The sequence below is a fragment of the Silurus aristotelis genome, assembly GCF_946808225.1.
Source record: "Silurus aristotelis genome assembly, chromosome: 1".
Classification (NCBI taxonomy): domain Eukaryota; kingdom Metazoa; phylum Chordata; class Actinopteri; order Siluriformes; family Siluridae; genus Silurus; species Silurus aristotelis.
This window is the reverse complement of record NC_139574.1, coordinates 5,578,005-5,706,931: the sequence shown is the minus strand read 5'-3', so window position 1 is coordinate 5,706,931 and position 128,927 is coordinate 5,578,005. Positions and strand designations below refer to the sequence as shown.

The 128,927-nt window shown below is 38.1% G+C and overlaps 5 protein-coding genes and 2 long non-coding RNA genes across 14 annotated transcripts in view; 2 read left to right on the top strand and 5 right to left on the bottom strand.

The window, feature by feature from the left end:
- Window positions 1-9,188: 9,188 nt before the first annotated feature.
- Window positions 9,189-12,256, bottom strand: chst2b (carbohydrate (N-acetylglucosamine-6-O) sulfotransferase 2b). The gene has a single exon (XM_083539390.1). The coding sequence runs from the start codon at window positions 11,613-11,615 to the stop codon at window positions 10,221-10,223; it is 1,395 nt and encodes a 464-aa protein (XP_083395516.1). The 5' UTR covers window positions 11,616-12,256; the 3' UTR covers window positions 9,189-10,220.
- A 2,110-nt stretch (window positions 12,257-14,366) lies between these two features.
- Window positions 14,367-15,218, bottom strand: LOC310730753. The gene is made up of 2 exons (XR_014534946.1): window positions 15,135-15,218; window positions 14,367-14,650 (listed from the first exon to the last, which is right to left on the bottom strand). It is a non-coding gene; the product is annotated as an uncharacterized lncRNA (long non-coding RNA).
- A 12,721-nt stretch (window positions 15,219-27,939) lies between these two features.
- Window positions 27,940-70,308, top strand: trpc1 (transient receptor potential cation channel, subfamily C, member 1). Its single transcript, XM_083545911.1, has 13 exons — window positions 27,940-28,443; window positions 32,952-33,106; window positions 36,917-37,018; window positions 42,202-42,404; window positions 44,082-44,213; window positions 45,896-46,091; window positions 46,759-47,095; window positions 53,749-53,888; window positions 56,011-56,157; window positions 65,395-65,585; window positions 66,397-66,598; window positions 66,907-67,101; window positions 69,843-70,308. The coding sequence occupies exons 1-13, from the start codon at window positions 28,272-28,274 to the stop codon at window positions 70,068-70,070; spliced, it is 2,400 nt and encodes a 799-aa protein (XP_083402037.1). The 5' UTR covers window positions 27,940-28,271; the 3' UTR covers window positions 70,071-70,308.
- On the bottom strand, window positions 55,666-63,134 carry LOC310730886. Its single transcript, XR_014535003.1, has 2 exons — window positions 61,137-63,134; window positions 55,666-56,151 (listed from the first exon to the last, which is right to left on the bottom strand). It is a non-coding gene; the product is annotated as an uncharacterized lncRNA (long non-coding RNA).
- Window positions 70,309-73,742: 3,434 nt separating the features above from the next.
- On the bottom strand, window positions 73,743-91,631 carry pcolce2b (procollagen C-endopeptidase enhancer 2b). Its single transcript, XM_083547513.1, has 9 exons — window positions 91,235-91,631; window positions 89,581-89,689; window positions 84,288-84,543; window positions 82,745-82,869; window positions 79,031-79,167; window positions 78,625-78,788; window positions 77,189-77,272; window positions 74,540-74,707; window positions 73,743-74,007 (listed from the first exon to the last, which is right to left on the bottom strand). The coding sequence occupies exons 1-9, from the start codon at window positions 91,351-91,353 to the stop codon at window positions 73,877-73,879; spliced, it is 1,293 nt and encodes a 430-aa protein (XP_083403639.1). The 5' UTR covers window positions 91,354-91,631; the 3' UTR covers window positions 73,743-73,876.
- A 1,684-nt stretch (window positions 91,632-93,315) lies between these two features.
- mastl (microtubule associated serine/threonine kinase-like) lies at window positions 93,316-112,651 on the top strand. 2 transcript variants are annotated; one of them, XM_083545524.1, is made up of 13 exons: window positions 93,316-93,698; window positions 95,543-95,680; window positions 95,840-95,979; window positions 100,134-100,222; window positions 100,363-100,469; window positions 101,491-101,653; window positions 101,761-101,927; window positions 102,877-103,953; window positions 104,392-104,533; window positions 106,441-106,461; window positions 107,219-107,332; window positions 108,950-109,051; window positions 111,926-112,651. In XM_083545524.1, the coding sequence occupies exons 1-13, from the start codon at window positions 93,531-93,533 to the stop codon at window positions 112,081-112,083; spliced, it is 2,586 nt and encodes an 861-aa protein (XP_083401650.1). In that variant the 5' UTR covers window positions 93,316-93,530; the 3' UTR covers window positions 112,084-112,651. The 2 variants fall into 2 exon arrangements, with proteins under 2 accessions (XP_083401650.1, XP_083401651.1); XM_083545525.1 differs by lacking the exon at window positions 106,441-106,461.
- A 4,007-nt stretch (window positions 112,652-116,658) lies between these two features.
- Window positions 116,659-128,927, bottom strand: part of acbd5a (acyl-CoA binding domain containing 5a) — a 24,691-nt gene continuing 12,422 nt past the window's right edge. For 4 of the 7 annotated variants that reach the window (XM_083546792.1, XM_083546793.1, XM_083546796.1 and 1 more), the window contains exons 8-13: window positions 128,308-128,402; window positions 127,018-127,195; window positions 126,730-126,929; window positions 120,185-120,244; window positions 118,169-118,278; window positions 116,659-117,310 (exon numbers count right to left, since the gene is read on the bottom strand). In XM_083546792.1, the coding sequence (XP_083402918.1) occupies window positions 117,298-117,310; window positions 118,169-118,278; window positions 120,185-120,244; window positions 126,730-126,929; window positions 127,018-127,195; window positions 128,308-128,402 (656 nt within the window). In that variant the 3' untranslated portion in view covers window positions 116,659-117,297. The remainder of the gene's footprint in view (window positions 117,311-118,168; window positions 118,279-120,184; window positions 120,245-126,729; window positions 126,930-127,017; window positions 127,196-128,307; window positions 128,403-128,927) is intronic. The other 3 variants (XM_083546794.1, XM_083546798.1, XM_083546797.1) reach the window with 1 other exon arrangement.

Sequence of the window (128,927 nt, the reverse complement as noted above, 5' to 3'; positions counted from 1 at the left end):
TTAAGGGCCTTGCTCAAGGACCCAAGAGTGGCAGCTTGGCGATACCGGGGCTTGAACCCCAGACCTTCCGATCGGCAACCCAGCGCCTTAACCGCTGGAGCCACCACTCCCCCTCCTCATACACAAGTTATGAAAATGTAAAAACATTAAAACCTAAGGCTTAATGCTGCAGTTTTATTTTTCAGTAGGAAGGAGAAACTCTGTGATTGGTAAACTGTTAAATTCTTCCAGCACTCCAAACCCCAAACCACAAGCAAGAATGCTTTTACACTGTTATTACTTTGTTTGTGCAAGATCTAATCCTTCAACTCTTCTCCTATCTGCAGTGCCCAGGTCCTCACTTTGTGCGTTTCTGCAGCATCCTGAGGAAAAGCTTCATTAAAACATAACTCTGGACTAATCACTGAAATCAAATCCCACTTCTTTGAAACTCCCATCTCAGCTCTGAGCTTGTATCACTGACTGGCTTCTGCATTGCTTATTGGTTAAAAGCATGTGTTTTGCTGTCGAAGTGGGCAATTTATAAACTAAACTAACAAATCCAAGCTAATGACAACACTGTTTTTTTTCTTTGTTCTTTGTTGGATAGTTATTAGATTCCTGTAAGGGTTCTATACACTGTATAAACATCCTTAATTGACAAACTGAACAGTTTCCTAAATGCTTAATATTTGATTAAACTTTTCTCCCTGATAGTGTACTGTAGAGTTAGTTTCAGGGTAAGGGTTTAGGTTTTAGATAGCTACACGACTGGAGCCTGCTAAAATAGTACTACCGTAATTTACGAACTATTAAGCGCACCCAAATATAAGCCGCACCCACTGATTTTTACAAAAAAAATTATTTTGAACATAAATACACCGCACCTGTCTATAAGCCGCAGGTGTCTACACTGAAACTAATGAACTTTACACAGGCTTTAACTAAAGACAGTGTCTGTTACAACGGCTTGTATCTAAACAGTAGCCTGTTCACTGTCTTCCTCCTTCCTTTCACAACAACAGTTTATCTTTTGGCATCGTCGTGCGTTTAAAAATCACCATCGGTGAATCTTTTCTCCCGATGCCGTGCAGCTCAGAACACAGGTGAAGTGTGTTTTCATGCCCGGTTGTTTTCAGCGTGATGAATGATTCGCATTTCCTGTAGACAGTCCGAGTGAGCGGCAGGTCAAACGTCAGAGGAACATCATCCATATTTATGATGTGGTGCGGCCCGATTCAGTGGGAGCGCATCTGATTTTAATATAAAGAGTTTCATTGGTTCACCTGAACCCGTTCTGCAATTTCATTGGTCTAATGTTATGGGGCAGTTTTTTTGGCTTGAAGTTTGTGAAACCCGGAAAAAACCCAGGAAAAATTCCATAAATTAGCCGCTTCATTGTTAAAGCCGCGGGGTTTAAAGCGTGGGAAAAAAGTAGCGGCTTATAGTCCGGAAAATATGGTACATAGAACCTTTATGAGTTCCTTTATAGACCTCCTATATTGTGGTCTGGATTTTATTCAGTTGATTTTACAGGTTACTTTGCTTAAAATTGTACCTGACTTGATTTGAAACCTGACTTTTCCAGCCATATTTATTAAATTAGATCTAGTTTTAGGGTTCGAATTAGGTTTCAGTGCATCTTTAGGGTTCTTTAAATAGGTTTATAATAAGTTAAATTACCCTAAAAGAGTTTAATGGGTCCACCACAAACACCCTGAAAAATACATAAATGTTTTAGATGAACTTTTTTTTTTAAGCGTGCTTTAGCGTTAGGTTTCCTCAGGGTTGTAGCTACTCTTCAAGTGCCTCTCTACAAAGAACTGAACAATTGTTCAGCGTAATAAATTGATTTTTTTTTTTTTAAGATTTACTCAAGGGTACATTAGCTTGGTTCTTAGCTTCTTATGGTTCTCTTGGGGCCTCTTTACAAAGTTAATGGGTTCTCTTTAGTGAGGTTGTTCATAATGGGAACTAGGGAATTTCATCTTTTTTTGTTCACATTTAAATCATAATATAATGCAATGGTTCTTATGTATTGTATAAACATAGGGTTATATTTTTTTACATAGAACAATAGGATAAGACTCTATATACTGTAGAACCATTAAAAGTTATTCCAGTGTTATAACTAAAGAATACTTTAAAAGTGTTTTTCCTGGGGATCTTTAGATCACTTTTAACAGTGGCAGGTCATACATTTCACACCTAGGCCTTCACTGCTGTCTTACCTGAATCAATCCACCCCTAGATAACATCATTTTGACACCTATAGAAACCTATAGAAGATATACCTTTATTCAGTGGCGCGCCGTGCATTTGGTACCTGAGCCTTCAGTGGGGACGTACCCTACTTAATCCACCTCTTAAAACCACCACTATCACAACGCAATTATAGAAACCATAAATACTATACAAAAATGCAATATAACAATGAGTGGCATTACAGAGAGAGAGGAATTTCACATATGGAGAGTGAATCCCATTTTACTAAAGCAAGAAACCCAGTTGAGACTCCAAACCTCTACAGTACAACCGCAAAAAAATAAAAATACTGTAAATAAAATACAACCTACTCACCAAAGATGCAGACTCATAATTTGCACCACTCCTCAGAGGCTGTAATCCAGTGGTACCGCTCGTAATCACTGGTCTGGAGGTGGTGAACAAACCATTTCCCGGGCTGAGACACGCTAGCTAGATTCAGGGTTGGCCAACCTCCTTACAATGTCTAGCTTTTCTTCTAAATGAATTTTGTCCGAGACCAAATCAATTTCTCTTTTTCTGTAAGCATAAAAAAGTCTAAGTTAGATGTATTAATGTGTGCAAAGCTACACACGTGTTTTGCCAGTCAAACTTGGCTGTAACAGTTTCCCTCTGACCAACCAATCAGAGGACGGAAAAATGTTGACGCTATTCTGGGCCAGTTAGCTGCCCTGTGAGGCGGATATGAAATCTGATTGGTTAAAGACCCATTCAAAATAGTCTCTGTTGAGCCAAAGAGCAAGCAGTACTGACTTTAAAGGCCCTGGGCAGATTAGATTGACATGGCAGCACTTAGAGCAGTGGTTCTTAACCTTGTTGGAGGTACTGATCCACCGAACCCTTCTTAAGCGGGGCGTGTCATCACGAATAATATGAGTCGGGTGTGTGTCTTGACCTCCGCCGAACCCCTGAGACTGACTCACCGAACCCCTGGCGTTCGATCGAACCCAGGTTAAGAACTTAGAGTCTGAAATCTGATTAGACAAAAAAATCTAACATCCACATACACATACTGGAAGCAGTTTTTTTCCATGAATTTTTGTGCATTTTTCTGTGCATTACAGTTCTCTTGGGCATTTCAATTAAAGGCAAATTGTGTTTTTGTGCAGATTTTACAGGTAAGAAAATGCAAACGTATAATTGGTTTATGAAAAAGCTTAACAACTTTTGAACTGTTTTGGCTGACCTGTCCTCACTTTTCCTCCAGCTTTTCTGAAACAGTTCGTCTTGTAAAAATCCTTATAGGTGTAACTGTGACTAAATTCATTTCTTCTCCCCTGTCAGCCACTGTGAAATAAAAAATCAGCTTTTAAATCCACAGGTATGTTTTTGAGCTTGTGCAGTTTGCAGCAGATCCATTATTGTGCGCCTCAGTGCCGCCAACTCAAACAACAGCTTTCAAGCACTATGAACTGTTTGCTGCAAGCGCCCACTCTGTTCATTTTGAAGTCCTGATTCCTTTGATGCTGGCAACATGTGATGTGATGTGTGAAATCTAATTGGATAGAAACTCCAACATAAACAGAAACTCCTTATAGCCCATGTGCACCTGAAAGAAAAACACTATGAAATGAGAATAGACTATTGGGAATAATATAATACATCTTCATGGACAAAAAAATATTAAAACGTAAGTCAGTGATTCTGATTTAATGCTTCATAGTTTTCTAAAATCGTTCCATGTTGAACCTTTATTAAGAACTGTTCCAAATAAAACCTTCAAAGTTTCCCACAATGGGACAATCAAACAAAGGTATCAGAAATAATATAAATGCCATTCTTCTTGCGCTCTAAAGAAAATGGTTCCTGAGTTTCTTTGATTATGTACAGGTTCTTCTTCAATTGGCTCTACTTGAAACCTTGTTTGACAAAAAAACAGAGGAACTTTAAGGGTTCTGGATTCCAACTATTTTACGAGTGTATGTGCAACATAATTAATGTTTTACTTCTTTACTTCTTTACCCTAACCCTAACCCTAACCCTGAGAAACCTGAGGTCTGAGGGTGTAGGATTCTTGGAGGACAGCACTACAGTATATCACTTTTATTGTTGTAGAAATAAAAGTTTTAGAAACCGAGGCTTCTGAAACTAATACAGGAAATGGAATCAGATTCTGTGGTTGAACACAATGCTCTATTTTCTGAAGACAAACAACAATCGTTTTAGTGCCACAGCTCTACTTAAAAAAAAAAAAAAATTAATACTGACCTGAAATCCGACAAGAAAAGAGAAAAGCTTTTTTCAGCTGTTGGCATTTTTATTTTTATTTTCTTAAAGCTTAACTATCTTCACATGTCTCACATTCATATATTCATTTGCTGTTATATAAAATCCAGTCAGTTAATTATGTCCCATTGTCAATTGGTTGAAAGCTTCCAATCAGCACCAAAAAATAAGGAACACATCTCTCCTGTCTTGGTTTTCTTTCACTGGCTGCCATTCAGGCACAGATTGGACTTCAAGTTTTGTGTTTAATCTCTGCATGGGTTTATATTGAGTTATATCTTTCAGCTCTTCATAGAATTAGAGCATTTTATCTAATCAGCTACTAAAGACGCATAACACGTTTGAAGGTGACTACATCCTACCAGTCAGAGCTTCAAGGTTGTGGAAGAGCTTATTTTTCCATGAAGGCATCTCCCACTATATAGACAGACAGACAGACAGACAGACAGACAGACAGGCAGACAGACAGCGTACAGACAGACAGACAGCGTACAGACAGACAGACAGACAGACAGACAGACAGACAGACAGACAGCGTACAGACAGACAGCGTACAGACAGACAGACAGACAGACAGACAGACAGACAGCATACAGACAGACAGACAGACAGACAGACAGATAGACAGATAGATAGATAGATAGATAGATAGATAGATAGATAGATAGATAGATAGATAGATAGATAGATAGATAGATAGATAGATAGATAGATAGATAGAGATATGGATTTTCTGTGATTCGTTTATTTTTACCTTTAGACATTTTGTTTGTATTGCATTTTTTACAATTTTCCACTTGTACGATTGTTTGTTTTTTTTGAGTTTTTCCCATGTGGTTTGTCTGTGCAATTTCAGGGCAAAATGCAAAATGTGATCCTATAAAATGCATATGATTTTTACTTATGTGACTGCTATTGATAAATTATATATTGTATATACACTGCTACAATACACTAAATTTTTTCTGAAAGTTTAAACCTAATTTGTTGATTTCTTTCCCCAATTATTTCTACATAATGAATAATAAATTTGTAATAAATATGTACATTTTTTATTCATTTAGCACTTGATTTATTTATTGCCATGTGATTGTCAAGCAAGATTGATTTCTATAATATATATATATATATATATATATATATATATATATATATATATATATATATATATATATATATATATATATATATATACTGTATTGTATTTTTTTTTTTTTTTTGCAGGGTCAGCCATGATACAGGAGAAGAGAGGGTTAATTAGTTTGCTCAAGGCCTAAAAGTGGCAGCACTGGAGCTTAAACCCCTGATATTCTGACCAGTAACATCACAGACATTAACATTAACATTATTCGCAGCTTATTAATGGATCCCGTTACCCTAATGTATGACGCATACGTACAATGGCTCAAATCATTTCACGACATATGACTGAGAAAGACATCCTGAAAATGAGAGTGCCCCAAAAACCTGGCACTAGAGAGTGCCTGATGGATCGTCTCTCTCTAGTTCCCTGAAGCATGGAACAATCTCAGCGTGGTTTAAATCTGCTTTATGACTTGTCTTCTCCTCATAACCCTTAAAGGCCGAAGTGTTTTACAGCAGCGTCATGCTTCAAGACACTTCAAAGCACTGAGAACTTCCCCGAGGCGCCTGGTGATTACAGCACACCGTCCTTCTTACTCCTGCTACAAACATCACCTGCACACCTTTTAGACTCTTCATTTCAGAAAGAACATAGACCCTTGTGTTTTTCCTCAAGTGATCCCTGCTGTTTCCTGCAGCTGCTATCTGTAGCAATCTGCACATGTCCGGGTGTGCATTTTATATCCTTCAAGAAAATATCCACAAGCGTTAATGAGGTTGATATGATCTTATGCCTTACACGATCAAAGCCAAGATACAGTTCTGCTCAACATCATTAATATCTTTCTGCTTCATTTTCATCACCTTTTGTTCACTCGTCCTTTCCTGAGCGCACAGCCATCTTTAGAAGCAACCTACAACATGTGATCAATATTACATTCCAGACTCTTATTGACGCTACAAGCTCTGCAAGCTGTATAAGCTCCGGCTACAAGTTAGAGCATGCTGTTAATCTGGTATAGACAGGTTTAATGAAGCTAAACATGCATTTCATTTTGTCACTTGTGCCAATAGTGACGATATAGTCAAACCGAACCAAATATCATGATCATGAAAAAACTATTCATGTGTTATTTAGTTACTATGTGATTGTTTTATACCTCTTCCCTCCAACATTAACCTTTCAGTTTAATCACAATAGCACCAGGCATGTTTCTGACAGCTGTGAACATTTGCAAGAAGGCCAGCCAAAGACAACTCAATCTCTCAGCAAGTGCATGTTTTCCCCATTCCTCATGGAAAACAACATTTGGTGATAACTCGATCACTTCTCAGTAACGACTTTCCATTTTTGCTTAATAACTGACTCTCGGAAGAAATGCTTCGGTCTCCTCTGATTCAAAAGGGAAACAAAAAACAAAAAACACTTTATGTATTTATAGGCACAGTTGGGTGTCCTCCTTTACCCTCTTGTGTTAACCACACATACAAATATACTGTGTGTGTGTGTGTGTGTATATGTGTATATGTATATGTGTGTGTGTGTGTGTGTGTGTGTGTGTATATATATATATATATATATATATATATATATATATATATATATATATATATATATATATATACAGTACAGACCAAAAGTTTGGACACACCTTCTCATTCAAAGAGTTTTCTTTATTTTCATGACTATGTAAATTGTAGAGTCACACTGAAGGCATCAAGGGCTATTTGACCAAGAAGGAGAGTGATGGGGTGCTGCGCCAGATGACCTGGCCTCCACAGTCACCAGACCTGAACCCAATCGAGATGGTTTAGGGGTGAGCTGGACCGCAGAGTGAAGGCAAAAGGGCCAACAAGTGCCAAGTATCTCTCGGGGAACTCCTTCAAGACTGTTGGAAGACCATTTCAGGTGACTACCTCTTGAAGCTCATCAAGAGAATGCCAAGAGTGTGCAAAGCAGTAATCAAAGCAAAAGGTGGCTACTTTGAAGAACCTACAATATGACATTTTTCAGTTGTTTCACACTTTTTTGTTATGTATATAATTCCATATATAATTCCACATGTGTTAATTCATAGTTTTGATGCCTTCAGTGTGAATCTACAATTTTCATAGTCATGAAAATAAAGAAAACTCTTTGAATGAGAAGGTGTGTCCAAACTTTTGGTCTGTACTGTGTATATATATATTTATATATATGGTCCCCAAATTACGATGGCTCAATTTACATTTTTTCCGATCATATGATGACTATATCGATATGACGAAACTGTGTATTATATATTATTATATAATACATGCATTATATAGAAAAAATTGTAAATCGAGCTATTGTAACTTGGGAAATATGTGTGTGTGTGTGTGTGTGTATTTTAATAAAAAATTTACCTTATTATTAATTTTATAATGCAAAACAGGAATGCCTCTTACCTCGCACACTTCTGCATCAGACCAATCAGACAGTCTGGTGACACTCCTGGGCATGTGGTATCTTAAAGGTGCCACAGACAAGAGTAAATAAACTTGAATGAAACTTCCTGGTGTGTTGAGTCACACACTTGAATCATTTTACTCATCATTAGAGTATCATTAAGAAATATTCGATTCTATTTTCCACACAACCCACATGTGTATTTGTATTTGGTTTATATGTGAGTGCCAGGCTGCACTCCTGAACCGGATAGAAAAACATATATCATCTTTCATCATGTTTTTAAACCAGAGTCTGGAAATATGTTAAGAGTGAGAATCTTAAAACAGTTTCTGGATTTTGACTGGTCAGAAGGTGTTCTACAAGCATTCCTATATTAAAATCTTATTCACCATCTACTGATAAACAGATTTGGGTTAAAAAACATTGTTGCATGTAATAATTCCTGACGCTTCGTTCTGAAGTTGAACTTCTACGGTAGTCTACAGTGTCAGCGTTTTTATGACATTCAAATACAAGATTTTCTGAAACAGGAAATACTTTTTTGCGACAGAGTTTACTTTTCATGGATAACTACGGTACGGCTGCTGTGACATAAGATAATTCAATTGTTTTAAAACCATTCCGCAATAAAACTAAATATGTAACTATAAATGGACAAAAGGGACATGCTGGTGTTTTTCCTCAAGTATAATAAAGTGTTTTCTACTCTTGCCAATAACTACGTCAAGTTACTGTAAAAAAAAGTAGAAAACACTTTATGACAAGTTTGGTTCAATTACTGAAAGCTCTCTTGAATATTCGGTTAATGTAACAGCACGTCTTTCCCAATCCTGAACGACTGCCAAGTCAAATTCCTTGTACATAAATCTTATCTGGTGACAAATACTCCAGGAATCTCTATTCTGTCTTCCTGAGTAAATCCTGCTTAGTTTGAGATTAGCATTTTTTCTATTAATATCTTACATTGAAATGGTATGAACACAATGGTTTTATGGTCAGATCATGATCACGTGGTCAGCATCTGCATTTGAGTTTTGAGTCTTTGAGTTTAGCACAGACCTACACTGAATATATATATATATATATATATATATATATTATATATATATAAGCTTGTTACTTATTTTACCCATTACCTCGCATCCCTGCAGTGATTCAACACCTTTGTCATCCAAATATAGGCCATGCATACAAGACATTCTTTAGTGCTCTAAAACAAGCCTGGCTATTTATTTCTGATATCTCAGAAGGCACACAGTCACATTCTTCACATGATGCACAAAACCGTTAAAACTGAAAACTGAAAAACAACAACGAAAAGAAAAAAAAAAAGAAGAGAAGAAAGAGAGTCTGTGCTCATTGCCAAACCACTACTTAGGATTACATGAGTCTGTTGTGAAAAACCTTCACTAAATGGGCTTCCAAGAAAAGGAGATTTGAAAGCTAATAAATTAGTGGGAAAGAGAACAGCGTTTGTTATTTTATATAAGATGCTATCTACTCTTAAACTCACAGTTCAAGTGTTGAAAATACTGAATAGTTTGAATGATAACTTACAATCACTTTTTTTTTTGTTCTTATAATCGTGAACATTAACTCCTAGAGAAATACTACTTCCATGAAGCACTAATGAAGCAGCATGAAAACAACAGGAAGTTTGGACTAGCCCAGCCAGTTCCTGATATGGATATGCAGGCCAAAAAAGCAGAAACGAGAGAGAAAGAAAGCATTACAGAGCACTTTAATGATTGTCTCTGAGAGCATCCTGCACTAACTAAACAGCATTACCTGCTTTAAAGAAAGAGAAATTCAACCGGGTTGTTTTTTTTGTTTGTTTGTTTTTTGTAAGCAAACGAACTTAAACGAATCTGATGAGTCTCCAAAAAAAAAAAAAAAAAAAAAAAACAACACCAACCCTAAAGCATTGTCGACGCAAGACACGTGATTCGCATAACATCAAGGCTCATCTCATATTCAAGTCATGGTGCAGTTTACATGGTACACATACGTCATCAATCCACTTAGAAAAGCCATGGCAGCTTGAAATTTTAACAACTAAAAAAAAAAAATAATAATAAAAACAAAACAAAAAAATTAAAACAGTACATTCCGATGAGGCATGTCAAACTCCCCAATGAAACACTGGAATAAAATAAAAAGCTCCACATTTACCAAACTACAACTGAAAATCATTCATTTTTTTTTAGGACTTTGGTGAGAAGTTTGGTGAGCATCACAGTTTGGATGCAGTCAGTAAGGATTTGCTCAAGTCTTTAGCCTCGGCGGCTGTTCTTACGCGCTCGTAGCCCAGAACAGCCATGGATTGGTGGCAGTAATCCTCCACTTGTTTGATCTGCTGAATGCTTAGGAGAGTCCTCCAAGCGCTCGCCGCCAGCGTGGCATTCCTGGATGATACGATGAACGGCTTGGAGGACGAGTTAGTTCCATTAGTCATGTTGAGTGCAAAAGACTCCACGTCATGATTAGCGCTGAGGTTAGCGAAACGGTAAACTTGGCGTAAGACCTTTACCGGATTTTCCACCAGGTCCTCGTATCGCACGGCCATGTACTTCCCCTTGAGCCAGCTGGGAGGATTCAATGCCGTCCTCAAGGTCCTGTGGGTCCTATCACATATCACCTCCATGGCTCCTATAGAGTGGTAATCGGCTCCGTCCTTTTTGTTGGATTTATGACCAGCGTCCGCGAGTGGCAGCCGGCGGAGTTTGGGATCCCGGCTCCTGACCACCTGCAGGTTCTCTCGGATGAGCCCGTGTCTGGATTTGATTCTGGAGTTGGCCACGGCCCGCGGGTCCCTCACCAAGTGAATGACTTTTAGCTCCAGAGAGGGGTCTTCCATCAGAGGAGCCAAAAGGTTGACATCCAGAATGCGCACCCCTTTAATGACAATGGTGTTGTACTTCAGACACTCGTCCTCCAGCAGACGCAGGCTCTGCGGCGGACATTTCTTACAAACCTTGTCATCCACCATGCCCACCAAGTCCTTCCTGTAAGCGGAGCACAACGGGTACGAGCAGATCACTTTGTTGAGCGTGGCACCAAACAGGCCGAGCGAGGTAATGTTTTTGCCCCCAGGGCTGTTGTACAGCTGGAACACCGAGAGGTCGCAGCGATACAGCGAGCTCAGCATGTCCCTCGCCGCACCCTGCAGAGACACGGCATCACCCGGGTACAGCTTCTGCCAGATGTGCCACATGGGTTCATACAGGAAGAACACGTCAGGGTTCTGGTTGAAAAGCTCACCGAAAAAGCTGGAGCCCGAGCGCCACGTGGTTAAAACGTAAACAAGTTGCCTTTTCTTAACCAGAGCGGGTCTGTAAAGGTAGCGGATGTCGGAGCGCCCCTGGTACGTGGTGCTCCTCACCTGGTGGCTGCACTGCTGAGGCTCTTTGCTCCATCTGTAGTTGGCCAAATTCAGCATGGTCAGAACCAGCAGAAGGAAATAGGCCACGAACAAAATAATCCGTTTTCTCCTTAGCACCTTCATCACGATGCCAGGCTGGTCGATTATTTTCACAGGGTTTTGATAGGTTCTGAGTTTCCTTCCATAGTCAGTGTCAGTCTCTCGAGGTCCTCCAGGTTTGATCTGCTGATACTGTTTGCCTCTCATCTGGAGTGGATGAAGAATGAGAGTGGCTTCGCACCACTCTGTCCACCTCGAGTCAGTGACGATGGAGAAAAGAACAGCAGCTTTACGGATGGGATCGTGGAACGATGCTGGAGCAGATTTAATGCTGGCAGTGAGAAAAGGCAGTCATGCAAAAGCTTTCATGATCGTGATCATGATCACACTGACCATCCAAAAACCCAGTGCAGATGTAGCGCGTGCTGCACTGCGCAATTAGATTCTCCATCATCCTGTAGAAGGAAAGCTGTAAAGATCTTCCATCTTGACGCTGCACGAGAGAGAAGAACCCACGCATGCTGTCTCAGTTCATGTCACCGTTTCCGCCCCTGAACTCGTTTATAACGTTAGGGGGGGGGAAATGCAGCCATACAGCGGCTATGACAAAGGATCATAACGGGACAATAGAGGAACAAGAACAGCGCCGTGCTCCATCACGGAGCCTCCTTTCTGCCCTGATACAACCTCGAGAACATATCCGCTTGCATTTTCTCTTTCTTCTGGTCGATAAAAGTCAATGTCCCCCAGTCCAGCGGTGGTTGTCCTCCGTCCTCCGATTCTCCGTTGTGTTTTCAAACTGTCGTGCCGAACTGATTCAGCCAGAGAGCCACGCAAACGCCCCGCCCACCTCGCGCCCCATTGGTCGACACCGAGGAGTCGTATTTTCCTTTTGAGATATTATTGGTCCATCCAGCTATCAGTCAAACGCTTTACGGCTTCTCCCACCGCTAGCAGTATTATTCAGAATATATCAAATGTGATGATGTTTTAATATTTTATGATTATTTTCCTTTTAAAATGATCTGAAACCGATCAGATGTTTATGAATAATCGGTTTGCAGTGCCAGACGCTTATTTTTATTTATTTATTTATTTATTTATTTATTTATTTATTTTTTATCACCGGGATGTGATTGAGATTGCTGAAAAAATAAACTGATTATATGCATATCGTGATTGAATTTTTATATTGGTATCAAAATATTGAAATATGACTGTAAACGTATTACAAATATGATGCTTTGAGTAATTAAAATAAACAGACAATATTTTATTTATCTATCTATCTATCTATCTATCTATCTATCTATCTATCTATCTATCTATCTATCTGTCTGTCTGTCTGTCTGTCTGTCTGTCCGCTGTCTGTCTGTCTGTCTGTCTGTCTGTCTGTCCGTTTACATATCTATCTGTCTGTCTGTCTGTCCATTTACATATCTATCTATCTATCTATCTATCTATCTATCTATCTATCTATCTATCTATCTATATATCTATCTATCTGTCTATCTGTCTGTCTGTCTGTCTGTCTGTCTGTCTGTCTGTCTCTGTCTGTCTGTCCGTCTGTCTGTCTGTCTCTGTCTGTCTGTCCGTCTGTCTGTCTGGTGTTTGTTGGTTTGTAAGTGCCCCATGATGCAGTCGTTCAGTTCCAATTTTCTTCATGTGGACTGACTGTGGATGCGGCAGATCCTTGGAAAAGCATTTTATCCTGTTAAATCACAGAGTCTGTCCTTGAAAAATGCACATACTCAGGGGTCTTTTCTATCTTAATGATTATGGGATGTAAAAGGTACAAGTGAATCTTGAGGAAGCACAAAGAGAATCTGTAAAACTGCATACTGACAGAAATGAGGGTCAACCCCTTTACATATACCTACACAATACATTATATAGTAAAGCATTTCATGCTGAAATGTCTTTTGTATAAAGGAAGTTAAGCAAGAGGTTACATGAATTCATGTCTCTAACAAGCAGTACATCATCAACATTATTTTTATTATGACATCATGCTATGATTTATATCCAGCAATATTCCTGCATTAATGTTCCTTCATTTATATGCACAATTCTGAAAATAAAACTAATATATGTATTATATATACAGTATATATATATATATATATATATATATATAAGAATTACCACGATTGGATATTCATGCTTAAGTACAGCCTGTCACTTAGGAGGCCTTGCAAACGGAATATATTAGTGTTGTATTTCTTCTCCAGTACACCAAAATCAAATTATAAAAGCTTTATCATTTAGGTGATGATTTATGTCAAGTGTGTCAGAGCAATAAATTGAGCTGAATAAATTGAGACACATTGACCTGTATAATGAGTTAACCACAGCATTCATAAACACAATTTCCCAGCACATGAAATCATTTATATTTACACTGTGGGCTCGGATGTTGTTTTGAATAATTTTTGTACGGAGCTATAGGTTTGCATAGTTTATATATTACGACTTTTAGAGTGATTTGTGGTTAATTACAAACCAGGCTGAACAAACATAGCTGGTAAAAACTCTTTTATTTGTACAGGGGTAGTAGTCAGGTTCTGTTATAGACTGCCATCTACTGGCGTCAATACAAAACAGTTTACACTCCCTGATACCTAAATACATTCACCAAATTAGTACATGTACATAGAGATAAAGTGTAAATCTAACATATTTTAAATTCTGATTATTATTATTATTAACAGTAGTAGTTGTGGTGGTGGTGGTGGTAACAGTTATAGTAGTGGTATTAGTAAATGTAAGATTAATATACAGTATTAATGTAATTAAACTGGTACTACAAGGCGTTTTCCATATATATATATTTTTTTTTATAACGTAACAAGTCACATTTTATTTATTTTTTTAGGGTTGCACAGCCCAGTGCAATCTTAGTGTTTGCCAACAGGGTACTGGTGGAAATTAGATTAGATTAGATTAGATTAGATTAGATTAGATTAGATTAGATTCAACTTTATTGTCATTGTGCAAGGTACATGTACAGAGCCAATGAAATGCAGTTAGCATCCAACCAGAAGTGCATAGATAGCTTATTTACAAGTGGCAGTGTAATAAATAAGGGTATGAGGTATGACTGTTGGCCAAAGGAGAAGAAGGAGAGGGGGAAGACGTCTACACAGACGGATGTGTTGAGGAAAGACATGCAGGTGGTTGATTTAGAGGACATGGTGGTATGGAGTTGGTTGATCTGCTGTGGCGTCCCTTAACGTGAGCAGCTGAAAGAAGAAAAGAAAGAAAAAAAATGCTTTTTTATTTTTCATGTTTTCAATATAATGCTAAAGCATTGACTTACTCACAGGAAATAGACATATTTCATAGGAGGAAGTAGTCGTTGAGCTCTGAAAGAGCCCTTTTACTTTAATGCTAAGGAAATAAAGAAGTTAGTTCCTGGATGACACCGTGGCACTGAATAAATGGCAGGCTATCAAAAATGAACTCGCCTCAACAACAGCAAGTAAAAACCGAGGGGGAGAAATGTTGCTTTTGATAAGTGAGAAGCTGGCTGTCGATGAGGAAATGATCCCTTTCAAGTGAGGAAACAAACTAAAGCAATACCTTCCAGCAAAACCAAGTATTACAATCTATCTTAGATTGGTTTAGAGATGCGATGGCAAGCAACTGTGTTCTCCAAAGTCTCCTGACCTGCTGTGGTGAAAGAATATAACAAAAAGATTTGTGGAGTGAATCTACATAACTCACCAAAAGCCAATATACAGTGCCAGAAATGTGATGTCCAACTTTTAAAAAATCCTCCCGGCTCTGCAACAGCTACCAGAAACTCTTATGATTCCCTCCACTCTTCTGGGAAGATGATCCACTAGATTTTGGAGTCTGCTTATGGACATTTGTGTTCATCAGCCACAAGGGTGTTATGAAAGGGAGGTACTGAGACCTGGGGGTGCAGTCAGCGATCACATTCATCCCAAAGGTGTTCAGTAGGGATGAGATCAAAGCTATAAACCAGTCCATTTAAAGTTCTTCCTCTCCGAAAACATTTAAACCAGATCTTCATAGAGCTCGCTTTGTGCACAGGGGAACACAAACATTTATTATACCGCATACAAAGATACAACTGTGTGCCTCCAGCTTTGTGATAACAGTTCCGAGAAGAACCACATATGGCAGGAAAGGTCAAGTGTCCCAATAATTTTGCCCATATAGTGTAATTGGTGCTGTTTTCATACAGCACCTCTACGCTGGAGTCAGAGAGCAGTTTTGTAACCGTTATGTCGTATCTCAAAAAAAGTGTCGAAAAGTAGGACACGTTGTCAAGAAGCCAAAATGCTCGCTCTGTGCTGCTTCTCCGTGACTAAATTTGCCAAGCGTGGTAATAGACCGAAAATGAGAAAAATATTTAGAAAGCTTAGAGATCTATTTGGATGTTGCAGGCAGAAGAAAATCTGGGAGGATCCTCAAGGGTATTAGCAGTTAGAAAATGTGGCAAGAGCAATGGAGGAATGAAAGAGCTGAAATAGAGGAGAAATGCTCACCTACAGAACATCAACAGACTCCAGTCTTCCCTGGAGCATCATGAGAAACAGAAGAAGAGCACAAGAGAGAGACTGAAGAGATGTGCTGCTCAGCTGGAGGCCACTGAACCTTGGAGCAAAATAAATGAGAGCATGAAAGACAGATAGCTGTATAAGATTTGGAGGAACAGAAAGCTGCGTGCCAGAAGAATATATCTGGTTTCAATGCTATTCCGAATTTCTGTGTGAAACAAAAGAAGATTGTAGAGAATAAAGGAGGAAAGCCCAAGAGCAAAGGACACAGCAGAATTCCACTTATTGATCACTAAGAAAACACAAGATGGAAACAGAGCAGCTCTAGTGAAGAAAAAAGAAGCAGAGGAACTTCTTACAGTTCCAGACCCTCAGACAGCTCCAGGATACACTGAAACACCCTAAAAGAAGACTGTAGAGGACAACAGAGTGCTCGAGCTTGATTAGACGCCAAGAGCAACTGAAGGAACGAGTTGCTTAGATGATACTTTGGCTTACAAAATTGCAAAGCTAAAAGAAATCATAGATTTAGTACCTGAGCACCAGAACCAGGAACAAGAGAAGGTCAAGCTGCAGGAAGAACAACACACACAAAAAATCCCTGGAGAACAAGTTCTTATGTGCTAATGGAAAAGTGAAGTGAAAATGACTGACAGACAGACAGACAGACAGACAGGCAGGCAGGCAGGCAGGCAGGCAGACAGACAGACAGATAGATAGATAAATAGATAGATTAGTGGATGGATGGATGGATGGACGGACGGACGGACGGACGGACGGACGGACAGACAGACAGACAGACAGACAGACAGACAGACAGATAGATAGATAGATAGATAGATAGATAGATAGATAGATAGATAGATAGATAGATAGATAGATAGATAGATAGATAGACCTGGTCCTTCATGGTTTTTGCTGCAGTCACATAACCTCCATAAAATACTCCAAAATGTAGTTTCCCTTGATGCCATATTCATATATCTTGGGAAATACTCCATTGTAATGCGTGTTTCCAAACGCACACGTGCCACAGGTACACAGAAACCCCTATCACCTGTCACCGCGGTGAGGCGGAAGATGGTCACGTGATGATCGGGTGCGCGCGCAACGACGATAAAATTAAAATCATATACTGTAAATTTCCGCAATATTACATCTAAACTGCTACTGTTATAAGTAGTAGTGAATGTCCGTACTTAATAATAATAATAATAATAATAATATTGTTGTTGTTGTTGTTGTTGTTGTTAATAATAATAACAATAACAATAATAACAACAATATTATTGTTATTATTGTTATAGTTATTATTATTATTATTATTATTATTATTATTATTATTATTATTATTATTATTATTTTGTTGTTGTTGTTGTTGTTGTTGTTGTTGTTTTTGTCAAATTATCATTAAACGTGCAGCCAACAAATGATCATAAACTATCTGAAAATTAAATTCAATGTTAAATAATTATGTTGTGTTAATTATCTTTTTTTTTTTTCAGCGAAATGCGCATGCGCAGGATTGAGTGAGGAGGAGGAGGAGGAGGGAAGGGGAATACCTGAGAGTGAGGGAGAGGGCGGGGCAAAACAGTGCGACGTCACAAAACATTGACATAAAGGTGCAAGATCTCGCTGGTAGCCTATTTGTGATGAGGGAGCTCATCATGTGGACTTAAGATGCCGGGAATGGAGTATTTTAAAAGGCATAGAGAAAATATATTTAAGCCATTGAGGCAGGCTCAATCTAAACAGGATCTTCGACTAAAAAAAATGCAGGACAACTTGGAGAGTGTAGCAATTGTAGTTGAGAACTTGAAAATGTTAATAAAGATAAAGAGTGCAGAGGAGAGGGAAAGTCTGGGTAATAAGCTGAAAGAGATGCAGGCCACTTTGGACTTGGAGCGAAAGCACCAAGTGCAGGACCTAAGGGAGAGAGATGCCAGACTTCAGCACAACTTCCCTGAGCTCAAATCAAATAAACTCTGTAATGAAGGAAAGACCGCACAGCTGGAGAGAGAGCGCTTCTTGACAGAGAGAACCCGACTGGAGAAAAAAATCAGAGTTCTGGAGGGCAATTTGGCTTCTGAGCAAAAAAAATGGAAGCAGGAAAAAAAAAAGTGCAAGGTGGAAATGGAGCAGAAGATCACCAAACACCTTCAGAAAATCACAGAGCTGGAGTCTTCTCTGAAACTCCAGGAGGTACGGGAGAAGAAACTACAGCGCGAGAGAGTGTGCTGGATGAAAGAACGAGAGCGACTGCAGGAACATGTTGCCCAGGTGGATGAAACTTTAACTTTTGAGCAAAATATATTGAAGCAGGAAAAAGAGAAGCTCAAGCTGGAGATGCAGAAGAAGAATGCTGAGATCCAGCAAAACCTCTCTAAGATAGGCTCTATTTTAAAAATCTGTAAGGAAAAACAAGAGATTGCAGACGAGGCAACAGAAAAAAAGAAGAAAGCCCAAGACCGCCTGGAGAGAACTGGACAACTAGTGGCCAGTTTGGTTTCACTACTAGAACAAAAGGAGCAGAAACAAGAGAAGACCAAGCAGGACATGGACGAGAGGAACATCTTACAGCTCCAGACGATCAACAAACTCCAGGATTCCCTGAAACACTCTGAAGAAGATAAGAAAATTGCAGAACACGAGAGAGATAACTTGATGAGAGATCGAAAGCAACTGGAGAAACATCTTGCTCAGGTGAAGGCCACTTTGAATTCCAAACATGAAAACCAGAAGCAAGAAGAGGGGAAGAATAATGAGATGGTCACTAATAGAAACAGAACCGTATTGCAGATCGAGTTCCAGGATTCGCTGAAAATCTGTGACGAAAATATGAAGATAATAGAGGAGGAAAGAGACAGGAGCCGGAGAGTCCAAGAGCGTCTGAAGAAAACTATGCAGCTAATGGACAGTTTGGCTTCAGTGCTAGGAAATGGGGAAAAAAGAGAAGACGACACTGGACATGGATTTAAGGAATGTCATCTCCAAGCTCCAGGCGTTTTGAACGTTCTTGAGGAACAGAAGGAGGCACAATAGAAGAGCAAGACATCTGCAAAAGCTTTGGGCAGCCAGTACTTCTTTTTTTATTATTATTATTATTATTATTAGACTTAAGAATAAACTGTGTGTTTTGTTTTTGCATTAGTGTTTAAATCCTGAGATCAGTGTTTCTCATTATATTTCACTAGACCAATAATACGTATATCATAAACTACAGTCTGATTGTTTTCCCGTGATTTTAATAAATATAGCAGTAATATTATTTAGAAACCGCTCTAGTTATATAACTTAAGCCCATCAGAATGTGTGAAGGAAGAGAAGGAATCCATCCCAAAACACATCAGGATTCCTGAGGAAACATTCACACTGATAGAAATATTCACAGATTATTTACACAATTTAGCATCTGAATATCACTCGTGATAAAACACAAACTGGTGATAAAACACAATATAAAACGCTGTTTTACACTCCGGAGCAGCAGGTGGCGCTGATGCACAGCCGCCGTTAAGAAACAAGAAAAAGGAGAAAATGAAAACAAAAACGATCACTCACACTTGTTACACAAACTAATGTTTTATATATATATATATATATATATATATATATATATATATATATATATATATATATATATATATATATATATATATATTTATATTTATATATATATATATATATATATATATATATAGAGAGAGAGAGAGAGAGAGAGAGAGAGAGAGAGAGAGAGAGAGAGAGAATAAACATGATGCCAAAAACTAGTCAATATTCTACAATGTTCAACCCAATCGTACGTTTGCTTATAATATTATTATTGTAGCATGGAAACTGCGTCATTATGGTTATTTTCAGTTTTTTCTCAGGTTCAATGACGAAGCAAAACAAGGAATTAAAAAAAGGTTAAAAATGTTATTTACAATTAATTAAGACACTTAAGAACAGAATAGAAATTGATTATAAAAATACAGTGGGGTCAGTTCAGACGTAGCACAGTGCTCATTTAGTAAATGCACAAATAAACAAAATGCTAATTGTGTGTTAATTTTAACATTATACCAAGTCGCCCCAAATAAAACACTGCATGGGAAACGGCTTTGGTGTGTTAGTGTCAGTGCACTATGCTAAAAGCTATCGTAAACAAGCTAACGTTCACTAGATAAGTCATATTTTAATCGCTAATAGAGCAGATTCATGAAAAATTACATCATTAATTAGCATTTCACCCGCAACTAATTTATGAATGAGTCTGCATCAACTACATTAAAGAGAATCGCTTTATTTAAAGTGAATAAAATCCCCTAGTTAATGGAGTTGAATATTAATTGGGCCGCAGACACACACCTGACTCGTGTGTGTGTGTGTAGAGTAGGTGAGATGAACTGGGAAAGCAGGCAGTGGATCAAACCACTGTGAGGAAGGGGAGGGGGGGGGCTCAACTGTTTCTAAATGCATTTTTTTGCGTTTTTTTTTTCTACGTACACAATTATATAGGTATACAAACACATATTTTTCACAGTAGAGAGTGCAATATTTTTTTCTAATTTTTTTTGGGGGGACAATCCTCGGATTGGGGGGGGGGGGCATGTCCCTGCTGCAAAAAGTCTAACAATCAAAAAACAAACGTTATTAGTGTTTATCTATTGTATAGCTTTAGCAAACGTTATTAGTGTTTATCTATTGTATAGCTTTAGCTAATTAGCGGCTATTTATGATCTTTATTACACTTACAATCAATAGTCGTGGTGTGTGTAGTGTCTACTTTCATTTTTATAACACGGATAAATCAGTATCAGAGTATTACAGCAAATATTCTCCAACATTAGGAATTATAAATATATTTACCCCCCCCCCCCCCCCCTAAAAAAAAAAAGGAAAATGAAATGTTTCTGTAATAAATAAATACATAAAAATAACATTAATTCAAAACATGAACGTTATACACACACAAAAGAACGTGTGGGTGACGTCACAGAGATTATTCATATATATATATATTTATTTATATAAGACGTCGCTTTCAGTCCATTCACGAATTTGTCGCGAAGGTGAAGAGCTGCATTGCGACAGACGATGGCGCTATTCAAAAGGCATAGCGTGGAATCGAAATCTGAAGAGGGGGAGATACGTGTGAAGGAGCTGGAGGACGCGGTGGAGAAAGTAATGCACGAAATGGCGTATTATAAGAAGAAGATGGAAAAGCTGGAAGCGATCAATAATGCACATCTCCAGAACATCAGCAAGCTCCAGTTTTCCCTGCAGCAAAATGACAAGCACATAAAGACCGTGGAGCATGAACAAAAGACCTGGAAGAGAGAACGAGAGAGGCTGGAGAAACGCATTGCTCAGCTGGAGAAAAGTTTGTGTTTTCAGATGAATAAATGGGAGCAGGAAAGAGAGAAGGTCATACAGGATATGACGGAGAAATTTTATGCGCACCAGAAGGCACCAGACGGTTTTAAGTCTTCTTTAAACTACTTTAAGGATCTTGAAGTGATTGTCGAGGAGGCGAGAGATAAAACGATCCAAAGTGAAAAACGCCTTCAGAAGACCGAGAAGAAGGTGGCTGAGTTAACTTCAATACTAAAACAGCAGGAGCTGGAGACACAGAACATGAAACATAAATTGGAGGAAAGAAACTTCTCACGGCTCCAAATCATCAGACAGCTGAAGGATAACCTGAAACACATCGAGGAGGAGATGATGGTTGCTGAGAACAGAAGAAATGAAGTGATGAGAGACAGAGACAAACTGGACAAACGTCTTTTAAATCTGGAGGCCACTTTGGCTGAGGAAACACTGAATTAGCCAGAAGAAGATACTAATCAGGCGGAGTTACAGTTTGGATTCAATAAAAAAAATATCATAAATTGCTGTTGTTGTTTTTTTTTTTTTTATTAAAATGATTAATAAACATCTTAAACATAAATTGTTTGTGCAGTAAAAAAAAAAAAAAGGTTTTCAAAGCGGTACCTAGTCATCAAATCAGTTTACTATTATTTCTTTTATTTATTTTTTTGTTCAAAACCATGTTAAATATTAATCTTTTTCATTAAGAGCTCAACTAAGTAATATTTTGCTTTTGACGGATGTACAATTACAAAGTTGCGCTCAGGCCAGCGCATGCGCATTAAACACAAAGATCAAACGACCAGCCACCAGTCACTGGTGTGGTTTTTTTTTACGGTTTTAAAGGTTATTAAAAAGAAATATGTCCGAATTAAGTTGATAATGAATATAAGTGCCTAATGTTTCAACGTTGTCTGATTAATGTAGACGTTTTGTATTGGGCCCCTGATTGTTGGCCCCTGTAAAAATATTATTACAAACCACTCTGTGTATTGTAAATAATGGACACATTTTTAGAATAATTATGAAAGTAGTAAAACAATATAAACGGGAATAAAGCGTGTTAAGTTTAGACACAAACACAAAATATTTAAGACAATAAATATTTAAGACAATAATATATATATATATATATATATATATATATATATATATATATATATATATATATATATATATATATATATATATATATATATATAATTGTCTTAAATATTGTCTTAAATAATTGTCTTCAACTCATTTTACTGTGGAGTTTTTGAGGAAAAGTAAAGGCAAAATCATTCCAAACATCAGTGCATTTTTAATCATGTTCCACATTTAAACACTCATAAAACATTTTTCTTTATAGGTTTGCTGATTCTTTTAAATCTTTTAAATTCTTATTAAGAGTGTCCCTGTCTCCGTCTGTCTCCGTCTGTCTCTGTCTTCAGAGTGTTCAAATGTGGAACATGATTGAAAATGCACTTATGTTTGGAATGAATTTGCCTTCACTTTTCTCCAATGTATATACAATGTATATATATTACAATTACAATATATATATATATATATATATATATATATATATATATATATATATATATATATATATATATATATACACACACACACACACACACACACACACACACACACACACACACACACACACACACACACACACTACGTATATTTCCCAGGTGAACGCTGAGTTCCTGAGAGTAACCACAACACAATACTCCTTGAAGCAAGATTGATGCAGAAACTCGATGGGAAGTGCAGTAAACTGATGCAGGTTGTCATAAAGAAGGGTGGAGCCATTCGAGAGAAGACAAAGTGGCTTGTAGAAAGTGTAGTGAAAAGTGAAAAATGTAGAAAAGGTATGGATACATTTCCAAACATTCATTTTTCCAGGTTCCAAAGAATTTGACAAAAGCCAGTGTTCATCATCCCTTCAGCAGACTGAGGAAGAGTAATAAATATGTACACCCATAAAGCAATATATTCAAGCACTGTAGAATGCTGAATAGCTTCTGGTGTCAAAACTTTATTCCAAAACAATGACATGATGACTGTTGGTTTGTGTACCTGCGTGCACCTGCGTGATCCTTTAAGAAAGAATAAAAAGTATTAAGCTCGAAGATGATGGAAAACACGGGCTCTGATGGAGGAGGAACCGAGGAGGAACCATGAACAGAGTCTGTAACTCATCTGAATTCTGGGTAATTGTGTGAATAATTTTTGAATATTTCTTCCTTTTCTGCCAGTGGTTTGGGACGGCTGAGGCTGTCTCCTTTCCCTTCACACCTCCTGATGGGCTGTAGAGTCTACAAAATGCATTTTTAGACACTGCTCCTAAACTACAAACATAGAGTTATATTTTCTCCACAGAATTTTATCTGTGTCACATTACCCAAACAAGTTTTCTAAATCTCATCAGTCCACAGGTCATGGTTCCAGTAGTTCATGCTCTTGGATAGGTTGTTTTCTGAAAACTGTTTGTGGGCTTTCTTGTGAGAAGATTCAGAAGACGCTTCCTTCTGTAAGAACGGCCTGCAAACTGACTTGTTGCAGTGTACGGCATCTGGTCTGAACACTGACAAGGGGACGTGTCGCTTCTGCAACCTCTAAAGCAATGCTGCAGCACCTCTGTTTTTAAAGCAGCTTCTGCACCTGATGCACAGCATGAAGACTCAACTTCTTTGATGGACCCTTGTGAGGTCTGTTCTGAGTGGAACTCGTCCTGGAAATCCTCTGTATGACCCTGAACACTGTACTGTAACTCAGTTTTAGGATTTTACTGATCTTCTTACAGCCTCGGCATCTTAGTGGAGAGAAACATTTCTAATTCTCAAAGTCTGTATTATGAGGTCCATGTTGAACATCCAGTGGTCAGTTTGAGAGAATTTTATTTAAAGCACCAAATTTGAACTGCTTTTTTACAAGATACATATATTTGTATGCTCCTGACAAGAAGACAAAAACATGAACATGATGAATAGGAATAGGAATTTTTCCTGCTCCCATTTGTTTTTGCACAGAAGCCAAATTTCCCTCCAGCTTTTTGATGTTTTTCTCCAGTTTATCCTTTAGCATTCTTTCTCCAGCTGTGCGGTCTTCTTTTCTTCTATATGACGTTTCTCAGATTCTTGTGACGTTCTGCTGAAGTCTGGCGTCCCTCTCTTTAAGGTATTTTTATTCAGAATCCCAAGTGGCCTTCAACTCGCTTTTTCCCCCCCCAGTGTTTCCTTCTCTCGTGTTCACTCTTTCCTTGCCATCCTAATAAATGCTGCAATTTCCCTTGCTACGCTCTCTAAGTGGTCTTGAATCTTCTCCATTTGAGGATCCTTCTGTGACTTCTTCTGTCTCCTGCGTCTCTTGCATCGAAATAAAGCAGCCTTACCATCCTTTTGCAAAAACGAGGTGACTTCACAAATGTGCAAACTCCGACGTGGTTTCATATCGCTCCGATGTGTCACTCTAGGGTTTTACGCTTTGTGATGTCACTCAGTCCCTCATTTACTATGCGAAGGCGCATATTATAGAGGGAAAAATCCCAGAGAGCTTTCTGGCTTCTTTACTGCTTCTCTTACTTTCCTCATGTTTCCAGAGAGAAGATGCGATATCACACTCATGAATCAGACATGAGGGGTGGGAACAGAGGCCTCAGGGCGTCAGGTGAGTACCGGGGGCTCGGGGACGGATAGAGCCGGAGTAGAGAGCGAGCAGCGCGGTGTGAGTGACTGGGACACCGCGGGGGGTCTCAGGGGAAACAGTGACAGGACTGTAGACAAACTGAGCTGGAACATCTCCAATCCTAAGTCCCAAGGAGTTCAGCTGCTAAGCTCCAATTGTGTAAAGTGATTAATTCATTTTGTTCCTGTACTGTTAGTGCTGAAATGGAGGAGGGTCCCGGACAAAACCATTACTCCAAAATCCCAAATGAATCCTTTTTTTTTTATTTTAACTAGGATACTATATGCACTCGAACCATCATATCGATACTGTCCATTATTAGCCCCAATTTTGTAATAAACAAATCCAAATTAGATTTTTGTCTGAAAAAATCTAAATGCTCAAGTGCGCCACACAGTGTTGGGGCAAATAATGTACAGTATCGCTTTGTGGCAATATTCCAATATTAGATCTGAATGATAAGTGTTAGAGAATGTTTTTATGGGATTAAAGTTACAAAATGATAATATAATTACAATATAACAGAAATAATTAGCTGCATTGTCATATTTTCATTATTGGAACTATAGTCAAAGTTGGTGTATGTAGACATGTTGGGGATGTAGACGTGTTGGGGATGTAGACGCGTTGGGATGTAGACGTGTTGGGGATGTAGACGTGTTGGTGTATGTAGACGTGTTGGGGATGTAGACGTGTTGGGATGTAGACGTGTTGGTGTATGTAGACGTGTTGGTGTATGTAGACGTGTTGGGGATGTAGACGTGTTGGTGTATGTAGACGTGTTGGTGTATGTAGACGTGTTGGTGTATGTAGACGTGTTGGGGATGTAGACGTGTTGGGATGTAGACGTGTTGGTGGATTTAGACGTGTTGGTGTATGTAGACGTGTTGGTGTATGTAGACGTGTTGGGGATGTAGATGTGTTGGGGATGTAGACGTGTTGGTGTATGTAGACGTGTTGGGGATGTAGACGTGTTGGGATGTAGACGTGTTGGTGTATGTAGACGTGTTGGTGTATGTAGACGTGTTGGGGATGTAGACGTGTTGGTGGATGTAGACGTGTTGGTGTATGTAGACGTGTTGGTGTATGTAGATGTGTTGGGGATGTAGACGTGTTGGGATGTAGACGTGTTGGTGGATGTAGACGTGTTGGTGTATGTAGACGTGTTGGTGTATGTAGACGTGTTGGGGATGTAGATGTGTTGAGGATGTAGACGTGTTGGGGATGTAGACGTGTTGGGGATGTAGACGTGTTGGGGATCTACTTATTAAAAATGTAACATTTTATTTTATTTCTGATCAAAGTAACGAAATAATAAAAAAACAATACAAATAAATATTTGTTTATTTTGATGAACGAGACTTAAAGTCACTGATATGATTCGATTTTCCCATCACTACAAGTTAGGAATAAATCTCAGGTTTTTCACACACGTCTTCTCCTCTTCTGGAAGGGCTTTCTCTCTTTTTTTCATATATTTTTTTTATTATCATTATTGTGTGGCACACAGCCTGAAATGATTTCGCAGACATGAATAAACTTTATTGCACTGCACATAAGTCTGTTATTGTTTCATTTGATTGTTATTTCTTTTACAAGTTTCATCCCACCTTCATTCTTTCACACTAGACCACAAGAGTACTGAGTTACCTGCTACTGAGGGAAAGTAGGTTTCCTACTAATATTACAACTAAAATGGCTTCGAAATACAACAGTAATGATGATAATGATGATAAAGATTATGATAATGATGATGGTGATGAAGGTGATGATCTTTTTGGCTTCTCATTGTTTCATTGATATGCCTTTATAATTTTGAAACAGGAAACACATCACACTTAAACTCCTCGATGTACAGTATAGTTGAATTATATAAATAAGAATAATATTAATAATTAGAAAAGAAGAATCATGAAAGATATTTTAGTCATTGTAAAATAAAAAATTTTCAGTGGTTGTACAAAACATTTGGTGAAAATCAATCGCAGGAAAAACTTCATCTTCTGACCCCTGAAGTGACACAGCGCCATCTTCTGGAAACATCCGACATTTTGTAGCAATAACCGATTCACCTTTATAAGTGCCGGATGTTTCCAGAAGATGGCGCTGTGTCACAGTATGTTACTATTCAGTGCAATATCAATGTATTTGATCTTTTTTTCAATTGTATCATATCTTTGAAATTATTTTATTTTTTTTACCGTAACATGTTTTATTTTACAATTTCTAAAATATCATTCATAATTCCTAATGTCGCAGAATAACTGATGGTCATTTAACCTGAACCTGCCTGAGACACAGACCTTTCACCAACTAAAAACATTTAGAGATAACAAAATATATATTTTTTACATTTATGTTATTACTTAATTTATTACCAAAGATATGACATTAAAATGTGTTTTTAATGACATTTTACTATTTTTTCCTGAATTAATCCCCATAATGGAATCTGGGTTGTAATTTAGTTCTTCATATTTTATATTTTAATGTTTACTTTAAAAACACACATTACATATTTGTAAACATGGTAATAAATTGTTCCAATTTTAAATTATATATCAAATATGTTGCTTTGTTTTCTTATTCATAAAAATAAAATTTGTTTGCATATTCACACATATATATATATATATATATATATATATATATATATATATATATATATATATATATATATATATATATATATATATATATATATATGCTTTTTGTATTATTTTATTATTATTATAATTTTTACAATAATGTTTTAATTTTCGATGTATAAATAAATAAAACAGAGAAGAATGCATGAACATATTGTGATGGTGTAATGGAGCGAAACCCACACTGAGATTATGCAATATCCCTGTTCATGGCGCGTGTGAGGGTTGCCAGAACGTGTAATTCTAAATACCAGTGTGCACAAACCACGCAATCTGGCCGCTCGATCTGTCCGCTGTGCGCCCAGGTGGCCTGTTTCGCGCATGCGCAGTTGTGAGCGTCAGTCCCATCAGCACCAGAATATCCTGAGCATCAGTGCGGCGGAAATCTTCTGCGTGTGTTTCCCTTTGGGATTTTTAATCATAATATAATTATTCATATTCATTATTCATTATGGACAATAATATGATGTATGTTTGAGTAAGTGACCGGGAATATTCCAAGAAATAACATCTGGAGATTATTGCGTATTATTTTAGTTTTAGATCGCGTTGGGGGGTTTTTTTTGTTTGTTTTACTTTTTCTTTTTTTTCTTCAATCTCATCCTGTCACACGGCTCACGACGGGGGCTTCAGGCGCGCGGCCGCCCGGTGGGATGCGCCTCGGCCTCGGCGTGCTGTCGTATCCGCTCCCCGTGCTGATGGCGGCGCTGTACCGGGGCCCGCACACCGCTTCTCCGCGCTCCCACCTGGCGCTCAAGGACGTGCGAGAGGTTCAGGAGGAGACCACGCTGGATGAGAAGCTCTTCTTGTTGGCCTGCGAGAAGGGTAGGTCTGACTCCCTGAGCTTCTGTGACACACACACACACAGACACACACACACGTGTCTTATCCCCATGAGGACCTTCTGGTTCATAATGCAGTTAATTACCCCTATCTAACCCTGACTCAAAACTCAAAACTCAAAGGGAACCATTTAAATACTTTTATATATATATATGTGTGTGTGTGTGTGTGTGTGTGTGTGTGTGTGTGTGTGTGTGTGTGTATGTTAAATGTGTATGTATATGTTAAAACCTTCAGTGTAACACACATTTATTAACAACGTCCTTTCTTTTACTTCGGATATAAAAAAATAAAGAATAAAAATAAACTCCACCGAAAAAAAAAGAATAGATTAGTTTTACTGATGCGCTTGTTTTCATTTGTTTTCAAATCGAGCACCAAAATCCGCTACGATAGACACATCCGTCAATTAAACCCGTCCGTGTGGAAACATAGCAAAAGTTCCGTTTGGTGTCCTGATGATTTGCGTAATTTAAATCACCGTAATTATTGAAAACTTGAAAAGTATTAATTTAAGGTACCTGTAGAACAGATCGAAATTTGTGATTAAGTTGCGATTAACCGTGAGTTAACTGGTGACAATTATGCGAATAATCGCGATTAAATAAATACATTTAAACAAATAATAATTAAATTTAAATTTTTCTTCTTATGGGGATCAGACAAAAATCCTCAATGCTCCTCTTCTTGTCGGGACACATGGTTAAGAAGGGTATCTGAAACTAAAATCCACCAAAATACACACACAGGTTTGACTTATCCTTATAAAGACCTCCCGGTTCATAACACAATTAATTACCCTTTTTCTTACCCTGACCCTAATATGACCTTTGCCTTGTTGTTTTAAAGACCCTGTATATTTATTTTATTTCTTTTCCATTTTTGTTCTCATAAGGATCAGTCAAATGTCATCTAAAGCTTTAACCTGTCAAATATTTGTATTCTTGTGGGGACATATGGCTAAAGAGATTTCAAAAACTTAAAAAAATGCCCTTATGAGGACCTTCTAGTTCATAACACAGTTCATTACTTCATTATTCATAGGGAACCCTTTATATCTTAATTGCTGTTGTTGTGTAAAACCCTGCATATTTATTTTGTTTCATTTCCATTTGTCCTTTTATGGGATCAGACAAATATCCCAAATCCCGAATCTGAACCTCGGAATCAAACCATTTAGTATCTTAATTGTTGTTTTTGTCGTTGTTTTTTTCGCTATTCTAGTTGGGACATATGGCTAAAAAAGATTTATTTAAAAATTTAAATCCACCAGAATACACACACACACACCTATCCACACACACACACACATACACACACACACACACACACACACACCTATCCACTCACACACAGGTTGTTTATCCCTGTTGTTAAGCAGCGAATTAGCTGTAGTCTGTCTAAACTTTTTATGAACCAGAACCTTTGGGTGGTCTTCTAAGGATAGCTAAGTTCCCCCAAGTTTATGTTCTAAAACCTACAATAAAAAATAGATATAACACACACAGAGACAACCACACACAACTGCTGTATAATCCTCATATGGTCCTTTAGTTAAACATGCTTAGCTTTTTGCGGCTTTGTGGTTCAGTTCTGTGTCCATTCCTATCGGTATTACGTCTTCAACTGCTCAAGGTTACAAGGATCCGCTGATGGATTTCAAGATCGTCAGGATATTTTCTTGGCCATGACAATCCTTTTTGTGTTATTGTATCTTTATGTTTTAAGTTGTTTTGTTGAAATGTCTATCTTCTCACTGATTCAATTTATGTATTGTAAAGAGGTGAATTATATCTCACAACAGGTCAGCAGTCAGGTCTTAAAGTTGATGTGTTAAAAGCATGAAAAAATAGCTGAATGTAAGGATCTGAGCCCACGGGCCCAAAGGTGGACTGTTAGACGATTGGGTCAGAATATCTCCAAAACAGTAGGTCTTGAGGTATATTTCAAGCTATGCAGATGCTAGAATCTACCAAAAATGCTCCAAGGGAGGAGAACCCATAAAGATATAAACAAACACAACTGCTATAAAATCCTCATGAGATCCTTCAATTCACAGTTACTAATGCAGCTGGTTATAAGATACATAGATCTAATCCTAACCTTAACCTCAAAAAGCTTCTTTTAGTTCTTTCAGTTTCTTTCTATTTTTTAGCAAAAGCAGATTTTTCTTTGTGTTTGCTGATTGAAAAAGATTTTCTCCTTGTAGTATAGGAAAAGTGGTCCGTTCTGATCTTGTCTAGACATTGTCTGAGGAAATTGTTTTGTACTTTCTCCAGATTTTATTTAAATTATATTTATTATATATGTATACGTTCACGTGTCTTAATATTCTTGTGAGAATGTTTTTACCCCATCTCAAAAGTGTCAGATATTCTTATCCATGTAGGAAAAAAGTCCATTGATACAGATACATTTAAAGTACTGATATTTGTGGTGTGGACTGGGAAAACTGGGATATTCAAGAACATTCAGTCACTTGACAAAGCCATCACGTGACCTATTCAACTCAAAACAAACAAGACGGTGGACGATGCTGTACTGCAGTTTTTTCTTTCATATCCAGTTTGCCCTCATAACCAGACTTTACAGTTTCTTCCTACAAATGATCAGACTAATTAACAGATATTATAGGGGGCGCTGTTGAGCAGTGTGACTTAGATTTGATTTGTTTGCCGCTAGTTTTGTCTTCATGTTGGCGAATTAAATTGAAACATTTTTATCTCAATTTCCTTAATATCAAATTTTCCCATATTCTCTACTTTACTTCAGGAACTAATAACCGCTGCTGCTGCTAAATTACCATATTTTTACATTTAAAGTATTTATTATTATATAGAAATGTCCTTGTGTACTGGTCGGTGCTGCACTGTCACTGAGTTATAGACTTATTGTAGTGTGTTTTATTGTTTGCACACATATCAGTTTGTTTTCATGTATCATGTATATTTTATGCTGTTTTATGGAACACCTTCACCCTGTTTGTTTGTAAAAATGACAGTAAAGGCCCTTTGTCTTGCCTCAATAGCATTTTTTTAAAGATGGATGTATTTGTGTACTACCAAAATTCTTTTAAAAGTGGATGAAATCGTAAATTAACTCCTGACAGGGAGACGATTCTTATGTTTTTATGGATGTGTGGTTTGGTGACATGAGCATTCTCAGATGTTTCACCATGGATAAGAGAAATAGTTAATTCATTTATTATTTATTGGACCAAATGGATCCAGATTAATGTGTAAGTAATCTCAGCCGGTCCCCATAAAGCTTTTAAAAATAACACTAAAAACACTGCAATTTGCAATGTAAATGTATACTGTATACACAATTAAATAGTTTTTTAATGGCGTCATTCATCAGGGTTTGTTCTTGTGTATAGATCGTTATTTGTTCCATGAAACAGAATTAGAAAATTGTTATGTGACTAAAAATGAAATTGTTCATTGTTTGAAAATCCGAATAATACCTCATAAAATGATAACCTTGTGAAAATCTTTTACATTTATGTTTATCCTGTTCTGTTTTGAAACTGCACTGAATGGATGCAAGCAGGAAGAGACGTTGATACAAAACCATGTTCCAGCCTGTAATGACTTTAGATGGATGTTGTTGAGTATGCAGCTTTATTTACACTGCTGTCCTGGGATGGTTATAATGGTGCAGTAAGAGGAAATGTAATTTGTATTCCTTGTTGGGAAATGAAGAGCTATGTTAGTGCAGTCTGGATTTTTGTTTACAGTTTACTTGCAGTATATCCATGTTGTGAGTCAGTTAGGTTATAAATGAAAAAAGCCAAATCAGTTTCTGTAACTCCTGTCACGTGACAGTAAACATATTAAAATATGCCATTGTTCCTCTCATTTAGGATAAAATATTTAAAGGTAAATAAATATATCATATTACATATTACTTATATTATTAAATAACATATTACTCTGTAATCTTATTAACTAATGCAGTTACATATATTTTCAACTAAATCATTAAAACGTATCGTACAATATGAAACAATTAATTTTATAGTACAGTAGAGTAAATCCCTAATACAGCTATTCAGGGGCCTCTAATGAGAGTCATGAATCGATTCCTGAATTTTTTTTTTTAATTTTCCTAAAGTCATTTTTTCCCCTTTAATTTCCCTTCTTATACATGACATGGCATCTCTGTTCTACTCCGTTCTAATAAAACATCCATGCCATGTTATTTGTTGTTCTAACCTGATGTTACGTTGTGCAGATAAGAGTCAAATGTCTTCCTGACCATATAAAGGAAAGCTAAGTCTGGCTCAGGGAAGAATATCTGTCCTTTTATATGCCGGTGTGTTTATGCCAAGACAGGCTCTGGACTCTTGCATGTCATATTTAAAACTGTTTCCAGTATACACTTGATGCATTCGTTTACATTATTCACCAAGAAATTAATAGTTCAATCAGAGAAGTGTGTGTGTGTGTGTGTGTGTGTGTGTGTGTGTGTGTGTGTGTGTGATGAAGGTGATTTCTACATGGTGAAGAAGCTGCTGGAGGAAAAACCCCATGGTGAGCTGAACATCAACTGCGTGGACGTGTTGGGGAGAGACGCAGTCACCATTGCCATCGAGAATGAGAACCTGGACATCCTGCAGCTGCTCCTGGACCACGGATGCCAGGTGAAGTCCCTGTTATTTGCATCATTATAGACGATTTTGTGAAATGTGTGTATCGAAATAAAATCCTCTGCTGCTGCCTCCTCCTCTGCTTTTTTAAACGAAACGAAAGGAAATTCTGTCATTCTGCGAAGATTGAATCATAACATGAATGCTTTGCTGCAAAACTGTCATTATTGCTGTCATCACATGGCTCAGTTTTGTCTCCAGTACTTTTGGCATGTATGCTTCAACTTTTCAGGGTTACAAGAATCTCGCTGATGGACTTGCAATTTATATACATTTTCAGAAGGATATAATTGTCAGGATGTTGGCCATGGCCATGGCAATCCTTTTTGCGTTATTGTGGCTGTATGGTTTGGATTGTTGTCTTGTTGAAACGTTCATCTTCTCACGGATTTACTTTCCTGTTAAATTAAGTTCTCCTCTAATACACTTATCAGCAATAACATAACAGCTTAAACATAAAAAACACTGAGAGGTGAAGTGAATAATGATAATTATGTAATTACAGTCACACAGTCATTGTGACAGACAGGTGCCAGACTGTGTAGGCTCTTATACACAAATAAAAGAACTTTATACACTGACCAGACATAACATTATGGCATTATAACATTAGGACCAATGAGTGAATAACACTGATTATCTCTTCATCATGGCACCTGTTAGTGTGTGGGATATATATTAGGCATCAAATTTGATGTGTTATAAGAAGGAAAAATGGGCAAGCGTAAGGATTTTGACAAGAGCCAAATTGTGATGTCTAAACACTGCAGCTCTTGTGGGATGTTCCTGGTCTGCAGTGGTCAGTATTTATCAAAAATGCTCCAAGGAAGGAACAGTGGTGAACCGGTGACAGGGTCGTGGGGGACGAGGATCATTGATGCACGTGCGGAGCGAAGGCTGGTCCGTGTGGTCCGATCCAACAGTTCCTTCACCAAACCCACCTATCACTCCAAGGAGCTCTTCTAGTTACTAACCACCCTCAACTGTCACTCATCAAACACCACCCTATATAACCTCCGTTCTCCCACTAACTCATTGTCCGTTCTACAGTTTAGACTGATGAACCTTGTCGGACTACCCAAGCTACAGATATTACGTTTCTGGTTTGATTTACTATTGTTTGCGGGACTCTGTTTAAGTTCTACGAACTGTCTCTCTCTCTTCATAGCATTCACCAGGTGTAGTCAAACATGGAGGTGATGGTTGGTTTGCTGTTTTCTGCTACTTGCTCTTTGTTGCCCATTAAAAACCTTCGTAATTTGCACTTCGGTTTCTGGCACGTTCTTCCGCCTGACAATACGTTATATATGTTATATATGTATACAGTGGTGTGAAAATAAATGTGAGTTCTTACTTTTTTTGCATGTTTTTCACACTTTAATGTTTCAGATCATCAAACTCATTTAAATATTATTAAAAGATACACAAGTGAACACAAACATGCAGTTTTAAAATGGAGGTTTTTATTATTGAGGGAAAATAAAACCTAAAACTACATGGCCCTGTGTTTAAAAGTGTTTGCCCCCTAAACCTAATAACAAAGTAAACATAATTGGTTACTGTTCTTAAGTAGCTTTTTCACGTATGTGTACTTTCTGAAATACTAAAGTATTTCCATTTGGAGAGATTTACTTTAACTTCTACATTTAAAGGTAAATATATTTTACTCAACTACATTTAGCAAAATCAGTCGTTCCTTTTTATTCATAAGTGGATAATGACGTAACTGTTCAAACACACAGCGAGTCACCAATCAGGTTTGCACAAACTCTGTTTTAAACTCGTTTTAGTTGGCGCTTGGTGTATCTACTGATCACCAACATACAGTTTAGCATCAGTTCAACAGCAGGCAGAACATTTAGAGAGGAATAAATGATGGAAGAAACTCCAGACTCGAACTTACCATAACACCAGTGGCCTCATTTACACGATGTAGTTGAAAAGGTTTTCATAATCATTTTAATGTACATCAATTAGTGTTTGACTCAATAATATTATTCTATTAATAGATTGGTGTGTTTAGAGCAACATGCATGGGGCCTGCTTATAAGGTTACGGTAATATTGATGCTTCTGCCTGAGATGATGTATGCAGGTGGTGCAGCTGAAAGGATACTTGCTGAATTGTCCTGGAGCATCTGGAATGATATGCAAAATTTGGCACATGACAGTCAGACATGCAGGACTTTCTTTCAGACACAGATAAACACTGTACTGAAAAATATTGTACTGATAATTCAGCATGCCATTAAATTGAATTTTTATTAGTGTAGCGCTTTTAACAATGGAAACAGGTCACAAAACAGGTTTATATTCAAATAAAAATTATTAAAAGTATTAAACATTAAATTCGTTAGTTTATCAATAACGAGGGTGTAAGAGGTTCCGAGTGGTGGTGTGAAAAAACTCCTCCTTGTCTGGGTGACATCCAGATATTCACTCATTAGAGTTCACACATTGATCATTTTTGCGGTTATCAACTGTCCACTATTGTACAGTTCACTATTATAACTGTTCACACGACTGCAGCCCTACGCCATTGTAGCAGAACTGTGTATATTAGTTACAGTCCAAATCCATCTTCATGACTCCTAAGTGGAACCATCCACAGTAATCTAATGGATCTTTAGGCTGTTCTTGTAGAGCCATCCTCAGCAGCAGCGAATTCATCCAGAAATAGAACATCAGGCAGGTCCAGAGAGCAGGAAGAACACAGGATCAGTGGGATCTCAGGAGCATTTTGTGTGTGTCATAAATGACTTCTATCTCACTGTAAAATCTCCCTTTTGAGTCCTTAAGGTTTCTTCCTCATACCATCTCAGGGAGTTTTTTTTTTACACAGTCACCACTGGCTCGCTTTTTAGAGACAAACTCACAATTATAACAGAGACAATGAGTTGAGACAATGTCCATTGTTAAAAGCGCTCTAAAAATAAAAATGAATTGAATAAAAATCCTGATAGAGAACACAAAGGCTGTAATCTTGTAGTTCAGCTGGTGCTGTTTTACTCCTGAAATCATGCACTAATTTATTTTAGTTCAATTAATTTGAATTGTATTTAATGTAGACTGTCAGGGTTCCACCATTCTATCTTTTTATGTCCATGTCTTCCTTTTAGACATCACCAGTGTGTTATCCTTCGTCACTGATAACCTATTGTCTACACCTGTTTTTAATCCCCCAGTATATTAAAGTTCCCCTCATGTCTTATTTTCTTGCTTGGACTTTGTGTTATCTAGCCAGCCATGGATAGTCTCATTGTTTTTGATCTTGTGTTTTCACGTATGTGTTGGCATTCTGTACATGCAATTTTTGTATATCTGTATTGTATTTTTATACACACTATCCCTTTAAAAAAAAAATTTAGTTGGGCGGGAAGAAAAATAAATGCGTACAATAATGTATAGCTGATGATAAAAGTGTATTTTTGTGTATAAATATGGTTTAAATGGGGTTTAACGTCTGTAAAAGCAGAGAAACCACTAATCATGTAAATAATATTCACCCTATAGAGTCACAAATGTTTTAAATATACACACCCATTTATTGAAATCTGTAAACAGGTTACAAGGCAGTAGCGCCTGAGAATATAATTATTGTACACTGTTGTATCAGTTTAAACAACTGCACTGTTTTCTTCTTTTTATTGCAAGTTTGTTTACAGAAAATGTTATACCCAAATCCAGACAACACCCTAAAGTTTATGGGCCATATTGAAGTCCTTGTTGTGCAGTTTATTAAATAGCTGTATATTTTATGCTCCAATGATCCTAAGATTGAGTCGTGAACTTTGTGTGTTTACAGACGACAGATGCTCTTTTGGTGGCCATCGATTCGGAAGTGGTAGGAGCTGTTGATATTCTTCTCAACCACCGACCCAGACGATCCTCCAAACCTTCTATTGCGGTCAGTTTTCATGGTTATTTCCATGAAAGACTCAAATATTAAATAAAGTTATTAAATAAACTTATTAAAGAGTTTGTCAGCAGCTGCATGCATAATTACTCTGAATTAAAGCTAGCCAAGGGTTTTATTTCTTTTGTTTTAAATGATAAATATTTTGAATTATTATATTTATATTTATTTAAATGTTATATCATTTATTAAAATTGTTTATTATCAGTAATAATATATATGAGAAGCATCATGTCAAAGAATGTTTTGTAAATATATCATCTAGATGTGTATATTGTATGTATGTGTTTTTATACTGTGTGTGTATATATATATATATATATATATATATATATATATATATATATATATATATATATATATATATATATATATATACAGTACAGACCAAAAGTTTGGACACGCCTTCTCATTCAAAGAGTTTTCTTTATTTTCATGACTATGAAAATTGTAGATTCACACTGAAGGCATCAAAACTATGAATTAACACATGTGGAATTATATATGGAATTATATACATAACAAAAAAGTGTGAAACAACTGAAAAATGTCATATTCTAGGTTCTTCAAAGTAGCCACCTTTTGCTTTGATTACTGCTTTGCACACTCTTGGCATTCTCTTGATGAGCTTCAAGAGGTAGTCACCTGAAATGGTCTTCCAACAGTCTTTAGGGAGTTCCCCGAAAGATGCTTGGCACTTGTTGGCCCTTTTGCCTTCACTCTGCGGTCCAGCTCACCCCTAAACCATCTCGATTGGGTTCAGGTCCGGTGACTGTGGAGGCCAGGTCATCTGGTGCAGCACCCCATCACTCTCCTTCTTGGTCAAATAGCCCTTGATGCCTTCAGTGTGACTCTACAATTTTCATAGTCATGAAAATAAAGAAAACTCTTTGAATGAGAAGGTGTGTCCAAACTTTTGGTCTGTACTGTATATATATATATATATATATATATATATATATATATATATATAGTGATTCAAATGTCCTACGCATTGCTGTCACACAAATTCTTTTCTCATAACGCAATGCATTTCTAAAATGTCCTGAAACATCTACGTATGCAACAGACCATAATCAAGATCTTTATAGCACATTGGTTTTGCGATATTCTTCAGCCATTACAGCGAATAGCTTTTAGTTCCATTAATAAACAGCGATGATATTGGCCATTCCTAAGTGCTTTTCCAGTTGAGTGATTGTGTATTAGTTTATGTCCAATGCCATGTTAGACATGTCATATTATTATACTGCTAGCTCTGTTTTCTTTGGTGTGAAGACGACAATCATTTCGAAAATGTAACTAACCAATACATCACTCAAGACACACTTTGCATCTAAAAAACCGATTCACTCATTTCAAACGAGTCTTTAATGTGACTCTAAAAAACAAATAGTCTCAAAGAGTGATTCAGACATTTTCAACAGTGTCGCAAAAATCTACATAGGGTATGTTACAGAAATAGAATTGGGTAGGTTGCCTCTCAAATCTTCTAGTCTGAGTCGTTTGTTCTTTTATTACGTGACTCCCATATACACTATGCAGTTACATATACATATATACATTATTGGAACTATAGTCAAGACATGTTGGGGATCTGCCTTTAAAAAATTTGCCATTTTATACAATTTCTTATCAAAGGAACAAAATGAACTAAATAACTCAAAAAAGGATTTGTTCATTCTGACAAACAAGATTTAAAAAAACAAGTCACTGAATGATCTGATCTTCTTGTTACTAATGAACACAAGATAAAAAATAAGTAGCACAAATGAATTGGATTTTGATTGGAAATTGTCCATATAATGAGCAGTTATTTGTGTAAAAGGTTTCAATTAAGTAGTTCATTTGAGAGAGTGTGTGTGTGTGTGTGTGTGTGTGTGTGTGTGTGTGTGTGTGTGTGTGTGTGTGTGTGTGTGTGTGTGTGTCAGTCCATTTATTTTTTGCAATTAAGGAGGCGAAAAGCTTTTGGAAAGAAACAGTTGCACAATCTATGAGGGCCTGAATGCTTTGGTACCTTTTGGTACTTAGATGGCAGGAGGGTGAAAAGTGTGTGTTAGGTGTGTTTTGGTCTCGAGGATGCAGCATGTGGTGTAAATGTAAATGATGTAAGGGAGAGAGAACCCGAGCTCCTCGGTCTTCAATGCTGCAGTGTCTAGTGTTGGAATTTGACACATGGCAATATATATACACGTGTATAAGATGTTGATTAGCCATGCTGGAGGACGTGTATAAAATCTGGATTAGCCATGCTGGAGGCACGTGTATAAAATGTGGATTAGCCATGCTGGGGGCACGTGTATAAGTTGTGGATTAGCCATGCTGGAGGCATGTGTATAAGATGTTGATTAGCCATACTGGAGGACGTGTATAAGATGTTGATTAGCCATGCTGGAGGCATGTGTATAAGTTGTGGATTAGCCATGCTGGAGGCACGTGTATAAGATGTTGATTAGCCATGCTGGAGGCACGTGTATAAGATGTTGATTAGCCATAATGGAGGACGTGTATAAAATGTGGATTAGCCATGCTGGAGGCACGTGTATAAATTGTGGATTAGCCATGCTGGAGGCACGTGTATAAGATGTTGATTAGCCATGCTGGAGGCTCGTGTATGAGGTTTGAACCAGCCATTCTGGAGAAGCAATTGGAAAACACAAAGCTTTTGCCAATTCACGTGTTAATTGTTAGCATCGTTTACCATTCTACATAATTATATTATTATATTGTATTTGATCGTGTCACAAAATAGTTCTATCAAGACTTAAATGACACCTTTGCAACACTCGATTGTGTGTTTTTTTCTGCTCTATATATTGTGTTTTAAGCACCTTATATTAGCTGTTGTGGATTGGTATCCTTTTCGATTTATATTTGTAGTATTGTTTGGCTGCAGTGAATCCTGACATCAAAAATCATTGCTAAAGTAAAATGATGGGGTGAGTCGTGATTTGACGCATCAAACAGGGGTCTATGAAATTGGAGCCCATTGAGACTGCACAGCTTGTGTACCGCATATTCCCAAAAGCATATAATGTCAGGTCAGGCATTACCAGGACATGTCCACAAAAGTGGCTGGAGTGTTAGTATTACACAGTGTCAAAAAGAGAATGTTTCAGCAGTTTTAATAAAAATCACCTGGAAATTATACAAAATATACCTAGGTAAGAGAAGCAAGAAAGATTCCCCAAAACACATAATATATATTACAAAAGCTTACAGAGTGCACCTGCAAGGACGGCGCTCTAGTAGATGTAGATATAGCAGATTCTTTACACGTTATATAGCAAGTATATTTAATGAATCTTAGATTTCCATAAAGGTAAAAATTTCCTCTTATCATGTTGACACTATGTCTACGTTTGCCCAAGATCAGTGCATTCTTTTAGATTAGTTCAAATAGAGAATAGATATTAAAATAGTTATTACAGGAGCTCAGTCAGTAGGATCCCTGGTGGTCTAGTGGTTATGATGCGGCGACTCTCACCGCTCTCACCCAGCCATTAGGGTTGCACAAGCCTTAGTGCCGGTCCCAAGCCCAGATAAGTCAAGTCAAGTCAAGTCAAGTTTATTTGTATAGCGCTATTCACAACAGACATTGTCTCAAAGCAGCTTTACAGAAAACAACAGTGAAGGTGAATGGTGTGCGTTTGTACCTGATGAGCAGCCGTGGCGACAGTGGCAAGGAAAAACTCCCTTAGATGATATGAGGAAGAAACCTTGAAAGGAACCAGACTCAAAGGGGAACCCATCCTCATATGGGTGACATCAAGAGTTTGATCATAAATCTTTCAACAATACAGAACAATTTGTGATCATCATAGATCCAGCATCAGCTTCTCCATGCCAGGGCCTTTAAACACTCGGCATCTACTTCTCCATGATCATCCATAGGTCCATAATCTTCACGAGGTGGGACGTGACTGGAGCTGGCCAAACCTCAGGATGCCTCGGGATGGGGAGAGAAAGAGAAGCAGTGGAGAGGAATTAGCGTAGCTGCTGTTCATGATATTAACAGCACAAGTTGATAATGTGCATGTGATCAGATGTTCTGGAGCACAAAGTTATGATATGTGATGTGTGTTATGAGTAGGCTTTGCTAAAAAGATATGTTTTTAATGTACACTTAAACTGGGAGAGTGTATCTGAACCCCGAACACTGTCAGGAAGACTATTCCAGAGTTTAGGAGCTAAATGTGAAAATGCTCTACCACCTTTAGTGGACTTTGCTATTCTAGGAACTACTAGAAGCCCAGAGTTTTGAGATCTCAGGGAGCGTGACGGATTGTAGCGTGTTAAAAGACTGGATAGATACATGGGAGCCAAACCATTTAGTGCTTTATAAGTAAGTAGCAGTAGTTTGTAGTCTATTCGAAACTTAACAGGAAGCCAATGTAGGGACGATAAGATTGGGGTTATATGATCGTATTTTCTTGACCTTGTGAGAACTCTTGCTGCTGCATTCTGGACTAACTGAAGCTTGTTTATTAATGATGCAGGACATCCACCTAGTAATGCATTACAGTAGTCTATTCTAGAGGTCATAAACGCATGGACGAGCTTCTCTGCATCAGATATAGATAACATATTTCTTAGCTTAGAAATATTTCTAAAGGTGAAAGAAGGCTGTGTTTGTAACTTGAGTGATGTGATTTTTAAAAGATAAGTTGCTGTCTAAAATAACTCCCAGGTCTTTTACCGTTGAACTAGTAGTTACAGAACAACCGTCTAAATGCAGGCTGAGATGCTGGAGCTTCTGTGTACTATTTTTTGGGCCGATGAGCAAAATCTCCGTTTTATCAGAATTTAATAGCAGAAAGTTATGGGTCATCCAATCTCTTATTTCTTCAACACACTCAGTTATGCGAGCTAATTGAGCTGTATCGCCTGGTTTGGATGAAATATATAGCTGGGTATCATCAGCATAACAATGGAATAAATATAGATAAATGGGGAGGGTTGCGTTAGGAAGGGCATCCAGCGTAAAAACATGTGCCAAATCAAACATGCGGATGGTCCGCTGTGGCTTAACCGAATAGATTAAGATTGGAATACATTAGATTTAAGAAATCAATACGATAAAGGCTACAGCAAGGTATCTGAAATTCAAATATTCAAATCTTGACCGAAGCATATCTATTTATCTTGATCTGAATTCACTGGTTGCTCTACAGAAACTGATGCAGCGGATTCAGAACCCGGAATATTCCACCACCATGGACGTGGCTCCCGTCATCCTGGCTGCTCACAGGAACAACTACGAGATTCTGACCATGCTCCTGAAGCAGGATATCTCGCTTCCCAGACCTCACGCTGTGGGCTGCGAGTGTATGCTCTGCAACGCCAAGAACAAGAAGGACAGCCTGCGTCACTCCAGGCACCGTGCAACTCTCTTCATTATTAATCCTTTATGTGCTTGTGTTGTGTCTTACTGAGGCACTCAGGCTAGTGTTTACAATTAATACTAATACAACTGGAAATGCAGTATATTCTAGTAATGAAATATTTTTGAAGCCGTTATTGTGACCTGAACAGAATAAAAAAAAAACGTACAGAAGAAATGAAGTGTACAGAAGTATTTATACTTCATATTAGTACATTTTACAGTACTTTACTGCATTAGAATGTGTGAGAGAAAGAAAGAAAGAAAGAAAGAAAGAAAGAAAGAAAGAAAGAAAGAAAGAAAGAAAGAAAGAAAGAAAGAAAGAAAGAAAGAAAGAAAGAAAGAAAGAAAGAAAAGTGATATCATAAATTGTGTTAAATACTGAAGTGAAAAAGCATAAACCCATAGCTCTGGTGAGAGTATGTGTGGAGTAATGGTTCTCTCACTGTTCTCTCTCATGCTGGTGATGTAGATTAGCCCTGCTGGAGGCATAAAAGGTGTGAACTTTTCATGCTGGAGACACATTTATAAGATATAGACTAGTTATGCTTGTGATGCATAAGATGCAGACAAATGAAAAAGCATCATTAGCATGTGTGTTTTTATTAAGCGTCCATTGGATACCTCTTATTGTTCATTATTATTAAGTTGACTGATAAGAGTTAAAACGCTATGGTCTCTAAGCTGTAAGTACAAAGAAGAGAACCGAGGAACACGTCAAAAAAGACAATCACACAACTATAGAAAACGTTCACCTTATAAAGGTCTGATGTGCAGGAAAACGGACCACGGAACTGTAACCATAATGTTATGCATCCGTTAAGTTCGTTCAAAAGGGAAACTGGTACTTTCACTCAAATTGAAATGTAAAAAAAAAGGTTTTACTTACGAGGTGGTATAATAAAAGCTTCGAGACTAATGCTGTTAACTGGTGCTATTCTGACCACGATTTTATCACGAACAGCACGTGAAAGAGCAAACGTGAAATTCTGGGCAAATCTGCCACTAAGGGTTTGACTTACGGCGATGCTGTAACGAGTCGTTCGAGGTGTTTTGAGTGGCACGCGTGCTTTCAAGAGCGGAAGAACATCACGACCAGTGGTCAGGAAGACCTTCAACGAGCTCAACTCCATAAATTGTCGAAACCATTCTACAACTTGTGCGTGATGATCCTCGAAAACAATCCACAGGATCTCACTTCTGCACCCACCCTACTTGCCAGATTTGACTCCTAAGGACTTCCCCCTCTTCCCGAAGATGAAGATTCGCCATTGCAGAGATTCAGCCCAAATCTCAAAAGGTGCTTGACACTCTTTGAAAAGAAGACTTCCAGGACACATTCCAGAAGTGGCAGGAATGCTGGGAGTGCTGTATTCCTGTACAAGGGGACTATTTTGAAGGTGACAGCATGTAAACTGATTAACAAAATACTTTCTTGTGAACAGACTTAGTCTCGAAACTTTTTTTTTTTACCATCACATATACCCAACTACAGGAATCATGTACTGAATCCACCAGTGACCTCCTGACATACCTCTATCTCCCCCTTTAGTTTTTAGATTCTGATTTGCTTCAACCTCATTTCCAATTGTGAATCATCTGTAAAGACTAGTAGAATTAGTTTGGTTAGTGAGTCTGAAGGTCTATAATTTCTCTCTGTGTCTTCTGCAGGTTTCGGCTGGACATTTATCGCTGTCTAGCAAGTCCATCACTTATCATGCTGACAGAGGAAGACCCTATTCTCCGAGCGTTTGAGCTCAGCGCTGACCTCAAGGAGCTCAGCTTGGTTGAGGTGGAGTTCAGGTACAGAGTGAATGAGTCAGACATGGCAAAGATACCAGTTTTATCTTCCTAAGCCTGACAAAACTGACCAGGCCCAGGCCATAATAATCAATAACTGAATGGTGTAATGCTGTTGCTTTTTTCCAATAAAAGTGTTTTCAATAACAATAGCATTTTATGGCATTTAAAAGATGCCTTGAAAAAGAGGCCTTGTTTAGGGCCAGCAATGGTAGGTTGGTGGTGCTGAGATTTAAACTAATGACCTTCTTATCAGAAATCCAATGTCTTAACCACTGAGCTGCGATTTCCCAATGAGTTATATTGTGTCTTATATTGGACAAATGTGCTGGTTTTAATGATTTATGATATAAATATATACCCCCCTGTCCTCTGCACATGTCTCTTTTAAACCAACTACCTGCATGTCTTCCCTCACTAAATTCATAAAACTCCTCCTTGGTCTTCCTCTTTTCCTCCTTCCTGGTGGCTCCATCCTCAGCATTCTTCTCCTGCTTCATATGCCCCATGTTCCTCCTCTGCACATGTCCAACCCATCTCAATTACACCTCCTTACATTACACCTCCTTACATTACATGTGCTGTCCTTCTAATAAACTCATTTCTAATCCTGTTCATCGTCGTCCCTCCCGATAAAAATCTCAACATCTTCAGCTCTGCTACCTCAAGCTCCACCTCCTGTCTTTTACTCAATGCCACTGTCTCTAAACCATACATCATCTCAGGTCTCACCACAGTCCTATAAACTTTCCCTTTCACTCTCACAGATACTCTTCTATCACAAATCACTCCTGCTATCACTCTTCTCCACCCACTCCACCCTGCCTGCACTCTTTTCCTTACTTCTCTAACACACTCTCCATTACTTTGCACTGTTGACTTCAGGTATTTAAACTCATCCAAAAAAAAAGACACTCAGACACAGCAGGGTGTAAATAGGCCAATTATATAAAGTGCTAACACACAACAGGTAATAACAGTCAGATAGCAAGGCAACAACAGATCCTAGAACAAGACAGAAAACAGGACCAAAGCAAAAACAAATGCATGGAATCTGATGCCATGGGAACCCAGGAAGAAAGAAAGAACGAAAGACTCACTAAAAGGACACAAAAAAAGTTTCGTAACTGCTCAACATTTTTCAAACACAAGAGACACAAACAGGCAGAGAGAGAAATAGAGAAAGAAAATTAGCTATGTGTTGTAGTTATATATGGAATAATCATCGTATCAGTTAACTCTTTATCACATTCTCCATCGTACGCCATCCTGCCGAATAACTGATTATCTTCATGCATGATTCTGAGACCAGGTCAGTATCTCTACCCTGTTAAAGAGCAGAAAAAATCAGACCGTTAGATCTTCAGCCTTACTAAGACACTGAGGTAATTGCAGGTCTGTTCCTATTACAATGATGGATAGCGGGTAGCATAATTCATTGGTGCTGAAGGCGATGTTTTTCATTTTAAATGGCCTGTCATAGTTATTTTAGCCTGAAAGCTACAGAGTCTGCCGCCAGCCAGCCTCCACATAGCATGTATTGAAAAAAAAAAACAATGTTCTCAATATACTGCACTGCTGAAACCAAAAGTCCAATATGCATGCTAGTTACAACCAGTATGATTAGTCAAACCAGCACTAAGCAGCATTTCATACAATTTACCTGACTTTTGTTTGGGCCACAGGACTGATTATGAAGAACTAGCCAAGCAGTGCAAGATGTTTGCCAAAGACCTGTTAGCCCAGGCGCGGAACTCCCGCGAGCTCGAAGTCATCCTGAACCACACAAGCAACGAGGATCACGTTAATAAAAGAGGATTACTAGAGGAGCGCATGAACCTCAGTCGACTCAAACTTGCCATCAAATACAACCAGAAAGAGGTGAGAGGACCCGGGAGATAGCTGCTGTATAATGCCAAAAATGCTTATTCTAATTACTGCTATTGCCCAATCCTAGTTCGCTTCATGGTAGTTGAGTTGTGTAGTCAGTCTCATTGTCATAAACTTTAAAGGGGCAATTAGTAATTTTTACACTTTGCTGCCTATTATGGGAATTGCAATTGTACTGTAATAAACATTCTTCCCAACTTCGCCTTAAGGCACACTGACCACAGTTGGAAAATGAGCCACTTTGCATAGCACTTTTCTGGGTACTGATCTTTCTGATATTTCTGGGCCAGAAAAAGGTAAACAAAAGTCTAAAAAAAAAGCTTTACAAATTATACAAGCATATGGTTATTACAGATCTTAATTTTCTTAGAAAATTGAAGGAAATAAGAGTATATAATATTGAATATCATATTAAAGGCAAAAAGAAATTTTTACAATATATTGTTTTAATTGTTTTTCCTGTTAGAATTTTTCCCCCATGTTTTATTGTAAGTTTATTGTAAATTGTTTTATTATTTTGACTGTCTGATGTGACCTCATGACCTCCAGGTCCAAAGGACACAGTCAAACAGTCTTAACCACTGAGCTTCCACTTCCCAGGAGAATCATATTTACGTATATGTATTTTGTACGTCTTTGCAATTTTGCTTTATTCCAGTTCGTGGCGCAGTCTAACTGTCAACAGTTCCTGAACACAGTGTGGTTCGGTGAGATGGCGAGTTACCGGCGTAAGCACACGGGGTTGAAGCTCTTGACGGTTCTGAGCGTAACTTTGCTCTGGCCTCTACTCTCAGTGTGCTACCTGCTTGGGCCACGCTCACGTGTCGGCCACATCATCCACACGCCCTTCGTCAAGTTCATCATCCACAGCGCTTCTTACCTTACCTTTCTCCTACTGCTCAACCTCTACTCACTGGTCTACAATGAAGACAAGAAGAACACCATGGGCCCAGCACTGGAGTTTATCGACTACCTGCTCATTCTCTGGATAATAGGTAAGTGCTGTATCGGTTCTATCATACCCATTGTGACTTACCTGGAGACTTTGGGCTACATCACCATGTCAGACTGTATTGTTTACGTTTTAAAAAAAATCTGTTGGCCAGATGGCTGTATAATTATTTTGTGGTGGAACAAATGATGGAAGTTTCAGAAACCTTTTTACTTTATAAGACATTTACGAAACGATCCAATCTAATGGCAGCAGCTAAATGAATAACATAAGTGATAGTTTGTGTTCTTCAGATGCTTTGGAGCCCCTGGAATTTGTCTAAGAATTATATACAGAATGGTGTGAAAAACAAAAAGCACCTGGTTCTAGAGTCTTCTTGTTGCTAAGAGAAATCAGAAGAGAATGGTTTTAGCTACCAGGAAGAAGAACAACTTAAATAAGCACTCTTTACAAACGTGATGAGCTGAAAAGCATCTCAGAAGACTTGGTCCTGATGGCAAACAGCCAGTTATTTTTGAGGTGGTGGTAGCTCAGTGGTTAAGGCTCTGGGTCACTAATCAGAAAATCATGTTATTGCCAAGCTGCCACTTTTGGGGGGCTTGAGCCAGGCCCTTAGCCTTAAGCTTAACTTACTGTGCTCCAGGGGCACTGTATCATGGCTGTCTGTGTGCACTGACCCCAGCTTCCTGACATCACTGGGAAATGTGAAGAGATATCCTCCTGGTGGTGGGATAGATTATCTAAAGAATGTTTAACTGGACAAACAAGGTGAGTAAAGAATAAAGGAATAATATTATTTTATTTATTTGTTTGTTTATTTATTTATCTACAATTTGGGTACATTATATTTGGATTTTTTTTTTATGACTAGAGAGATATGAGATATATGTGATAAATATGAGGTAGATGTGATAAATGTTATATACTGCATATGAGGTAAATGTGATAAATATGTGATAACTATGAGGTAGATGTGATAAATATGAGGTAGATGTGATAAATATGAGATAGATGTGATAAATATGAGATACCTATGAGGTAGACGTGATAATTATGTGATAAATATGGGGTAGATGTGATGAATATGTGATAAATATGGGGTAGATCTGATACATGTGATAAATATGAGGTAGATGTGATAAATATGAGGTATACGTTATACATGTGATAAATATGAGGTAGATGTGATAAATATGTGATATATATGAGGTAGATGTAGATGTGATACATATAAGATAGATGTGATAAATATGTGATAAATATGAGGTAGATGTGATGAATATGTGATAACTATGAGGGAGATGTGATAAATATGTGATAGATATGAGGTAGATGTGATAAATATGAGAGATGTGATAAATATGTGATAAATATGAGATAGATGTGATGAATGTGATAACTATTAGGTAGATGTGATAAATATGATACATATAAGGTGGATGTAATAACTATGTGGTAGATGTAGATGTGATAAATATGTGATAAATATGAGGTAGATGTGATAAATATGAGATAGATGTGATAAATATGTGATAACTGAGGTAGATGTGTTAATTATGAGGTAGATGTGATAAATATGATACATATAAGGTGGATGTGATAACTATGTGGTAGATGTAGATGTGATAAATATGTGATAAATATGAGGTAGATGTGATAAATATGAGATAGATGTGATAAATATGTGATAAATATGAGGTAGATGTGATAAATATGTGATAAATATGAGGTAGATGTGATAAATATGAGGTAGATGTGATAAATATGTGATAAATATAAGGTAGATGTGATAAATATGAGATAGATGTGATAAATATGTGATAAATATGAGGTAGATGTGATAAATATGTGATAAATATGAGATAGATGTGATAAATATGTGATAAATATGAGGTAGATGTGATAAATATGATGTAGATGTGATAAATATGTGATAAATATGAGGTAGATGTGATAAATATTTGATAAATATGAGGTAGATGTGATAAATATGAGATAGATGTGATAAATATGTGATAAATATGAGGTAATTGTGATAAATATGAGGTAGATGTGATAAATATGTGATAAATATGAGGTAGATGTGATAAATATGAGATAGATGTGATAAATATGTGATAAATATGAGGTAGATGTGATAAATATGTGATAAATATGAGGTAGATGTGATAAATATGAGATAGATGTGATAAATATGTGATAAATATGAGATAGATGTGATAAATATGTGATAAATATGAGGTAGATGTGATAAATATGTAATAACTATGAGGTAGATGTGATAAATATGTGATAAATATGAGGTAGATGTGATAAATATGAGATAGATGTGATAAATATGTGATAACTTTGAGGTAGCTGTGCTAAATATGTGATAAATATGAGGTAGATGTGATAAATATGAGATAGATGTGATAAATATGTGATAAATATGAGGTAGATGTGATAAATATGAGGTAGATGTAATAAATATGTGATAAATATGAGGTAGATGTGATAAATATGAGATAGATGTGATAAATATGTGATAAATATGAGGTAGATGTGATAAATATGTGATAAATATGAGGTAGATGTGATAAATATGAGATAGATGTGATAAATATGTGATAAATATGAGATAGATGTGATAAATATGTGATAAATATGAGGTAGATGTGATAAATATGTAATAACTATGAGGTAGATGTGATAAATATGTGATAAATATGAGGAAGACGTGATAAATATGAGATAGATGTGATAAATATGTGATAACTTTGAGGTAGCTGTGCTAAATATGTGATAACTATGAGGGAGATGTGTTAATTATGAGGTAGATGTGATAAATGTGATACATATAAGGTGGATGTGATAACTATGTGGTAGATGTAGATGTGATAAATATGTGATAAATATGAGGTAGATATGATAGATATGAGCTAGATGTGATAAATATGTGATAACTATGAGGTAGATGTGATAAATATGAAATGTAAGTAATGTAAGAACAGAGTAAAGTGCGAGTGCACTGTCAGAGGTGACCATGTGCAAGTGTATACAATGTCAAGGTTGCATATTTTAGCAGAATGAGTGGATGTCTATAGTAAACTGTTAAAAGTCCTAGATGTGTGCAGATGTGCTAATGTCCAATGTGCATTTTTATGCAAAGTAAAGTGACTGAGTGCGAGTGTGTGTTACTGTCCATTGAGTGACCATTAATGTCCATAGTGCTCAGTTAAGGAGGTGGGAGCAGGGTCATGTTGTGGGAGGGGTGAGAGGGAGCCTTCACAATGGCAGGGGCTCTCGTATGCAGCCTGTGATTTTAGAGCTTTTTCAGCTGTAATGTGGAAGTAAGTATGCATATCTGTAGTTCACTTTTAGCTTAATAACTAATGTCCTTCATACTTACATAAAAATATGTTTCCAAGATTGTATCAGTTTAGGGTTAAGCTGGTACACAATTTAGAATGTTTGTATTGAAGTATACTGTAGGAAAGGATCCACAAGATGGAGGAAGATCACTGCACTGTGTGTGTGTGTGTGTGTGTGTGTGTGTGTGTGTGTGTGTGTGTGTGTGTGTGTGTGTGTGTGTGTGTGTGTGTGTGTGTGTGTGTGTGTCGCTGTATATATACATGTATGGTTGCAGCTGTGTGGGAACACACTGGGAGGTCTTCATGTTGTGAATGCAGATCCACTGTGCTTTTTTTTTGCTTTAGTGTAATTTATTTAGAGCTTACAGACAGACGCTCATATTGTGTGGTATGGAAAGTGTGTGTGTGTGTGTGTGTGTGTGTGTGTGTGTGTGTGTGTGTGTGTGTGTGTGTGTGTGTGCGTGTGTTTTTGTGTTGACTCCAGTCATATGTACACACACACACACACACACACACACACACACAGAGTGTAACCATAAACAAAGGACAGAGGAAAGCATTTTTCAAACATTTCAGATACTTTTCATAAAACACATCACAATACAAATTTTATTTGTAATATATATACACACACATACACACATACATACGTGTATTATTAACGGCCAATTAATGCAGTGAGCATTTCTGTTTGAACATTTTTATTAAAAATATAAATAAATAAATATAAAATATTAAATATATATTATATTAAATAAAATATTATATAAAATTAAAACCTTTAACGCAACACACATTTAGGCATGACCTTCTTTCTTTACTCAGATATATATTAAAAAAAAAACTGTACCGAAAAAAAAAATGTTTTAATCACTAAATACCGATGTGCCAAGTCTTTATCATAGCAAAACATAGCAAACGTTTTTTTTTTGTATCCGTACTTCGGGTCGAGGGGGCAGAAGTCCAAGCAGATTCCCCAGACACTTCTCTGTGTCCAGGGATCGGGCTGTCAAGGCCCCCGCCTTCGACTGCTGCCCAATCCTCTCAGCACCGGTCCCTTACGGTCCCGGTACCGGTAAGATACATTTAAAACAGATAAATATGTGTGATTAAGTTGCGATTAACTACGAGTGAATTCATGACAGTCAAGCGATTTAATCGAGTGACAGCACTAATATATATGATTCACCCCTATTACGATGCAGTGTGATCCGCTTGCAAATCCATTCAACACAATGCAATTCAATGCAACAAGATATAATGGTAAAAATATGATGCTTAATCTGGCACACAAAGTTTTATTTCTTTGGTTCAGACCATAACCAAATTATCAGTTTACTTAAGTGTTTTCTGACTTCTAACACATGGTCCTTTCACATAGGGGTCTTTGTAACAGCAGTGGTGCTGAGAGAATGCTATCTATCACACCTTTAAAAGAAACTAAAAGGTCAGACAGAGGTGAAATTAAGGGCTGATTTAGGAGACAATGTCAGATTATTAATTTGTTTGCTGTAATTTTGCTGACGTTTGCTGTATGTTGCATAACTCAAGACATTTAAACCTATATTTAATGAATCTATATCAAATGAAGGGGCACAAATTATAAATCTAGTCACCTTCATTTACTCCTATGAACCATGTAGCCATAAATCAATTAACTTTTATTTTTAATGAGCAAGATGTGATGGTTGAGAGGGAACAATTCCCTGTAAGGAAGAAACCTTAAGTGGAATCAGACTCAGAAGGGAACCTCATCCTCACACCAGACAGCATTCATTATACACTGGTTCCAACATTGATGAAGTTATCAACTATTGACTGTAAACTGTTCACTCAAAAGTAATCTCAGTTCCGTTTGCATTCGAATGTCCGAAGTCAAATTTGCATTTCCGATGCCTTGCACTGAAAACTGTTAATCAAGTGTCGGGGGTGGGACTGTATTATTGGGCGTGTTTGTATGGGAAGAGACGACACTCCTAATCGACGGCCAAAATGGAAAGTGCCAGAAATAAACAATGGAGGTAGCCAGTGAAATTGTAGAGGGCATTATGATCGTGCAGCAAGTTGGTGACAGTTCAGTTTTCGCTGCACGACATCAAACCGTGCAAGGGTTTGTAAATTTAAATGCAAAAGGAATTGCGATTCCATTCGAGTTTTGGCAGGAGAGAAAGTGAAAAAGCAAACTTGGTGATTAATATTGCTCTTTAAATATCACTTGGTCATAACTTGTAAGACATGGGAACTACAGTTGCAAACAGAACTTGGTTTCACATTTGAAACGCAAACTGTAACGCAGCATTTGCGATTGCATTTGGATTACGTCACAATTTATGCGTCCACGTGTGGAAAATGCAATTTGAAATTCCTTTTGAATATTGTCTGGAATATCCTTCTTTCAAGACGTCCATTGTTAAAGACATGGAGTTTAATTGAATACTTTGGGATGAATGTGATCACTGACTGCACCCCAGGCCTCCTCATCTCCTCACCTCCATCAGTACCTGCCTTTACTAAAGACCTTGTGACTGAATGAGTGCAGATCTCCACATACACACTCCAAAATCTAGTGAAACATCTTCCCAGAAGAGTGAAGGTTCTTACAACAGAAAACAGGGACTACATGTGAAATGGGAAGACCAAAAGTACATACCAATCTTATGATCAGGTGTTGACCAACATTTTGTACATTTGCATAGTAAAACTGCAGAATCGAGTACAGTGATTTCTAATGAAATAGGTGGTGAGTGTATCAGGGGTTTAGAATAAGTGCATTAATAGAAGTGCACTAATAGGCATTTCTGTGATGTATGGATTCAAATACATGCAAGTGTGTATTGTATCCAAGTGGGGAAAAACTAGGTCTATGGATGGATGGATGCATAGATGGATGGATGGATATCACAATATCAATCTTAAATTGTTATCCTCCCAACTCACATTAAAATATGTTTAAGTTACAATTGTAATTTATTTTTCGGACAACAGAGGACTCTTTAAATGGCAGATGGCTTTGTGGCTTCAGCTTTATTTCGTTGCTACATCTTTTATGATCTTTTATATGTGTATGTAGGCACACTTTTGTGTAATCTGGGTCGTTTAAATGAAACTTTTAAACACTTCAAATATACATTTTACCAAAATTAGCAAGGATCAGTGGGCAAAAAAAACCTCTGTAAAGGAATGTCAGGAATTCTTTATATCTTAGTCTTTAAAGCTGTAGGGGTGAGTGTGTGTACTGATGGATAATTTCTCTCTCTCTCTCTCTCTCTCTCTCTCTCTCTCTCTCTCTCTCTCTCTCTCTCTCTCTCTCTCTCGCTCTCTCTCTTTTTCTCTCTCTCTGCAGGAATGGTGTGGTCAGATGTGAAGCGTTTGTGGTACGAAGGCCTAGAGGACTTCCTGGAAGAGTCGAGGAACCATCTAAGTTTTGTGATGAATTCTCTCTACCTGGCCACCTTCGCACTGAAAATAGTGGCTCACAGCAAGGTTAGATATTAAAGTAGACAATCATCCTTAAAAAACAAACATTAACAATGGAGAAAAAATACTAGTACTGAGCGCTTGTGCATGTAATTCAAACCTGCTGGCTCTTTTAGATCTTCACACACTGTACTGAGGGATCTCCGAATACCTCTGTATAAAAACGTCTGATTCGTACCACAGATGGTACTTTGGTTGGATGTTAACGTGAGCCGAATAAATGCGATGAGATAAATGAGGATATGATTTATAGTGAAAAAATATCGACAAAAATTTTGCATTTTGCACAGAAATGTGAAAGAGATTTCCAAACTTTTGACAGGCACTGTATGAAACCTCGTGTCAAAATGGTTTTCCCTCTGCTTGTTCTCTCAGACATATGGAATGTTGAATAATTGATTATGTTCAGTGTGAGAGTGCCTGCTGTGGGCAAAACCTTAAATCCTCAGTATATTACTATATATATATATAGTAACAGTACATCCTAAAGTGTTTCAATTGGATTACATCAGCAATTTGTCACAGCAATCTTCTTTTTAGTAAAAAAGAGTCAGCTGTTATATAGCGCACCTGGAGCACAGAGGGTTAAGGGCCTTTCTCAAGGGCCCGAGAGTGAAACCTTGGCAATACTGGGGCTTGAACCCCTGACCTTTCACATAGCAACCAAGAGCCTTAACCACTAAGCTACCACTTCTCCTAAAAATCAGTAAGAGATGTGTCCTGACTTTTATAAGCAATCAGACTTAGGATGGTCAAAAATACTGCACATTTTCAGCTCATGGAGAATGAATCCATAATAAAACACTGGGGTCGCAGGTTTGACATGGCGAAGTGGTAGTTCAGTGCTTAAGGTTATGGGTTACTGATTGAAGCATTGGGGGTTCAAGCCCTGGTATCCCCAATCTGCCACTTTTGGGACTCTTGAGCAATGCTCTTAAACCTCTGTGCTCGAGTGGTACTGTACATGGCTGCCCCCAGCTTTCTAACATCGGTCAGATATGCTAAGAAAGAGTTTTATTATGCTGTAAGGAACATGTGACAAGTATAAATCACCTCACCATATTGTACAGCTGACATGCTTTTATCCTCTCATGCATTACAGAATGTAGAGCTTTCAGATACTGGACACACTTTATATTTTCTGCCAGTAAAGTCTGGAAAATGTGGTCCCTTTCTTGACATAGACAGCCACAGACATCAGTGACAAGTCTAAGTATTGGCTTGGTCAGAAAGTTACATTTGGGATCTATATTGTTTGGAATTTTCCATCAGATTTGAAAATGCACATTAATGTAATGTAATTGAGTCTAGAAAAAGCAAAACTGGAACTGACTATAGAAATTACAGTACAGTTAGACCCCGACCTACGACCACTCGACTTATGACATTTCGGAGATACGACAGTCACCTTTGACGAAAAAAAAAAAAAAAAAAGTCACTCTTCGTGACTTATGACCTGATGGACTTACGACCGTTTTTTCGGTCCCTATCTACGTCGTGAGTTGGGGTCTACCTTTACTTAGATTCGGTATCTTTTGCAACGAAAGTAGCTCCCTCTATTGACAGGAGTGGAGAGTTTGCATGGGCAAACACAACTCACTTTTTCTCAATAACACCAATCAGCTTGATGTGCCTTCTCAAAAAGTTCACTTATTATTAGTAAGTGTACATGTATTTTATGTGAGAGAAGTCTTTCTCTGTACAAGTTAAATAGAAATGATAACGCATTATAGCGAATGTGATGTGTGTTCATTTGCATTGGGGTCAACAACATTACCATTGTTTTGTTTTTGTTTGAAACATATATAGAAAGGAGTATTTGTGACTTTTTTTTTTTTAGCTCATATTTTTCCGAAAGTGTAGCTTGCCTCCTTTTTTCTCACCAGGAGAATCAGCTGTATGGTCCATGCTATAAATCTGATCAGGTATTTTACGGTTCACAGGAAAAAATGTGGCACTCAGTCAAGTTTATAGTAACACCTTTCACTTCTTTTCAGCTCGCTCACGGATTGAGGCACACATCCATCAGACATCACAATCTTGCTGTTAAACATGCCTTAGACACAATAGGTGATTATTCGATGTGTTTGTTTCTAACAAGTGTGTGTTTGTCTACGTGTTGATCCAGTTTGAGAACGGACACACTGACCGAAAAGACTGGGACGCCTCTCACCCAATCCTGGTGGCCGAAGGACTTTTCGCCTTCGCCAACGTCCTGAGCTACTTGCGTCTGTTCTTCATGTACACCACCAGCTCTATCCTCGGCCCTCTACAGGTAAACAACAGAAGTGCTTTTTACACACAGGTATTACACACAAACACACACCACTCTGTACACAGATAAGCACTACCAGCTGTGTTTATGTCCATCTCATCACCAGCACATTTAGAACTGGTCTAACCTCCTCTCTATCTACTTCATCTCCAGTTATACATGCAACGTGTCCTTCACGTACACATACACAAATCAATGATGCAATTTGCTAAAATCATTTAAGTTCATTTCTTTTCCTCATTAATGTACACATAGCACCCTATATTGACAGAAAAACACAGAATTGTTGACACTGTTGCAGATTTATTAAAAAAGAAAAAAGAAAATATCACATGGTCCTAAGTATTCAGACCCTTTGCTCAGTATTTAGTAGAAGCCCCCTTTTGATCTAATACAGCCAGGAGTCTTTTTGGGAAAGATGCAACAAATTTTTCACACCTGGATTCAGGGATCCTCTGCCATTCCTCCTTGCAGATCCTCTCCAGTTCTGTCAGGTTGGACGGTAAACGTTGGTGGACAGCTATTCTTAGGTCTCTCCAGAGATGCTCAATTGGGTTTAAGTCATTGCTCTGGCTGGGCCATTCAAGAACAGTCACGGAGTTGTTGTGAAGCCACTCCATCGTTATTTTAGCTGTGTGCTTAGGGTCATTGTCTTGTTGGAAGGTAAACCCTCAGCCCAGTCTGAGGTCCAAAGCACTCTGGAGAAGGTTTTCGTCCAGGATATCCCTGTGCTTGGCCGCATTCATCTTTCCCTTGATTGCAACCAGTCGTCCTGTCCCTGCAGCTGAAAAACACCCCCACAGCATGATGCTGCCACCACCATGCTTCATTGTTGAGACTGTACTGGACAGGTGATGAGCAGTGCCTGGTTTTCTCCACACATACCGCTTAGAATTAAGGCCAAAAAGTTCTATCTTGGTCTCATCAGACCAGAGAATCTTATTTCTCACCATCTTGGAGAACTCCATGCGGGTTTTCATGTGTCCTGCACTGAGGAGAGGCTTCCGTCGGGCCACTCTGCTATAAAGCCCCACTGGTGAAGGGCTGCAGTGATGGTTGACTTTCTACAACTTTCTCCCATCTCCCGACTGCATCTCTGGAGCTCAGCCACAGTGATCTTTGGGTTCTTCTTTACCTCTCTCACCAAGGCTCTTCCCCCCCGATAGCTCAGTTTGGCCGGTCGGCCAGCTCTAGGAATGGTTCTGGTCGTCCCAAACGTCTTCCATTTGAGGATTATGGAGGCCACTGTGCTCTTAGGAACCTTAAGCGCAGCAAAAAAATTTTTGGAACCTTGGCCAGATCTGTGCCTTGCCACAATTCTGTCTCTGAGCTCTTCAGGCAGTTCCTTTGACCTTAATGATTCTCATTTGCTCTGACATGCATTGTGATCTGAAAGGTCTTATATAAACAGGTGTGTGGCTTTCCTAATCAAGTCCAATCAGTATAATCAAAAATTTCTGGACTCAAATGAAGGTGTAGAACCATCTCAAGGATGATCAGAAGAAATGGAGAGCACCTGAGTTAAATATATGAGTGTCACAGCAAAGGGTCTGAATACTTAGGACCATGTGATATTTCAGTTTTTCTTTTTTAATAAATCTGCAAAAAGGTCAACAATTCTGTGTTTTTTTTGTCAGTATAGGGTGCTATGTGTACATTCATGAGGAAAAGAAATGAACTTAAATGATTTTAGCAAATGGCTGCAATATAACAAAAAGTGAAAAATTTAAGGGGGTCTGAATACTTTCCGTACCCACTGTATATATATATATATATATATATATATATATATATATATATATATATATATATATATATATATATATATATATATATAGACAGGTCTGGTGAGAAAATGTGAAGTAATCAATGCACTACTGGAGTATTGGGTGAAAAAGTATTGGCACCCGTGACTGTATTTGGTCACTCTAGCCTTACATTATTTATTAAAGATGGCATGCTGGTGTTTGTTGTAATACGTGAAACTGGTTGATTGTAAATGATAAGGTGTGGATCAGCGATTAAGGGTTTTACATTTATGACGGAAAATATGGCGATGTTTGGATCGGAAATCCAACATCATAACCACTGAACTACCACTTCCTAAGCCCAGGTGTTTGGATTGCTGTTTAGAAGGTAATAAATCTGAAGCAATGGTAGTGAAAAGCTGTCTTAACTTTGGACCAGTAGTTCAGCACCAGTTTTTCCCCCATCTACCATCACCCTACTGAACTCCACACTACACCGCTAGGACTCTGATGGTTCACTGATACTTTACTGATTCTACTGCAGCAATCATCATGCAGTTCTGCTCAACCAGGTTTATTCTATATCATTCTGGACAATTATTTATTTATATATCATTGTTGTTATTATTATTATTGTTCTATTCAATCATTAAATTCAATTAACCTATATATAATACTTTATATATTCTAGATTATCATCATATCTATGTATCATCTGTATATACACTGTGTATAACTTGTGTACAGTTGTACATACAATGTTCCTATTCCATATTGTACATTTTTATATCCCACATTATCTACTAAATATGGTGCTTTACACACATACTGCACTAATATGACTTCTATATACTGCTGCACATTTCTACACTCCCACTGTCTTCATATTTATTTGTTGTACTTATCTATCTATCTATCTATCTATCTATCTATCTATCTATCTATCTATCTATCTATCTATCTATCTATCTATCTATCTATCTATCTATCTATCTATTTATCTATCAATGAATAAATGAATGAATGAATTAATTAAAGCAGTAGTAGTGCAAAGCTGTCTTAACCCTCAACTGTTGCATCAGAGATTCTTGTATCCCGACCTATTTAAATATCTTATATCATGTATATCTTGCCAAATAAGCACATGTAAAAGTACACTTTTGCACATGCTATGAGGAACCCAGTCTCGTTATCTTATCATGTATATCCTACAAATATCCAAATATATGTGGGCCCCAGTAGTAAATCCTGTGTATGAGAAACAGTGTCCAGCCTTCATTGTATTTCCTCTGAAAAAAAGCTATAAAGTATTTTACAGGGTCACGTGAACAGTATGAGGTTATCTGCTCTCGGGAGCCCTTTTAGAATGTCATTGTAACAAAATGCTCTCAAGCTGCAATGAGAAATCTTTAACAGATGTGTTTCAAGTGACAGTAAATTAGGCCAGAAGTTATATACAGAGCTGCAGAAAGATTTACAGCAACAGAGCATATCTGTTAGAATTTAGCTCCATCAATTTCACTTAGAAAAAGGCAAAGATACATTTCCATGTAAAAGCTCAGTATTTCATTGGAAATGAAGCAATATACAGTGTAGAGTGTGTGGTCAGATGGTCTGTAGATTAGATCGTTAACAGAGAAAGCTATGTTTCTAGTTCCTGTTGTACTTAGTTGTTTAATGGCTCAACAAAAAAATATTAATTGAGCATCACAATATCTGATCTCGATGTTGAATATTGTATTCTGATGAGTCAGAAGGTTTCGGTTCATTTTCTTTGTTACTGTACACAAATTGTTTTCATAGTAACTTAGGTAGGGACTCAGCTGTGAGTTTGTCTTATTGGAGAAGCTGGCAATGAAGAAAAATGTTTTGTAGCCTCTATAATGTAAATGACGACAGGAATTTCTAAGACATTTCAAAGCATTAAATGTAACTTTAAATGGATAACAATATACAACAGTGTGATTTCAAATAGAAATTTAAAAAATGGGAATCGTCAGACATTTTTACACAGGGTCTCAAATTTATTTTTGGAATTGGGGTTGTACATACTGTATGGTGGAGAAGTCAGGCGTGCCAATACTTTTGCCCATACAATGACCTGTCGAAAATGTCAAAGCTTTTGATTATTAGTTAAAAATGTAAACGATCAAAAAGAACCTCTTTTACAAGAAATATGAATTTACTGGTGTATGGTTGTAATCAAAAATAGAAAAATGTAAGAAAAAGAGAGAAAGATTTGTAAAAGTTCAAAAGTTTTCTCCCAAAAATACTTTACACCAAAGATTTTATTCAAGTAACAATAGTTTCTATGTTATGGAAGCTGACATAGTCGACTCTTATTAATGAGCCGAATCAAATTATTTGTCTGAATGCAAAAAATCTGAATTATTCTAAAAGTAATATGTAAAGTGGCCTGAGTGTTTGAGCCTATGTTTAATTTATCATTGCAAAATAATTAGTACTTGGTGTTCAGCATCTGGCCCAGATGTGCTTTGTGTAATTTTTGTTTTTTGAGTGGTTTAAGAAGATTAAAGGACTTTATGGTATTATGATGATGATGATGATGATGATGATGATGATGATGATTATAAACATTTTACCATTTATATGGCAGCTAGCAAGTTTTAATGAATCTATCATCAATCAACCCACATTCCCTACCTGATGTTTGACGAATAAAAGGGAAGAAAAGAGAAATTACTTGTTAGGGGAAAAAAACACATATTTATTCAATAATATAAATGTAAAAAATAACAGATTTTGATTCAGATCTGATTTTTGTTTATCAGAAAGGCACAAAATAAATGGTGCAATTATTGCAAATTTGACACAAACTCCAAAAGTTGAACTGAACAAAATCCAAGATGGCCGCCATCATACGCTATTAAGCGACAGTGAATGTTCATGGTTTCAGATGACTGTGTAAAAATCTATAAGTCTGGACAAGGTTTTGAGTATGATATTAACATAAATATAGATGTTTGCTAGTTGTTATCTTTGTAGCTCTGGTGTACTTCAGATTCCAGACATGTTTTTCTTCATAGACAAAACATTTCAGTGGAACTTTATTGTCATGTTTAATATTTAGAAGAACTTCCCCTTGCTGCAGCCACTATTTTGACTCCCTGTATCTGCTTTATTTATCCTTTAGCACACAGTAGGTGTCAAATAAAAAAAAAAAGGCACCTCAAATCATTAAAAATTAAACCAAAATAATAGGATACTTACCATTTACAGAAGTCAAGTGATTCAGAGGTACGCTATTAGCATTTAGACACCACACAGACATGATCTTGCATGTATTCAGCTTGTATTTAAATGCCAGCTTGTTGCTAGTGATCTTTCTGCATGGAAATCGACGCTAGCTCACATATAATTATTACACTCCATCAAAGTAGCAAAGCAGAAGAAAAAGCTTGTCTTCTTTTTCGCTTCTCTGGTTTTGATTATGTAATGCTCACAGGATTTGCCTGATAACCAGATGGATTCTAAAGAATTCTCTCTTTCCGTCTTTTCTGTCAAAATCAATTCTCTCATTTCCTTCAGTCTCTTCGTTGTCTGCCGGTTTTGTGTCGGATCTTCGTCAGTTTTTTCAAGATTGCTTACAAAACAGCACGTAGTCCTATGGCTATTCTTATTCATGCGGATTTGTTGCATAAAGCAAATCTTTCTATGTTGCACTTTCCAGGCTTCCCTAATAGCAGCAATGCAACAGCTATAATAAATACGCATTATGAGAAATACTGTATATCCATGTTTTTTTGCTGCTGTGATTTTTGGATGCTGTTTGACTTTAAAACAGTGGCTGAACTGTGTGTTGAGTGATGTCCTGTTATTCTAGCTCAAATCATTATTTTGAGTGCTCGAATACCTTTTCCATGGTTTCCTCTGTTCTGGGAGAGGAGCTCATGCCGTGACATCACTGCCTGGCATGACAGCATGGAAATGTGCTCGAAAATATGGAAGGTATTTTTCTCTCTCTCTCACACACACACACACACACACACACACACACACACACACACACACACACACACACACACACACACAGACTCTGTTTGTCTCTCTTCTTGCTCTTGTTCAGTGAGACTTTATACATCCAGACATTTAGTACACTGACTTATGTGTTTCAGTAATTTGTGCACAAAGCCAACTTTATGAAGATGCTTTACATGGCCTTTGGGATGAATGTGAACACTGACTGCACCCCAGACCTCCTCACCTCACCTACATCACTACCTGACTTTACTAACACTTTGAATGAGCACAAATCTCCATAAGCACACTCCAAAATCTAGTGGAACATCTTCCCAGAAGAGTGGATGGACTTATAAGAGCAAATAGTGACTAAAAGTGGAATGGGATGTTCAAAGACCTGACTATAAGATTTATATGTGATTATTGGGTCTGTTAATTAAACACATTTTTGAGTCGATAAATAAGAATAAACACACAAAACAAGAGAATAGACTACTGAATTAAGATTGCAGAAAAAAATATTTAAACTAAAAAATAAGCAGGCATTAAATAGACAAAAATTAAAATTAAATGGGAAAAATGGAGACCACACAAAAGCACACAGGAAGCTTAAGAGGAAAGAAATGCGTTCAGGTTACAAAAAAAATCTACACGATAAATAAAACATTTATTAAGCGATGTATTTTTTACACACCGCTGAACTTCTCATGATGTGCAAGACAAATCCTGCTGGGTGGCAATATCAAAAAATAATCAGCTTTGCCTCATGGTGTTTTTCCTTCTGCTTCATCTGTTTGTGTTATTAATGCTGGCCAGCTTTGCTGAGGATTATCTATAAATCCAGTATTTATGCAGTATCTGGTGTCTGAACCAAACCCCACTGGGTGTTGACTCAGCAGCCTTCCAGACATTCTGTTGCGCCATGTTTCCATCCACCCGACGGTCTGACTACAATACTGTTAAAATAATTCCAGAAATTTTGAATCATCACTGTGTAAGATGTTCTCATTGTTTTCTTTTCCTCTGGAGGGAGAGTGGAGGATTGGATGCTTGTATAGATGGATTCGTTTTGTTGTTACTGAGCTGGTCTGAACCCTGAACACTCAGCCATCTGGATATTATCCTATGCCACATCTAGAAACATTGATATTAAATCAGTCTGGTAGAGCAACCATATTAGCTATGGGGAATTGCCCTTTGCTTGACTTCACCATGATTGTAGAATAACTCATACAAATTGAGAGAAAAAAAAAACACTGTCCTCCACTCGCTCCCTATGCCTCAGTGTAATTAAATTTAGGACTTTATAAGAAAACTAGTTATTCTTGTTGGTATGTAGACTATGTATACTGTGTGTATGTATGTGTGTATATATGTATATATATATATATATATATATATAAATTATTTGATCCCCCGCTGACGGTCGCTTTGAGGATGGATTTGGACTGTAGTTAATGTCAACAGTCTGCTATATTGACTCAGGACTACTGTACCCCGCAACATCGTATATCTGTGATAAATGGACATTTGGTGCAACCCAGTTGAGGACGAGGTTCCCTCTTAAGTTTGGTTCCTCTCAAGGTTTCTTCCTTGTGCCATCTCGGGGAGTTTTTCCTTGCCACAATCACCATCAGGGACAAACTTACACTTATAAAGAACATCTTATTCCTTTTTATCACCACATTATCTGTATAAAGCTGCGTTGAGACAATGTTCATTGTTTTTTTTAAGTTATAAATTGATTTGCATTTTGATGAGTGAAATAGGTATTTGATCCCCTTTCAATCAACAAGATTTCTGGATCCCAGGTGTTGATACAGGTAACGAGCTGAGATTAGGAGCACTCTCTGAAAGGGATCAATCAATCACATTTTAAACTCTCCACCATGGCCAAGACCAAGGATGTTAGGGACAAGATTTTAGACTATCCCAAAGCTGGAATGGGCTCAAAACACCATCGTCAAGCAGCTTGGTGAGAAGGTGACAACATTTGGTGCGATTATTTGTTTCTTCCTTGAAGCACTTTTGATAGATTCTGACCACTGCAGACCAGGAACATCCTACAAGAGCTGCAGTTTGGGAGATGCTCTGACTCAGACGTCTAGACATCAAAATTTGTCAAACTCAAAATCAAAATCCTTACGTTTGCCCATTTTTCCTGCTTCTAACATTAACTTTAATAACAAAATGTTCACCTGCTGCCTAATTAGTAAATCCACCCACTAACAGGTTTCATGATGAAGAGCTCATCAGCGTTACTCACTTCCCCACTCATAAAGTTATAATGTCAATGTTATGCCTGGTCAGTGTATATACAGATAAGATACAGATCTATAATGATAAACTAGAACATGCTATGATTTTACAATTATGTGCACTTATAATAATTATGTATGTACATAGTGGAGCAGAACTGTTTGATGTTCACAGGCAGTGAAATCAATGAAGCATCAATGAGACATCAGTGTCAAAGAGGTATTCAGTAGGGTGGTAGTGGTTGTGGTTTTCAGTATTCAAGTAGTGAGATGTCTCAGTGAGCTTTTGTTGGAAAACCATATATGTGTATATACAGTATGAAAGCCAGGGACATTCTTGCCCCTTTCAAACCTACATTTCTGTATATGAACCTAATGTTTGTCCCGCCAACAAAGCTCACACTAATGCTACATTCCATAGAACTTCCAAGTCGGAAATTACAATTTGTGGGTTGCATTGTTTATTGTTTTACAAGTCGGAGATCGTAAGTTCAAAGGAATATGATGTACATTAATGCAGAAATAAAACTGAGCATGTGAAAGTAAAATGTACGATTGAGTGTTACTCTTCCCTGTAACTTTATGTTTAGAAGTGTTGCTGTATGTAGTATTAACATCATCCTTTCTCTTCACTTATACCATTTATTTTTCTTTTTTTTCTACATAAGATCAGGTCAGAATATTAGACCACGCCCATTAGATACGTGTTTCTAATACGTGTTACGTGATACGTGTTCCCCAAGTTCTGTATCATCCAATATTTAATTATCATGTACCATTTCCCTGAACTTCTGTGGAATAGAGAGAGTGTTCTATCTGACCGAGCTTGATTAATGATATCATGCAGCTAAATATTTGCTATATATATTATTTGCTCAACCTTTTCTCTAATTTAAATAAACGTCAGCCCAAAAATAGCAACCTAAAGTCTTTTGTGAGGCAGCAAAGTTTACAGTCATCTAAAAAAAATGTCCCAGAATCCTTTTTAAAGCATTTTAAATAAAGAACGCCTTCACAAGTCTTAATTAAAGCTGATGTTTGCCTCAGGAATGTTGTGATTGCAGGTCTGGAAATGACTAATCGCTGTACAGTTGGGCTGTGAAGCTGGGTAGATACTGAACACATTCCTGAATTGAGTGACCTGTTAAAATTGTGTGTGTGTGTGTGTGTGTGTGTGTGTGTGTGTGTGTGTGTGTGTGTGTGTGTGTGTGTGTGTGTGTGTGTGTGTGTGTGTGTGTGTGTGTGTGTAGATCTCAATGGGTCAGATGCTGCAGGAGTTTGGAAAGTTTCTTGGCCTGTTTCTGTTGGTGCTCTTCTCCTTCACAATCGGCCTGACTCAGCTTTACGGAAAGGACCAGAAGGATCCATCCAAAAGCAAAGACGACAACATGGACTGCGAAGGAATCTTCTGCGAACAGCAGAGCAATGACGCCTTCCAAACGTACCTTTTTTTACATATATATCCTCGTTTACAAAACACAGTGAGAGTTTTAACTTATAGGCACTGACATATGAATACATATTTTATAGCCTATTTCTCCTAGTAAAGCTGCTTTGGGACAATGTTTAATATTAAAAGCATGCGTCATATTAAACTGAATTAAATTGAATTACTTCACACACTCTCACCAGAACTGTAGAGTTATGCTTGTGGTCTCCAGTGGTGGACAAATGATCTCTCAGTCACTTAGTGATGTCTATAAACCCAAAACCTTCTTTTCAACTACTTCAAAAAAATTGTATAAATACGGCCACGGGCGTTGTGTCAGGAGTTTCTCAGATCATTTATTCCTCTATAAATACTCTGCCTGATGTTGAACTGATGCTGAACTGCATGTTGGTGATCAGTAGATACATAAAGTGCCAATCAGAACGAGCTCAAGACAGCATGAGGTCTACACTGATTGGGGTCTTGCTGCGTGATTGACCAGTAAATCCTCATAAATAAAAAGGCTGAATTTAGAAAAATGTAGTTGGGTAAAAAGTACGATATTTGACTTTGAAATGTAGTGAAGTTAAAGTAAAAGTCTTCACAAATGGAAATACTTCAGTAGACTAGATACACATAAAAAAGCTTCTAAAGTACAGTAAAAAAAAATTACATGTACCTTGTTACTGTCCACCACTGTATCCTTGTAATATTGTGTGTAATTTGATTTTAAAATGTAATTCTTAATTTATTTAAATTTTTCAAGTTTGAAAGTCATGTATTGACTCACACTAATATACATTGTGCTGTCTGTTTTTTCCAGGTTTATGGGGACGTGTTATGCGCTCTTCTGGTATATCTTCTCTCTGGCCCATGTGGCGTTGTTTGTGACCAGGATCAGCTACACGGAGGAGCTGCGCTCGTTCGTGGGTGCCCTCATCGTCGGCACGTACAACATTGTCGTCGTGATCGTTCTCACTAAGCTTCTAGTGGCCATGCTGCACAAGAGCTTCAGACAGATCGCTGTGAGTGAACTTTTAAGGTTTCGGGACTTCAACCTTACGATTACACTAGCAAGCAGCAAATAAAGGGTAGCACTGGCATGATTTCAGTTATAGCAATAAACAACTGAGAGTTGATCAATTCTATGCTAATTACAATTTGTGTCGATTGACGCTAGTACAAACCTGAACATGTAGCATGTAATACAAATTATTTAGACACTAATTAGTTCATTTTTTAATGTGTTTCAATTAAGAAACCAATTTCATCGAAAATGCTTCATGTGCACTCTAATTGTTTCAGTTTTTTCAAAATACTGTTTTGACTACAGAACCATGAGGATAAAGAATGGAAATTTGCCCGGGCCAAGCTGTGGCTCAGCTACTTTGATGATAAATGCACATTGCCTCCACCGTTTAACATCCTGCCATCTCCGAAGACGCTGTGCTACTTAGTGACGAGCCTGAGCAAGTGGATCTGTTCCCACACGTCTACTGGAAAGATGAAGAGACAAAACAGCCTTAAGGTCAGTCAATGTCAATGTCAGAAAACTGATTTCTGGGAAACTCAAAGCTACTAGGTTTGTTCTTATTTTAAGGTTAGTTCATTATGTACTTGCACAAAAAGGCTTCAGAGAATCTGCTGAATGAAACTGATTTTTAATATCACATCACTGTCAATAAGAAAGAGTATTTTTCTATTAAACATTCTTTGCTTTGGGAACTCAAAATGACAATTTTATTTAATCTAATCCGGTCAGGGCAGTTAAAATTCAGCTCTCTCCTGACTGGCAGCTTTGGACAATGTTTATTGTTAAAAGCGCTATTCGAATACATTGAATTGAATTGAATTGAATTATAGTGAAGTCTGAAATAAACTACAGTCAGGCCATGTACACACTAATTTTCATTCGAAAACGCATATTTTTGGCCTCCTATCCACTCTGGGACGGTGTTGTTTTTGAAAACGCTCTCCAACGTGGATCCATTCGAAAACGCCGTAGTTTGGACTGTGAAAACGGAGGCTTTGGCAACAAAACAATAAAGCATTTTTAATCACGTGACACGGTCATGTGATCAATTCAGGCATCTACCGCGTGTCTGTACTTAAGCCTTATAGCCTTTAGTTTTGTTGGTATTATGAGTTTACAATTCATAGTTTTATTATGACTTTCATTACTACAGTATGTCATCAGCAGGATACTGTTTTTAAAAATGTCTAATAATTCTAATATTTGTTTTGCCACGTTTCCCAGTTCATATTCTCCCTCTTTTTTGCAACTATATACTCGGTGCCTTTCCTCGACATTGCCACGACATTTCAAAGAGCCGGAATATAAATAAACGTAAATTTAAGTCAATTATTTATTTGTATAGTGTTAGTTATATTTTGCCAGAACTTCTATTTAGTGCTGAGCTCAGCGTGTGAAGTTGTAAAAGTAATCTCTAGCGGTGAATGTATCAGTTTCTTTTGAAGGTCAAACCTGCAGCCATTTTTTAAAGGCTTCAAGGTTTTCTGGCTTCAGATCCCCCTGAATGGCACAAACTCTATATACAAGGAACAGATTGAGGAAAAAAGTGGTCAATCTCTGACTTATGGATACATCTATCATTTTAAAATGAATATCGGGAATTAATATATTTCTGTAAAACAGCATTGGGACAATGTCTATTGTTAAAAGAGATATACATTTACAAATGAATGGCATCTGGCAGACTGACTTAATTTAAAATTTGAGCGATAAATTGAGCTACAAAAAAACATGGACATCGTATGTTACAAACTAACTAACCAGCTAAATGAGTGGTGTGAGTGAAATTTCAGTCTTAATGAAGCAATGTATCCAGAGCAATGTACATTTATTACATTTCTGCAACTGAGCATTGAGTGTTAAAGCACTTGCTCAAAGGCCGTTAATACAGAAATTCAATGTCTTAACAACTGAGCTAATAGAAATAAAACTGTATGAAATTTATCATAGAAGCATTTGCTTGAGATCAATCAACACATCTTAATTTATTTAACCGTTTAGACTGAGATTTTACTTTTAATACTCATTTTCGCTGCTTAATTTATGACAAAATACGTCCTAGGGTGCCCAAAAAGGCTAGAAACGGCCTTGAACCTACAGTAGGTTCCCTTTTAAGTCTGGTTCCTTTCAAGTTTTCTTGCTCAGGATGTTTTTACCGCTGTTGGCTCACGCTATACAGATAAGTGAACATCTTATCTTATATTTATGATGTTAAAATTTATATTTGTAATTATTTATTTCTGTGGGGGGTTTTTTGGTTGACAATGTTGAACTACAAAGTGTTATACAATGGGGAGAGGTGGTAGCTCAGTGGTTAAGGCATTGGACTAGGGCGGTCACAAGCTCAAATCCCAGCATCACCAAGCTGCTATTGCTGGGCCCTTGAGCAGGGCCCTTAACTTTCAACTGCTCAGTTGTAAGTCACTCTGTATAAGGGTATCTAAAAAAATTACAAATATAAATGCAGATAAAATAGAATAGTGTTGAGTATCAAACTGTATAAAGCTTAAACTTTAGAATGAGAAAGAGCCTAACTCGTGAATATTGAGGAATAATTTGCATTGTTCCCTTTTTTTGTTTGTGTTTACAGCACTCCAATTTGATAGCTGAGAAATATAATGGCAAGGAATGTGCTGCAAAAACAAAACACATGGAAAAGCAATGAGATTGAACCCAATCCCATTTTTTAAGAAGATCATGAGCCTGTGGAGTTTTGCAATAAATCTTCTTTCTGATTTAATTATTCGGTTCTGGTTTTCAGGCCAGAGGAAAGGAGAACAAGCTCAAGGTCAGTGAGTGATGGCCTGCTAGTTAGAGATAGACTCTTCTGGCGATGTCTTCTCCCAGATGTTAGCATTTCTACCATAAATAATAATTATCTTGCAGTGAGTGGAAGCAGGTGCAGCTTTCCGATCATTGCTGCAGGGTCTGTGTGTGGAGTTTCACATGTTCTCCATGTGTCCTTGTGGGCCACTTTTGGATTCTATCTATCTCTGTACTTCTTCCTCCAATAGGTTGTTGAGTTTCACATGTTCTTCGTGGTACATGGGATCATGACGATATCCATTCATTTATTTATGAGGTTTAAAATGTATTCCTTCAAAAGTGTGAGGTGAAACTCCAATAAATTGTTGACCCTCTCCATCTTGATGGTGGCTTTTTCACATCTGCAGACAACTTTTCCATCCAGCCTGGTATTCCTGTGAATGTGATTCGATCATGTGCTTGTTTTTCAGGAGTGGAAGAACCTGAAACAGAAAAGGGACGAGAACTACCAGAAGATTATGTGCTGCCTAGTGCATCGTTACCTGACGTCTACGCGGCAGAAGATGCAGAGCACCGACCAGGCCACGGTGGAAAACCTCAACGACCTACGGCAAGACCTGTCCAAGTTCCGCAACGAGATGAGAGACCTGCTCGGCTTTCGCACATCCAAATACGCCATGTTCTATCCCAGAAGCTAAAGCTACGATTTGCCATCTAGCATGCCTGGAAAAGCTTCTTCTTCTACTTTTGCAGCAGGGACATTGTGAAGTCCTGAGACTGGAATACTATAATAATATATTTATTCTACACACAAGGCCTCCAGATTTAGAACTTGTCTGATTCCTAATCGTTACACTTGTTTTCTAAAAAAAAAAAAAAAAAAAAGTCTTTCTTTTGGACTAAAGTATATAATAAAGTTTTTTTGGAAAAAAAAAATGCATAACATTTTTCTTTGTTTGATTTTCTCTGGAAACTTTCTAAACTCTTTAATAAGCCCCAGGGTTTAGACAGAGAATTTAAAAGACTTGATTCTAAGGTTGATGTTTTGTTATATGAGATGCTTTCAGACTCTGAGGCACAGCTGAAATATTGATATTAGAAGTCCCAAGAGTTTTAAGAGAGCAGATTAGAGTTTACAGTTGAATCTGAAGACATTGTGTTGAAGTAAAAAAGTTCCATTATGCCACCAAAACAGCTCTGACTCATTATGACTTGGATTCCACAAGACTTCAGAGTTATGCTTTGGTATCTGGCACCAAGACGTTAGCAGCAGAGCCATGAAGTCACGCAGTATGTGTTTGTCAAACGTGTCACCTAGATCCTTGGTTGGATCGAGATCTGGGGAATTTGGATGTCAAGTCTGCACCTTGAACTCTTTCTCATGTTCCCTTAAACCATTTGCAAACTTGTATTAAAAATTGAGCTGCATCACACGACCCAATTAATAGATTTTTTGTTAATATTAAAGTTTTTTTTATAAAATATTAGAAATAAATATTAAATATAAATACTGATCTAAATATTAGATCAGTCCAGTTCATGTTCTTTCTATACTAAAGAAGATAACAATCCAAATGAATAGATTTGTAAACCTAAAAACTGCAACAATCAGCAAAAAACTGCATCTTCATTAGGTTTAAAGTGTGTGATAAAACTTGTACCAAATTCCGAGGCTTTTTTGTTGTTTTAAACGGTTGAATGGAAATGATTAACGAATTATTTATTAAGATCAATATTAAAGTTTTATGCTTTGGAATGGTCCTATATTACTAAATCCATAACATAACAGACAATCAAAATATTTATATATATATATATATATATATATATATATATATATATATATATATATATATATATATATATATATATATATATATATATAAACAAGGCTGCTTTTAGAACCTTTTGTAAAGTTTTATTTTAAACCCATGTTTAAAAATTTTACAATGGTATGAAGTTCAAACAGATCAGACAAAAAAAAAACACCATGATTTTTTACTTTTAATAACATTTATAAATTAACATTCGCTTTCAAGAATCAGATTCATACGAAAATATTTCATAGCGACAATTTCATCGAGCATGTAACGACAAAACGTGTCGTCCTGACTCCTTCACGTGCTACAGGATGTTTTTTTTCCTTTGCGTTCGGAATGAAAATCTACGGAAAAGTCCAGAACAGTTTTGAGAATGTCGCTATTATATTATTATCTCAGGTAATAATTTGCACCTCAGATTATGTACATTCATCCTTTACTGAACAAGAAGAAATCAAAAGTAAACACTTGTGCGGTTGAAGAATGCAACATTAACACCTTGGACTTTTTCCACATTTCTGATATCTATTAAAAAAAAAAAAAAGAAAAAAAAAAGTTTTTTCCTGTCTAACAATCTAAACTGTATATAAATAAGTTTTACTAAACTCACAATAGTGCACGTTATGGTGAAGAAGATGAATCTGTAGAAACCAGAGTGAAAGAATCTTGGCTTGGATAGCAGATGTGGATATTTTAGCTTCGACTCTGACCGGGATTCACGTTTCAACACTCCAGTCATTTTTGCCATTTTTCCAGAACATTCCAGAACAAAACTCCAGTCATAGCACTTTATATAATAGTACAGAGAGCACCTATTGTTTAACTTCCTTAGTATTTCTGCTCTTTTCCATCTGCATCATTGTTGAGTTTTTCTACACATCTTTTAACAACAGAGTTTATTTGTGCTCATTCTAATGTGCTATCAGTTTCTACTTACACTAGAAAGCATGCCATTATTTACTATTTAAAGAAAGGAGTCTCCAGTGTCAGAGAATTGTACACCTTTAACTTTATAGTCCCCAATTCACTAGTCTTCAGGACAGAGGACTTTGTACTTTGTGGATTTTGATAAACTTAATAAACTTTTTTTTTTTATCTAATTGGCATTTATACCTGCTGTGATGTCGGCGGTGTGATTGACGGTCCAGGTGGTGAAGGTGGATGAGTTTAAATATTTTGGGAGAGTGTGTTAGTGGAGTGAAGAAAAGAGTGCAGGCAGGGTGGAGTGGGTGGAGAAGAGTGATAGCAGGAGTGATTTGTGATAGAAGAGTATGTGCGAGAGTGAAAGGGAAAGTTTATAGGACTGTGGTGAGACCTGCGATGTTGTATGGATTAGAGACAGTGGCATTGAGTAAAAGACAGGAGGTGGAGCTGGAGGTAGCAGAGCTGAAGATGTTGAGGTTTTCGTTGGGAGTGACGACGATGGACAGGATTAGAAATGAGTTTATTAGATGGACAGCGCATGTAGAACGTTTTGGAGACAAGGTGAGGGAGGCGAGATTGAGATGGTTTGGACATGTGCAGAGGAGGGACATGGGGTATATCAGTAGGAGAATGCTGAGGATGGAGTCACCAGGAAGGAGGAAAAGAGGAAGACCAAGGAAGAGGTTTATGGATGTAGTTAAGGAAGACACCCCAAATGGGAAAAGCCAAAAGAAGAAGAGGAAGACAAAAAATGCTAAAAATGCTCATGCTGGCAAAATGCTATGTGACAAGAGGAATTAATAATTGTATGACCTGCTTTAAAGCACTTACTACAGCAGGGTGATGTGATAAAAGCATATGCACCAAGTGTTGTATTCCTTATTTATTATAGACCTATGCGGTATAATTAAATTTTCCCTTCACTTGAACTAGAAAACCCAAACACATTCCAGCATGACAATGCCCCTGGGCACAAAGTCAGCTCCATGAAGATTTGCTTTAAATGTGTTTGAAGATGTAGAAGCTCTCCTGCCATAGAGCTCCAAACCCTATTGAACACCTTTGGGATGAATGTGATTGCTGACTGCACCCCAGACCTCAACACCTTCTCACCTACATCACTACCTGACTTTATGACCAGCCTTGTGATTGAATAAATCTTTACAAATCTCCACAGAATCTAGTGGAACATCTTTCCAGAAGAGTGGAGGTTATTCTAACATGGGATAGGGAATAAATGTGGAATGGGATGTTCACACTTTTGTCTATTTAGTGTATATTATACAAAACCGTAAGAGTTTCACCATCCCTAACACCTTCTATTTAGAGCTCTACAGGTATATACCAGAAATGACTTAATTGCTACAAACTGACCTACTGTAGACAGTGTACATAAAAAAAGAGGTTATTTCAAGGCGGTAAGAGAAAAACTCTTTACAACTCTAACTTTACAACTTTTTACAGATTTTTTTTTCTAGTTCCAGTGGGTGGAGCTTTTAATAATCACACTTTATTAGATGGACATTCTCATTGACCAGAAGGAAGCTGGGATTCAGTCGCCACTTTCAACGCTAGCACTGGAGGACCTCAGGCATTATTTTTTATTTCCTTCCTTATAATATACAGTTCTGTTTTTTTCAATTTCTCCATTACCTCATTCCACATCCCCATTGGTCGTGACAAAAAAAAATCCTAATAAAGGATAATTTTCTGTCTTTCTGAACACACGATTTAAGATGGTAGTAGGTGGAAGGGCAAGATCAGCATCTCTTGTTCTTCAGAACGTTAAACGCTCGCTGGTTCTTGGCCTTGAAGGACATGACGAAGTGGTCTGGAGCGATCAGGCCACGACCCTCTTCGTCCGTCTGGCCCATGAGGATGTAGTTCAAGCCTAGTGACAGCACACAGAGAGAGCCTGAATGCAGTGACGTTACGGCAGAGACATTCAGGAAGGGCGTTCATCAGTATCTCACGTTACTGACGCTCCATACGCTTATACACTGTTATATAAGCATATGGGGTTCACATTTTTACCCTTTTTTTCTGACAGTGAGTTTTGCCGCTTACCTTACGCCGACATCAAGCTTTACATATTCAGCTCGATGCTGCAGTAGTATGAAGGCAAACTCAGAGCCAAATCATATCTCATTAATGGAACCTGCTGGCTGTAGCACACAATCTGTCTTTATCAGCATACAGATTTTATTTTGTTCAGTTTGGTGGTTCAGCATTACGCAGAGTGACTGTGAAAAATAATCAATTTAGTCTAAAACCCTAAATGTGGAGTATAACAAGCCGGTCTAAACACCATGGTTTTATAAGTGTGCCATTGTGGCTGTCTGAGAGACGGAGTGTTACCGAGCGAATAGAGGGTAATTGGTGAAATTGTGCACCCACAGGCATTTGGCACTGCTGAGACTCACCTCTTTTGACAGAAGGGCATTTCTTGCACAGGATAACGATTTTAGTGCTCATGGTTTTTCCAGCCTGCTGGATGGCGAGGTTTCCTTCTTTATAGATGTTTATAATCGAAATGGTAGTGTGCATGCTTCCTCCACGCGGCACGGCCGTGATAATCGTCCCTGTGATGGCTGAGATAGTCACAAAAAAACGACATCATGATCATTAGATCACTTATACACAGAGGTGCAAATTAACAAATTACATTTACTTGTGCTTCTGTAATCGAGGAGGGTTTTTTTTTTTGTTTACCGCTACTTTAAAGCATTTTTTCATTAGTTTGTTTGTAATAAAATTTGTAGTTTGTAATTTTATAATAATAATTTTTGAAGTCTGAGCTTTGTTGTATGACCCTGTTGCAAGTAGCCCAGGTCCTGTCACTATTTGCTATGAGGCCCGTTCTGCCATGTTCTTTTTAGAAATAAAAAGCTTTCTCCTGGAAACACTTCTAAAGAAAGCAATCTTGTTCAGTCTTTTTCAAATAGTACATGAACCCTTGGGGTTTTTTTTATTTCTCTAAACATTGCATGGTCAGATTTTTGATGTGAATTGGCTGGGATGTCCTCTCATGGGAAGTCCTCAAACTTTTCTACCTTTAAAGTGTTCCTCACTATATAATGATGGACTTTGAATTGTTTGAAAATGTCCTTATAACCCTTCCCAGATGGATGGACAGCAACAGTTGCTTCTCTAAGATAACAATCGACTATTCTCCTTGGCAATGCTCCATAGCTCCAAAACTGCTAAACCTTGGGCTTTTATCGAGGTGGTCACACTTGCTAATGATCAATTAATAAAGACTCAGTGATTTGTAGCACTTAGCTGCTACGAAGTCTTTTAAAATCTATGGAAGCAATTAAGGGTGTACTTAGTTTTTCACTGCAGGATTCACTGTTTCGGCTTTATTTTTATAATAATAATAAAAAATAATAATTGTAATATACATTGTAATATGTAGTCTTTTTGTTCATCTATTTATCTAATTGTGAGATTTTCTATAGACCAGATCATTTTTATTGCCTTGATTTGTAAAAATTTAATGCATTTCAAAGTCAAATATTTTACTTTTTACTTTTGTGTATTTTGTGAAATCAGTCGTTCTTTTTTATTTATGAGGATAAAAACTTCACTGGTCAAACATGCAACAAACCACCAATCAGGGTCGAGCGCACACTCTGTTTTAAACTTGATTTGATTGCCACTTTGTGGTATCTACTTTCACCAACATACAGTTCAGCATCAGTTCAACAGCAAGCAGAACATTTAGAGAGGAATAAATGAGGGAAAAACCTCCTGACTTGAACTCGCCACAACACCTGTGGCCATTTATTTTTGTAAGTACTTGGAAAGAAGAACGAGTCCTTCAATTTCCAGTGCCTTCTGCCTGCCTCGGTCATAGTACTTTGGATATTAAGGTACATTTAAAGGTAAATACTTTTGTATTTTTTTTTACTTTTGCATTTACTTTTGATGGAGTAATGTTTTACCTAGTTTATCTCTACTCAACTACATGGTTTGTGTACCTCATCCACCACTGTTAGTTAGTTATTTAGTTATTTTGTAACCAGAAAAAAACACAGTAAGATAAAATTTGTTTCATGGCCAAGATGTTGGGAAATAACACATTTTATTCTGTACAATAACAAAGATATAGTAATACTATCAAGTTTTAAATGAGATGTTGTAGCTCAGTGGTTAAGTCTCTGGATTACTTGAACCCCCCGGAAGGTCGGGAACCCTTTATCGTCAACCTGCCAATCCTGGGGCCCCTGATCCAGACTCTTAACTCTCAGTACTCCAGGGATGCAGTATCATAGCTGGCCCTGTGCTCTGACCCCAGATCCTAACATCACTGGGATACAGTATGTGAAGAAAGAATTTCACTGTGTTGTAAAAGTACATCTTTCATTCTTTTTGCAGAAGCATATATCAGTATGATTGTACTCTAAGTTATTTATGAGTGCCATGATTTCAACTAAAAATGAGAACAGAAGGTTTCTGTAAATTATTAAGTGTTTAGTGAGGAAGCTGAACTTTTTGTCTTTGTGTAACATTTGTGAAACAGGGTGATGTAACAAACTTGGCGTGATTCAAGTAAAATTTTCCGCCACATTAGTCCAGGCTTCCAGGCAACTGGGCCACTTCTCCATATGCAAATCCGAGCAAACTCGGCAGGAAATCATAATGAACTTATCGGCCCGGCTTCGCAAACATCTCCGGGATAGAAACGTTTTAGAGGGAGGCCACGCTGAATCAACACCTCTATTTACACCCAGTTTGCTTTTGGTCCACTGCAAGCAACTGGCACTGAGAGAACTGTGTTTTCACACACACTTTACTGTTCAGAAGGGAAAAAAAAACTCTGAACGAAACTGTTCAGGCTCAAGAAACAAACCACCAAGCCCAAGATAGTGTATTTGCCTAAAAACACACTATTTCAGTCTCAGGGATTCTGAGAAACATTATTTAAATTTTTTTCAGGTTACACTTAAAACCTCAGTGTATACACACGTGAGTGAGTGAGTGTGTGTGTGTGTGTGTGTGTGTGTGTGTGTGTGTGTGTGTGTGTGTGTGTGTGTGTGTGTTTGTGTGTATGAAATCTGCTCTCTTACCGAAGTTGCTGGAGCAGTAATGGCTCTCAGGACTTCCTTTTCGCTTGCACTTCTGTTGACACAGCGCTGCTGAATACTTCAAAGCTGGAAGTTCAGAGTAGAGAAAATATCAAGTTTTTCCACATCATATCAAATGCTTAGAATAATAAGCAGCAGACCAAGTACTGAGCCTTGAGGAACACCTAAGACAAATTCTTTAAGTTCTGTCCAAACTGTTAAAAAAAATCTCATCTAGGGGAAGATTTTAGAGCAACATTATCAGCAGTAGTCAAAAATCACTGCACAGATTTAGATTATAATAAGATTTGTTTCTTCAAAGGAAAAAAAAATACTAATTTAAGAGCTGAAAGAGTCATATTACTAAACTAAGCAAAATTAATTGTCTCACTGAAACAAACCGAAATTCAGCCTTTGTCTACTTCTGCAATATATCACACCAAGTTGTGCTCTCACCCCAACACTAAAATGCATTAACCTTTACAACAGATAATCAAGATACATATCTAACAGCTAATGCACTGAGAATGTCTGTTAGTTCATTTAACAAGAGCTGAACTTGAATATTATTAATATAGCATTAATATACATGTTCACTGGTACTTCTGTTTATTCTTCAGTTTTTAAACTGTTTCACTCCATTAATGTTTGTGTAGAAGTTTAAATTTTTTCAGCATGTTTTAAAAATAAATTGATTGAGAAATATATATATACAGTGCAGCCTCTATACTCGCGGGGGTTACGTTCTTTGACCCCTCACGAATACAAAAAATTGTGAGGTTTTTACTGTCTCCTTTTGATGGTTCCTTTTTCAGGGGGAATTGTACATGTACTGTAGTGTAAACTCAACAAGAATTGTGATTTACTTGTCTTAAATGTTTTGTTTTCTACATTAAATGAATAATACAATAATAAAATAGTTTTTCAAATATTTTTATGTAATTTATTAATACAAACTCTGAACCAAATGTTAGAAATGTTACTCTGAACCTTCGAGCCTCTCGTGGCTTCTCGTGAACTATCGAGGTCACGAGTGTCAAGATCACGAGTTTCGAGGTTCCACTGTACATATTTTATATACACTAATCAGGCATAACACTGACATTATAAGAATATGAAACTTGACTGAATAACACTGATTATCTCTTCATCATGGCACCTGTTAGTGGGTGTGATATATTAGGCGGCAAGTAAACATTTTGTCCTCAAAGTTGACGTGTTAAAAGCAGGAAAAATGGGGAAACATAAGGATTTAAGTGAGTTTGGCAAGGGCCAAATTGTGTCATGCCCGTGGAGCCCTGTATCCTGGCTGACCTTGACAATAACATCGCTGGGAGATATGAAGAGAATTTCACTGCACCTTTACCCTTTTACACACAAACAATAGTACATAAGTGAATGCAGAATGAATAGACACATATGTGTCTGAAGACACCTACGTATGAGTCTGGTGGTGATGGGCTGAGTGGTTGTGGTTGGGGCGATGGTCGTTGTCTGTATCTTCTTGTTCCTGAATTTGTAGTGGCCGATAAAGCCGTCTGCTGTTAAGCTGAGGTCTGAGAGGAACTGGATGAGAAGCTGATTACCCTCAGAGAACACTGGGCTGGAACAAACACACACATAAATACATTCACAAAAGGATTCCCTAATAGAAATGACCTATTGGACATTGGAAAAAACATTCGGGTAAACAACCAATCAGAAAGCAATCAACACCACAATCATGACCAGTCACATGCTTTAAATCATTACAAAAAAAACAAACAAAAAAAAAACATTATTAAGGTCCTAATTTGTTTTAGTATTCAGTATTAGTTGTATAAGAGATTTGTGAGCGTCTCTTACGCTGGTGGACTGTCTCCGCAGTATTTCCCAATCCTCTTAGCATCGTTGATTTCCCCTCCGTTAAAGATGGCGACGTAGTCATAGCGGCAGTAGTTGTCTCTTTCCACGTCAAACTTTTCAAATTTCACCTCTATAATCTAAAAAAATGGAACAAACAAACAAACAGGGCTAGAAAATCTTGTTTTATGTGAATGTTTTAGTTTTGGCAGAACAACGACATCCAATGAGATCTCATCAGGTGAAAATAACGCTTGAGGAAAGGTAATGATGTGGGAATGGGCATGTTAACAACTTTTAAATTCGATTCCTATTTAGAAATTCAATCTTTCCGATTTGGAATTTTTGTACAAAGTACAAGAATCTTAAGAATTGTTTAGCAAACCCTGCTAATATTCTGCAAATATTACTACACAATTACATTATTTTATTAAATAAACAATAATAAAAATAATAATAATCATAATAATTGTTGTGCCATGTACAAAAGTTTGGAGGCCCTAAACCTAGAGTTTCGAATAACAAGCCTTTGGCAGATATTACAGAAGGCAATTTACACCCACCCTTCCACTCCAAACTTCTGAGGTGTCCTTGCATATCCTTGTCTTGGATGTTTTATGTATCATGTGAATCTTTCAGTTCATCGATCCACAGGACTTTCCAAAAAGATTGTGTGCATATGTAGATCATTAATCTCAAACATCTAACTGTTGCTGTTGCAGTGAAGGTAAAAGTGCTTTTTTACTTGTCACATGTACGTTACAGCAGAGTGAATTTTTATTTTTGCAAATCATGACAATGTTAGGAAGCTGGGGTCAGACCACAGGGTCAGCCATGGTAAAGCACCCCTGCAGCACAGACAGTTAAGGGCCTTGTTCAAGCACCCCAAGAGTGGCAGCTTGGCAATACATGAGCATGATCTTCCAACCTTCCAATCAGTAACCCAGGGCCTTTACTAACACTACTGTTGTAGCATAAACTTTCAGCAGGTTCTTTGGTCATTATTTTTCCAGAACAAACTTTGACTTCTATGATTCGACTTAACTGCTGATTCTTAATAACAAGTCAGACAGTGTGTAAATTGTGTGCTGGAAGTGTTTATAGCATTTTTTATCCTTCCTCTGCTTTGTAAACATCAATTAGTTTTGGGGGGTTTTTTCAGCCCCCCCAAGCAGCTGCTTTACAGTGCATCCGGAAAGTTTTTACATAAATTCATTATTTACATTAAAATTCTATTAACAAAACCTCATAATGACAACGTGAAAGAAGTCTGTTTGAAATCTTTGCAAATGTATAAAAAAAAAAAAAAGAAAAAACACGAGCATAAATATTCACAGTCTTTGCCAGGCCACTCAAAATTTAGCTCAGGTGCATCCTGTTGCCACTGATCATCCTTGAGATGTTTCTTCAATTTGATTGGAGTCCACCTGTGGTACATTCAGTTGATTGGAAATGATTTGGAAAAACAAGAACCTAGTCGTTACTCAGAAAGAGCTCCAGCATTTTTCTGTAAAGAGAGGAGATCCTTCCAGATCTCTGTAGCACTGGACCAATCAGGCCTGTATGGTAAAGTGGCCAGACAAAAGCCACTCCTCAGTAAAAGGCACATGACAGCCCATCTGGAGGTTACCATAAGGCACCTGAAGGATTCTAAGACCTTGAGAAACAAAGATTGAACTATCTGGCTTGAATTCCAAACGTCATGTCTAAAGAAAACCTTGGCTCATCACCTGTCCAATTCCATCCCTAGAGTGAAGCATGGTGGTGGCAGCATCATGCTGTGGGGATGTTTTTCAGTGGCAGGAGACTTGTCAGGATTAAGGGAAAGATGATTGCAGCAATGTACAGAGACGTCCTTGATGAAAACCTGCTCCAGAGCACTCTGGACCTCAGACTGGGGCAATAGTTCATCTTCCAACAGGACAACAACCCAAAGCACACAGTCAAGATAACAAAGGAGTGTCTATGACTCTGTGAATGTCCTTGAGTGGCCCAGCCAGAGTCCAGACTAGAACCCGATTGAACATCTCTGAAGAGATCTGAAAGTGGCTGTGCACCGACGCTTCACATTCACCCTGATGGAGCTTGAGAAGTTCTGCAAAGATGAATTTGAGAAACTGCCCAAAAATAGGTGTCAAGCTTGTAGCATTAAACTCAAAAACACTTGAGTCTGTAATTGGTGCCAAAGGAGCTTCAACAAAGTATTGAGCAAAGGCAGTGAATACATATGTACATGTTATTTCTGAGTTTTTTTGTTTTTTTTGTAATAAATTTGCAAAGATTTCAAACGCACTTCTTTCACATTGACATTATGGGGTTTTGTTTGTAACATTTTGAGGAAAATATCTAATAGTGTTGGCACAAAGTTTGAGTCGGGTATTACATATTACATCAGAATCAGAATCAGTTTTTTCGGCCAATGGTGTTGACACACACAAGGAATTTGGTTCCATCCTGGAGTTGTTGTTTCGAACGACAGTTCATGACCAGAGTGACAAGTTCTAATGAGTTAATTAATTCTGTAAGAGTGTCCAAACTTTTGTTTAATTTAAAATGACGAATTAAATTTTTTTTGTCAAATATAAATTCATCAAATACTGTGCATTGGCATTTGTAATTTTTAACAAAAAAAATTGATGTGTTCATTCTCTTTTATTTAAAACAGAATGTATATAATGTACTTGGGTCATTTGCGTGTGTGAGATGTTCAATGTATTTACAATTAAACCACGTATATTATTGAATTAATATTATCTATCGTTTATAAAAGTAAAAACATTTTGCACGTACAGAGCCTCTCAAACGTCTGGAAACGCCTGGTCTTTTTATGTTTTGAAAAAACATGGATGTTCCTTTTGTTTATATGCAAGGTAAAAGGCAAAAACACACAATAATTGTACATTGAATGGCTGGAAGGAAATTCCGTGAACAGATGAGTCCAAATATGTCTCTAACAGAAGAACTTGTGTAAGATGGAGAACAGGAAAGAAGATGTAAGCAGGCTGCCTCACCCCTACAGTCAAACATGGAGGTGGAAGCTTAATGGTTTGGAGTTGTTTTGGAGCAGGGAAGGTTGGAGACGTATACCGGGTGAAAGGAACCAACATGGCAACCATTCAATACTGTATCATACACCATGCAACTCTGTCCTGACTGCGGCTCATTGGAACCGACTTTATCATACAGCAAGAGAATGCGCTATAAAGCGTACATCTGTAAGGGATATTTAGAGCGGAAACGGTCGTCTGGAGTTTCATCTCTAATGGAATGACCTGCCCAGTCACCTCACCTAAATCTTATTTTACTGCTCTGGGATGAACTGGATCGTAAAGAAATCTCCAACTAGTAAAGAACAACTTTGACAAGTTTTACAAGATGCATAGCACAATATTTCAGATAAATGTTTGGGAAAAGTACAGTGATTGTCTAAAGCTGTTATATACATTTGTTTGGTCAAAGTAAACCTTCATATCGTTAAATTACTAAACTTGGTACTTGTATAAACAAAAGGAACATGCATGTATCTCTCAAAGACCATAAAAGAATAAGTGCTTCCAAACATTTGACAGGATCTGTACAAAGTCAGAAAATGCCATTTTCACAATTATTATACAATTAATGTTTGATGCTCCAATGCCTCAAGTTATACAGTATGCCTAACAAGTTCAACTTTTAGCAGCTCAAACAGTGGATATAACATAGATGTACAAACATCACCTGGTTTTTGGGTGCTACTATGTGCCATGAGCATGTGACTCCTGCCGGATAGTCTTTCTCCGGCCAATTGGGGGTTGTGAAGGTTCCTGATGGCTTCATCAATCGTCCTCCGCAATACTGGTCTCCTGAAATATCGAATGACATCAGATTCTGAAACTATACCCAGCATCGCAGAATAAAGCTTAAGATCCTGAACTCCTAATTAAAAGGGCTGGTGTTTATAATTCTCAGCCTGTGATTTGCAGGCTATAATAAGCACCCAACGCTGTAATGAGTGACTGTAGGAAAGGCTAAAAGGCTGTTAAAAAGACGACCGCATGCACGAGATGTCATTAAACATGAGACAAACTTTAAGCCTGCAATCCCATACGATGCAAGATCGCCTTTATTTAACAAAACGCCGTCTGTCCAGAAATAGGCCACGATGTCGATTTACAAAACCACAACTGCACCCAGAGAGTAGAAAAGTCTGCTGCTTTATTTTAACATCAGCTGCAAAATCTAAATCCCTGACCATCACTGACTAACAGAATTCTTTTACTTTAATTCTCTCAGCTGTACATACAATGCAGTTTTATTTCATAAAATCAATTATTTTGTTATATATATTTCCTGTATTTCAGGAATACAAATAATAAACAATAATTATTTTTTTATATACGTAGCACCGCTGCTGCTACGTGAATATGAAGTACCACAACACTACTGAGACCGAGGTGTGTCCTCGCAGAAAATACAGATTAACATGGCAGAGGTAGAGCTGTAACTTCCTGCAGACACAACAGAGAAAGAACCTGTGATTTTCTTTAATCTTTTTTCTTTTTTTTTTTCTTTTTATAGTACAAATTGATGATTTGCTGTCTGTCTGAACCAAAGAAATAAAAGTGAACTGTCTGTACCATATTGAATTGAGTAGCATCAGATTTTTTTTACAACGCATCGTATTGCATTGAATAACAATGTGTTGAAACAAATCAAAATCAGATCGTTAGCTATCGTATTGTTGGCTTTCCATAGAGATGTGAATTGTATTTATTCTATTTTCTATACTTCTATTTATATACTTGACAGTAGTTGCTTTCACACACCAAATTCTTAAATTTTATTGTATGTTTTTTTCTTTTATTAACTGTTATTGAGAACCAAAAATAGCTACAGCTGCCAGCTAGAAAAACAAACACAGGGTTAAAACCTAGTCATTAAAATTCCATCAGTCGTACACAAAGTTAGCACTTTAAATGAGTCAGAGAAAACCTCTAGGAGTCTGACTTTCCCCAGAATACCAGGAGGGGAAAATACTGGTGAGAAATTCCACATCATGCTGCGAAATCCACTGCAAAGAATCAGAACCTGTCCTGTTTATCCAGTCAAATAAAGCTTTCACTGACCGAGCCTTTAAAAACAAAAAAATCCCTAAAGTGACCTTTAAGAGATTTCATGCACTGGGAACTTAGTTACATAGTGAAAACAGATTTTTTACATTTATGGAATGACAGCAGGTAACACCGGTCGTGTAAATTCAGACTCTTGTCTGTGACCGTACCTCGTTCATGAGGGTTAGCAGCGGAGAACACTGCCAGGAAGCCACTGCCGGCCGTGTTGGCATCTGACACCATTTGAAGGAGCATTTTGTTTCCCGTGGAGACAAGGGCACCGGGCCGAAAGGTCCCGCAGAAGCGGCCCAGGCGCTGCCCGTTCACATGCCCGCTATAAACGTCTACGTGGTCGTAGCGGCACAGGTTGTCACTTTCCAGGTCGAGGAAGCGGAAGTTAAGAACAACCACTTTGCCTTGTGGGACCTGCAATAGACATATCAAGTCAAAATTTTGAGTGCCTATAATCAACAGTGTGGGGGATTCTTCAAATAAAAAGGCCTGTAAGACATCTAAAAAGAAACACAGAAATATTTTTTTTAGTAAAAAAAAAAACATCTAGCCATGTCAAGAACACTTTGGATGGAGTATCATTCTCGATGTCATCAATCAAGAAACATCTTTAATGTATATACAGAGGGCTTAAACCAGGGTCCCCAAACTACTGCCCGCCCCCACGTTTTACCCTACGAATGATGCCAGAGACATATTTTAAAAATTGTTTTTAATATGTTTTACTCATATCATATCTGTATTTGGCAATGAAGGTTGGCTTTCAAACTAAAACTTAAAACCCTTAGTTCTTAACATAGCCTAATCATTTGTTAGGTTCACCCACAAACCAACAGAATGGTACATTCAACATCACATAAACGTAAATTTTTTCATTTCAATAGTAATGAAATTCAATTATGAAAAAATGTTAATATGATAGTAAAAATTCTCTAGTAAGAAATAGGCGATATATCTCTTGAAAAATGCCTCATTTGCCTGTATAAATAAATGTAAATAAACACATATAATCTCCACAATAACACTAGTAGTCACTCCTGCCCATGTCATTTTTCGTTACAGAGTGACTCGGCCCCCATTAAAGAAAGGAAACATTATGAGGTCCTCACAGAAAAAATTTTTGGGGACCCCTAGCTCAAAGGGTAAAGGGACTTTTTACTTGTCATGTACTTTTGCAACACAGTGAAATTCTTTCTTCGCATTTCCCAGTGATGTTAGGAAGCTGGAGTGCAGGGTCAATCATGATACAGCATCTCTCAGAGCACAGAGGGTTAAGGGCCTTGCTCAAGGGCCCAACAGTTGTATTGTGGCTTGAACCATGGACCTGCCAATCAGCAACCCAAAACCTTAACCACTGAGCTTTAATTTCAAGATACAAACCACTGACAATTCTTAAGAAGAGAAAGGAAAGGCCAAATTACATTTTAGCTGAGAAAATATCTAACAAAATAGCCAGCCAGTTCAGAAACAAGATTCTTTGAGCAGGTAAAACCAAGATTACTTGTACTGTAGCAAGAAAAAGGAAAGGAAAGGCTTATGATCCAAAGCAGACCACATGATCTATCAAACATGGAGGTGGTGTCATGGCATAGGCATGTATAAAAGCCAGTGAAACTCGTCTGTTGGTGTTTATAGGTAGTAAAAGTAGCATCATGTATCATGAAGCCTATAGAGCTATAAATTCTGCCCAGATTCAGTAAAATGCTGTACAACTGATTGGATGGCACTTCAGAGTATAATAAGCCATAAAGAACATAAGCTAAAAAGGGTAACAAATGAAGAAATGTACTTGAATGGCTCATGAGTCAGTCAACCAGTTAAACTGCTTTTCACTTAGTGAGGACAAAATACGCAAAAAAAACCCCACAAATATGCAGCAACTGGAGGTGGCTGCATGAAAAAATCTGGCAAAACATCTCAGCATCTGATGATGACCATGGCTTCCAGACTTCAGGCGGTCACTGGCTGCTGTTTTAAATCTTTATCTGGATGATCGTAAAAATGCGGCAGTTTCGCTAAAATGACTAAACAATCAGGAGACTGCGAGCCAGAGAGCAATCAGAGCAGTTTCTTATGTGTACAGAGACCTCCTAAACACTCAATAGTCTCAACATTAGACACGGTTTTATACTGTTTTTAGACACAGTCAGGTTTTATACAGGTGTGTGTATTTGTGCTTATAAATGATCCTTAGGGCTAAGATAAGAGCAAAACCTAAACACATAATAGAGCATAGGACAGATATATGGACAAAAGTATTGAGACACTTGACCTTTCCTGCTATATCTGGTTCTTTTTCAAACTGTTACCACAAACCTGGAGGCACACAATTGTATAGGATGCGCTATAATAAATTTCAGCACTCATTTGAACTTGGAGACACAAACCTGTTCCAGCATGGCAATGCCCCTGTGCACAAAGTGAGCTCCATGAAAATATGGTTTGGAGTGTAAGATGTTGAGAGGCCTGCTGTAGAGCTCTAACCTCAACCCTTAACCCTTGAACACCTTTGGGATTAATTGTAACACTGACTGCACCCCAGGGCTCCTCAGCCCACATCAGTAGAAATGTCCACAAGCACACTCCAAAATCTAGTGGAACTTCTACCCAGAAGAGTGGAGAGAATTCTGAAGCGAAGATTCAGACTAAATGTGGACTGTGATGGTCAAAAAGCACAAACGAAATTTATGACCAGGTTCTGAAAACGTTTGGCAGTATGATGTACGTATGCATCATATGCAGAAATGTCAATGGATTTATTTACAATGATTAAATTATGTATCCTTACATAATTAAGGAACAATAGAAAAACGATTTCCGACCTTTTATATTTAATTATGTTAGGATCTCCAATCATTTTAGAAAATGGAGGAATAAATGGTTTCTAATCAGTCTATGTAGTATTTCGGATAAACTCCTTAAATGAATGTTGTAAGTCTACACTTTAATCAGATCTTGATGGTGTCATGTGTTGGTGCCCAAATACTTGTGAACCCAAATGAGGATGGGTTCCCCTTTTGAGTCTGGTTCCTCTCAAGGTTTCTTTCTCATAACATCTTAGGGAGTTTTTCCTTGCCACAGTCGCCACGGCTGCTCATCAGGGATAAATACACACCATTCACCTTCACTGTTGATTTCTGTAAATCTGCTTTGAGACAATGTCTGTTGTGAAAAGCGCTATACAAATAAACTTGACTTGACTTGACTTGACTCTATTGCATCATGCGCCACTATCCGGATACTTATGACCTAGGTCGTATACCGTTTCTTTGTTGCGTCTTACACCGCTGTCCAAATACTTATGATCCTAACTGTATACCGTATTAAACGCAAAAATGCTGAAGTATATTGAACCAGAATTTAAAATATTCTTTTATGTTTATTTCATTATAACCACAGTGGTGTTGAATTCTTGAATCTAATTGGTCAAATAAGCTCTGACCTCAAAGTGGAGCAGCTACAAACCACAGGTTTGTATCATCGTGCTCTTTATATCGTTTCTATGGTAACAAGATACACAGAATCAGTGTACTATTATAGGATAAAGTTTCTGTAAGGAGATGTTTATTTAACATTCATGGAAGGCGTCTCCAGTGTCACTCACTCAGTAACATGACAAGCTGAAAAAAAAAAAGAGTGATCGAGAGGGAACCCGTGTTACTGCAAGTTTTGTTTCATAACACAAGCTATATTAACAAAAGTTTGTGGACACCTAACCAGAAGATTGTGCTTTTTAAAAAACTAAATCCCAATCCACATTCAGTTCCCATTTCCTGTTATAATAACCTCCACTTTTCTAGGAAGATGTTCCACTAGATGTTGTGGAGTTTTGTGCCCATTCAGCTGCAGAGGTATTAGTAAAGTCAGGTAGTGATGTAGGTGAGAAGGTGAGGAGGTCTGGGGTGCAGTCAGTGTTCACATTCATCCCAAAGGTGTTTAATAGTGTTTAGAGCTCTATAGCAGGAGATCTTCCACTCCAGCTCATGTAAAGCAGATCTTCATGGAGCTGGCTTTGTGCAGTGGGACATTGTCATGTTGAAACGTGTTTGGGTTTCCTAGTTTAAAGACAATTAGCCAAGACTCTATCCAAAGGTGATTGTAAACCTCCAACTTTGTGGTAACAATTTCTGGGTGACTAAAAGTAATAACACTTCATACCTCAAAAAGAAATGTTTTTTTTTACACTTTATATTATGGATGTGCATCTGAGGCTGATGTGATTCCCATCTCATTGCATAACCAACGATACGATACATTAAAGATACATATGAAGTGTCTACCGATGCAATGGGATACGATTCACCCCTATTACGATGCAGTGCGATATTTCCTCAATTCAATTCGACAAAATGCTATTCAGTAGAAAAAATATGATGCTACTGTATGAAATGTATTATAGCGCAGATTGTTCTCTTTTATTTCTATGGTTCAGACAGACAGCAAATTATCGATTTACTTTAAGAGCGTTCTGACTTTCACACACGCCTTTGTAGTACAAAAAAAAAGAAAAAATAGATTAAATAAAACTTGTTGTGTGTGCAGGAAGTTACAGCTCTGCCTCTGCCATGTTGATCTGTATTCTATGTGACTCTCAGGACACGCCTCGTTCTCCGTAGTGTTGTGATTTATCGAGGAGAAATCGATCTTCATATCAAATATCACTCACAAATTATTGTTCACTTTCTAAATATTAAAAGTAGAGCGCATCTACTAGTATTAATATACAAATAAATCGTGTTTTAACAATGCAAATATGATAAAAAAAATCGATGCACCTCGATACAAACGCCAACTGGTATCTGATGCACACTTTTTTAAATCGATGCATCTCTTCGTTCATTTTTATGCCGATGCACCGATCACTAAATCTTATCATCTGTAATTTATAGTATTCTTTTATAGTATTATAATTCTTATTATATTTAGTAAATCTGGCCTTTCACTGACTGTGCAGCATGTAAGTGTAGACCTTTACGTTGTTTACTGTATATAGCCTTTTTTTTCTCAAAAGAAATTATACTGTATTACCAGCAGTTCATCTAAAGCTTAATTACAGAAACATGAATGATTGACATATTCAAACATAAACTGTGATACATTTGTCTGTAAAACTGAAGCTTCCTTCACACTCCTGAATGCAGTAAAGGTGCCAACATGCTCAAAAATGCACAAAGTAGTCCTCCAGGGCTTTCATGCTGGCCGAGAGCCAGATACAACACGCCAATTCCAGGCCAGAAAACACACACACACACGCACACACACACACACACACACACACACTAACAATTTGAGGTCTTGCAGGGACGCACTGCACTCCCATTGCATCATTGAATACATTGTCCCGGCTCATGAATAATGAAAATAAGCCTTGTGGAGAAAAAAAAAAAAAATGCAAAAAAGCAGTATGATGCAGCCAGAGTGCAAAATATGAAATAGAGAGTGTGTACCTACCGTGATTCTCCACACACACTTGGTGTTTGGAGGATAGACTCCCGGATAGCCCTGGCTACCGATAACTCCTGAATCTCCCGTGATGTTTCCTCCACATAGAAATATCTGTCTGTGGATTGACAGAGCGAAAAGTATAATAAAATCTGATCAAAGTAAGAGGCTGAGGTTAGATTTTGCTTGGATGTACACTATATTGAAAAAAGGTTTGTGGACACCTCAAAATATGTTTTGATATGTGCTTTTTGAACATCTTATTCCACATTTGGTCTCCATTTGCTGGTGAAATAACCGTCTATTCTTCTGGGAAGATGTTCCACTAGATTTTGTGGAGATTTGTGCTCATTTAGGAACAGGGGGGTGTTAGTAAAGTCAGGTAGTGATGTAGGTGAGGTGAGGAGGCCTGGGGTTCACTCAGCATTCACATTCATCCCAAAGGTGTTTAATAGGGGTGAGGTCCGAGCTCTATCACAGAACTGAAACTTGAGTGGTTCCTCTGGGTCTCTATTGGTAATCTGTATTGGTAAACCTTCCATTGCTTATGTCTAGTGGATACCATTAAGGACCAATACAACACCTTGGGCAGCATGTAGATCACATGCTGGTATCTACTCCACACCAGTAGGAATCAATAGGAAGTAAATATAGCATACACATTTCAATAAGTTTTTAATGATTGACAGCTGATGGTTTGTAATGGTATTTGAAGTGAAAACTATTTGAATTTCTGTGATGGAGAACTGGGAGAAATCTCTGATGGACACCTACAAAACCTTCAACCTTCAAAACCTTCAAAACTCAACCTTCACACAAATGAAGGTTAATAATGGCTATAATGATAAGCCAATCGTCTGTCAGGAGTCTTTGTATGTTTGCCCTGATTGGTTGTGGCAGACTATCAATTAGAAAAAGTATTACTTGATCTAGTCGTCAAGGAGAGATGAGCTTTTCTGTATGGCCAAATTAGATATGATAAGAGCTGCGTTCTTCTAAAGTAATCTTGCCACAATTAAAATATGAAGGCCTGATGGTAGTTTCTGAGTCTGGTCATTACAATTAACATATCTTCTGCAGCAGAGGTAGCTCTTGGTCTTCCCCTCCTGGGACGGTTTTTATGAGAGTTTGTATCATCATAGCATTTGATGGTTTTGAGTCTGCACTTGAAGATACAGTGAGATTTCTTGCGATTTTTTTTTTGTCTTACTGTCTTTCTTCACTGACTGTTTCTTGTTTCTTTGCACAGTAGTTGTAGTAGCACTAATTAGATATGTGTGTGTGTGTGTGTGTGTGTATAAATGTAGGTGACATCATAATCAATACCCCCCCCCCCCGCCCCCTTTTTTTACTCATCTGCGCATGCTCGTTTTCATCCACACACACACACACACACACACACACTATCGGTCTGGGACGTGGAAAGAAACCCAGATGCTCTGAGTTGATTGTGTAATGACCTGCTCTCTAAATAAATACAGAATTGAGAATAAAGTTCACCTGCAATGCATGGACATGGGACACGCCCATTAAATAAGAAGAAAAGGAAAGAAAAAAAAGAAAAGAAAAAGGCAGTGTATGTGTGCGTGCGTGTGTGTGCGTGCGTGCGCGTGTGTGTGTGTGTGTGTGTGCGGGCGCGTGTATAGAAACCGCAGCAACTCACCGCCGGTGTGTCTGAGCGCACGCGCTGGATGCGAGCAGAAGAACGCAGACACACAGAAAGCTGCAGATCCTGGACATGATCCGGTGTGGTCCACCTCGTGTGTGTATGTCCAATGCCATGTGAGAGGTGTATGTGTGTGTGCTGGAGAAAGTGTCCTGGAGTGTGTGAGTGTGGACAGAAGAGAAAGAGGAATAGAGGAGAGCAGAGGAGAAGGAGGAATAGAGGAGAGCAGAGGAGAAGGAGGAATAGAGGAGAAGGAGGTATAGAGAAGAGCAGAGGGGGGAAGATCTGAGCTGTTGAATATCAGGTCTGTGTGGTGCTGGATGGAGGAGGGAGCAGCTGCCCCCGCTTTCTCCAAAAAAAGAAAAAGAAGCCCTGCCATCCCACAGTGAAGGAGTAAAAGGCAGAAGGTGCTGGAGTGTGTGTTTTGACAGACAGTCAGAAGTTTGTGTTTGGTGATGTAATAAAGTCTTAATCATTTTTTTTATAAAAACTTTAATTTATCATTTTTGGAACTGATATTTATCTATCAGTAGCTTGTATAATTATTATAAAGTATAATTATTATAATAATAATGCTGATGATGATGATGATGATGATGAGGATGAGGATGATGATAATGAAGATGCTGATGATGACAATGTGATATTTCAAACTGTTTCAAGATCTTTGTCCTTCAAAAAAGGGAGTTATGGTGATAAACTCTTTTTTCCCCCCGAAATTCTTTATTTCAGATTTTTGTTTAACTAATATTTAAAATAACCCATCAATATAGATGCTACATACTGTACTGTATTATTTTTATAAATGAAAATATTAATAATTAATGCTGCTGCTGATGATGATGATGAGGAGGAGGAGGAGAATGATGAGGATGATCGTTCTTGTAATACTAACATAAATATATTATTCTGTCTGTACTATAAAATATATTTTACTGTCGATACTATATTGTTATTTTATCCCTAGTGTTCTTCAAATTTATTGTTGCTATGGCAACAATGAGCATGGGTGCTGAGTGGGTTTAATAGTGTCCATATATTTATGGACATGTCATTCAGAGTGTCTTAAATCTCACCATCTATCTATCTATCTATCTATCTATCTATCTATCTATCTATCTATCTATCTATCTATCTATCTATCTGTCTGTCTGTCTGTCTGTCTGTCTGTCTGTCTGTCTGTCTGTCTGTCTGTCGGTCCGTTAAGAACATTAAGGATTTCTTATAATCCATGTTGCTGATTCCCCGCCTCTGGATGAAGTTCTCTATAACTGGAGACACTCTCCAGCGCACTCCACATGACCAGCCTAAAGCTCCATGAAGCTACTCAAGAACTCATGATGATGTTCACACACCTTAACAATGATGGAACAGTAATGAATGGACATTCGGAGTTCAGGATGGGGACGGGTACCCTTTTTAGTTCGGTTCCTCTCAAAGTTTTTTTCCTCACACCATCTCCTCTAACATCTTTCTTTACACACACGATTCCTGAGAGGACGAGCTGATTTTAATTTTACCGCTGTAAATATGGCTTCTGATAGCGCCATCTAGTGCTGTTAAACCAATAGTGCTGATGAATTCTGTATTGTGATTAGCCAGAAGGTGTTAATTAGTCTCCTGTAACAGCATCCAGAGAGTGAATTGGGGGGATTTGATTATGAATGAAATACTATATATATATATATATATATATATATATATATATATATATATATATATATATATATATATATATATATATATACACTAGGTTTAAAAACACAGACATGGCAACCCATGTCTGCACTTCCGCATCCAAGCCGTTTTTTTTTAATTGTTTGTTTTTAATTGACCGCCAGGGGGTATATAGCGTGACGAAACCTGATGTTAGTAGCTCTAATAAGTGCCTGATCTAAATAACAAGACACTAAAATATTGTTGTCATTTCTAAAGCAAATATACGTATGTTAACGACTAGAAACGATTAATATGTTAATTTATATTATATATAGATAGTAAATAAAGCGTTAAATATTTTGTGGGTGAGCTGAAACAATCGTTCATATTTCCGGCCCTCTATCGGAAGGACCCCATGACCGAGGAGCACATTTCAAATTTCAAAACATTGCCGTTGGAGTGTCAGAGTCGCCTGGTGGTGAAAAGCGGATGATAACTGATCATTTTATTATTATTATTATTTTTATTATAAAGTTAAACAGTGTAGATTCAACATGGGCGATTAGAGCGAAGAAGATAATGCTGGGATTCGAGGATCGTTATTGAGAGTAAACGAGAGAGTGAGAACAGAAGAATGGAGGCGGAGGAGAAATCGGTAGCAGCTGCTGCTCCTTTGAGTGTTGAAGTTCCCAAGCCGCCCTCCATCGAGGACTTCGTGGTGCTCAAGCCGATCAGCCGAGGAGCCTTCGGGAAGGTCTTTCTGGCCAGGAAGAAAAACAACTCCAAGCTCTATGCTGTGAAGGTATTTATCCAGAAAAAAAAACCCCAAACATACACACACCAGACTCGGGACCTTCTAAAACGTGGTAAAAAGCGACAAGACGGCGTTTAAATAACAAACAAACAAACAACAACAAAATAAGAACAAACTTACTAAACACTTTAACATGGACGCGCACTGTAAACTAGGGGAGTGCGATATTGACCCAAAATGTTATATCGCGATATTATTATCGCGATATATTGTTTTTCTTTTACCGATAACGAGAACGCTGATTCGGTTGTTTGTTGCGTGTTTGAACAGTTACGTTTTAAACCGTTCAGTAATAAAAAAAAAAAGCAACCACTGATTTCACAAAAATTTAGTTGAACAGATGTGTGAAAAAGCTGCTTAAGTATTAAATGACGTTTTCTTTTTTACTGTCCACCAATATAAAGTTTTTTACAATAAAATCATTACCGATGTGCAATATGTTTGAAAGCGTAACTACTTTATTGGCGGTCTCTTTTTTTGGCACATTTATTTTTCTTTGCTGCTGTAACACAGACTGTGGGACTAATAAAGGTATATCTTTATCTTAATGTAATATACATTTTATAATATATCTTAATAGCTGATTTTTGGAGAAAAAAGGGCACTTTTCTTGTAACGCCGATTAACTGTATGAAATGAGAGATTTTTATCCCCCATATCGTGAATTAAGTGAAATACTGTTTTTTAGTAGACCAAATCACACAGTGAAAGAACGCACTCGTCTAACCGACTAGACTTCATCACGTAACGTAAGTCCCTGTAGGTGTTTCGGTTTTGCGATATACTCGATGAGGTCATCGCGCATCGTCAAAGCAACAGTTACGATATACTCGTAAATGATATAATATCGCACCTCCCTGCTATCTACAGACAAGCGTTTTGGTTGAGTTTGGTCTTAAAAATGCCGTCTCATCGCTTTAAGTCACGTTAAGCGTTTTAGAATGTGTGAATTCTGGGTGATTTTTAGGAGCTTAGTGAGGTTTTTAGGTGCATGGAGCCATGTGAACTGGAAATGTAATTAAAGGTGCAGTTGGGGAGAAAAAAAAAACCCCTGCCAGACACTGAGGGGTCCTGAGGGGTTAAGGGTCGCAAAATATCCGTGAATTTTTAAGACTGGAAACTTTCCCTGATGAGGATTATATAGTTTTTGATGCTCATGCATCACTTTGGCTCTTTCGTAATCGCACAAGCTGAGCTTTGCATAACTTCCAGGTACAGTTTTTTTTGTTGTGTTTTATAGAAAATGCTTAAGCCAAACTTGAGCAGCCCAACTAATCGATAACGGCGTTCATTAACAACAAATTTTATTATCGATTTTATCGATTAGTTGCTGCTGCCCAACACTATAGAGAACAGTTTGTGGACAACAAGATTAGTATGTGCTACTTTTTGAACATGCCATTTCCTCATTTAGTTCCCATTTGCTGTTCGAATCATATCCATTTTTCTGGGACGATGTTCCACCAGATTCTATGGAGATTTTTGCTCATTCATTTTGCACAAGTAAGGTCAGGTAGTGATGTAGGTGAGATGAGGAGGTCTGAGGTGCAGCCAGCCTTCACATTCATCTCAAGCGTTTTATAAGGGATGTTTTTTTTAAGGGTTTATAGCTCTATAGCAGGAGATCTTCTACTTCATCTTCATGAAGCTAGCTTTGTGCACAGAGGCATTGTCATGCTGGAGCAGGTTTGGGTTTAGTTCCAGTGAAGGGAAAATTTAATTTAGCAAAATATTCGGCTCATATGGCTGGAAAGGTGTGATGTTCCAATACTTTTACCCGTTGAGTACATTACTCCAAAATGTGTGTCTGAGTGTAAATGATCTGTTGGCAGGTGGTGAAGAAAGCAGACATGGTGGATAAGAACATGAGCGATCAGATGCGGGCCGAGAGAGACGCTCTGGCCCTCAGCAAAAGCCCCTTCATCGTGCACCTGTATTACTCACTACAGACGGCCAGCAAGGTTTTCTTGGTATGAAAAAGCACAAATAAGTGTCCTGGATATTGAAACGTTACCAAGGCGTTGCAGTGTATATGTCATTAATATTGTGTTGCACTTGACCTATGGAGCGTCCACACCAGGTCATGAAGCCTACGAGTCGTCATTTATTTCTCTTTTCTCTGCGTTCAGGTCATGGAGTACCTGATCGGCGGTGACGTGAAATCTCTGCTCCACGTCTACGGCTACTTCGACGAAGACATGTCCTTAAAATACATTTCAGAAGTGGCACTAGCTTTAGACTACCTCCACCGACACGGCATCATTCACAGGTACCCGTTACGCCATGACCCCGGGGTTTCCATACTGCTTTGAAAGTAGGGTGGATCCTTGGCTTGCAAACTTCATTAGTTCTGAGAAAAGTGCTCATAATAATACGATTTATGCAAAGTGCATTTTTGATGAGGATTATATAGTTTTTGATGCTTGTGCATCACTTTGGTTCTTTTGTAATCACACAAGCTCAACTTTGCATAACTTCCAGGTACAGTTTTTTTTGTTGTGTTTTATAGAAAATGCTCATTGACTCTGATTTTCGGGGACACACTTTTTCTTGCTAACCCTGAACCGTCCGTTATTTCACATTTTAAGCGAATTTTTCACCACAGGAAACGATGTAAATGTGATAATACGGTCCACACACCCGAAAATATTCATATCAAAATCATTTTTAATACTCTTTTACGTACAAATTATTGTCCCTAATGTAAATAAGCAATCAATGATTAGCACACAATATAAAGTAAAAATAAAACAAATTAGACTGTACTTTACCTTTGAAAAGTGGCTGGAGAGAGAGAGAGGATGAGGAGAAGTGATCTGAGCTCCCACTGTTTTACGCAGCGAGAGAGGACGAAAGTTCGCAACGCAAGTTATCTCTCTTAATGCAAGTGACATTCAGAAAAAAAAATGTTTTGCTCAGCCAAGGTTCCAGTGTACTTGAATGTCAGACACGTGGATTAGGGGACTAGAAAGTACTTGAAAACAAATAAAGGTATTCGAAATTGTTTCGAATTCAATTTAAAATAAATGATGTTGCTTCAATCTTCTTCTTCTTCTTCTTCTTCTTCTTTCGGCTGCTCCCATTAGGGGTCGCCACAGCGGATCATCCGTCTCCATACCACCCTGTCCTCTATATCTGCCTCTTTTACACCAACTACCTGCATGTCTTCCCTCACCACATCCATGAACCTCCTCCTTGGCCTTCCTCTTTTCCTCCTACCTGGTGGCTCCATCTTCAGCATTTTTCTACCAATATAATTCATGTCCCTTCTCTGCACATGTCCAAACCATCTCAATCTCGCCTCCCTCACCTTGTCACCAAAACATCCTACATGTGCTGTCCCTCTAATAAACTAATTTCTAATCTTGTCCATCCTCGTCACTCCCAACGAAAACCTCAACATCTTCAGCTCTGCTACCTCCAGCTCCACCTCCTGTCTTTTACTCAATGCCACTGTCTCTAATCCATACAACATCGCAGGTCTCACCACAGTCCTATAAACTTTCCCTTTCATTCTTGCAGATACTCTTCTATCACAAATCACTCCTGTCACTCTTCTCCACCCACTCCACCCTGCCTGCACTCTTTTCTTTACTTCCCTAACACACTCTCCATTACTTTGCACTGTTGACCCCAGGTACCTGAACTCCTCCACCTTCTCCACCTCTTCTCCCTGCAACCGCATCACTCCACTGCCCTCCCTCTCATTCACACACATGTACTGTGTCTTACTCCTACTGACTTTCATTCCCCTTCTCTCCAGCGCATATCTCCACCTCTCCAGGCTCTTCTCAACCTGCTCTCTACTCTCACCACAAATCACAATATCATCTGCAAACATCATAGTCCAGGGAGACTCCTGTCTGACCTCGTCCGTCAACCTGTCCATCACCACTGCAAACAGGAAAGAGCTCAGGGCCGATCCTTGATGCAGTCCAACCTTCACCCTGAACCAGTCTGTCGTACCTACTGCACACTTTACTGCCGTCACACTGTCCTCATACATGTCCTGCACCACCCTCACATACTTCTCTAAAACACCTGACTTCCTCATACAATACCACAACTCCTCTCTCGGCAACCTTTCGTACGCTTTCTCTAAATCCACAAATATACAATGCAGCTCCTTCTGTCCTTCTCTATACTTCTCCATCAACATCCTTAAAGCAAATAAGGCATCTGTGGTGCTCTTCCTCGGCATGAAACCATACTGTTGCTCACAGATGGTCACCTCTTCTCTCAACCTGGCTTCCACTACTCTTTCCCATAACTTCATGGTGTGACTGATCAACTTAATTCCCCTGTAGTTACTGCAGGTCTGCACATCTCCCTTATGCTTAAAGATCGGTACCAGCACACTCCTTCTCCATTCCTCAGGCATCCTCTCCCCTTCCAGAATTCTGTTAAACAATCTGGTTAAAAACTCCACTGCCATCTCTCCTAAACATCTCCACGCTTCTACCGGTATGTCATCTGGTCCAACCGACTTTCCATTCTTCATCCTCTTAATCGCTGCTCTCACTTCCTCCTTACTAATCCTATCTACATCCTGCTTCACCAACTCCACATCCTCCAACCTTCTCTCTCTCTGATTTTCCTCATTCATCAGCTGCTCAAAATACTCCCTCCATCTTCTCAACACACTCTCCTCACTAGTCAACACATTTCCCTCTCCATCCTTTATTGCTCTAACTTGCAGTACATCCTTCCCAGCTCGGTCCCTCTGCCTGGCCAATCGGTATAAATCCTTTTCTCCTTCCTTAGTGTCCAACCTCTTATACAGTTCCTCATATGCCTTTTCCTTGGCTTTCGCCACATCCCTTTTAACCTGCTGCCGCATCTCCTTGTACTCCTGCCTACTTTTCTCATCACTCTGTCGATCCCACTTCTGTTTTGCCAATCTCTTTCCCCTAATGCTCTCCTGCACTTCCTCATTCCACCACCACGTCTCCTTGTCTTGCTTTCTATTTCCAGGTGTCACACCAAGTACTTTTCTAGCTGCCTCCCTCATCACTCCTGCAGTAGTTGCGCAATCATCCGGCACCTCTTCACCACCACCGAGCCCCTGTCTGACCTCTTCCCTGAACCTCACACTACACTCTTCCTCCTTCAGTTTCCACCATCTTATTCTTCTTTCAAACCTTACTTTCCTCCTCTTCTTCTTCGCCTCCAAAACCATCCTACAGACCACCATCCGATGCTGTCTAGCTACACTGTCCCCCGCCAACACCTTACAGTCTCCAATCTCCTTCAGGTTGCATCTCCTACACAGAAGATAATCCACCTGTGTGCACCTTCCTCCACTCTTATACGTCACCCTATGATCCTCCTTCTTCTTAAAATACGTGTTCACCACTGCCATTTCCATCCTTTTAGCAAAATCTACCACCATCTGCCCTTCCACATTCCTCTCCTTAAAACCATACCTACCCATCACCTCCTCATCACCTCTGTTCCCTTCACCTACATGCCCATTAAAGTCTGCCCCAATCACCAATCGTTCTTTCCTAGGTACACCATCTACCACTTCATCTAATTTACTCCAGAATCTAATTTACTCCATCTCACAGCCAACTTGTGGAGCATAGGCACTGATGACATTTATCATCATCCCTTCAACCTCCACCTTCACGATCATCACCCTATCAGAAACTCTCTTTACCTCCACTACACTCTTACTGTACTCTTCCTTCAGAATCACCCCTACACCATTTCTCTTTCCATCCACACCATGATAAAACAGTTTAAACCCACCTCCAATGTTCCTGGCCTTACTCCCTTTCCACTTGGTCTCCTGAACACACAACACATCTACCTTTCTCCTCTCCATCATATCTGCTATCTCTCTCCCTTTACCCGTCATAGTACCAACATTTAAAGTACCAACCCGAATCTCTACTCTCCTACACTGCTCCTTTTCCTGCCGTCTCTGTAGACGCCTTCCTCCTCTCCTTCTCCTCCTCCGTCAACAGTAGCCCAATTTCCACCAGTACCCTGTCGGCTAACGATACCTGTGGCGGTCGTTGTTAACCCGGGCCTCGACCGATCCGGTATGAAATTCTCATTTGTGATCCGCATATTTGATTTGGCACATGTTTTACGCTGGATGCCCTTCCTAACGCAACCTTCCCCATTTACCCGGGCTTGGGACCGGCACTAAGAGTACACTGGCTTGTGCCCCCCTAATGGCTGGGTTAAATGATGTTGCTTCAATCTTGTCAGTAAATGTTCGTTAGGAGTCTGGATATAATGAAACGTTAGCCGGATATAGCTAAACCTATAGCGGACATTTTAACATTACAAATGGTGCTTTTTAAAAAGTCCTCGAATCTGGTGTTTCACTGAAGTGTGGGAACCCCGATAAGAACGTGCGCAGGCCTTTGAGAAGAGCAGGATCGACAGAAACTGTACTTCTTTCTTCAGGGATTTGAAGCCCGATAACATGCTGGTCAGCAACAAGGGCCACATCAAGCTCACGGACTTCGGCCTCTCCAAAGTGAAACTGGACAGGGGTATGCTAACGTCCAAAAAGACGTTTATTTATACATTTTAGGGTTTTCAAATTGCTTTATTTTCCAGTCTTTTGTATAACCAAGCTTTGGGTGATTTTATTTATTTATTTATTTTTTTATTTTTTTACATTTATCTCTAGAACTGAACCTCATGGATATTTTGACCACGCCCTCTTTGACTAAACCCAAGATGGATTATTTCCGGACACCTGGCCAAGTTTTGTCTCTGATAAGTTCACTCGGGCTTGTAAGTACAAGAATCCTGTTTCACGAAATACACACCTTCTATACCTACACAAAACTGCGTGCGCTACACATACTATACAGTAACACACTACACATACTCATTCTATACGTACTCCACACATATAGTGTACAAATATTATGCATTGTACACATACTTAACACCCATTAAACATACTATTCCTACTCCACACACACTACATATACTGTACATATATTACACCAAACACACAAACTCTACACTTACATGCATATATTAAAGCTAATACACATACAAATACATAAACGTACTACACATACGCTACACAAGCTACACATACTATATAAACTCCCATATGATACACATTCTACACATATTAAACATACTGCACACACACATACACATACTGATATTACATATGCTATATATACTCTACACTAAAGGTCGACCAATTCATCAGTTTTGCCGATTAATCGTCACATAGTTGATTTGCTGGAACTAAGGGATCTCAGAGAAAACCCATGCCCATAGTTTTTCCGGGTAGCGCGTTATTACGAAGGCGGCCTCTAAAGGCCACTCACTGAGTTTTACACGTGAGATTGTGCACTGCTTGGAGAGCGCTATATTATGGTTATTATTAATAGTAAAAAAATAATATTTATTAATTTATATCTGTCTGATGGTTTGGTCTTTCTGGTGGTGGCATCTGTCTGGTGGTGACTCGCAGCTGCAGGTGTTGCTAAACTTTTTTTTTTGTTGTTGTAATAAAGTTCTATACTATTTGACATAAAATTTATTTTTCTACACATATTATACATACTACACACACCCTACACAAACTGCATGTGCCCTACATGTTATACATACTCTCATAAACAACACATTACGCATAGTAAACGTACTACACGAGTACTCCAGACCGAGCTGTTACTATAGAAACTATAATGTACAGTATTAGCACAAGCACAATTACTAAACCCGGTGATTTGCAGCTGCTGTAATAGTCGGAGTAAATAGATGCTTTTCACTCTCTTGCTCTGTGAAGAATACTCCAGTGGTAGATGGGAAGCGTCACAGCAGTGCCTCGGCCGTGGCCAGTCCCATGACGTGTGGAAAAGCCGAGAAGAGAAAGAGCTCGCTTTGTTCACCGATGTTGGCTAGAAGACGAGAGCTCCTGCAGTCCCCCGTCTGCCAGTCACGAGGCCTCGGTATGCGTCTCGTCAATCTTTTATTTAATTATTTTGTCTTCAGAATTATTCCCCTGTGCGTTTGTCTAACCACCGACACGTGGGTACGTGTTTATGATTTCTTTCAGGTGCTAACAGTGTGTTCAGTCCCAGCTTGCTGGCCAAAAGTCTGACACCGAGGCTGATGAAATCCAGGAAGAGGTTCGAGTCATTGAGTGCCAGCAGCGTTCACTCGTGCCTGCTGCCGTCCAGCGACTCTGAGAGCTGCATCAGCCCACTGTGGGAGGATGAGCAGGTAACGTGCACAAATAACGTGCATTTATAAATCCACATATATACATGTATTAATCCCGATTTAGGTAATAGGTGTTAATAACTGCTTTTTGCCATCTTTTAAATTTACAGTTTAAAATTACAAATAAAAGTCTGCTTATATTCCTTATTTTGTGTGTGTGTGTGTGTGTGTGTGTGTGTGTGTGTGTGTGTGTGTGTGTGTAGATATAGAGATAATAAAAGTAAATACTATAGAAGTATATAAATAAAAAATAGATTTGAAATTATATAGATAAATATTGAAATTATCAATAAAAATTTAACTAAAACTTTTTATTAGTAAACATGTTTAAGTTCTATCATATCTTGTATGTGCATATATCTATAATATATGTAGCGTATTTAATTAGGATTTTATGTTAATAATGTAATTTCTTTTTTGTTTTTAAGTTAAAAAAAACAAACAAACAAAAAAAAAAACCCACCTATACTCTTATAGACCTTACTGAAAAATAAAACAAGCAAGAAATATATATTTTTTAATTGTTCACTAATAATAATAATAATGATAGTGATTAGAATACAAAGTACAAAAAAACAATCATATAAATGACTAACAATCACCTGGCAGAAGAAAATGAAGAAAATGCTGATATTTTTAATAGATACTTTTAATGTATTAAAACCATTCAAAAAAAAAGTTGCATACATGTATATTTTGTTTTCCTTACCTATATTTCCTTGCTTTTTAATTTTGTAGTTTTCACAAAACTTTGAAATGTTTGCCTTCAATTCAACCTAATAAATTAATTAATTAATTAATGTGTAAGTTTGTTTGTTTTATTTATAAATTTTTTTGGCTTGTATCATAGAAATGTCTTTAAATGTCTCGATCTTATGAAGTTGACATCGTTAATAGCAAAGTAAAGAAAAACGAATTAATAAGAAAAAGCTTCCTTGTGCTGCTGCAGAAATCTGAAGGTGACGAGAACATTCCTCCTCCTAACGTGAATGACGGAGTCGGAAAAGTCGGCCACAAACTTGCCGAGGCTGCGGTGGAGGAAAAAGCGAGAAGAGAAACGTGTATTCCTGCAAACGACGCTCATCAGACACCAATTCGCAACTCGGATTTGAGATCGCAGCCTGTAAATAAACACCGTTCTGGTGAAGCGAAATGTGGAAACATAAAGGCGGATATTTCTGCAGGAAAGAGGCTACAGTTCACGGAGTCGGATCTCTGCATCGCGCCTGGTAAGACTTCGCTCAAACCGTCATGCGAGAACAGGGTTAGGAAACCGGAGAAGAGCGTCCTCGGCGTTTGTAGGACTTTAGAAGAAGGATCTGCTATTAAACCGGGCTCGTCCGTGAAACGAGGCTTTGCTGAGGTGGAGAAAAGCCCAGAGCAAGTTGAGGTCCAAAGAAAGAAGAGCACAGCCGAGTACAAGAGGTGTTTTCCCATTCCGGAGAATGACTCCATTCTCCATACGGGTCTGACCGGGATTTTCTCGGCTGTCGATCTGGGGAATGGCGGAGGGATCCAGAAACAGTCCAACGCTACAAAGGTGACCAAAAATCTTTTGTGTGAGTTGGAGGAACCCAGCGAGAACGTACCCACATCCAGTATGACCTCCTCTCCACAAGAGATGAGACGACGCCCGAGCTTGGACTCCGACAGCTCGGTTCACGAAATGTCCGTGCTCTCCAACACGCCTCCTCCACGTGGAGAATCTCTCCTGTCCTCGTTCGAGGATGAAAATGAAACTTTGGCCGTCCTGGAAGCCCCGAAGCATAACGAGAAATACAGTGACCTCCGTGCGGTTTCAAGCAGTCTGCTCAAATCGCCTCCGTTCCTCAGGCCTAAGAACGTGGTGGCCTTCAGGAGCTACTGCAGCTCCATCAACCGCTCCAACCTGTCCTACGGCTCGCGCCTCAGCTTGGCCTCCACCGACGGCATGGACGTGTCGACTTCGACCTCGTTCCAGACGGCGCCCGCAGCCATCACGCCTGTGCAGAAGAAGAGACTCAGCCTCAACAGCTCCCTTTACCAGGTACACGTGAGTCAGAGCTCAGAGTAATAAATCCGTCTGTTTGTAACGTTTCATTTGTTTTATCCACCGTGTGGTTCTATCTAGAGATCTGATGTGTCTATATGGCATCTAAGACTAATAATAAACAGATAAATGTCATGTGGGATCTATATAATCATATAGTGGAGGACCTTCCCTGCTCCAAAACAACCCCAAATCCTTAAGCCAAATAGGTCACATTTGGACTCATCTGTCCACAGAACTTTCTTCTAGTCTCTCAATTGTCCAGTTCTTATGTGTCTTCTAACCGAATCTGTTGTATATCAACAACATGCATATGTCTCTAAAACCGTAAAATGTCTGACAGGCTCTGTTCAAAGGCTTCTATTTTTACACATTGAGTTTTAGGAAACAGCTCCACATCTTGATTATAATGGATTTTTGATTCCCTCTTTATAGACTCCTCAGCCTATGGCCATGTCTCATACCCCTTATCGAACACCCAAGAGTGTACGCAGAGGTCCGGGTCCAGGGGAGAACGCCCCTATCCTCGGCACGCCAGACTACCTCGCCCCGGAGCTTTTACTAGGAAAGCATCATGGTAAGAGAAAAAGGTCATAATGTGCCCACACCAGCACGGTTACAATAATATTCAGACGAGTTATTGGAGTTTGTATATCGTTAAATTCCTTCTTTTTAAAAAGTAAAAAAAAAACTTGCATCAGATTCCAGCTGAGATTATTTGTTTGTGTTAGATGGAGATGAGGCTTTGAACACTACTGTGGAAGTGTTCACAGCCTCCATCCATCCATCTATCCATCTAAGTAATTAGTTCATCTATCCTTCCATCCATCCAGCCATCCAAGTAATTAGTTTATCTATCCTTCCATCCATCCATCCAATAAATTTCTGTCCGTCTGTCCATCCATCCATTTCTGTTCATCCATCCATCCAATTCATTTCCTTCCATCCATCTATCCATCATCTGTTTAATTAATGTTTATCTATGTTCATGTGGGCTCACGCTAAACTGCTGCTGCGCCTTAAAAAAAGTTCAAACATTGATCTATGCTCAGTAGCGGTGCAACGGATCACAAAACTCACGGTTCGGATCACGTTACGTTTTTTGAGTCACAGATCGGATCTTTCTTTTTTTTTCGGATCAGCAAAGGGGGAGGAGACAAATATAATTTGCGTTTTCTATTTACTACAAGAAAAGTTACAGCAAAATGCTCCCATACTCTGAATGATGCGGGAGGCGCTCTGCTCCTCCGCTAGCCGTTATCGCAGACTGATTAACACGTCCCGTTCACGTGAACACAGAACCGCCCTGTGTAGTAACGACTTAAAAGATGCCAGATTCCTCCCTCAGAATATAGACTTTTTATTAATGCTATGTACTAAATAAGTGGCAAGAGGAATGGAATTCATGGTCGGATAGCAAACTGTTTAAAATACACCCTGAAATTGCTAACAGGACTCTCATACCTTTTTGAAATCAAGATTTGATCAGGTGATCTTAACCAGATGTAGGATCGGGCATACAAGACTGACACATGAATACTTGCTGGAAGGAGAAGACCCCATTCAGTGCGTGTACTGCGGCATTCCCCTTACTGTTAAGCATATTTTGTTGGACTGTACTGCTTATAATCACCACAGACGGTTGTTTTATGAGGCCAATTTGTTTAAAGAGCTATTTTACAAGGTTTCGTCAGAAGAAGTTTTAGAATTTCTGTCATGTATTAATGTAATAAATATAATTTAATTTGTCTATATTCATTTATTTGGGATTTTAGGATATTTTTGATCTTATAAACTGTTCTTGATCTTCTATGAAGATAGCCTCAGTAGCTGACATGGCAGTAAATTATAGTGTAACTAACTAACGACTTAAAATGCGATATCGTCAGGGGAAAAACCAACCGTCCTTGCCATCGTAAAAAAAATTCATATTAATCCGCAAGTTTAAAAAAAGAAAAAAACTGTGATGCACCGCACCCCTAACTTGGAGATCACGTAAAACAACAACAACCCATTGTCTCTTTGGGTTTCCGTCAGAATTCTCTTCATTTCACGTTTCCGTCACGTAAAATCGTGTAAATCGTGCCCAGTTTTTGTGTGCGGCTCGGTCTGCACTTTATTCAGTAACGGTGATTACAGTTGAATTGTTGCTGGCGTTGAAGGTCTCTTTATGTAATATAAAACTGCTGACCAATTTATCAGGCACAATTTTACTCCTGTTTATTCGTGAGATTGGCAAATCTACCAGTCATGCAGTGAGATTATTATTATTTGATCTTTTTGAGCATTTTTTGTAAACTCTAAAGAAAATAAGATTTTTTTTTTTTATTAATCTCTTGACCTGTATCTAAATAATTAGCTTGATTAGATAACTGCGGTAATAGTACAGGCGTTCCTATCCAAGTGTAATTGTTTTATTTTATAATTCACTGTTTGATGCTTGTGCACACTGAGCAGCTTCCTAATCGCCTCTTGTGTTTTTAGCTGCAGAATCGGTTGCGAACGGTGAGTATGATGTGTAGTTTTGCGCTGATGCATGAGCGGGCCACTTTTCCATAAAGGAATACTTCACCCAAAAACCCACATCTGGCTAATAATGATTTGGGAGTTACTGAGTGCCAGTTTTTGTTTGTTCGAAAAGACATTATTAGCCATCAAACATTGGTTGAAGTATCTTTTATGACTGAAGGGAACTAATTTCAGCAATGTGAATGGGTATCCTGCTTGCGTGGTTGGCCGAGCTTCATGCTTACAGCTTCAGTGATGCTCTGGGAACTTGGGAATAATGGGAGAACAGACACTTCCCAGTCAGTTAGTGGAGTGGCCCAAAACACACAAATTTCCACAACGTAGGCACATTTTTTGAGGTACTAATTGAACAAGAGGACCCCATTAATGATTATGTTCTCATTGGGTAGTTATTTTTTCAATGTTGATAAACAATGGTTGAAAACTTAAAAGGTTTTTTTTTTTTTACTCTGCCAATCAGCACGTTTTCTGAATTATCCTTCAGGGTTAAGATCATCACTGGCAAAAATGGATACGATTGATTTCAACTTCATACCTAACCAGTACTATTGTTTGCAGTGTTCTTTCAAGCCAATAATACCATTTTACATGCACCCCCCCCCTCCCAGAAATCAGTTTAACTCGCTAAAACCCTGCTCACACGGCTGCACAGTAGATTCATTGTCACTCTTTAACAACCTGCAGGACGGCGAAAGACAAGTAACGTGTTAAATCTTCTCACGTCCATTCGCAGACGTCATGGTGGACTGGTGGGCGCTGGGGGTGTGCCTGTTCGAGTTCCTCACCGGAGTGCCTCCTTTTAACGACGAAACTCCTCAACTGGTCTTCCAGAATATTCTCAACCGAGGTCTTTGGCTCTCTTATAACCATTTAGCATTTTAATGACTGAATCTGTGATGTCTAGAAAGTCAAACTTGGAGCTTCCTGATCTGTTCATTTCCATTTTCAAGATGAATCAAATCAATAGAAGGTGAAATAGAAAAGTGTCCATTTTGGCTGCATTTTTAATGGGTTTGATGCAGCTTTTTTTTTTGGGGGGGGGGGGGGTTGTTTTAAGATCTTCTAGATAATTAAGTGGAGGTCATGTCATTTAAATGTGGAGAGGCAAGAACCAGGCTATATAATTTTTCAGATGGTAGAACCAGTTTGTAATGTCACTGATGAGATGGTATGATGGTATGATGCCAGTTTTTGATGTCGTATAAAATATGGTAGAACCAGGATGTGATGTGGCTGAGATGGTGGAACCAGTTTGTGCAATCATAAACGAGATGGAACCAACTTGTGAAGTCATTGGAAACGTGTAAGAAGGTTTTGTGAGGTCTTTGACATGTTATGATATTAATATGATGGTAGGACCAGTTGGTTATAGCACATGTAAAATGTTGGATCCATTTTGTGATTTCATAGCTCAAACGGTAAATCCAGTTTGTCATTGACCAGTGTTGTCAGATAAGATGGTAGAACCAATGTGTGATGTCAAGTTAGTTGAAAAAAACAGTTTTTGATGAGGACTAGTATTAGTATTATTAAGATTATAGTATTATCAGGTTGTGATGTCGCCTACATAGTGGATCCAATTAGTGAAATCTTATTTCTTTTTGACTTCAATTTGTGAAGTCATTGGTAACAAGGTCGAACAGTTTTGTGATGTCATTAGTAAGATGGTAGACCCAGTTTGTGGTGATGTTAATATAGAAGAACCTGTTTGATATTGGTATAATGGAAGGACCAATTGGTGGTAGCACTGGTAAGATAGCAGATCCAGTTTGTGATCTCGTAGATGAAATGTTAAAACCAGTTTGTGAAGTCTTTGGCAACAATAAAGAACCAGTTTGTCAGATGATGGTAGAACCAGTTTGCGAAGTAATTGACCAGATGGAAGAAACCGTTTATATCAGATAAGATGGTAAAACCAGTTTGTGATGTTATTGGTAAAATGGTAGAACCAGCCGGTTGTATCATTGGAAAGATGCTAAAACCAGTTTAAGAAGTTGTTGACGATCTCATCATTGGACAGTATCATTTGAATCACACGAAGATCCAGATATTCAGATATGATGGTAGGACCAGTTTGTAATGTCTGAAAAGTTGGTAGGATTAGCTTATGCTGGATCACCTCCAAAGCTCCATCACCTAAGATCAGTGACCTGGCTCAAAACAGAATTATAACTTGGCTGTCTATTCTAAGAAAAATACTTTCGCTACTTATCTTTGACCATGGTAATTTTTTCTTTACATCAAGTTCACATTTAATCTTCAGACTTGTACCCAAACCATCACTAGATAATGTTTTCTCAATGGTAATGTTTCTCAATGTTGTTAATCAGTATGACATAGAGCTATAAACCCTGGATCTATGTAGTCATGAAGAAGCTAGTTGAACAGCGTTTGTCTGACGTAGGATGTTGAAACGTTCCCATCCACAAATCTCTTAATCGCTAATTTCTAATTGCGTGACCAGACATTCCATGGCCTGATGCTGAAGAGGAATTATCTCCCAGCGCTCGAGGTGCAATTGAGATTCTCCTCAGTACAGACGTCACCAAACGGGCTGGGCTTAAAGGTAAGGACTCCACAGCATGGTGCAGTTTCATGCATCATGGTCTTTTTTTTTTTCTCTTCTTATTCAGGACTCATTTATGATCTTTTTTAGTTAAATAGGATCCAAAGGATATTATATTTGATATCTTACAAAAATACAACCTTTAAAAAAAAAAAAAGTAGATCAATATAGATTACCGTATTTTTCGGACTATAAGCCGCTACTTTTTTCCTACGTTTTGAACCCCGCGGCTTAAACAACGAAGCGGCTAATTTATGGATTTTTCCTGGGTTTTTTCCGGTTTCACAAACTTCAAGCCAAAAAACTGAGCGACATAACATTAGACCAATAAAATTTCCGAACGGAAACAAAAAAACGCACCTCACCTGTGTTCTGAGCTGCATGCCATCGGGAGAACTTTCACCGGTGTTGATTTTTAAACACACGACGATGACAAAAGATAAATTCCCCATGGAAATACAGTGGTACCTTGACCTACGAGTTTAATTCGTTCCGTGGACGAGCTCGTATCTCAAATCGCTCGCACATCAAATCAGTTTTCCATTTTGAAAATACTTAAAATGGCATTAATCCGTTCCAACCCTCAAAATGAGACCCTGTTTTTATGTTTCATGTTATTAAATTGTAAAATACATTTCTAAATAACAAATCTTGTATAAAAACATAATAGAAAGAGAATGTAAAGATACAATAAGACGACTTGAGCTAATGAAAACGCCGGTGGAGGGGGGGTAGAGGCGATAAGCGGAGGCAGAGGGAAAACTTGTTTTTTACTATTACTCCTCTACACTACGTATCCCTAAACTTTAACATTTTTACTTTTTCCTCTTTGCTTATCTTAATTTTCGTCACAATCTTCGCTTTCTGGCTTCGCTTCGCCATCTAGCAGCAGCGTCTCGAGCTCGTATATCAATTATTTGCTCGTGTAACAAAAAAATTGACCGAGTGACCGCTCGTACCTCGGCAAACTCATACATTAATGCACTCGTAGGTCAAGGTACCACTGTAGTTGTGAAAGGAAGGAGGAAGACTGTGAACAATGACTTTCTTGGTAGGCTACTGTTTAGATACAAGCCGTTGTAACGCGTTGAGTCTGGGTGAAGGGAGAGCTCGCTAACTCCAGTTGCAACAGAAATCATATAAGCACAGACCGGTTTCCAAAACTCGTGCTTTTTTATTTTTCTTGGCAACAGCGTTACGGGTTAGTCAAAGAAACTTAGAAATGAGCATCAGAAAATAATAAGGACATATTCCTCAGTCTCACACACACACACACACACACACACGCACACACGCAGTAATACCGGCAGAATGCAGTGACGTGCTGTTCCCAAAATGCTGCTCTGCTCTTAAAGGAACCACAACATATTTCACCCGTTACACCGTGTAACAGACACTGTCTTTCGGGAAAGCCTGTGTAAAGTTCATTAGTTTCAGTGTAGACCTGCGGCTTATACACAGGTGCAGCTTATTTATGTTAAAAATTGTAATATTTGTGAAATGCGGCTTATATAAGCGTGCGCTTTATAGTCCGGAAATTACAGTACATATTTTATGTTTTTAACCAGTTTTATTTAACATTTAATCTGCCCACTAAACAGATCAAGATTTAGAATTAGTTTGAAAGTTTTTGTTATGAGAGTACCAAAAGCAGTTTTTATTGTCTGGGATGCGACAAAACCCAGATTGTGATGTTCAAGATAATATGGTCGAAAGTGTTTATGATGTTATGGAGGAGCCTATTTATTTGTGTTACCAGATATGAGATGGTAAAACCAGTTTATGAGGATAGAACCACTTTGTGATGTCTAAGATGAGATGGTAGAAACAATAACCAGACCACTCCAGTTTCATTAATATTCTGAGGTAACAGGAAGTTCATGGAAGGAGACTTCAGCGTATTAATAATCTGAGGTAATTTAGAGATTTGGAAGGAGACTCCAGTATCATCAACCCTCTGAGGTAACAGGAAGTTTTTGGAAGGAGACTTCATCGTATTAATAATCTGAGGTAACAAAGTTTATGGAAGGAGACTTCAGTGTTATTAACACTCAACTAAAGCTGTCAGGAAGCTTCAAGTAACCTCAGACATTTGATCACCTGCATTTTTTGTTTATAGCTGCTGTAATGTAATTGGTAACCAAGAGCAATCACAATGTTTTGTAGATGTTCCACAACACCAAATGTAGCTATGAATGGGTGAAAATATGTGGTTTAAAATGTATGTTTATGGGACGTTGCTGAGGTATGAGAGGAATAAAACTCCTCAGGATATGCTTGGAAATCAATCTAGAAATTGTGGTGACGGTAACAGAATTTTGACTGAAGGTATAAAAACTAGAGGTCGACAGTCATCGGTTTTTGATAGTTTGCTGTAACTGCTGACTATCATCAAAAATCCATACTGATAGTTTTTCCGGTTTGCTGGAGCAGCTAAGAAGGTCTGCTGTCATTATACAGTATGAGAGCGGCCTCTAGAGGCGAATCACTGATGCTGCATGCTGTTTATTTAAAATATCTTTTTATTTATTTCATTTTTTAAATTATTAATTTTGGATGTAACCCATTTTATTTTGGTGGGTTACCTTTTGATTGTTTGAATGAATGTTTTTCCTCAATATTTAATAATATATTAATATTTAATGCACATGATTCAGTAGGGTTTTTTTGTTTTTTTTAAATCAATTCAGTACTCATGCAGTGTTTTGCTTTTAATCCAGTATACATTTAAAAAAAAATATCAATTGATTAATCGGTTATCGCGAAGTACGATCCGACCTATTTATCATATCGGTAAAATCCTCCATCTGTCTATTGAAACAGTGCTTTTTATTGATAAATGTTCGTGTCTCTCGTTTCTCTGTTTCCTTCCAGAGCTGAAAGAGCATGCGTTCTTCGCAGGTGTATACTGGGACAATCTCCAGAACCAGGCCATGCCTTTCGTTCCTGAGCCCCATGATGAGACGGACACGTCGTACTTTGAGGCGAGAAACACTGCGCAACAATTGGCTCTCTCTGGCTTCAGTCTCTAACACACACACACACACACACACACACACACACACACACACACACACTTGCACATAAGCACTCTTGCTCCTGTAGCTGTTAGCTCAACAATGGAGACTGTTTCCTGACGATGAATGTAGCATGATTCTTCATTCCTTTCCTTATCTATGATAATGTTTTATGATCACACACTCGAGTCTCTTAATCTTTAGGCATGCAGAGATGTTTTTAAGGTGCTGAGGTTCTATTTTTAAACTCCTCATGTGCTGATTCTGAATTCGAGGGGAAAAACTGATCTCAGACCAGAACTCTATTACATTTTAATACTATAAGCCCTGTTGGTATTGGTTAATATAATTTTTACTGTTTTGTGTGTCTGTATTTAACTATTGTTTCTGCTGCTATACGTGTCTACTACGTGTATGTCTAACTTGCTGATGGTTTCTAAAGTCTGGGCTTAAATTAGCATTTGTGTTTTTCTTTAGCGAGACATTTTGGATGATGGACCCTGCAAAAACAGATTTTTAACTATTTCAGTGTGTTACCATTTACATGGTGGTCTAATAAAAATACCCCTTTAATATCCCTTAATACTGTCTCAGGTATGTTTTTCATTTACTTTGTTTCCTTCTTTCTAAATGGATAGAAAGATGCACAGAAACATACATACACACAGATAGGGACCAATGGATAGGTGGATAAAGGGACAGATGGGTGGATAGAGGGTTGGATGGATAGTGAAATGGGTAAACCGAGAGATGGATATATATAGAATAGAGTTGGTTGGATCGAAAGAAAGATGGATGGATTTATAGATAGAGGTAGGTGGATGGATAGACCGAGATGGATGATTGGTAGAGATAAAGGAGAGGCTGGGTGGGTTATATAGAGAGGTGGACAGACTGATGGGTGAGTGGATAAATGGGTGAATTGTAAGGATAGAGACAGATGATTGGATAGTGATAGATGGGTGGATGGAGGGATGATGGATAGAGAAATGGGTAAACAGACAGATGGTTGTATAGATTTGGTTGATAGAAAGATGGATTTATAGATAGTTAGGTGGATGGATAGACTGATGGATGAGTGAATTGTATGGATAGAGACAGATAAATAGATAGTAATGGATGGATGAGTAGTGATAATTGGGTGGATAGAGGAATGGATGGACAGATTATATAGAGAGAAATTGAATGTATGGATGAAGGTGGATGGATAAAAAGATGAATGGGGGGATGACACTTCACTTCGCTGTTAGCACTGAACAAACATGAGGTGGTGTTTAATGTATTAAACTGCACTGTAAAGAAGACAGAAGAAGTTAAAGCTCTGATTTTTATTTGTGCTTCAGATTATCAGTAAGATCTCACACCACTCCTCAGAAATAAATGTTCATCAATAAAAAGATCAACACAGCTTTTAGTTACATCTTTCTTTAATTACTGTTCTAAAGAAGCCAGTGCTACATTACAGTATGTTACAATTCAAATCGCAATTTTAGTTATATATATAATTATATACTTCTAGTTCTAATATACACATTATTTCAGCTATTAACATTATTTAACAATTTATACAAAAATGAGAGAAAAAAAACCAAACATAACCAGAAGGATGTGAAGGACAAATTATAATAGAATCTAATACGAACGTCTTAATGACCACAACAATCATCTGAAATCTTACAGTAAATCAGGAGGAAAAAAAACTACAATGGCATTTTAGTGCCAAAAAAAAGAACTATATATTTATAGATTATGAGAATAAAGTGTGGAGCACGCCGGTGTTTTAGTCCCTCAGGGTCGATACACACTGCCTGTCCAAAAAAATAATAAAATCACACTAATATTTCATTGGTCCACCTTTAGCATTGATTGCTCCGATTTGATCTGCAATGTCGCAACATATTTTTCCCGTCCAGAGTTGCAGTCATTTTTTCACCAAGATCTTGTATTGGTGATGGGGGTCAGAGAGTCGGACCATTGGGTAAAGGCTCTCCAGCACATCCTAAAGATTTTGAATGGGGTTATGGTTTGGACTCTGTGGTGGCCAATCAATGTGTGAAAATGATGTCTCTTTCACATTTTAAGCCTGATGAATCCTCTGATTGTTATCTTGCCCGTGCCCTCAGGAAAGAATAAATCCATTGATGGAATCACCTGGTCATTCAGTACATTCAGGTAGTCAGCTGACCTCATTCTTGTGGGCACAAAACGTTGCTGAACCGAGACCCGACCGACTGCAGCGACCTCAGATCATAGCACTGCCCCCACAGGCTCGTACAGTAGGCACTAGTCATGATGTGTGCAACGGTTTATCGGCCTCTCTTCCTACCCTGATGCGCCCATCGCTCTGGAACAGGACTAATCAGACCACATGGCAATCTTCCATTTCTCTAGAGTCCAATCTTTACGCTCCCTAGCAAATTTAAACCCTTTTTCCGATTATCCTCAGTGATAAGTGGTTTTCTTAAGGCTACACATCTGTTTGGTCGCAATCTATCGTGTTCCCTTCGCAGTGTGCGTGTGGAAATACTTTCACTGTTAAACACAGCTGTTCTACTGTTGTTTTACTGTTGTGCGCCGACCACGCACCTTCGAGATTTCTTTTCCCCACCGCAAATTCTTCCTCAAAGACGACTGTTCTACTTAGATCTTTTCTTTGCTTGATGGATGCTAAAAATTTCTGAAACAGATGAACATCTTTTCCACGCCCACAGGATGTGACTTCCGATACGATTGTTAAAGAAATGAGAAGCTACTCACTGCATCCGTTAGGGTTAAAAAAACTTGTTGCCAGCTGAAACATAATCACCCATGCAGTATATACCCAATGGGAGACTCTTACCCATCCAGGTGGTGACTTGTTTTGTTTTGATCACAATCCTCATAGTCTCTTGAAAATGTTTTTTGAATAGCACACAGATGTAACCGTCGATATCCCTCAGACTGCACGAAAGAGGCAATTTCCTCAATGACTGCCTGATTTATTTTTTCCAAAAGAAAAATAAAACTCAGAACCTGAAGTGGGATTTTACCAAATCCTTCATATCTATTTTATGCAAAACAGCAAAACGTTTCTCACAATTTTGTGATTTATCTCAAACTATTACCACTTTAATGTCATGTTGCTACGACTTTATTCTCAAAATATAATGACTTTAACCTCGTAGTGCTTCAACTTTATTCTCGTAATCTACGTTTTTTTTTTTAGGTTTCACTAAAACGCGGTCGTGAGAAACGGGGACGACATGGGCAACAAAAATGTATACATTTTAAAGAATGACCGAAAAAAAAAAAAAAAAAGACAACCGTTATTGCATGACTTTTCTTAAGTGTCATTAGGATCAGTTGTATAAGGAACATTGTTGAGAAACACGGCCCTAATACACACATTTTTGTGGCAATTCCTGTTTTTTTATTTTCAAAATTCTTTAGTTATTTCTTAATACTTAAATTAACATTTTGTTATTGGCCTTTCAAAAGTATTAGGACATTTTTTTAACTATATGTGACTCTTTTCAAACTGTTACCACAAAGTTGTTGGCACACAACAATATGAGCTCCAGATTTGGGGAATCGGGAAGTTAAAAGTTTGCGAGGTTAAACCTATGTAATGCCACAAGAGGAACAACTGCTGTGTTCTGTAGGTGGGAGGGGCATGTGCTGTCACTCAACACTAGCCAATTATGTGAATCTGTGAGCTCGGGTATGTGGAAGAGGGCAGATATCGTTTTAGTGTTTTGTGCAGCCCTGTGAATGCAAAAAAATGTTTTTAGCTACCATTGGCTACTAACCAACTAGTAAAATAAAGTTTGATTTAACTGGTAATGGCGAATTTATACCACTGACGCTTTGGAGGCAGAAAATCAGCGATAAATCAGCAATTTCTAGTGTACAAGTGAATTTCCCTAAACCAGACAAGTACATTTTATTATTACCTTGGATATCAAAATATTATTTAACTGTACAAAAATGTTACCTATTATCTATATTCGCACACTACCATCCCTCATTTTTCATCATTGTTCCTCTTTATTTAGTTTCTGGCACCCTGATTGGTTGACAAGTTTAATAAAAATGATGAAAATGTTCTGTGCTTTTGCGAAAAAGTTTGTTGGTAGTGAAATCTCGATAAAACTGTTTCATCTATTGATTTCTCAAAATTGTGTAATTGTGATTCGTAGACGTTACACACTTCAGAGAAAATATAGTGACGAACTGTGCTTTATGTTGTAGCTGAGGTGGCACTATCAAGGGTACAGGATCCGTTATTGCGTGTTTGGATGTGAATGTGGGGTAACTTTAAATTAGCTCTTCAGGTGATTCAGTAATTTATGTCTAATTTATGTAATTCATGTCCCCAGATGAAGTACATCAAAGCAACTAAAAACACAAAGTTCAGGTACATATGAGGCTGTATCAGAAAGTTTCCTGCCAGTTTTATAACACGCCAACAGATGGCAGCACGCGCAGTCACAGGGAACACCTAAATCTACAACAGAGGATCTGAAAAAAAAAGTGGCTGAATAAAGAAAAGCTCATTTCAGGGGCAATACTTTGAGTATTCGACTTAATTAAAGGTACCCTTAATCTACCACAGCAGAAAAAAGAAGCAAGAGTGTTAAATAACTTAACATAGTCCTTCTCTAGATCAGTGGTCCATAATTCGTGATCATGGCTTTGATTGCTTATCCAACTGCAACTTATGGAAGGCACTTCTTCCAGTAGCATCAGTTCACAATGGCCCCGATTTACACATAGGATCGAAGCCGAGCCAGAATCTTGCATGTTATTGTTAAAAAAAGAACCGTTTTATCTATAATTATACAGTGTAATTCGTCATGTATAGAGCTTGATGCATCATTAGCAGCTTAATGGTGAAGCGTAACGAGCGACACGTCTAGTTCTACAACGTCGGGCGGCGTATTGAACTTGTTACTGTAATGCCCTGTCAGGTTTAGGAACGAAAAGATTTTTTTTTTCTTTGCATCTTACTTCGAATTTCTCGAACCAAGCAGTTCATGTAAATCTTACCACTTTATATTATTAGACTTGAAATTTCTTTTTTTTTTTTTTACAAAAAGCTTTTAGAAGCAGCACACATTCATCTATCAGGCTGTTTTTCGATGCTCGCTAATCGTCTTCATCGTAGTGCAAAAAGCGAGAGTTAAAAAGAGGAGGTGCAGCCGAGGACGCCGGCGTCTGGAGCTCACGTGTCTGCCGCCGTCACGTGTCTCAGGGCAGTTTTCTGAAAGGAAGAACCGTATGGTGCTCAGTTAGAAAGATGAATTCATTGTAATGCTCTTATTGCTTCATTAATGAATAATGTGCTTAAACTGTTCTAGTTTAAACCGAGGAAAGTCAATCGCTTAAAATATTAAACCACGATTAATCGCATAATTACGTTGCGATTATTCGCCGGTTAACTCATGAAATTTTTATCTGTTCTAAATATTCCTTAAATTAATACTTTTCAAGTTTTTAAATACTCTAATCAACATGGACAAACATGGACACTTAGTGAAAGCAAACTCAACATGCATGAAGACAAAATATTCTTATGAATGTTTTAAAGTAATTATGGAGTTTAAAGTTACGCAAATCATCAGGAGACCGAACGAAACTTTTGTTTCCACACGGACGGTTTTAAACGCCGGATATGTGCATCATGGCGGATTTTGGTGCTTGATTTGAGACTTGCCGCATCGGTAAAACACGTTTAGTGATTAAAATGTGTATTTATATATAAATATCTTAGTAAAGAAAGGATGTTGTGAATGAAACTGTGTTGAGAGGTTTATTTTAGCTTTATATATTTATTTAATTGTAATAAAAATGGAAAAAATGTATTTGCGTTAACGTGTTTTTTGGACTTTTTTAGAATTGAGAAGAAATGCTGTAAAGCAAAAGAAAAAGGGAGAAAAAAAAAAATCCCATGTGCCCAAGACTTCGGCACTACACCGTCTATGGTTTTGTGTTTTGAATAAAAGATGAACAATAAAACAACTTTTTCCACACCTGATAAAATAAATTTTAAGTTTATTCCTGTCCTTCTGTTTGTTATAAACACAACGACTTGACACTTGGATTATATTCCAGCTGTTACCTTCTCCGCCTCTGAAAATACAGGCGAATGATCCACTGTACAATGAAGGGCCAGAAGAGAGCAAAGGCTACGGTGCCTGGGGAAACCTCAAACGGCCACCAGGACGGCTTCTGCACACAAATACAAACATTAACATCACATATATAGATACAGTGCATTCGGAAAGCATTCACAGTGCTTCTCCACATTTTATTCAATGTGAAAGAAGTTTGTTTGAAATCTTTGCAAATTTATTACAAATATAAATATTCACAGTCTTTGTCATGACACATTTAAAATTGAGCTCAGGTGACTCCTGTTATCACTGATCATCCTTGAGATGTTTCTACAACTTGATCGGAGTCCACCTGTGGTACATTCAGTTGATTGGACATGATTTGGAAAGACACACACCTGTCTATAGAAGGTCTCACAGCTAAAAGTGTGTGCCAGAGCACAAACCAAACGTCCAAGGAATTGTCTGTAGACCTCAGAGACAGGATTGTATGGAGGCACAGATCTGGGGAAGGGAACAGAAACATTCTGCAGCATTGAAGGTCCCAATGAGCACAGTGACCTCCATCATCTGTAAATTGAGGAACCACCAGGACTGAGCGATCAGAGAGAAGGGCCTTAGTCAGAGAGTTGACCAAGAACCCAATGGTCACTCTGAAAGAGCTCCAGCATTTCTCTGTGGAGAAAGGAGAACCTTCCAGAAGAACATACATCTCTGCAGCACTTCACCAACCAGGCCTATATGGTAGAGTGGCCAGACAGAAGCTACTCCTCAGTAAAAAGCACAACATGACAGCCCACATGGAGTTTGCCAAAAGACACCTGAAGGACTCTCAGTCCACGAGAAACAAAGATTGAACTCTTCGGCCTGAGTGTAAAGCGTCATGTCTGGAGGAAACGATGCACCGATCATCACCTGGCCAATACCATCCCTACAGTAAAGCATGGTGGTGGCAGCATCATGCTGTGGGGATGTTTTTCAGTAGCAGGAACTGGGAGACTGGTTAGGATTGAGGGAAAGATGAATACACAATGTACAGAGACGTCCTTGATGAAAACCTGCTCCAGAGCGCTCTGGACCTCAGACTGGAGCAATGGTTAATCTTCCAACAGGACAACGAGCCAAAGCACACAGTCAAGATAACAAAGGAGTGTCTACGAGACGAACAAAGTATTGAGCAAAAGGCTGTAAATACTTATGTACATTTGATTGTTTTTTTTTTTTTGTTTGTTTTTTTACTTTTAATAAATTTGCAAAGATCTACAAAGTGCTGTGAATATATATATATATATAAATAAATATAAATAAAAGGGGTGTAGTGGTACACAAATTTGTACAGAACTTTTTTTTTAAGTACGATAAAATAAGTAGAACATATCTTTATAAAATGTAATATTAAATGTAAAACACACACACACACACACACACACACACACACACACACACCTATATTACCCAAATAGGGTCTACTAAATGTAAACCATTGAATAAAATGTTTTCATTTATTTTATTTTATTAGATTTGTGCCAATTAGATTTATTACTTCAATCAATATAAAAAATTAAATTGCATTAATTTGATTTATTCTATATTATTTTAATTAAATATTATTTTATTTATTATTTAAACATGCAGGCATTTTATTTAAAATTGTTAAAAAAAATTAAACTGTTCAAATTTTGAACACAAAAGTTAATAATATTAAACTGCATTAATAAAAAACAACAAGCAATTTTATGTTTTGCATTTATACCATCACTTAAAAACCACAGTACGTACTGAACGTATGTATTTTGTGTACCGTTACACCCCTAATATATATATATATAAAAACTGCAGTAAACATTTCTGTAATTTATGAACTTTGTACAGCCAGAAACTCAGACACAGTGATCTGTGGTAAACAGGTTGCTGTTAAGCAGGAAATCTGGCTCAGATTTGAGTATCAAAGTGCAGCCAGAATGATTGTAGGTCAGAAGTAAATCATGGCAGTTTAAAATGTGACGTGTTACACAACCCACCCTGTGAGTCCTGCTGGCTGGGGGGAGCAGATATTCTGAGGGCAAGGCCGCTGATCTCGCCTGAGAAGAGCAAATTGTGTAAAACACCAGAGTCAAAGGACTGTTTTACCCAGATCACTCTGGAGATCACTCATGTCGTCACTCTGGGATTTTATTAGTTACATTTAAAGAAATTGTGTGTATTTCTGAACCAAAATCTGCAGTGAAATCATGGTAAAAATTAGAGGTGACGACTTCACACAACAAAGTCCTAATCATTACCTAATCCCTACAACACACCAAATCCTAATAACATATCCCGACAACAAACCTAATCCTAACATAACCCTAATCCCTACAACACACCAAATCCTAACATAACCCGACAACAAACCTAATCCTAACATAACCCTAATCCCGACAACACACGTAATCCTAACATAACCCTAATCCCGACAACACACCTAATCCTAATAACATAACCCTAATCCCGACAACACACCTAATCCTAATAACATATCCCGACAACAAACCTAATCCTAACATAACCCTAATCCCGACAACACACGTAATCCTAACATAACCCTAATCCCGACAACACACCTAATCCTAATAACATAACCCTAATCCCGACAACACACCTAATCCTTACATAACCCTAATCCCGACAACACACCTAATCCTAATAACATAACCCTAATCCCTACAACACACCAAATCCTAATAACATATCCCGACAACAAACCTAATCCTAACATAACCCTAATCCCGACAACACACGTAATCCTAACATAACCCTAATCCCGACAACACACCTAATCCTAATAACATAACCCTAATCCCGACAACACACCTAATCCTAACATAACCCTAATCCCGACAACACGTAATCCTAACATAACCCTAATCCCGACAACACGTAATCCTAACATAACCCTAATCCCGACAACACACCTAATCCTTACATAACCCTAATCCCGACAACACACCAAATCCTAATAACATAACCCTAATCCCGACAACACACGTAATCCTAACATAACCCTAATCCCGACAACACACGTAATCCTAACATAACCCTAATCCCGACAACACACCTAATCCTAATAACATAACCCTAATCCCGACAACACACGTAATCCTAACATAACCCTAATCCCGACAACACACCTAATCCTAATAACATAACCCTAATCCCTACAACACACCAAATCCTAATAACATATCCCGACAACAAACCTAATCCTAACATAACCCTAATCCCGACAACACACGTAATCCTAACATAACCCTAATCCCGACAACACACCTAATCCTAATAACATAACCCTAATCCCGACAACACACCTAATCCTAACATAACCCTAATCCCGACAACACACCTAATCCTAATAACATAACCCTAATCCCGACAACACACCTAATCCTAATAACATAACCCTAATCCCGACAACACACGTAATCCTAACATAACCCTAATCCCGACAACACACCTAATCCTAACATAACCCTAATCCCGACAACACACGTAATCCTAACATAACCCTAATCCCGACAACACACGTAATCCTAACATAACCCTAATCCCGACAACACACCTAATCCTAACATAACCCTAATCCCGACAACACACCAAATCCTAATAACATAACCCTAATCCCGACAACACACCAAATCCTAATAACATAACCCTAATCCCGACAACACACGTAATCCTAACATAACCCTAATCCCGACAACACACGTAATCCTAACATAACCCTAATCCCGACAACACACCAAATCCTAATAACATAACCCTAATCCCGACAACACACGTAATCCTAACATAACCCTAATCCCGACAACACACCTAATCCTAATAACATAACCCTAATCCCGACAACACACCTAATCCTAACATAACCCTAATCCCGACAACACACCTAATCCTAATAACATAACCCTAATCCCTACAACACACCAAATCCTAATAACATATCCCGACAACAAACCTAATCCTAACATAACCCTAATCCCGACAACACACGTAATCCTAACATAACCCTAATCCCGACAACACACCTAATCCTAATAACATAACCCTAATCCCGACAACACACCTAATCCTAACATAACCCTAATCCCGACAACACACGTAATCCTAACATAACCCTAATCCCAACAACACACCTAATCCTTACATAACCCTAATCCCGACAACACACCTAATCCTAATAACATAACCCTAATCCCGACAACACACGTAATCCTAACATAACCCTAATCCCGACAACACACGTAATCCTAACATAACCCTAATCCCGACAACACACCTAATCCTAATAACATAACCCTAATCCCGACAACACACGTAATCCTAACATAACCCTAATCCCGACAACACACCTAATCCTAATAACATAACCCTAATCCCTACAACACACCAAATCCTAATAACATATCCCGACAACAAACCTAATCCTAACATAACCCTAATCCCGACAACACACGTAATCCTAACATAACCCTAATCCCGACAACACACCTAATCCTAATAACATAACCCTAATCCCGACAACACACCTAATCCTAACATAACCCTAATCCCGACAACACACCTAATCCTAATAACATAACCCTAATCCCGACAACACACGTAATCCTAACATAACCCTAATCCCGACAACACACCTAATCCTAACATAACCCTAATCCCGACAACACACGTAATCCTAACATAACCCTAATCCCGACAACACACGTAATCCTAACATAACCCTAATCCCGACAACACACCTAATCCTAACATAACCCTAATCCCGACAACACACCAAATCCTAATAACATAACCCTAATCCCGACAACACACCTAATCCTAACATAACCCTAATCCCGACAACACACCAAATCCTAACATAACCCTAATCCCGACAACACACCAAATCCTAATAACATAACCCTAATCCCGACAACACACCAAATCCTAATAACATAACCCTAATCCCGACAACACACCAAATCCTAATAACATAACCCTAATCCCGACAACACACCAAATCCTAATAACATAACCCTAATCCCGACAACACACCAAATCCTAATAACATAACCCTAATCCCGACAACACACCAAATCCTAATAACATAACCCTAATCCCGACAACACACCTAATCCTAATAACATAACCTAGTGCTAATATCATAACCATTATCCCAACAACACACTAAATCCTAATAACACATCCCGACAACACACCTAATCCTAACATAACCCTAATCCCGACAACACACCAAATCCTAATAACATAACCCTAATCCCGACAACACACCTAATCCTAACATAACCCTAATCCCGACAACACACCAAATCCTAATAACATAACCCTAATCCCGACAACACACGTAATCCTAACATAACCCTAATCCCGACAACACACGTAATCCTAACATAACCCTAATCCCGACAACACACCTAATCCTAACATAACCCTAATCCCGACAACACACCAAATCCTAATAACATAACCCTAATCCCGACAACACACCTAATCCTAATAACATAACCCTAATCCCGACAACACACCTAATCCTAACATAACCCTAATCCCGACAACACACCAAATCCTAATAACATAACCCTAATCCCGACAACACACCAAATCCTAATAACATAACCCTAATCCCGACAACACACCAAATCCTAATAACATAACCCTAATCCCGACAACACACGTAATCCTAACATAACCCTAATCCCGACAACACACCAAATCCTAATAACATAACCCTAATCCCGACAACACACCTAATCCTAATAACATAACCTAGTGCTAATATCATAACCATTATCCCAACAACACACCAAATCCTAATAACACATCCCGACAACAAGCCTAATCCTAACATAACTCTAATCCCGACAGCACACCTAATCCTAATAACATATCCCAAAAACACACCTAATCCTAATAACATATCCCGACAACACACCTAATCCTAACATAACCCTAATCCCGACAACACACCTAATCCTAATAACATAACCCTAATCCCGACAACACACCTAATCCTAACATAACCCTAATCCCGACAACACACCAAATCCTAATAACATAACCCTAATCCCGACAACACACCTAATCCTAATAACATAACCCTAATCCCGACAACACACCTAATCCTAACATAACCCTAATCCCGACAACACACCAAATCCTATTAACATAACCCTAATCCCGACAACACACCAAATCCTATTAACATAACCCTAATCCCGACAACACACCAAATCCTAATAACATAACCCTAATCCCGACAACACACCAAATCCTAATAACATAACCCTAATCCCGACAACACACCTAATCCTAATAACATAACCTAGTGCTAATATCATAACCATTATCCCAACAACACACCAAATCCTAATAACATATCCCGACAACAAGCCTAATCCTAACATAACCCTAATCCCGACAGCACACCTAATCCTAATAACATATCCCAAAAACACACCTAATCCTAATAACATATCCCAAAAACACACCTAATCCTAACAAAACCCTAATCCCGACAACACACCTAATCCTAATAACATAACCCTAATCCCCAAAACACCTAATCCTAACATAACCCTAATCCCGACAACACACCAAATCCTAATAACATAACCCTAATCCCGACAACACACCTAATCCTAATAACATAACTCTAATCCCGACAACACACCTAATCCTAACATAACCCTAATCCCGACAACACACCAAATCCTAATAACATAACCCTAATCCCGACAACACACCAAATCCTAATAACATATCCCGACAACAAGCCTAATCCTAACATAACCCTAATCCCGACAGCACACCTAATCCTAATAACATATCCCGACAACACACCTAATCCTAACATAACCCTAATCCCGACAACACACCAAATCCTAATAACATAACCCTAATCCCGACAACACACCTAATCCTAATAACATAACCCTAATCCCGACAACACACCTAATCCTAATAACATACCCTAGTGCTAATATCATAACCCTTATCCCAACAACACACCAAATCCTAATAACATATCCCGACAACAAGCCTAATCCTAACATAACCCTAATCCCGACAGCACACCTAATCCTAATAACATATCCCGACAACACACCAAATCCTAATAACATAACCCTAATCCCGACAACACACCAAATCCTAATAACATAACCCTAATCCCGACAACACACCTAATCCTAATAACATAACCCTAATCCCGACAACACACCTAATCCTAATAACATACCCTAGTGCTAATATCATAACCCTTATCCCAACAACACACCAAATCCTAATAACATATCCCGACAACAAGCCTAATCCTAACATAACCCTAATCCCGACAGCACACCTAATCCTAATAACATATCCCGACAACACACCAAATCCTAATAACATAACCCTAATCCCGACAACACACCTAATCCTAATAACATAACCCTAATCCCGACAACACACCTAATCCTAATAACATAACCCTAATCCCGACAACACACCCAATCCTAATAACATAACCCTAATCCCGACAACACACCCAATCCTAATAACATAACCCTAATCCCGACAACACACCCAATCCTAATAACATAACCCTAATCCCGACAACACACCAAATCCTAATAACATATCCCGACAACAAACTTAATCCTAACATAACCCTAATCCCAACAACACACCAAATCCTAATCACATAACCCTAATCCCAACAACACACCTAATCCTAATAACACACCAAATCCTGATAACATAACCCTAATCCCGACAACACACCTAATCCTAATAACATAACCCTAATCCCGACAACACACCTAATCCTAATAACATAACCCTAATCCCGACAACACACCTAATCCTAATAACATAACCCTAATCCCAACAACAAACCTAATCCTCGTAGCATAAACCCAAATCTCGATCATTAACCCCTACTCCTAATCATTTAAATCTAATCTTAATACTGAACCCAATTCAGATAAAGTAACCCTTATCATAATACACATAAAATTAATCCTGATAATTTAGCCCTAGTCCTAATAATTTAAAACAACTCCTACCAACATAAAAAACAATCCTAATAATATTCTAATGATAAAAAAAATCCTGATCATTTCAATCCAAACCATAATCATATAAACCTAATCCGAAACCTTAAAACCATTAGAAGATATCTGGTATATAATACAATCCTAAAGGTTAAATCCCAATCCTAATCATTTCTGGCTCAATCCGAAGAACTGAAACCTAATCCCATTTAGTTTGAACCTAATCCATATACCATAAAGCAAATTCTATATTGAATTCTAATTAAATTAAATCCTAATCAATCGAAGATTAAAATCAAATAAAATAAGTAAATAAATGACAATAAAATGTACTTTTATAGATAATTGCTCGTGTAAAAACTCCTACGACGGTATAAAAGCTTGTTTAATATCCCAGTGTTTGTGGAGATTAGAGATTACAGCACTCCAGCAGTGTTTCCTGTTGATAATAGATCCAGTGCTGGATGAGCTGCAGGTGTATTTGAACATCTTACCTGTGAGGCTGTAAGAGCCTCGAGTGTGTGCAGTCTCTCCAAGACGCTCTGCATGTCCTCCTGTAGTCGCGTTAACGCCGTCACGATCTGCTCATTCAGATCGCCGCCTCTGGCTCCATCCGACCCCCAGCGCTCCCCGTCACCTCCTGAACCCTGTAATGCCCCTGAGACCCCTGACCCTGAGCCTGAGGACCTGGACCCTGAAGTAGACGAAAAACCGATGTCTGCTAGGAAATAAAAGCTACTGCGTCTTTATTAATTTAGGTTTGTTACACAGTCAGGATGTACCTCGTCCTCTCCTGGTCACAGAGCTCCCGGGTCTACCTGTGCTCAGCCTGTTTCTCTGCACTCCTCCTTCTCCACTCGTCTTCCCATCTTCACCTCCGTGTTGAAGACCGTCCTGTTCTTTCAGCGGGATCTCAGAGTCTTGCAGCTCCACATGAGAGCACAGAGCGCTGTGGCTTCCCTTCAAAAAATATGTACAGAATATGTATTAGGGATGTGTATCTCTATAACTGAGGCCGATGTGATTCACATCTCGATGCATAGCCAAAGATACGATACATCAAAGATACATATGAAGCAGCTGCCGATGCGTAGGGCTCCTTTCACAAACTCTTTTCCTGTTGTGTGTGCAGGTAGTTACAGCTCTGCCTCTGCCATGTTAATCTGTATTCTATGTGACTCTCAGGACACGCCTCGGTCTCCGTAGTGTTGTGAGGCGTCAGAATTGAAAAAAGTCAGAACTGCGAGTAAAAAAGTTTGCAAACGCGAGGAAAAAAGTCAGAATCTTGAGAAATAAAGTAGGAATTGTAAGAAAAATAAGGCGGAATTGCGAGAAATAAAGTAGGAATTGCAAAAAATTTTATCGGAAATTGCGAGAAATGAAGTCGGAAATCTCAAGAAATAAAGTCGGAATTGCGAGAAATAAAGTCAGAATTGCAAGATATTAAGTCGGAAATAGCAATGAATAAAGGCGGAAATTGCGAGCAATCAAGTCAGAAATCGTGAGAAATAAAGTCGGAATTGCGGGAAATCAAGTCGGAAATTGCGAGAAATAAAGTCGGAATTGCGGGAAATTAAGTCAGAAATTGCGAGAAATAAAAGTCGGAATTGCAAAAAAGAAGTCGGAAATTGCAAAAAGGAAGTCGGAAATTGCAAGAAATAAAGTCGGAAATCGCGAGAACTAAAGTCGGAAATTGCGAGAACTAAAAGTCCGAATTGTGGGAACTTAAGTCAGAATTTAGCAAATTCTTTCTTTTTTTTATAGTATGGCCCTAAATGACCTTAATATAATATAACCTTTATATAAAGCATTAAGCATTACTGTGGAGTGTGACACAGCTGCACTATTGAGAATACCGGGGTTGCGTAGCTATAATTATATAGTGATGTTATTTGTATGGAGATAATTACATAATGTTCAGGAAAGGAGTCTCTGGTGTCAGCACTTTGTTAACAGCATACAATAAAGGAGTTTGGATATTTCGCTCTCGGAACACTCGATCATACTTATTCGGATGATTCACAAAGAAAGAAAAGTAAGGCTCGTTCGGTTATTAGGGAATGTCGTCTCACCTCCTCCGCACCAAACTGGTCCACAGAGTCGCAATAAACCTCGCTGTCCGAGTCTGAGGCCACGTGATGAGCGCAGAGCATGTCTTCATTATCATCTAGAAAAATTGAAATCGAATTAACTCTATGCTTTATTTCGTATTTATACAGTGTATCAGTGTATGAGATTTCTAGGGCCTTTTTGAAAAAGTCAGGTGTCCCAATACTTCTGTTTAAATCGTGTATTACAGGTGTCTATGTGCAGATTTGGCCACTGAGAATGCGCGTCAGGGGAAAACGGATCCCGCGGCACGTAGCAAAATTCTCAAACATTACCAGCAGGGGGCAGTCGTGTTTCGTTCCCACTTCTAGCGTTTACTGAAGCCGATAATATGCAAGCGACAGAGAACCGCTTTCTTAAGTATATTGTGTGTGTCAAATATGAATGATTCAGTTATTGATGGTTTTTACATGGGTGTTTAAACATTACTGTAGGGCTTTTATTGTGTTAAAAAGTCCATAGGATTATTTCAATGCGAGTCTGGTAAACACTACTAACAAAAAACGTTGGTTTTTTTTGACAGGTAATTATTATCGTTTGATCGTTAAAACAGCGTTTATATGATATGATCAGGAGAGTTTCA

Excerpts from the sequence above, each read along its gene's own strand:
- chst2b (XM_083539390.1), bottom strand. The coding sequence starts at position 11,615 with ATGAGAGGCAAACAGTATCAGCAGATCAAACCTGGAGGACCTCGAGAG.
- trpc1 (XM_083545911.1), top strand. The coding sequence starts at position 28,272 with ATGCGCCTCGGCCTCGGCGTGCTGTCGTATCCGCTCCCCGTGCTGATG. Across the intron at positions 65,586-66,396 it reads AGCAATGACGCCTTCCAAAC|GTTTATGGGGACGTGTTATG; the intron begins GTACCTTTTTTT and ends TGTTTTTTCCAG. Across the intron at positions 66,599-66,906 it reads AGAGCTTCAGACAGATCGCT|AACCATGAGGATAAAGAATG; the intron begins GTGAGTGAACTT and ends TTTTGACTACAG.
- pcolce2b (XM_083547513.1), bottom strand. The coding sequence starts at position 91,353 with ATGGCATTGGACATACACACACGAGGTGGACCACACCGGATCATGTCC. Across the intron at positions 89,690-91,234 it reads TGCGCTCAGACACACCGGCG|ACAGATATTTCTATGTGGAG; the intron begins GTGAGTTGCTGC and ends GTCAATCCACAG. Across the intron at positions 84,544-89,580 it reads AGTGTGTGTGGAGAATCACG|GTCCCACAAGGCAAAGTGGT; the intron begins GTAGGTACACAC and ends TGTCTATTGCAG.
- mastl (XM_083545524.1), top strand. The coding sequence starts at position 93,531 with ATGGAGGCGGAGGAGAAATCGGTAGCAGCTGCTGCTCCTTTGAGTGTT. Across the intron at positions 106,462-107,218 it reads TGCAGAATCGGTTGCGAACG|ACGTCATGGTGGACTGGTGG; the intron begins GTGAGTATGATG and ends GTCCATTCGCAG. Across the intron at positions 109,052-111,925 it reads CAAACGGGCTGGGCTTAAAG|AGCTGAAAGAGCATGCGTTC; the intron begins GTAAGGACTCCA and ends GTTTCCTTCCAG.